General features: G+C 31.1%; 2 protein-coding genes and 1 long non-coding RNA gene across 6 annotated transcripts; 1 reads left to right on the forward strand and 2 right to left on the reverse strand.

The window, feature by feature from the left end:
- Nucleotides 1-2,069: 2,069 nt before the first annotated feature.
- On the forward strand, nt 2,070-84,731 carry LOC143059716 (protein Wnt-6-like). Of its 3 annotated transcripts, none has more exons than XM_076233264.1 (5): nt 2,070-2,328; nt 54,933-55,570; nt 72,348-72,568; nt 80,678-80,952; nt 82,157-84,731. In XM_076233264.1, the coding sequence occupies exons 2-5, from the start codon at nt 55,323-55,325 to the stop codon at nt 82,616-82,618; spliced, it is 1,206 nt and encodes a 401-aa protein (XP_076089379.1). In that variant the 5' UTR covers nt 2,070-2,328; nt 54,933-55,322; the 3' UTR covers nt 82,619-84,731. The 3 variants fall into 3 exon arrangements, with proteins under 3 accessions (XP_076089379.1, XP_076089381.1, XP_076089380.1); XM_076233265.1 differs by lacking the exon at nt 2,070-2,328 and adding an exon at nt 38,666-38,762; XM_076233266.1 differs by lacking the exon at nt 54,933-55,570.
- LOC143059717 (uncharacterized) lies at nt 28,952-76,956 on the reverse strand. The gene is made up of 2 exons (XR_012973572.1): nt 76,769-76,956; nt 28,952-29,163 (listed from the first exon to the last, which is right to left on the reverse strand). It is a non-coding gene; the product is annotated as an uncharacterized LOC143059717 (long non-coding RNA).
- Nucleotides 84,732-88,970: 4,239 nt separating the features above from the next.
- Nucleotides 88,971-129,847, reverse strand: LOC143059644 (protein Wnt-1-like). Of its 2 annotated transcripts, XM_076233165.1 has the most exons (6): nt 128,900-129,836; nt 113,683-113,939; nt 97,172-97,440; nt 95,956-96,106; nt 94,614-94,640; nt 88,971-91,834 (listed from the first exon to the last, which is right to left on the reverse strand). In XM_076233165.1, the coding sequence occupies exons 1-6, from the start codon at nt 128,986-128,988 to the stop codon at nt 91,473-91,475; spliced, it is 1,155 nt and encodes a 384-aa protein (XP_076089280.1). In that variant the 5' UTR covers nt 128,989-129,836; the 3' UTR covers nt 88,971-91,472. The 2 variants fall into 2 exon arrangements, with proteins under 2 accessions (XP_076089280.1, XP_076089281.1); XM_076233166.1 differs by lacking the exon at nt 94,614-94,640 and having other exon boundaries at nt 128,900-129,847.
- Nucleotides 129,848-144,179: the final 14,332 nt, after the last annotated feature.

Consider the following 144,179-nt stretch of genomic DNA (forward strand, 5'->3'; position numbering starts at 1 on the left):
AAATCAAATATTGAGGCCAACAAATGTGTTGAGTGTTTAAAATGAAAAAGCGTAAATTGCATGTATGACAACTAAAAAGCAGGCGTCAATTGTATTACAAATGAACAACTATGACAAGCTATGAAGCAACAATGAAGCCCACACAAACATATGTACTTTGAGGACATTAACACCATTCCCGACACACGTTAGGACGGAAGAGAAGCTAGGGCATCGAACGACCTTCAAACATTTTCAAACAAAGTTGTAAAAGAGGGACGAAAGACACCATTGGGACAGTCAAATACATAAATCGAAAAAAAAACTGACAACGCCATGGCTAAAAATGAAAAAGACAATCAGACAAACAATTAAATAGTACACATGACGCAACATATAAAACTAAAGAATAAGCAACACGCTCCCCACCAGAACTGGGGGCGATCTCAGGTGCTCCAGAAGGGTAAGCAGATCCTGCTCCATATGTTGCACCCGTCGTGTTGCTGATTGTTGTAAATGTACATAGTACCATCCGAGCAAAATTCCTTTGGCCAAGCTTTACTTACAAGGATTTAAAAACGATCCAATTTACCGTCTGTTTTTAAAAACCTTCCGAGATCTTCTGGTTTTGTCAGATGTATGGAAACCTTATGTTTTTTTAGACTGAACCTTTCATTGGCTGATGTTATAATTACAAGAACAGAAAGTGAGACGGGGTGTTTTCAGATCCTTGGAAGCCAAGCTTTGACATGTGATCTTAATTTTAATCACGTGGTTCATTGTAACTCGTATTTGGTTTTTTTCTCAATCGATTTATAAATTTCGAACAGGGTATAATACTGTTGCCTTTATTTATGTATTATAGACAAATAGGAAATCGATACAAAATGTGTTTACGAACATTTAACAAATCATTCAATAATACTATTCAACTTTTGTTGGCATTTTTGTGCTGTATTTCTAATAAAATTGAAAAGCGAAATGAGGAATATGTGAAGTTACAACGAGTTTTGATATAGCATTGATTGTTCTGTATCAGTTTTTTTGTAAATTTCACAACTCACTACAAAAGACTGACTGGGCGTGTTTCAAGATTTCGTAGATTTGGTTTGACTACAAATGACACATCTATCCACCAACTATGAGGGGGATAGGACCTTTCGGGATCCGGCAATTCTTTTTTCGAATTTCGGGATGTCGGGATTTAAATTTATTTAAATTCGGTATTCATGATTTCGTGTTTTTATGCCCGGCTACCCCTCCCTCCCCACCCTTTTCCAACTATCCACGTTAGAGCAAAAGGCATGGATGAAAGCAAATAAAAGTCATAGCATGAACTTTCACAATTAGAAAGTACACTGTATAGTCACCCCCCCCCCCCCCCTTGAAAATAAATACGCACTATTGCGTATTGCTATTGTTTCTTTATTCTACATTGGCTAGAGGTATAGGGGAGGGTTGAGATCTTAATAAACATGTTTAACCCAGCTGCGTTCTTGCGCATGTCCTAAGTCAGGAGCCTCTGTCAGTTCTAGCAGTCTATAAAATTGAGGACAGAAGCTGCTTACTTTTTCATGTTTTGTTGATACATGTACAAATGTATTTAGATTTCTTGATTGCATCAATTCGATATTATTATCCATGTTTTCTGTCTATTGCAATGATATCTATAAAAATATATATTTTTTGTTGTCAGAAACCTCTAATTTTCTTTTATATGACATTAGATTTTATCATTAAGATGTAAAAAAAATATTACAAGGCCACTCCTTTTCCATTTTCCCTTACTACCGGTTTGTACAATTTAAAATTTTCCCGAAATAAGTAAACTAATTTATTTTTTCAACCATAAAATTAAATGAAATAAAACTATCATATTTGATTTTTAACATCGCAATCTCTTAATTGAAATATACCCCTATGACTGCGCTAAATTCAAATCAAAGAACAGACAAATTCTATCAATTTGTTTACATTAATTTTAAATTATTTTTTAGAAGATCGCAGTTTCTTCATTAAAATTCTCGACTATCATAGCTATCAGCTGACTGACAAAGACCCCGTCACCATTGAACTAAGTATCATAGTCTTATCAGTGGGACGTTTTACGAGATTTGTCTATAAACCGAACATCAAAGCCTTCGTCTTTTTAAACTACTTTAGAAAATGGCCTTCAAAAGGTCTCTGTTGCATTTTATTTCATTTTAAAGTCGAATTAGCAAAAAAAATACTTAGATTGGATTATTTACATTTTGAAATCAACGCCTTGATGGAAAGTCGTGTATTTTTAAATTAAAGGGATTTAAATAGTTTATAAACAAAAGATTCAACGGCCGTCATTAAAATAAGGTAGGTTATTTATTCTCTTGTTTATAAAAATAACACTTTTATATTAGTATTTGTATAATAAATAGACAAGATACTTTGTAATATACATTATACATATGTGATAATAACTTTTAAATTTCATTTTTTTTTCAGCCTGTAATTTTTATCTTTGTCGATCTTTTAAAAACCGCTACATTTTTCCCATTCGTCTTATACCAACAATAGTTTGATTTTATTAATTTGTATCAAAGATTTTAACAAAAAGTTTCTTTTTTATCGATTAATACAATTTACCCTTAGATAAGAAGAAATTATATCGCTTGCAAATTATGTGAAAACAATGAAATCACGCAAAAATGAAATTATATACTATATATTTTATGATTCAACTCTAGATAAGTAAAATGTCACACGTTTCGTCTTAAGGCAAATTGTTATGAATATATAAAAATGTTTGTATTTTTGGCATTCAATATTCTATATATACAATTAGTTGTCTAACTATGTGACCCACCCAATAATCAAGTTAAGTTATTATATACTTATACAATGACTTTCAACTCGAGATGTATTATCACAAAATATGAATTTGTTGACTTAAAATACAAAATTAAATTAATTCTACTTACTATTGTGAAATTAAACATACAAAAAATATAACACACTTTTCTTACATAAACATGTCATTTGTACGTTTATTTCAACATTGTATATCATTATTCTTTATTCGTGTCATTTTTTTTAAACCTTCGCTTTCTAAAATCTTTCGTTTAAATATGATTTTGATATGCACATCAATTGAGGAAAACTCCTAGCAATTAGCAAAGCCACTCGTCCGTCTAGTTCAAAGTTTCTGTCAAAAAGGGGAGAAAAGAGAATACCGTGAGGTCAATGCGAAGAGGGACAAACAACAACAAAAAAATAAAAACACGAAAATTCATTCAAAAATTCACAGAAAAATACAAAAAAAAAAGAAGATAAAATTGCGAATACGTACCAGATGAAATGGAAACTGGGGGTGGGGTGGGGTAGTCAGGTGCTCTGGAAGGACAATTCTTGTTATTCCGAAACCTTTAATCTTAACATGGATGCATCTAACCTGAATAGCCTAGTCGTTATATTTCACTGCTCTACGATGGCTAGTGTGAGAGCCGATCATGTAGGGGGGGGGGGGGGGGGACATTATTCATTGTCTTGTTCTTCTTACTTCATACTATTGTATATGCATATATGTACAGCAAACTAGTTTGTATTGTTCATTATTTCAATGTAAATTATTCTTATCCCGTATTCGAGCGGTTTTAATGTGGTTTTATTCTAGTTATATTTAATTTATTATTTGAATATATCACTACTAAGAATGCACCTAAAGACGAGTACAATTAAGGACGAAAGATATAAAATGCACTTATAATTTCACTTAATTGTATCATAAACCAGAATGATCTGACTTTATTAATTAATTTCTAAACTGAATATATATAGAGTATTTGGTGGTTTTCTGCACTTTGGTACCTTCCCCGTTTACATTCTCAATTGTATTCTCTAAATGAAAGCAATTTGTAATTGGTGCCCGTAATTGGTGTGTGGGCTTGAGTAATTCAGATGACTGTTGTCGTTTGCTATCTTCAGCTACTGATGTCTTTGTTGCATACACCAGACCGTTGGTTATCACTGCTGCATTGTCACGCTCAAGGTTATGAAAGCCTCTCATATCTTACATATATGAGTTGGGTTTAGCTCATTGTTGAAGAGGATACGATGTCCTGTAAATATTCACATCTTTGTATTTTGGTAAATAGATGTCTCAAGAGCAAGCATACATTATCTTCATTTTAATATTCTTGATTAACACTTTTATTATGCAAGATTATTTTTCACTTTGAATTCGTGTATGGGAAAAAAACGGTTGCAGCATGTTTATTTTGATTCAAATTAGGACATAAACAAATATTGTTAATCTAAACATGAAATAAGTAGAACATGTACTCATCAATTTAAATACTTACGGAAAATTGAAGAGTGTATTATCCAAAGCTTATCAGAGATTTAAAGGATACATGCGAATACGAAACTGTGGATAACAAATAGCAACTATTTGTTCTAGGTATGATCTATCTGAGTGTAAACAAACTGTCTCCGTAATTGGGACTAGAAATTGCTTATTAAAACTGTGATTCAAATTTATGTGGTCAATGTATCTTGTTTGTTTTGTTCATCGGGTGATAAAGAAAGCTGGTTCATGATCTATTTGTTTATCTATTAATTTATTTTATTTTATGAGTAGATAGTTCTTAAAATGGTGATCTTTGAATTTAAAGGCAGTGCCTTTTTTCTTATTGTTTGTTCTACGACAAGTGTTGCACCTGCCAGTCAGAGAGACAACCGCACACAAACCTAAACAGACCAATAAACTTACCATACATTTTGTCACCATTTTAACACTTAAATTATACTTTGAACAACATATGACTCAAGTTCGAATATTCATTGAAATGAACACCTTTTAATTCCAAATAATTTGATGAATTATTTGTTGTTTTTATTTTTTTTTTTATCTCAAAAATGTGCCTTTACTCTAAAAGATGCACATGCACCAAAACCCCTCACAGACATGCCCTCAAAAAACGCACCAGCAAGCAAGTGGATTCAAACCAAAAAAACAACTGCGACATAATTATTGAAAACATGTGTATCGTTTCATGTAGCAATTGCGCAATATCGATTAATAGATTTTTTTCGGCATGTTTAAGCGAAAAAACCTGTGAATTTAACTTTGATTATAAAACTTATTTTATATATCTTAGTGTCGAATAAACTGCCAATTAAAAGAATAAGATAGCCTGTTAGAGTTATTCAGTCCTCAGTTTTTATGCCAAATCCTAGAAGTAGATTTTGGCTCCGAATGGTCTAAATGTAATTTTCATTCATAAAAAGTTTCGTTTCTGCAAATAAGTTTGTTAATTTATTATAAGCTTATATATCAAGTTAACGATGACATCGCAAGAACTATTTTTGTCAGAGTGGGGCTACTTTTAAGTTCTAAATAAGAGCGTATGAATTTGTAGCCTGGTCCCGAAGTTCTTTTTGCCATATCATTGTACGTTCTTTCATATATATACCTTTTAATTTCCCTCTGAACGAAATTATTAGAAGAGAGTTCCCATATGTGAAGGATACTGTAAGTCGCAGACTATGCACTAAGTACAAAACCAGTACAAAAAGCCATTAAAATAGTTCCACATGTTTCAGAGAAAATCATGCAACCAGGTTAAAATCAAGATTTTGAACTGCAGTTAATCCAAGATAAAAGTGTGTTACTAGAACAGTTGTTAAAAGTTGTATGAACAACATGAAGATCTTTTAAGGATTAATTATAAGTAATACAAACATTTCTTCAAATCTTGATTCGTTTTTAATATGTAACTAGATTATCAAACGTGCATTTGAAAGCTACGAAATCCTCTTATTCATTTCTCATTGAAACTGTAGTTTAAAAATGCCTCATGAACGATATAATGATATACTTACCTTAAGATCTTCACTTCGAGTCAGGATGACTGTATAGTTTCTTCCATTTCTTCATTCAGGGATCGTCTAAAAGTGGGTTTTGAAACACATTTTGCTTATAATAAATTGATATTAAGTACATTATTAATGCTATTAGAATTATTTCAGTTATGGGTTTTTCTTTAAGGCATAAATATAATACGAGTATACGTCGCAATTCATTTAAAAATAAATTTTGAGACAGTCCCTGAATAGCGAAATGGAAGAAACTTCAAAGTTATACTGACTCTAAGTGAATATCTTGGTCAGTTACAGAACATTAATAAAACATATTCGACACTTACAATATACTTATTCTCAATTAAAGCCAATTAAATCCAAATAAACATTTTGAGATGGTCCCTGTGTAGGGAAAATCAAGTCATGCTGACTCGAAGTGAATATCTTGGTCATTGGCAGCACATCAAGAACACAACTTGAAGTACAATGCACGAATACCTCTGAGACGAGGTCTTTTCCTTGTCTTGACAACGTTGACCACATGGCCACTGATGCACCTCACACACGTATGAAGCTATACAAGTGTGTATGTATGAAGCTTTATTATATACTTAGTAGTAAATACAGATAAATTGTATGTGTAATACAATCAATGGCAAGCGTGCTGTATCAGCCACCCGTGATAATATCCATATCAGCACGGTTGCAAAAGCTTTATCACACCTTTAATCTGTATGACGTCATGCATCGATTGCAGTCACCGTTGCAAAGGCTTTATCAAACCCCTAATCAGTATGACGTCATGTCAAACCTTCTTATCTGTATCACTTCACATGTCACATACAAAAAAAACATCTACTTCAGGTATATGCATATAATAAAGTGTATATGATATGGCCTTTTCAATATCACACACCGTATCAACCATAAACCAATATAATCCCTCGAGCAGAGCTCTTGGGATTATATTGGTGTCTCGGGTTGATACGGATGCGATATTGAAAAATTCATATGATATTCTCTATTTACATATACATGCATTTGCCTTAATTAAAACCCCAAAACTGATAAGATATTTATAATGAACAAAATGTGCTTAAGCCAAATTTCAGTCAAAACACATTTTGAGACGGTCCCTGAATTGGGAAATGCAAGAAACTATCAAGTCATGTTGACTCTAAGTGAGGATCTTCTTATGAATTGTGAACATTTTGGTGTACTAACAAAATGTATATGCCTTAAATAAAACAAAAAATACAGAGAAATGTTGTTACCTACTAAATATCAATATGCGTCGCAAGTCATTTAAAAATAAATTTTGAGACAGTCCCTGAATAGGGAAAAGGAAGAATCTATTAAGTCATGCTGACTCCAAGTGAATATCTTGGTCAGTTACAGTACATCAATGAAACAGCTTGAAGTACATTGCACGAATACCTCTGACACGTTTATCATATTATTATTTATACTGTACTCGTTCTATTTGAGCAGTCAAAATGCGTTGACTGTGTATTCTATGTCTACTTTTTCTCATGAATATTTAAATAGAAGTTGCCGAAATAATATTTTAATTATTCATACAACCTCTTCAACCTGTTCTTGTGCATACAACGATGCATGGAACGACCCAACCTTGTTTCTTTTGCAATTATAGGAAAAACATATTTCATTTGTTAATATTTTTTGTTTGCAACCTATAAATCATTATGTTTTATGCTTTTGGTTGATAATTTAGTCCATACTCAAACGATTTCGTTCACCATCGAGTGTGGGTTTCAACAGGTAAATGTATATTTCATTGTGTTGTATATTTCTCTGCGAGCATGATATGAGGCCTTTCTAAGGAGGATTTTCCACCATATTTAAATCAAGTAAATAACCTTAACGCGTTAAACAACAATTGAAAATGTTTGTTCTAGACTGCAGTATAAAGACAATTATAATAGTTCATTGACTTAAAATATCAACGATATAAGGATTTGGCCCGAAACGGGGAAATAGCTCGGCACTGCCTCGCATTTCCCCATTTGTAAGCTTCATCCTTATATCGTTGATATGTCAAGTCAATGCCCTATTATTGTCTATTTATAAATGTGTGTCACCTTTCTTCGTCTCGACAACGTAGACCACCGATGCTCCTCAAGTACGCAGTCGGAAACCAGGTTGAAATAGAACAAAAGAATCGAAGCTATTTGTTAGAGAAGGCGATAAATGTGTACTGTATTGTTTACTATAGTGACAACAATTTTAAAAGTTAATAGAAACAAACAAAATTACAATTTTCTTCTCAATTACGAGGTGTTTTATTTTAAAAACACCATTTGCTTAAGTTTTCAATTTATCTAGAAAATGGTTAAGCCGAACAATTAGATTTCAAGTCGAAGACATGGATATCTTTCAAGTTGGATGAAGAAAATGCATAACCTCCGATTTTTTGGAAAAAAATACCACTGACGGAAAATATATCAATCTATTAGTTCAAAAATTTGCGTGTCTGCCCTTCCATTATGTGACTCAAGAAAAAATGGGTAACAATTGTATCGAAAAGAGAAAATCGAGTGCACCTTTTTATGTTAGGGCGTGTTTGAGTTGAATATTTTGTCTTGATATCGTACAAAGTAATATTATTTCATACATCGTCTCGCTTCAGATTCTATTATTTTTTATATATCAAAGCTACAGATTGACTTTATAACACAAAAAATTAACAGTACTAAAAGATGAAATATATGGGTCAAGTGAAATACCTAACTAATGAGTCACAAAAACAGAGAAGGTGTGTTCGAATAGCTATTTTTTTACTGAAAGTAGTTGACGACAGTCTTTCAAGTTGGATGATGAAAATGCATATCTTTGAAAAAATATAATTTTTTGTGTGTGAAAACTAGGATTTATAGTCTTTATACACTAAAAAAGTCTAGTCTGCCCTTCCATGATTTTTTTTATTAGAATTTTTTTAAATGTTTATGAATTTTCGAAAATTCCACCTGACAACCGATCAGACAATAGTTTTAAGTTGAAACAATGCAGACAAGATCATTAACTGATGCTCATTAGCTAGTTGATACATTTGTCTTTTAAAATACAACTGACATATAAGGATCGTAATGGTACAATGTGGATACATTTGTCGGTTTCCATGAGCAAAACTGGTAGCGCGTCATCCCTACAATGGCTTCCATTTCTACGATTGTGAAAATGAACTGGCGTAATGGGGAGATAATTCTAACGAAGTAGAATCCTGACTGTACGTACATGTATATATACAATATTAGGTCCATGAAAGAAAAATATAAACTTATTTGTACGAGGCTTAGAAACTGGGGAAGAGTGAGGTTCTACCGAGCCCTTCCCCAGTTTTGCGCCTAGGACAAAAAAGTTTATATTTTTATGACATTGACCTAATATTGTTTTTTATACTGCAACATAAACTAAAACAATATTGATAGCTTTTAAAATCGATAAACACAAATGTCAAACTTATTTTAATCCCTTAATGAACCCCTGAAAAAGTGTTCCATTATGAAATTGACATTATACAAAATATAGCTATGTCACTATATTTAGATAATAAACACAACTAGTTGCAGTATAAAAAGATATTAAAGTGCATGAGTATGAAGCATTACATTTAGATGTACATGTACAGTATATGCCTTAAATATAACCCCAAAACCGAAAAGATATTTATAACATTTATAATGGACAAAATGTACTTAAGGTTCATCATAACCTTTTGGCTAAAATGGCCGTATTTACACCCCAAATTTTACTCTGAGTACAGACTAACCTATACACCTGCAACAGTTTTAATGGATGTCAGGAACTAGATATATAAATTCTAAATGCATTTTATGTTTCAGAAAATTATAAACTTTTCTAGATTTTGCTATCCATTTTTTTTCGTTCCTGCAGAAGGTGCAAAAATTAACTGAGTAGTGAAAACGATTGAGAAGCTCCCCTCATATTATCAATGTTGTGAGTAGTATTGATTAAAATGGACAATAGACACCTGTAAACAATAGGTTATTTAACAGGTTTAAACTGTGTATCTGAGTGGACCGTATCAAATGAAACTCGGGTGTTTGTTTATTTTGCTATCTTCTGCAGACTGGAAAAAAATGAACATCAAAATCCAGGTAAGTTTTTAATTTTCTGAAACGTAGACTTCATATAACTTTTATATATCTAGTTCCTGCCATGCCTTAAAACTTTCCTGGATGTACCAGTTTGTCTGTACTCATAGTAATTTTGGAGGTGTAAACACGGCCATATTTTTCAATTCCTTATGATGAACCTTAAGCCCAAAATTCAGTCAAAACACATTTTGAGACAGTCCCTAAGTAGGGAAATGGAAGAAACTTAAAGTCATCCCGACTCGAAGTGAATATCTTGGTCAGTTGCTGTACATCAATGAAAAAGCTTGTTCATTTTTAATAAACTTAATTAATTGAACTTTACATCAATTTAAACCAAATGTTAATCAAAAAAAAATTTGAGACGGTCCCTGAATAGGGAAATGGAAGAAACTATTAAGTCGTGCTGACTCTTAAGTGAATAACTTGGTCAGTTACAGTACATCAATGAAACAGCTTGAAGTACATTGCACGAATACCTCTGTCACGTCTATCATATTATTATAAATGTGTGTCACCTTTCTCGACAAACGTACACCAATTGACCACCGATGCCACTCACCGATGCCCCTCACGTACGTATAAAGCTATACACGTGCATGGGTATTAAGCTTTACAAGTAAATGTATATGCCTTAAGTATAACCCCAAAATCGAAAAGATATTTATAACATTTATAATGTACTTAAGCCAAATTTCAGTCAAAACACATTTTGAAACAGTCCCTGAATAGGGAAATGGAAGAAACTATTAAGTCATGCTGACTCTAAGTGAATATCTTGGTCAGTTACAGTACATCAATGAAACAGCTTGAAGTACACTGCACGAATACCTCTGACACGTCTTTCATAAATTATAAATGTGTGTCACCTTTCCTCGTCTTGCACAATTTTTCATTCATATCAAACCATTATTAAGTATGTGCCCATATGTCGGATTATTTGAATTGTTTTAAACATGAGAAGTATCTTATTAAACAAATATGTAGGTACAGGTGTTGATAAATTTAAATCGTTTAAAGATGCGTCAAAATAAGACTGATTAGACAAAGGATTAATATATATAGTGTTTATATGTACATTAAAATCATATTAGATATTTGGACTACATGTATCGATACTAATTGAAATATTCTCCGTCTTGAATATGCCTGAAATATTTGCCCCTGTATAGCTGTACATTTAAGGAGGTAGACCTAGGTTAAGGGAAATAACTCTTAAAATCATCAGTACGTTTGTGTCAAGCATTTTCAAAAATATATTCTAAGCTTCTAGGTTACATAGATTATTTTCAATCTGTTTCAGGTGAATGCTTAAAATACATTGATGAACTTGACTTTTACAAACGCATAACTGATTTAAAGAGTTATCTCCCTGAACCAAGGTCTACCCCCTTAAACTATATTTGAGATTTGAACTATTTCCTATTAAAATGTTTTTGTCCTGAATATGCCTGAAATATTTGCCACTGGAAAGGTGTAAGTTAAAATTGTGGTAGAGATTTATAATGTTTCTTTTTATAATATTCTCGTCCTGAATAGACCTTAATTAATTGCCACTGGATAGGTGACATTTAAAATCATAATTGAGATTTTGACTATTTCCAATTAAAATAGTCTCAACCTTAACATGGGTGAAATATTTTACACTGGTTATATGTGCATTTAAACCATTAAGAGATTTTAACTTTCTCTTCTCTTTTGTATACGTGAAATATTGGCTACTGGAAATGCGAACACTAAAATCATTTTTGAGATATGGACTATTTCTAAAAAGAATATTCTCGTCCTGAATATGCAATTGGATAGGTTAGTGTTAGAATCATTTTTGAGATCTGGACTAGTTTCGATTAGAATTTTCTGGTCCCAAATATGCTTGAAATTAATAACTGATGTTTAGACTGTTTCTAATTAAAATATTCTCGTCCTAAATATGCTTGAAATATTTGCCAATAGCTAGGTAGACATTTAAATCATATTTTAGATTTTAGGGCCCTATATAGCTTGCTGTTCGGTGTTAGCCAATGCTCTGTGTTGAAGACCGTACTTTGACCTATAATGGTTTACTCTTACAATTTGTGCCTTGGAAAGAGAGCTGTATCATTGGCACTACTTCTTATATTTATATATCTTTGTTGTTGGTCATGATACAAATTTTCTAACAAATTCAGTCCTGAAAAAGCAAAAAATATTAATATTGAAGTATCTATGACAATTTTTGAAAATCTTATACTGTATTATCGGTTAAAATTGGATTCTGCAGATAATGGGACAATCGTATTTCACAATTGCAAATAAAAGTTCCATTATTGGTAAACTTTCCGCAATTACGCACAGGTCATTAATTACAGCTTCATGCCCCCCCCCCCCCTTTTTCAACATGTCAATAATCTTTCAAAAAGAAAAATCTGCCCTCTATATAAATAAGTTTCTTATGATATCTTAAAAATTTGAAATGTTAAAACTCTGCTGGGTACCTTTGCACAGCATTTTCTGAATTACTGCATCGTAAGTTATTTAATGATTGTCAAAACTTGGGCAATCTTCTATCATTATTGTGTATCGTGTGTCGTAATTAAAAGCTATGTGCTATTTACGTACCGATTAATCATACACAAATATTTGAAATGATAGAAATTGTGTGAAAAATTGCACCATTAAATGATAGAAAATGCAGAAAATGAGATAATCAAATACATATCTATTCCAAATGTAAAGTAACATGCAAATATACGTGGTGTAATATGTATAGATTATTACATGGCATTTTTCATATCAGACCCTTTATCGGCCCAAGGTTTTGATATCAGCCCAAGAGCCGAAGGCTCGAGGGCTAATATCATGAACGAGGGCCGATAAAGGGTCTGATATGAACAATGACATGTAATTATCTTTTTATCATATACTTCAGCAGAAGCAATACAGACAAGAACAACTAAAATTTAATTTTGTTTGTCTTTGCACTCTCAGATAATATTTACAGACAGCCAAAAAAAAATCTTAAATTTAATTGTTTTTATTGATATTACAAGCATTTTATTTATCTTGTCACAACAATTATCATATGTTCTTCAATTATATTGTTACCTCATTTATGTCTTTAAAACATTTTTGCTCCTCAACCATTTTGTGAAAAGTCGTATCACTTGTCGTTTTCCGCGTTTTGTTTTCGTTTTTAATCAAATTTCCGGAAATGCACGAAGTTGCATGTGATAAACGTCACGGAAATTAACGGAAAGGCATGTGATAACATTCCGGAAGCAGTCAATAAAGGTACCTTTATCAGCCCGCTTTGGAAGTTCTTAGGAATCTGGTCAATATACTTAGTAATCCTTTCATAGCCTTTTAATAATTTCAAATGTTATTGAACTGTAAAATTTTAGTAATATTGTATACAAGTATATGATAATGTACAGTATCGGGCAGACGTGAATCACATCGTGACGTAGAAAGCATATCATGTGACTTAAATTGATGATCGATATCTCGTCTGTTTGCGAGATACATACATTTAATACCCGAATAATATATATGATGAGTCAACAAAGTTAATGTTTTAGCTTGATAAGACAGATTGTTGTGTTATCTGAATTGTTTCTCTCTTCTTTTTTTTCTTATGGCTTTGCTACACAAATAGGGTTTGCTCATTGTTAAAGTCACGTTCCGAAACCATAGATGTTAAAACCGTTGTCCTTTGGTCTATGGTTGATATCTCATTTTCAATCATACCTCAAATCATATTCCCCCCAAAACTTCACGATTGTATCCAATTCGGTTTATTCGAAGTGTTATTATTACAATTTCATGAGCATATTTTGAATATTAGAAGATGTGGTATGTTTTCTAATGAAGACGTAGAAAGTTAGTACAAAATATAACTATAGGCTCATCGTACGGTCTTCAATATTATGCAAATAAGCAAAACGCAGGCCGTACGGTGACCTATAGTTGTTAATGTCTGTGTCATTTTGGTCTTTTGTGGATAGTTGTCTCATTGGCAATCATATCACATCTTTTTTTATAATATCAGAGGCTTCGCACCAACGTAGCATTGTCAGCACGTTCTCACAAATGATGTTATAAAACAATTGATAATAAAGCAGGAACTGATAACCTTTCCATAGAACCAGAGTTGTCTCCCTCTTTGTAGTAGAGTTTGTCTCACTCATTCTTGAGTTTCTTTTTTTTTTTTTATTGTTGATTTCTTTTCGGCGTTTTGTTTTCTTACTAAATGTTTTTTCTGTTCATATTTAACGTATTATTTTGAATACCCCTTGTAATCTTTTCTCTTTATTCTCAAGCACATAAGTGTCAATTTCTTTGCAAGCTATTATGAATTATTTGATATGGCCTAAGCCTATCATCTGAACCTTCTTAATATTTGTCATCATTATGTATTCAAACTCAATGTCGTTCAATTATCTAAAACACTACAAGATATCCATTTCATGTTTATTGTAATGAAAAGACAATTATTTGTAATTTAAGAATTTGTCAAAAATATCACTCATTATACAATGTTTCATACACAAATGTTGAGAATTAAATATGTCAATGTAAAGGAGGAAAATTTTAAGAATGCCATAATATAATTGTAAAGAATAACTTGTTCTGATGATAGGAGATACACATTGAGATACGTTGATATGTGGAGGGGTTATCATTTAATTTATTTTTTCCCGGGCTGTTCTTTAAATCTTAATCTCTTGATAAATTACAGATACATGCACATATGTAATATAATCAGCAAACCAAATCAACTTTATAATACTGCAATAAAATAAAAGCTATAGTTGACCAATAAATGAATTCTACAAAAAACATTACCGGTCCAAATATTATACTGCAACATATATATCCTTAATGATGCTCAAATGTTGAAAGTCTTTGACAATTATTGTATCAACTTTTCTATACTGGGATCGAGCAAAAGTAATTCTGAGTTTAGTACATTATATTTAATATTTGTTTAAGGAGGTAGACCTAGGTTAAGGGAAATAACTCTTAAAATCATCAGTACGTTTGTGTCAACCATTTTCAAAAACATATTCTAAGCTTCTAGGTTACATAGATTATTTTCAATCTGTTTCAGGTAAATGCTTAAAATACATTGATTAACTTGACTTTTACAAACGCTTGACTGATTTAAAGAGTTATCTCTCTGAACCAAAGTCTACCCCCTTAAAGCTGTTGATGGTTTGTGTCTCATCGTATTTTGTATGTTTGTATTGCTGCCTTTTCGAACTATATGTACACCCCGCAGTTACGTGTATTCAAAGAACTTCAACACAGCGAGTATTTTTAGATCTGTACTTAGTGCATTGCATGTTGTGGTATGTATAAGTACGGCCTGCCAGGACCGGTCTGAGTGTTTGTTAGATGTATTTCTGCTAAATGTATCGATCTGATGAGTTAAGCCCTTTTCAACTGATTTTCATAGTCTGTTCTTTAATATGTTGTACTATTACACCACTGTTCCATGTAAAGGTGAGGGTTGATGCGTTTGAACTAGTGCAACCCCGCAGCATTATGTATATGCCTGTCCCAAGTCAGGATCCTGAAATTCAGTGGCTTTCGTATATGGTGCTGTATAAAATATTTTTTTCCGTTCATTATTTTGTATCATGATACATCAGGCTGTTCGTTTTCCCGTTTGAATAGACAACTTTCGAGTTCGGTGCATTTCCGTCAAAAACTCTGGTTTTAGTGAACGTCATTTGTGCGTTTAGGGGCGTCGTCACTTCCATTCCAATGTTGAGCGAGTGGTTGGAAAACTATAATTCTATATTGTACGAATTATTCGGCAAATTGAATTCTCAAAATTGACAATCAGCATTGCTGTCATTAGGGAATGGTCATAATGTACCTACAGAACAACCATTATTTCTAGTTTATCCTGCACAATAACGATCACTAAGACGCTTGATGGACGTAAATAGTGCAGGGATACAGGCGACCCCCTCTATCTGGTAAATGACGTCATAAAGGCGCGTATAATTGACGAGTTTTTGCCGGTGACGGATGAACTCGAAAGTGGTCTATTGTTTTACATTTGTCAATTCGGTGCTTACATGACTAACTATATAGTATGGAATTCGTTCACTTTTGAAAATGACTAGTACATGTAGTTGTTTTAAATTCCCATGTCATTTAGTCTCTTATTGTGGAGAAATGTCTCATTGGCAATCATACCGCATCTTCTTATTTTTATAGAATTTCAATAATTACTATATATATAAGTCATTTGATAATCGTCTAAATTAATTACTTGAAAACATCTGTCACAAGAGCAAAATAATGTAACTGTATAATAAAAATTTAAAAAGCAAAGAACCGAAGTCTCGTTTTGTAAGTCATAAATATCACGTGACATCATCAAAGACAAGACGGAAACCGATACCATTGGTCTTTTGACATATTTCAAGTGATAACCCCTTTTTGTGAATAAGATATCTTAATATATTTGACTATTTGTTATTACTGTTAAAATAGGTATTGTGTTTGTCTATACTCAAACTATAAAAGAGTATATTCGTTTTGATGTTTCCGTCATAACAATTAAATCGTCTCGTAAAGAACATGCTATTACGAGGGCGGTAATTCCGGGCACGTCACTGACTGTATTGAAGAGTAATCGTGAATTAAAATCTTTGAGGTACAAATATGAATGATCTGTGACTAGAGATATGGAAAAATTGATTACATGATCTGTCTAAATCATTAAGGTCAATAGTGGTTTATATTTGGTAATAAATCCATGCAGTAATTAGTCAAATCTTTTACCCCTGTGCTGGAGGTAGAATGGTTGAAGACTTAATATTTCGTAAGTTATGAAATAGAAGAAAGAGAATAAAGTAAACGTGATTAAAGGGGGGACATTTATATGGTTTTAGTTTCAATATTTTTGGCTTGATGCATGCACAATGTGACCTCCGAATTGAAATAGACAAACAACAGTCTAATAAAAAGACGACTTAATATATTGAGATATTTAATAAGTTTAATAACGTATTTCATTTAAATATAGCTCTTAAACAACTAGAAAGTTAATAAATACTTACATGCACTATCAAAGAGGTACCAAAAGCATTGCTCAACTATTGTTCTTATCGTTTAAATAAGAGACATAAGAGATAAAAAGAAAAAAAAAAAAAAGGCTACATGAAAAACACAAATACTGGGATACACAAATATTTTGGTGGTGGCAGGTTTTCATGAAGAGCCAGATGTGCAAATCTTTTTCCACCACCGGTACCTGTTCTGTTAATTAGTTTTCACGAATTTCATGCCAGATATATTCTATATTTTCTAAGGTTACTGAAAGGCAATGTTAACGTATAGCGAATTAGTTATCTACGTTTTAGTAAGTGTCGCACCATACATTTAGGTTGAGTTTCGAACCCCGTTCGTGACAGGTGTTTTTGACTCCGATCATTTGAAATTTTACAAAATATACCAGTATTCAAAACAAAAGTCGGTGTTTTTTCTGGTACTTTGACATCCTAAAAAGTAGCCACCACAGTAAAGCCGAGAGTGCTGAAAGTGATGTTAAACACAATCGTGCAATATTTGACTTGTCAGGTCCAACACAACCAGAGGAGAAGACATTACTTTTCCCTTCTAAGTTCCCGAGATCATCCCGTTTTTTGGGGTACTTGTTGCACAATTATTGTTTGTTTTTTGTTCTACTTTTTATTAAGAGGTTGTACGCTTTTGTTTGTGAATGGTACCATGCAGGATTTTTGACAAGATGGTGGTAGATACATGTAGTAATGAAATCTTGACGAAAACTTCGAAGGTAAATTGAAAGTCAATTCTCTAGATTTACGCAACTGCGGAAATATGCAACCTATGCATAAAATTAGAATTATGCAATGCGAATGATACAGCAGTATTTACTTATGTTTTTAATACCTACTATGTAAAGCAATTTGTTTCAATTGCACATATTTCTATATGGTTACAATTCCTACAAATCTATGGACTCCATAAATACATTATTTTTTTCCGTTTTTTTCATATTTCCCTATTACTTAGTCGTTTGATCTTTTTAAAAGTGAATTTTGATGTTTATTGAAAAGAAATAACTATTTACAAGAAAATTAGTTTTTAAAAATAAGATGATTTGATACACTGAAATGATTTCAATATGAGGTGACGATATGTGGAATAGGTTTTTAGAGACGTACTAGTATTTTAATTGGAAACCTGTAGAAATGGCTTGATAATTTATATTTTCTAATTTATATTTACAATTTTCAAAAACACCGAAAATGTTAATTCTAAATCAACTTTAACTTAATTAAAGGCTTTCTGTGTCATGTGGTCTCTTAACAATCACACCACATCTTCTTTTAATTTTTATATTTTTATATAACGTTAAGGTAAATAAGATGAGTATTGTAAAACAATAATGGAGTTTTTTTAATCGAAGATGGTTACATATTCAATTTGTCCTTGTTCTCAATTTTCATCCCCTCCTCAGGACAGATTCACTGGAATGTGGAGTGTTCACATAGGCTTGTTAGCTCAATTCTCCCCGCAATGCATCATGAGACAGTGCCGTAATAGTAAAAAACTAAAACTTTGAAAATCAGAAGCAATAACTGTAAGATTACCTTACACAAATAGTATCTAACACGGCTATTTACAAAAAATTGAAATATTTCTGCTTTGAAAAGATCTTCAATTAGTTTATCTTTATCTTACGATCAGCTTTTAATCACTGTCATCCATGTTCGATCAGGTGTCTCGGTTCACTTACCCCACAAAGCAATGCAGACATTAAACGTTCTTAATAGTTAAAAAGCCAACGAATGAACATCTATAAATCTCCTAATGAAGGACCACACGCGAATAACCTGTCTTTATTTGAGCATTTCCTGTCAAATAAAACGTCTGACCCCTCTTAAGGTCAGATAAACACATGCATGTTGACTATTAAGGGTTAATTGTTAGTTAAATGAGTTGATAATTCGTTTACACGACTTAATTAAGATTACATTGACTTACTTCAGTATTATTGGTCATTTTCTTACTCTTTGTTTTTCAAATTGTTTTGTTAAGTTGACAAATCTATTTCTCAGTTCGGGTGTTAAGAAATTGACCAAAAAGTAGAAATAGAGAAAAATTAACTCAATAAATAAAAGATTAAAGAATAATCGAAAAAAATAAAGAAAAGTAAATGATTGGCAAAAGAGAATAGAATACAGAAAATTGACCTAGAAAATCTAAGAATACAGAAACGAAGGATCCCCAATTTAGACCCCCAGTAATGGTAATAATGTATCCCTTGAAGTTCATTTCAGCTCGTAAAGTAAGGCATTGAGCTATACTCGGCATCGCTGCCAGGTACAAAGTAATATTCTAAGGAACCATTGAAAGAGAATTAAGATTTATTACAGAATTTCGGTCTTCTGCAGACAAATAAAAGATCATATTCAGAAATAGCATTCCTAGTTAATGTTGCGTTTTATTTGTCTGTTGACAGATCGGAATCTCTCTGGCTTTACCATATGGCTTCTATGGTGGTCGTCATGAAATGGTTTAACCATCATCCTGCCAAAAACGGTAGGGTGCAGCTACGGAATTAAATCCAGAAATAATTAACCGATGTTGATTCCGCGTTTTATTATTGTTATAAACCTAAATAATTCATTATATAGAAACCTATTTCTGCTTTTTCTATTTCTAACATTCTGGTTAGTAATTATAAACTTTCTTATGCTGTGTGCTAAGTACATGTAACTTTATTATAAAACGCACATCACCTAACTTTTATTATTTGTAGAAATTATGAGCATCTTAATTGTCATAAATGTTATAATTCATGATTATATCTTAGTTTACACATTGATTTTGATCACTATCTGGATAAATGAATTTCGGAGAGAAATTTGTAACAAACAGTAAGGTATTGTAAAATGTTATATACATATATGTTATCATTTTCTGAATGGTTAAGTGTGTTTTTCAGTGAAATAGATTTATTTTTACTTATCTTTTTAAACATATTATAAGGGCAATATGACAAATTACTTATGCAAAACTGCATTTTTATATTAACCCGATAGCCCTTTTTTCATAATGTCAAGATTGTGTTCTTTAATTTTATGCATTTGTATGTGTGTGTTTGTGTGTTTTCCTCCTGCTTTTCGAGTTATTGATAATCCGCACAATAAAGACTACTTTCTCTTATTTTTGCAAGGAGCCTCACTGGCCGAGTAGTCAAAGTATTTCGTCTACATTAATGAGGTTGTTCCAATCCCGCTTTTGCAAGATGCGTTCGACATTTAAATTAATGTCTAAGATTGACAGTTTTCCTGGTGTTGTTCGCTTGTTTTATCCGAGTACTCCGGCTTCCTTCCGTTAATAACAACTGGTCGCAATGAAAGAGCCAAAGGTTCTGAAAGTGGCGTTGAACGCCACTTTCAGAACTTTTCTATCAATTATAATAATCTTATTCCTATGTTATGTTCATTCAAGGTAAAGATGAAAACATGGCCCTTATGCAATTCATAAAATAATTGGGTAATCGAATTTTACTTGGATATTTTGTCATATTTTGCTTGTCTTTGTTGCTATCCGGTCCTCCAAAGTTATTAACCACGTGGTATAGGCCAAGTATATCAGAAATAGAAAAAAATGATGAAACGAATTTACATAAAACTTACTGTACTCAGTGTAATTTGTTTTGTATGGATGTACAAGTACCCTGTGTTTTTGTTAGATGTATTTCTATTTGTATTCATCTGATGAGTTAAACCTTTTTCAACTGATTTTTATAGTTTGCTCTTATGTTTAACTGTAACACTATATACTCTTCTAGGTTAGGGGAGGGATTGGATCTCGTTAACATGTCTAATCCAGCCACATTCTGTATGTATGTGTTTGTCCTAAGTCAGGAGCCTGTTATTCACTCTTTGTCATTTGCTGCATTTGCTGTAATGCATACTTGTTTTTCATTCATTTTTTACACTTATTATGACGTTATAGTTTTCTCGTTGGAATGGTTTTACATTTGTGATTACGGGCCATTTTTAATTGACTATGCGGTATGGGCTTTGCTAATTGTTGAAGACCGTATTGTGACCTATAGTTGTTAATTTCTGTGTCTTTTGGTCTCTTAAGAAGATATTTCTTATTGGCAATCATACCACAGCTTCTTTTTTATAATTACAATTGTATACTAGTAATTAAATTGTGTCTTTTTTTATTTCTATTTCGATTGATAATAAAAAACATGAAATATGGAATTAAATTAAGAGATTTAATATCCTGATTTTTTTAAATTTGAAGCATGGTTGATTGAAAATAACTATCCCCTTTTGTCGTGATTTTATAAATGGAAATTGCACTACAGCTGGATCATATTTTGGCTGTAATGCAGGAACCCAATTGTACCCTTATTTGTACACTCCGTTTTTTTTTAATTTAATTTTATTTTTGTTTTATTTTATTGTATTTTTTATTTTATTTTTTTTTTTTTTTTTTTGGGGGGGGGGGGGGTTCTTGTTTGTCAATCTGGTTTTCTAATAAATGTTTTGCTAATTGTTGGCTTAAGCGTTTATGTTTCATTAGATCATTTTTATATTTGGTATTTGTTTTAATGTAACAATAAACGCATTAATGATATTTTTCATAGAACTGAACACATACGACTGCACATTAAAAATAGTAAATAAAATTATCAACAATTACGCTTGAAGTTGAATCAACTAAAGAACTTCATTTTATGGAGAGGGGTGGGGGCTCAGTGGCTTGGTAATCTACGTCGTCGAAATATTCTATCCCTAGCATTACTATCAAGTTTTTCTTTTATTTACCTGTGCACTTTGTTGTGGAAGAGAGAATGACGCAATATTGCTGTTAGTCAATTGAAATAACGCATTATAATGAAACATGCATCTTATGTAATGTTTTACCGAAGGTCGTTGGTTCTATTCTGGCACTCATGGTATCCGTATGAGGATGTCTTTGTATGATATGATATTACTATCACAATCTTGCATACATTTAGAGTTTTAGTAGGCTTTGTGTTAATCAATCCGTAAATAGTATTGTGTGAGCTGTTTTTTCCCTCGACTTACGATTTTCTAATTATGCTATCCAATCCAAAATTTGTTTGGGGACCTAAAGTAATCGCTTGCAGAGTCTTCCTTTTTTGTTTACTTGATTGAAATCATTTTTATACAGATGAAAGATATATGCAGTTCGTTGTTCGTCAGTTGGCAGCACCAGCTCATTTTGCTATTCTTCTTAGGTAAATCCACATTCATGTATACATCTTTGCAAGTGTGCGGTTTTGAACAAGAGTTCTAACAGTGGTAATACCAGAAACATTGAAATTTGAATGAAAGGCTGTCATATATAGTATGTTTTTTAATGGTTCTTTATTATTTGCAGAATTATGTGCCAATACTACAGCTTCTGACTAAATTCCTAATTTGGAACAGGCATGTGTGGTAGGCCGAAGTGAAACTTGTTTTGTTAAGATCTCAACCCTCTCTTTTCAAACATAAGTAGATATATGAACTAAACCTTTTAAAATATACAAAACGAAGTCATGCCAAACTGATATAGAAAACAAAATAAATATGTTTATAGCATTCCCCGGTTCCGTTCGAAGTCCATGCTAATCCCTGGATGTTTCTCTTTCTTTGTTAATTCTATATGGATCTTGAGAGTTTTGAACATCGGTAAACTGATGATGCCTCTTAGTAACTGCTATTTTCTGTATCTTCACAACATCTTTGGCAAAATAATGTTTCACTTTGCTTCTACCTTTTTTATCAATCAGTCGTTTGGCAACAAAGTCTTAGATCCATTTAGAATTTACAAAGAAAGAGAAAACCAGGGATTCACACGGACTGTATTTTCTGTATCTTCACAACATCTTTGGCAACATGTTGTATCACTTTACTTCTTTCTTTTATCAATCAGTCGTTTGGCTACACACTCTTAGATCCATTTAGAATTTACAAAAAAAGAGAAAACATCCAGGGATTCACACGAACTGTATTTTCTGTATCTTCACAACATCTTTGGCAAAATGTTGTTTCACTTTATTTCTATCTTTTTTTATCAATCAGTCGTTTGGCAAAATGAAGTTTCGCTTTACTCTTTTTCTTTTTTTATCAATCAGTCGTTTGGCAAAATATATGGCTTCCTGTTGTGTCAGACATCTTTTCATTGATCATTTGCATATTTGTTGATCATTTGCATATTTGTGTGTCTCGACTTATGAAAACAATTGGCTAGATTACAGTCAATTGATTATGTTTTGTAATTTTCTTTCATTCATAATTTGATTACAAGGTAAAGGGTAAATTGTAGAAAAAAAAATAACACACTGTGTTAATTTATTCTTACATGAAATCATTGCATGTCGGTTAGTTAAAGTACTTGTTTTTTTTTCACAAAGGGAAAGTCTCAAGATGTAAGCTTTCACAACGGGAGTGTCTCAATTAATGGTCTTTCAAAAGGCATTTTATCAAAATGAGGAATGTCTCAATATGTGAGCTTCCAGAATAGGGAATATCACATGATGTAAGCTTTCAAAACAGGAATGTGTTGTATTCTTGTACCCAGGGAGTGTCTCAATGTATGGACTTTGAAAAAAGGAATGTCTCAAGACGTGAACTTTCATAAGTGTATGTCTCAAGATGTGAGTTTTCACATAAGGAGTGCTCAATATTTGAGCTATTTCATTTGGGTCCTATTCGGAATTTGAATATGGTCACATGTTTATATTTGTACACCTCTTTTTGTATACAACAGTAATTCATTAAGCTATGAATTTACATAAAATGTAAACGTTCAAACGTTTTTGATATTTTAAGGAATTAAAGAAATAAAAACTACAGAATGTGAGTTCGAAAAATGAAGAATTTCAGAGATAAAAAGAACATATATATTTATATAAATTGCACGGGTGTCAATCTGAATACATATTCCTAAATTTGAATGTACTGCATCAAATGGTTTCTCTTTTGTAAGCTCTACTATTCTTCCCAATGAAATGTTTGTTTTAACGGTATTATCATTGTATCTTATTTGATCTCAAACTTCATCCCCATTCATTTAGCCGATATAAAAATAAACAGTTTGAATTAAAACATGTCAGAATTCTAAAAGTGTGCTTGATTTTCAATCCAAATGATTTGATGTATATTGTATATTGCAAAAACCAACTTAAAAGTATAAGAATGTTCATACTAACAGAATACAAATAAGGTATTTGTTGCGGTTCATTGCTCTTTGGTCGGGTTGTTGTCTCTTTGACACATTCCCGTTTTCCATTAACTTTTATATATCAATGAACTTTAGTTGAATTAAATTTTGTTTCGAAAACGAACTAGTTTTTTTGTTCAAAAATCTCTGTAACAAATCAAAACTGGTATTTACGTTGAAACATTGTAGTCCCAAATACATTTAAATTGTATGTACATATACATTTTTTGTAATAATATTGCTATTATTAGTTATCAAAGGTATCAAGCTTTAACTTTGATACATCAGACGCGAGTTTCGTATACATAAGACTAATCAGTGAAGCTCAGATCAAAATATATAGTTAGAAAGTCAAACAAGTATAACCATTGAATATAAACTCATCATAGATACCCAGGACTAAATTTTGTATATACGCCAGACACGCGTTTCGACTACAAAAGACTCATCAGTGAATCGAACCCAAAAAAGTTAAAAAGGCCAAAAAAAGAACGAAGTTAAAGAGCATTGAGAACCAAAATTCCTAAAAGTTTTGCCAAATCCAGCTAAGGTAATCTATTCCTGAGGTAGAAAAGCCTTAGTATTTCAAAAATTCTAAATTGTGTGAACAGTTAGGGGTAGGGTTAGTTGCATTGAGGACCCGAAATTCCCCAAAAAATTGTGCCAAATACGACTAAGGTAATCTATGCCGAGAATAAGGAAATCCTTAGTATTTTGAATAATTCATACATTTTCAAACTGTTAATTTATAAACATGACCATATGATTGATATGCATGTCACAACTGAAAATACAATATCAATTCTACCTCAGAAAACAACTAAAATATAGTGTATACCCAATTTACTTATTTGTAAAGAAATTTTCCCGTCTGCTTTTTGACCACAATTATTTAGTTGTTTGCACTGTCGAATTGATTGTACAAATAGATAGCATTAAACTTTGCTTGAAGTGGCACTCTAAACTATCTTTCATGTCTTTAATACTTTTGATTTATCTGTAGTTTTTGTTAATCAAATATGTTAAGTGGTAGTAGAATTGAGTAGAGGTTCTTGATTCTTCACGGTAGTCCCTTTTTAGTGTTCATTTCACAACGAAGTAAATAAACAAATCCAGCATAAGAGTTATTTTTAGATAAACTGGTTTTAATTTTTTCACCCTCAAATAACAGCATTGCCAATAAATAAAAACAAATGATCACGATATGTCCAAAAATCTCATTTAAATATGAATTTTGTATACTTTTCACGAGAGTCACAATGATAACGTTCGTGTTGCTCAGTCTTTAGTTTTATGTATTGTGTTTCGTAGAGTGTTTTTTTTGTCTTGCCGTCATTTTTTGTGGGTTTTCAGTTTGTCTTCGACTAATGAGTTAGAATAATCCTTCGGTATTTTCGCCTCAAGAAGTTTTCCTAACAAAATTAAAAGTTTGCAGGTTTAAACTGCAAGTCAAAGGTAAAAAAGAAATGCCTTTATAAATATCTGAATAATAGCATGTCAAATTGACAGATTTATAACAAATGCTTTTTTTTTTCATATATCGTGTCAAAAGATAAAAGAAACACCTAATTGTACATGTATTCTTTAAGAGACACAGTTATCAATTTACCCTAAATCACCTAACAGCGATTTGATTCTACTCAGGCCTGTCCGTAATTTAAAGAAAATAGAGATCAATTAACCCTAAATCCCCTAATATTTGTTTTCATGAGCGCCTTCGTAACTCTCCGATTTGATTCTACTCCAATCTGTCTGTACATTGAAGGAAAAAATCACATAAAAAAATACGGCCTCATTGATGATATCTAGCATCATGACAGAGGGAATCTGTCACATACCAGCATAACTATTATAAAGATCAATTTGTAAATCGTTCCGTTGAGATATGATGATACTAAATGTTTACACATATTTGTATATACGTCTATTTACCTGGAATAAATTGCAACTGGACACGGATTAAACTGCGAATAAACAAGTATAAGTGTCTTAGTTATCGGATTATGTCACTCACCAAACTAATTTGTTCTCATCGGTCAAATATACCAAAACTTAATGTCAAATTGTTATCTGTGTTTGTGTAACTACCGAAGTAACGTAAAACTACGTTTTGAAGTCTCGTTTTATTCGGAAACCCTTTGATCCGATGAGCTAAGGGCGACTAAACAAAGAATTATAGTCTACGAAACAGCTGATTGATGCTTAAGAGTGCATTAATTGTTTTTAAATTTGAAAGACTTAAAAAGTGATCAATTTTAGTTTAATGCGTAAACATGCCTCCGAGAAAGAAAACAATCACATCAAAACGAGACACAAATCTGTATAAAATTAGAAAACTTAACACATAGAAACACACTCATGACACGAAAGTCGTACAGTGAAAACCACAAAACACGTCCATCGTTGAAATTCATAATTATTGATATCGAATAGCTCTTGTCAGCAATATACAAAAAAAAACGAACATATATTTTACTGATACACCACTGTCCCATACCAGGGAAGGTTTTATGCTTTTAGATACACACTCAAGACACGAAAGTCGTACAATGAAAACCACAAAACACGTCCATCGTTGAAATTCATAATTATTGATATCGAATAGCTCTTGTCAGCAATATGTAAAGAAAACGAACATATATTTTACTGATACACCACTGTCCCATACCAGGGAAGGGTTTGTGCTTTTAGATACACACTCAAGTCGTACCATAAAAACCACAGAACACGTCCATCGTTGAAAAAATATTTATTGATATCGAATAGCTTTTGTCAGCAATATGCATAAAAATGAACATATATTTTACTGATACACCACCGTCCAATACTAGGGAAGGGTTTGTGCCTTTAGATACACACTCAAGACACGAAAGTCGTATAATTAAAACCACAAAACACATCCATCGTTAAGATACATATTTATTGATACATTTATTAGAGTCTCTGTTCTGTAAAATGATAAACCAAACGTATGCATTGAAGGCAAGTACTGGTAGACGAATAATTTCTTAAATTGCAAATACATTTTTATAACAAACCTTTCCGGCATAGTTGACCTTCGATGAATTTGGATATTTGTACATTCCTTTTTTTCATACAGATCTTTAAGTGTTTTGGTTCTTATACATCCTTGGTTTTTAAATATTCTGCTTTGAGCGATTTTAATTAAGGTAAATGCAGAAAATACACTTTATAAAGTTTTAGAATACCGATATGTAATTTGCTCGCAGATGAGACAACTATAATACGCCAAAGTTGAAATTAAGTGGATATAAGCATAAACAACCGTATGGCATACAACGCTGCCAATAGACACCTATAAAGTTTAGTTTGCTATTGACATCCATTGCACAACAATATGAAACTATTCAATTGAGAGTCTTATTTATATCACTTTTTACAATTAACGAGAAAAACAATTACAGACATGACAAAACGACATTCACTGAACTACAGGCTCCTGACTTTGGACAGTCACATATAGAATGTGTAGAGATTAAACGTGTTTGAAGGCGCTAACATTTGCTTAACCGCTTAGAGTGGTGTAACAATACAGCTCATAAAAACAAAACATAAAAATTAGTTGAAAAAAGCTGAGTGTTTTTGTTGTTGTAAATGTTATGACGTTACGCGCGATGTTCGTACCTCATTGGAAAATCGGTGTAGTTGGCAAGATGCAAGTCCAAAATATTTAATTTTGTGATATCATATTCATTGCTATTGTACGCATTTGAAAAAAAAATGTTTTTTTAAATAAAAAATAAAAAAATAATTGTTGAAACAATGTTTTATGCTGCATGCGACAAGCTTCAGTTTTAAAAAACGGCTATTTTTAGGCTGTCCCGCGTAACATATTTCATTTATTGTAACCACTAAACTGTGATTTTCGTCTAAAGTATTTAATATTTTGAAAAACGTTTTTTTCCATTATTTAACAAAAAGGTTCCTTCAGTTTTTTATGCATTTTTTATGACGTTATGATGACGTCATAGAAAAAATAAAGTGTTCGATACAACAAGGGCAAATCTGTCCCACGGGAAGAAAAATTGGTATTCCAGATTTGAGAATCAAAAACATTTATCTAATATGGAAAAAAGGTTAGTATTTGTATTTACTTCATCAATGTTAATTTGCTTAATTTTATGAATTTAAAGACAAATATCCTGAAAAATGATATATGGTTATTTATGAGCGATTTTTCAAAGGCTTACAAGGTTGTCGCACCGTCATTTTTTGACGTAAAAACGAACTCAACTCAAATTTACGTCAATTGTTTGCTTATCAGAGCTCTTATAATGGTAGAATTTTATGATTTTTTAAAATGTTATTTTTCTTAATTTTTCAAAAATCTAAAGTACATCAATTTTCGATAAGTAGTTAAAACACACCGTCGATTTTGCGGAGTCTTACAAGAATGTCGCACATGCTTAAAACCAACGTTTCAGTCGAAGTTTTTGTTTGAACGTTACGTAATATTCGCGACGTTGTGTTACGCTTACATGTACGAACATTGCGCGTAACGTCTTTACATTTGTCATTTAGGGGTATTTTATAGCTGACTATGAGGTATGATTTTCGCTCACTGTTAAAGGTCGCATGGTGACCTTAGTTGTTAATTTCTGCGGTATTTATGTCTCATGTGAAGAGTTGTCTTATAGACAATCATACCACATCTTTTTTTTTTATATTAACTCATCTGCTTGATTCAAAGATTTACAGTTTTACTTCAGATACGCATTTGGGATAAAGTAAATGAAAATGTCTGCATGGTCTTTTTTCTTATTTTATTTATTCGAACATATCACGTGATATTTCCATAAGATGCTGTTACCGAGTCTTCCATACCGTTGTGAGGTACTTGTGCACCGAACATGTATCGTTCTTTTTACTTATTTACATAAATCTTTCCCGTCGTGTTCACTAAGCTTTTATAACGTCTACTTCTACAGCGATTTCAATCTTCTTGTATGAAAGCAAAAGCCTGAAAAACAAAAACAAGACATTGTATATTGTATATAGTAGTAATATTAGATGTTGAAAATAAGCCGAAAACACAAAGACAAAACAAACAAAAAACAAGTAATAAGATACAATAACTTTTCATAATCATTGATAAAAAAAATGGAAAAATAACATATTTTGTCAAAATTCTATTTACTAAGACGGCAAGAGATATATAAATCATAATTTGGCACGTAGTGTATCAAACTTTATCAAGAAGAAGAGAAAAAACAATAACCCTCGCAGAAAATAGAGAATCAATTTTATTATTAATATTCTCTTGTTGCTAATGATCTGATATAATTACATCTTTCATTAGATATGTAGATAAGTAAAATTGATTAACTGATTGATTGAATGATGGCAGTTTAACGGGCTAAAGAAAAGATTCACGGAAATATACATGTACCATGCGAAATGAAAAAAATATAATAAGTAAAATGCTACAATGAAGTAAGCATCCGAAATGATGTTATTGATTTTAAAATGACTAAAAATAATTCTTGCAACTGAAAAAGTAATGGTTAAATACGAAATTAAGTTTTTTTATTTAATGTCCAGTGCAAAATACTTCATAAATATTCAGAAAGATCGGGGTGATCAATTCATTGGTTGATAATTATTCTTTTTTTGCCTCAACTCTTGTGGTATATTTTTAACCAACATCTCCAGGGAACGTTCTGAAAATGCATGAAATGTTAACCTCAGGGGTTGGAGCATCATCAATAAATTACTCATTAATCAATTAATAATAAACAAGTAATCAACAATTAACAATAATTATTACTCAATCAATTAATCATTGATTGATTCTTTTAATTACGGAAAAGTTATTTAAAAATGAATTCAAATCTGTTCTTCTACCCGGGTTTCCAGTGAGGAATTTAGACTGTCACTTTGTAAACACGTTGCAAGTTGGATAATGGTAAGCAATAACTTTTGATCTGAACAGAGCCACCTGTCCAGATTAAAGGAAAAATGTTAATTTGTTTGTTTCAATGATATACAAAATAAAAAGACAAGGTTCCAAGATGGCGAAGACTGCTATTCGTTGTCAAAGCAATGAAATTTAATGCGACTTTCATATAAGTGAGAGGTTAAGCTAGCTATAAAATCAGGTTTAATACACCATTTTTTACATTATAAAATGCATGTAACAACTCAGAAGTATGACATTTGTTATCCATTCTTTTGACGTGTTTGAGCTTTTGATTTTGACATAAGATTACCGACTTTCCTTTTTAATTAGTTCGGAATTTTTGTTATTTAACTTTGTATGTTACTGGCGTACAATATTAAAAATCAGGTCACTTAACTTTAATTCAATTCATCATAGATACCAGGATAAAATTTTGTATTTACGCCAGAGGTGCGTTTCGTCTACAAAAGACTCATCAGTGACGCTCGAATTCAAAAAAATTAAAAAGGTCAAATAAATTACGAAGTTGAAGAGCATAGAGGACCAAAATTCCTATTTTTTTCCAAATACAGCTAATCGTAATGACTGAGGGAGGGGCATAAAAGGGTAAACAATGAGTGATGTGGGTTATTCGAGTTTAAAATAAAGATCTGGAAAGAAGTAGGAAGAAAGAGGTATGTAAGATTTCCAGACGAATGTAAAAACTTAATGACCTGTTTCATCTAATCAACAAATATTACATGCATATGTAAGACAACGCCATATACATAAATGTCATATACATATACATACACCTTGTGGTGTTTTAGACCAAGATACTTTCCGATCTCACAGGATAACAGTCAACATCCTTATCTAGATCTTCTATTCTGATTCCGCACCGACTAACATTTGACAGTTGATATATGAATATATCCATTCGTTTGATGTAATTGAGCTTTTGGTTTGATTATTTGATTAGGGACTTTCTGATTTGAATTTTCCTCGGAATTCAGTATTATTGTCATTTTTACTTGTTGTTCATACTTTAAAATGATTCACGTAAGCTGCAATGTAATTCACCTGACCCGACTTGAACTAAACCTTCCTTCTTTAAACATATTTTATTATAGAATAATTTCTACACATATTCAGTAACTAGTTTAAGATCTAATCTGGAATTTTTGGTCTTGAATGATCTTCAATTTTGTACTTGTTTGGTTTTATAACTATTTTTGTTTTTAGCTTTACTGATACGTCATATGTAGACGAAACGCGCGGCAGGCGTATTGAATTATAATCCTGGTACCTTTGATACCTAGTCTAAAGATATTGTGTTTGTTTGAGTTCCTGAAAAAGCAGTTTCTCCTTGTTATGTAGTGAAACCCTTTAAAAAAATCAAATCATGTTCCATACACGTGCTGTAATATAGTATACAACGCAGCACGTGCATGGAACACCAGTATAATCCCATCCACTTGGAGTGGGGGTACGCAAAAAAGTAAGAAAACGCGTACGTGTCCCAAACACACGCTCGTTAGTAAACAAACAATTATAAATTCGTGTCACCCACGTGCTCAGAGTAAATTAAATCCGTAAAAAACGTGTCCCACCATCATTATAGCATTTACTGCTGTGACTAAAATTATAAATTACATCTAAAACTGTTTTCATGATTAATTACATCATAATAAAACGTAATACAACTAATTGACAATAATAATAAATTAGCAACCGCTGATCGCTGAAGTAAAAACAATAAGAAACTAATCTGAGTACAAATAAAACTAATTTTCTTCCTATCTGATATCATTCAGTTTTCTGAGTGAATATATTTGTTCTTTTAAAAGAGGATCGAAGTCATTCTAACTCTGAAATAACGACAGTTCTCAGGTAAATTATGATTTATGTCTATTAATAGTTTTTTTTTAATAGGAATAAGAAGATATGATATGAGTCAATGCTCCGTCCATCTAACGATATGTGAAAAGTTATCAATAACAGGCTAAATTATGGCATTCAAAACGGAGCCTTCGTTCACATCGAATAGTAAGATATAAATGTCCCCAACGTAACTAATGCAATCACATTTTTTCTGCTCTTTAAAATAAGTGAGAGAGTCGATCATGGAGAGGGACTGAATTATCCGGGATAACATAAAAAAAATTGACAAACGCGAACATAAAAAAACATTTCCATATTCATATATAGCTACCTATATTTTGTATAGCTTTTTTCAAATTTTTCCATTCCTTGAACTTAAAACCATACTATAATCATAACCACTGCATGAATACAGTTCTTTCGAATATACCGACTATAACTATTAGAACAGAGTTCGTTATAGAAAACAAGGAAGAAACCATTTAACTCATAGGGATTTCTGAATCATTTTTTTTTTCGCGCAAAGCGCAAACAACTTTATTAAGTTTTCAGCGCTGTCATTTAAATTGTTTTGTTCAAAATTTGACAATATAATGTGTCAAAAATTATGATTTCAGAATATATTTTTGTTCTCTTCTTGAAGAGAATATTTTTCTCATCAATTTGGGAATCAGAATATTGTTTTCGAAAAAAAAAACAATCCCTTTTTTTTAAGGTAAATCATCGTTCTACAATAATTACATGATATCAACAACCTTTTTTTTTTTATTTCTAACACCGAAACTTTTTTTTTTCTTAAAATTGTCAAAAGGTACTCATCTAAGGGACGACATCAAAAGTTCAATGAAGGATAAAAAACTTAATTCACATAGTTTTTTCACTGACCCCCACCCCCCTCTTAACTTAATTTGGGAAAAATTGATTGACCCATATGGATATATGTAAAAATCAATGTCCGATAACCAAATCTTCAGCCGTTCAACCCCCACCCCCAAACTATTTGAATTAAATTTTTAATTTTACATTGCTCTTTTGATGTCGTCCCTAAGATACCATATTGGTAATTGTGCACGGCAGGTGCACGTTTTGTATACAAAAGATGTATCAATACAAACTATAAAACTCGAATCGAAAAGGTTAAAAAGACAAAGTAAAATACGATGTTGAAGACCATTGAGGACCAAAAATTTCAATACGTATTGTCAATACAGCATAGGTAATCAATTTATGGAAATGATATATAGATTACAGATTTATAACTTGATGAACGATATTTTCTTCAGAATACTGTTATTGAAACCTAATTCAACCTAGTTCTGAACTATGGACTCACACCATTTCGTAATCAGAATTGCATTGTTATGCATCAACTATTATTGAAACAGCTTTCAATCTAGCCCTGAACTATATGGTACTCATCAATTGTAACGCATTCACACTTTTATTGTACTAGATCAATTATAATTTAAACATTTTTTAACAAAACCCTGATTCATATGGTACTTAAACTATTCGGCATGCAGACTAGTATAGTAATAGCCCAATTATTATTGAAACATTTTAAGCAAGCTCTGAACCATATGGTACTCACACGATATCGTATTCAGTATAATGTTGTAATATATCAATTATTACTGAACTATGTTTACCATAGCTCTGAACCATATTGTACTCAAACCATTTGGTATTTACAATATAAATGTAATAGATTAATACTAAATGACCCATGCTTATTCTAGCTCTAATCCATATGGAACTCACACGATATAGTTTTCAGAATAATATTGTAATATATCAATTATTACTGAACTATGTTTATCTAGCCCTGAACCATAGTGTACTCACATCAAATCGCATTCACAAAAAAAGATGAAAAATGTGTCAATTCAAAGAATTATTTTGCAGAGTTTTTTTTCATACTGTGGATTCATTATTATCCGTTTGATACCAATTTTTGAGGGTTTCGTGAGTACAGGGAAACCACAAATTCAAATGTTCAACGAATAACCTTTTTTTTTAAAGGCTTTGTATAAAGAGATTTGCAAAACCACGAATTCAAATATCCACGCATATGCAAGTTTTCAGCAATCGACGAAAATTCGTACTCACGAAAATATAATGAATCCACAGAAGTATGTACTTGAATGATTTATGACTTATTTGAATGATAATTTATTTGATTGTGTTTGACCTATAATGGTTTACTTTTACACACAATTATTTTCATGGAAAAATGTCTCATTGGTATCATACAATATCTTTTTCCGACGTAGTCGGTATAGTTTCGGTTTGTGCCCTTTGAACTTAAGGACGCTTAACTATGGCAACACAATACGAATGCTCGAAAATCCTTTCTGTGATTGGACAAAATGCTGTCATGGTGAGTGATTTGGTTGTGTTTGAAAAAACGTCTCGTTAATTATATGGTGATGGAAAGCAAATAAAAAACTATAAATATTTGAACTAGATCTTACAAAGATTTATATTTTTATTAAAATGATTGTTTCTCCAATAGCTCTTTGCATCCGTGACAGCTGTTTATTCGGGACAATTATATAATTTTTAATGTAAACTTTATTATACGAACGTAGATGACTTTTAGAACGTACCTACGCATGTGAGATTTCCGCGGGGTTTTGGTGAATGTAAACACAAAGATACGAGGACCGAGAATACTGAACGCAAGCAGAGAAAACGTTATTTAAATGGTATCTTTGTGCTTCTGAAGGTTATTGAAATGATAGTTTTAAACATATACTCAAATTTAAATACGTCGGATATCTTTTTTAAAGATAGTTCTTGTTATATCTATTCGCCGTTTCAGAATCTAATGCATCCTGGGTAATATTTTCAAAAGTGTACACCAAAACGTCCTAATTGGTTAAAAATGTCATAAACAATGGAAATTTAACCAATGACGTGACGTTATTTTCATTTTGGGGTACGAACAATGAAATTACCCATGATGCTTTAGATTCTGAAACGGCCAATTGTGTTGTAATGCCCAATTGTATCTTCTCTCCCTTTTGAAGAAAACAAGTAAAGCTAGGCAACATTAGTGTATTGATTTTCAAATCTTATAAATCAATAAAGAAGATACAAAAGCAGGTAACAAACCAAAACTGAGTGAGTCTCATGAACTCTAAAAGGAACACTAGAAACTCAACAAGTAATTGGGATACCCCAGGTTAAACTATTTTGTAGCAAAAAAACATCAAAGATACCAGGTTTATAAATTTGTACGTTAGACGCACTCAAATAAAAAAGGTCAAAGGGTCTTAATAGTACGAAATTATAGGGCGTTGAGGACCAAAATATTCTAAAGGATTTTGTCAAAAGATACAACCAAAGTAATTTATTCCGTAAAAAGAAAATACTTTGTATTTAGAACAATTCAAAGTTTGGTAAACAGTGCATTTATATTCACCTTAACAACTTTTCATATCAGTTCCATTCTTACAAGCCGTACAATCCAACCAATAAAAGATAATATTCTGCAAAAAAATAACAGAGGTGAACGTTGTGCTTTTTCGCACCTTGTTCCTAAGATAAGAGAAAAAAACACTTTCTATTGTACTTAATTTACAGTTTTTACTCATTGCTAAAGGATCTATGCTCCTCGGTTGCAAATAAACAAGCTTTTTTCAAAAGACTGTTAGAAATTTACTGTATTATGATAGAGGAACTTGAAAATAAAAAAAATATGTATAAAGTTTTTGAGATATAAAACATTGAAAATGTGGCTGGAATGATTACTCTAGATTTTTCAAATATTTATCATTGTTACTTTTTTTCTTTCAAAAACTATGAAAAATTGCAAAGGTTTTATACAATTTTCAAAAATGGATTATTATACTAAATTAAAAAAAAATTCATTAAAAAAGTGTAGGAGTAGCGAACGTCCTTAAAGTGACTAGACAAAAGTAAACTTAATAGATTATATACATTTCAATCAGATCATAAAATTTCATTGGTCAATTAAAACACTTTATTCTGGTTCAACCGAATATAGAACACCTAAAACTTGACGAAGGATGAAAATATAAAACAGTAAAAAAAGAATGTATATAAAAGGATATTCTAATTTTTTTAATCAATCGAAAGAATCATCATACCTGATGTCAGAAAGATTCTCGTTTTTATTGATTACAGTGAAACCTGGCTAAACAGAATCATGCATAAACCGATAACCTGTATAAACCAAACATGTTTTTAAGCACCGTCGAATCAAAATGTATGCGTTGTGAATCTGATAAAACCGAACAAAATCTTCAGCCCAGAATAGGTTCGGTTTAAACAGGTTTCACTGTATTAATTAGACAATGTATTCAAGATCAAAACGACCACTAAGGCCGATGCAATCTATATCTCCTGTTCACTGTTGAATTCCCCTAAATTAAACATGAAAAAATATTGAAAAAACATATGAGTCGAGATTAATAAACAAATCTAACTTTTATATATCTACATGTGATAAAAATAGTCCAAATAAAACATTTACTAATTTCCTTATCAATGATTTTTAAGAAGTTTTGTCAGATATAGTATATATGATATGTGTTACTGCATGTCAGTGAATTCACCTATTGTTTTCATTTATAAGAAAACAACCACAAAGTTGATACATGGATTTTAATTTGTTGATTCGTATCCTAGTATATCGGAAATGTTCCAAATGTTGTAACTACAGTCCAGTTCCTTTATCACGAATGTGACCTACCGAATTAGACTATTTACCGGGTTAGTAATAACATGAGCAACACGACGGGTGCCACATGTGGAGCAAGATTTGCTTACCCTTCTGAGGCACCTGATATCATCCCCAGTTTTTGGATGGACTCATGTATTTATTTTTCTGTATTGTGTTTTGTGTACTATATTTTGTTTGTTTGATTTTTCATTTGAAGCCATGGCGTTTTCAGTTTATTTTTGATCTATGAGTTTGAAAGTCCCTAAGGTATCTTTTGCCCCTCTTTTTTATTCTCATAAAAAGCATATACTTTGTTACAGACCTCGTACAGTTTACATGATGGTAAGATATTTGAGGATTGTGCGATAAATTAAGGAAACACTAGTTTATCGATGTTCAAATTAAGAACTTCTGATACTTTATTAGGTTGCTGTTGCTAAAAAAAATAGTTGTCTATGTAACGATTTCTAGATAGTTTTGTTAAATTTCTAAAAAAAGTAACACAGCGTTATTTTGTACACTGTCAATTTTATTATTGAACACAACACTTTTACCACAATCAGGTGTTCTTAAAGGTATGAACAAAAAATTGAAATTTGTGTGACAATTCAAATAGCTATCAATTGATTAATCCAAGTTGCAGTATCAAAACAATATTAAATCAGTGTCTTAACAATACAAAAAAATGAATGAAACGGCACAAAACTGGGATAAAATAGAAAAAAGTAAAAATCACAATTATACTGAACTCCGAGGAAAATTCAAAACGGAAAGTCCCTAATCGAATGGCAAAATCAAAAGATAAACACATCAAACGAATGGACAACAACCATTACAACTGTCATATTCCTGACTTGGTAAAGGTATTTTCTAATGTAGAAAATGGTGGATTGAACCTGGTTTTATAGCTAACTAAACCTCACACTTAAGGGATCGATAAAACTTAGCCAATCCCCAGTTTCTCAGCCTCATACAACAAAAATTTAAATGCAACACTATCTCGTTGCTTAAATATTATTAATAATCACCAATGTTTTACACTTAAGCTCTAAATAAACAATTTCGTAATTATTACCAAAAATTGTATTTGTCTCTTGAAAGACAGTTATAAGGTTCAAGGCACACCCTGTGATGTTAGTAACAGGTAAAGTATTTGGACTACAAATTGACCAAATATTTTTTTAGCGGGAAATATTGTTGTTCTTGAGTTTTACATGATTAACTATTATGATATTACAAAATATTATGTAATTATTAGGATGTAAATTGTTGTAAATATTAATAACAATGGTTTACAAGCTAATTAAAGGAAAAAACTAAATAAAAATTTAAAAGAGATAAAAAAAAAATAATGATTAATGAACAATGCTTCAAAGCCATGAAACGTATTTTCAATATCCTGTAATGAATTGTCTGTAATATGAAAAAAATAGAAAATGAAATTGATTAAGACATAAAAATTGTTTTCATAGGGGTCTAGGGCTTATATCAACGGGTATATTGTTCGGGATCTTCTGTTCAATTCCAATGTCTAAGTTAAAGGACACATATAATATAGTTTATGTTCTTGCTATCGGAAACCCTTTCTCGTGTAAATCAAATCAATTAAAACATTTGTTTATCATTGAAAGTTGCAGTAAACATTTTCGACATTTTGTCACTTTTGTTAGCTCGTGTTTGGGTTGCTGTCCAATTCAAGCCCATTATTTTTTCACTCATTTATACAAATTAAATACATATCGAATAATTGATCAAGCTAATTGTATCCCTTCTTGAATAACAATTGTAATGTATTCGCAATATTTTGTATCAGCGCATTTACTGTACAATATAACCTAGTTAACATTCTATCAATCAGACTAAATGTGTAACATTTTTTTTAATTGCCATAAATTTGATATAAAAATTGGATTTAATGATTTAATTAAAACTGAATGTTCTTGGTACGCGTTTAGATAATGTATTTATAAGATTACTTAGCACATCAAAAACAGTTAATACACAGTTGTTCAAGGTAATAGACAAACTTCAATAGGAGGGAAAGTGTCTGAATGAGTGCACAAGTATTGAGAAAGCACACTTCACTATCAAACGTAAGAAGATCGCGGTGAGTATTTTACAACTTCTCCGTGGAGGCATGTTTGTACCACTTTCCAAAACATTTAAATTTTTCAGTTGTAATATTGTGCATAGATAAGGAATTCTTGAAATTAAATAAGGGGAGAGGGTTAAAGCATGAGTTTTAATTTTTGCGAAAGGAATGATTATGTTTTGTTTAATAACCAGGCTTTACTATCTGAAAACAGGGAGAGAGAGTTTATATCTCACAAAACATGTTGAACCCCGCCGAATATTTGCGCCTGTCCCTAGTCAGGAGCTCCTGACCTTTGTAAGTCTTGTATTATTTCTTACTTTAGTTCAGATATATCTTTTGGAATTTAGCTTAGCGTCCATTTTCCTTTTGAGGCCTTCGGCTGTTTGTATTGTTAGTTCAAGTTGTTGTCTCTTTGACATATTCCCCATTTTCATTCTCAATTTAGGTAATATTGTTCGCTTTCTAAAGTATCAATTATAATTTTTTTTAAAGTAAATACACCTGAACCTTAAACTCATTCTTCACGGGTTTTTTCTTCAAATGAAAGTTTTGCTCTTGTTTGTATTATATTGATATAAAATGATAGTTCTACTGCAAAAAGAATAAGTTTAAACCACTTTGTCTTATTTTGATATGTTGCCCTTAGAATTCAGCATTTATTATTTTCAAATTGCATACCTAGTACAATTTTAAAGCGATGACAGTGAGACTTAATTACTCTGGTTTCGTAATCAACAATATAGCTCTACTTTACTGAAGCTTAATTCAAATGTGAGCAAAACGATTAATTCAACATTTTCATTTTACATTAGAAAAAAGGATAACTTCAAATGACTAATATTTAACCATATCAAAGACGAGTGGACATATTGAATTAAAACAAAAGTTTTAGAATTTCCGAAATAATAACAATGTTGATGTCAACTAAGCAGCAAGTCAAAACAAGTTTCATAACAAAAAACCTTATCAAATCATGTAAGTAATTTTACAGTTTTTAATTGGAAGTTCAGTACGTTGTGAACTAATTATATTGTCTTTTATTCCTTCCTTTTTAGACTATATTTTACAGACCTTCAAAGCTTTCAATATCTTAGTATTTTTACAAGGCTTTCAATCACCTAATTTGTATTATACTTTTCCGTAAGATTAATGGAGGACACAAAATAGTTTTAAAGACAACTTTAACCGTCCCTATCATTTATGAGTTTCAGTCTTCAACTGTAATTTTTATTGTAATACTATTAGATAATGACTAAAGTTTCCTAAATTTTTGTGAATACCAATTTTTGTTGATATTTAAATTCGTGGTTTTGGAAAAGTTATAAAGACACTAGAAATTCAATACTTGAATATTTTTTTTTTATTTACCTTTACCTCCGATAATCACGACTATTGGTATACCACTAATATTACAAATCCACAGTATCTAGACATATAATAAGCTAAGTCTTTAAGTGGTTTCTGCCACCTTTCAAAATTTCTTTGGATGAATTTATTAGGTTAATTACATATTTTCACTTGCAGATATTTCTGATCTCTTTAGCAGTTTATCTGAATATAAATATAGAAACTGAAAATGTTGAAAAAAAATGACTTACATAATAGTCTTTAAACAGTGATAATGTCTAATAAATTTTAGGAGTCAAAATGCATTAATTTTGTCTGAAACTCTGAAATTCTTTCATTTATGAATGAGAAAAATTATGATTCAGTCATTCAGTTCACTTGCAGTCAAATTGGTCTTTTCAGAAGAAAATTCAAATGCTAGTGTCTTAACAATTACAGATACTAGTGGTTTATAAAACAAAATCGAGTTTTACTTCTTTCATACGTTTTCATTCCTTATTACAATTAAGTCACGATATTATTGTTCACCTTGCCCTCCAAAGGGGATGACAGAGGTAGCATTGCGCATCGGACTACTAACACAAAGGTTCCTGATTCGATTCCCGTTCTTGGCTTAAAATTTCAGGGACTGAATTTTTGGCTCTCCGTTGACACCATTTGCGAGTATGGTCTTGAGGAAACGATGTTGTCCGTCGGCAGGGGACGATAAATGGTTGACCCGTGTTTAGAGAGACCCATAGCTTTTGCACGAAAAAGACATCCGTGTAGATTTTGAAAAAGGGTACGCTACAAGGCAGCATTCGCACCCGCAAAGTGGAAAGGGATTAATATATGTTGCAAAAACTTTTTTCTCAATCCAATATAAATAAATATCTTTAAACTTTTTTTATCTTAGTTGTGAATATACAAATAAGACGTAACAGTTTTGAGCATCCGTGCACTAATGTTGCACTTTATTAGGCATTTAGACGATAGAAAATGATTGTAAGTTCAACATCTGCTATACTTGAAAATAAAATTATATCTCAAAAGTCCTCTAAACAAATTTTTGCCCAGAAATACTTTAATCACATTTATATGTCTATACATATTCTTGGTAGGTACAAATTGAAATGTTTAAATATGGTAATTTAAAGTACATATTTTTATAAACATTTTCAAACCGAAACAATACAAAAATTCATCTTTCGTGATTTTTGATTTTTTTAGACTAAACATTAAAAATGTTTCAATTTATTACAAGTTTTTTTTATAAAGGACCTACAACTTATATTTTTGTTTTTTTTAATAGTGACAGTTAATTATAGCTGTCTAAGACCTTCTATTATCAACCGACTTTGATAAAAAAAAAAAAAAACGCCAATAAAAATCAATTTAAAATACCATATATTATATAGCAAACCGTGTTTAAAAATGAATATACGAATATAAGAGTTGTATGTATCCGAGGTCCTTATTTGGATTTATATCCATTACTTAGGCATCCACATATGTACTTCATTTGTCTAATAAACACATTCATGCCAATGAATAGGATCGTTCACAGTCTTACAAGCGAGGAAATATTTAACAGAGACTTCAGAAAAAATCTACCATCAAAACCAAATAATAAAAAAAAAACAATGTACCGAAATTAAACCACATACAAAAATTGACGAGTGTTTCAACTTATGACCTGTACATAAACATATGATTAATAAAAAAGGTAGATTTGAATCAGAAGACTGACCTTGTTAATCTCGATCTATGGAATAATACAAGAACAACAATAAGATTCGTTAGTGAAAGGCAGCTAGGTGTACAATAACAGAAAAACAGAAACACTAAGGTAAAAAAAAAACAATAACAAACAATTCTGTATTATAGAGTACTTGATTTTAATGAAAGCAAGTTAAAGTACTTAACCTGTTGATATGATGTCATACCGTCCTAGATTCTAGTAGTGGTTTGTACTACGGAGAAAATTTACGCCAGCTACGTCATTGTTTTGTACTATGGTGTAATTATTTTACAGCCACATTATTGTTTTGTACTTTGGAGTTATTTTATGCAGCAACGTCATTGGTACTACGGTGTACATTTTATACCGCAATGTCATTGGTTTGTACTACGGAGTAAATTCTATACAGCCACATTATTGGTGTTTACTATTGAGTTAATTGTATACCGCATCGTCATCGGTGTGTACTACTGAGTAAATTTTATATAGCCACGTAATTGGTTTGAACTACGGAGTGATTTTTATACAGCCACGTCATTGATTTATATTACAAAATAAATTTTGTACAGGTACGTCATTGTTTTGTTCCACGGAATAAATATTGTACAGCCACGTCATTGGTTTATATTATTTAAATTTTATACAGACGCGTCTTGGTTTGTGCTATTAAATACATTCTATACAGTCAGTTTCTGTGGCTTATAAACTCCCTTAAAACGTACAGCGTTACAAAGCCAACTTACTTCGGTCATACAAAAGTTATAAAAGCTGTTATGATAGCACATGGGACAAAAATGGACGAAACTGTCTTAAAGTTCAGTTGAGTATAGATCTTTCATAGTTTATTTTTATTTTCTATACATTTAATTAAATAAAGATGAGGTATTGTTTACACAACTACAGGAACAGGGACCCGACTTAATTTCATTTGAGATGAAGCCGTCATGATTCATTGATAGTCAAGTATATATACTTGGCTCTCGGTGTTGTTATGACACGAAAATTTATACGTTTAATCACAAAAAAATAACCAATAAATAACGAAAGTATGAAGCACGTTCCTGACTTTGGGGTTTCATCTCCATGTCTAAGTTACCAGATCGTCACGTGGAATACTGCCAGTAGACATAAAGTTATTGAGGGTAATAGTATTTTGATATTACACGTTGTATGTGGCATCTTCCTCTTATCATAAATTAGAATCTGATAATTTGAAAGTTTTATTTATAAATTTAATTAAGGATTAAATGATAATTTTAGCTCTGTATGCTATGTGTTTTGGTTTTTTGTTTGAACAAAAATGAATTTTGAAAACTTTTATGACGTCAGGTATGAAAAAACGGATATTAAATACTAGTATTCTTAAAGATGAATGTTGGATTCAAAAGAAAGTATAAGTATCACCATTTCCATATATAAAAAAAAAAAGATAAACAGGAAACTAAAGACAGACCTTAAGCAAACACAGACCCCACCAAGCCTAGCAGGATTATTGCAGATTTTGCCTATTGGTCAGCTCATCCTATTTCATTTTCGTACCAGTTTACTTTTATTTCATAAAGAGAAAAATTGCAAAAAATTGCAGAGTGAAATGGTAAACATTTCATGGTTTTCAATTTTGAAATCAATCAATTTAAAGTACAGATTAAATTTTTTAGCATTTTAAAATCTTAGAATCCGTTTTGGTGTATATGACGAGCAAAATTCTAGGCCAATGTCAAAATAAATGTCTGAATGACAGTATGTACTCGCAGAACGAGATGCATGGGTTATAACTGTGGAGAATACCTTGGTTTGTACAAAACTTATCAGAAATTCTCCTGATTGAATATTTGAATTATACTATTTCATATGCATGCATATAAATCAGGCCATCAGACTGAAAAAAAAATACGACAAACAAGACTCATTCATCTTTTTATGTTATTTTGTCTGTAAAATGTATTTAGGTAGTTTAGATACACATATCATACCACATCTTCTTTTTTTATAGATTAAATATGAGGACGTCTGATATATAATCAAACATGTTATCAAGGTGACCTCTTTTAAGTGAAAACCTGTTTTGCAAGTTGACCCTCTTTTTGTCCCGTTGCAGTGATACCGTACACTTTCAACCTCAAAACTAAGATCACCTGTTTTGTATGGTAAAGTTTAGTATCGGGGGTGACCCTTATATAAAGGTTTCACTGTATCTCAAATTTATGATCATCGGTATACTTCCATTTTATATGTCACGAATTACATAACATTTCATTATAATACGTCATTTTGATTGGTAACAGCAATCTCACATCACTATTACAATTACCCTTCATTTCAAATGAAATGTAATATTCATGGTAACACTATCTTTCCTAATGAAGTACCCAGATTAATTAAATACCAACAGAAACCATATTTCTAGCAAAAAACAATGTAATTATAAGTAATATAAAAAAGAAGATGTGGTATGATAAGTAATGAATGCTTCTTTTGGAAAATGTATAAAGTTGTAAAAAAGTTGACTGTGTGCACTTTTTTAGTATAAGGGTTTCGCGCTTCAAACAAAATGTACTTTGATCATCAACTTTACGCCGCAATAAATTTACAAAAAGGAACATTCAATTTTAATGATATTTTATCATTTATTAAATATGAACTTCTATGTATTTATTTACATACACTTCTTCAACAGCATATAATATACAATGTGTTATGTCTAGTTCGGTAGCGTGTCATATATATCGAATGCCATAGTTTAAACATTCCCTGCAAGCTAGTACAACTCGCTTCCATTTTGTTTGTTTGTTTAATTTGAAAAATTTATAATTCAAACGCTTTTTGTATGACCTCTCTTTTTTCTCTCTCTCGAGACTTGTGCAGTACAGTACTTTTTATCAAAGTGTACCAAACTTTTAATACGTTTAATATTTGCAACTGTTTGTTAACAACATAATTGTATTAAGCTACACACAAACGTTAGGGATTACAACGCATCTGAACAAATGAATGAGATAACATAAAAAAACAAAAGTAATACGTCTTATTCAGAGTCCATGTATTATTTATACAAATTAATAGTGATAATATTAAGACGTTTGTGTTGAAAGTTTGATTAAATTCATTCGCTATCAGTGAAATTATTTGTGTAAATGGATAATACCATCAAGCTTGTCAGTTTTAAAAACATTTATTCTTCATTTTAACATTGCACTTGAAAACTAATTTTTTTGCAAATGTATTATATTCGAGACCCATCATTGTGTTAAGTACTTAAGTTTTTAATGTAGTATACTGTGTCTCTCTATGATATCGTAAGGTCATACACAGTATTGTTAATGAATAAATACATTTTGGATGAACTTCAATGAGATAACACCCAAACGGTACATTGCAACTAGAGGGCAATTTACAGTAATGTTTTGAAAACTTTTTTAGTTGTCTACACACATTTTTTTCAATTTTTTAATCGTTCTTATCCTGTGAAAATTGTGATCATGACTTCTTATTTCAAAGTAATTTTTGTGTTATCCATGAAAAATATACGCAATACTTCAATTCAATAGTTGTCGATTTTGATTAATGAAACAGAGTATAATAATGTGTTTGATACACCACCTTCCAACTTTATTTATTAGTAGCATTAGTATTTAATAGAAATACTCTGAGTTATTACAAAATGCTCATAGAACAAATTAAAGCAAATTCTATGACTATTATTTAAATATATGACAAAAAATTTACGAAGATTTAAAATCCTGCAATCGAATGCACGACTGTAACCAAGTGAACCCTTTCATTTAAAGTGCAATGTATCAACATTTAGTTTACAGGCGTTTTGAATATTACAGCAAATTGGAAACTCATGTGTTTGATGACCTCACGTGCCGCCTCAAATTAGCGAGTTACTTTACTATAAAGTATTTTGTGGTAAAAACTTGGTCCCTGAGTTTTTCGTGGTATTCGGTTCATCTCAATGCTATTTTTTTGCAAGTAGAATGCTTAATTTTAAGTCAAGGATCGTCTAAGAATGACGAAGCAGGATTTTCCGATCTTTTAGTCACAAAGGATGTTCGTTAATCTTGTTCTAGACTTTTTGTCAGATAATTGGAATCCACTTATGTTATCCTTGTTTCGATTTGAACACATTTTTCACGCTAATTCCTACTTTTTTTCATAATTTTATTACATGTAGTTGAAAAAGCTATATCTTAAAGTCTTAAAAAGTCCTTGTTATTTTTCGATACCTTTGGAAAAGGAAAAAGAAGACAGTAAAAAAATGTATGAAAAATATAGAGAAAATCATTTTTCATCAAATTTTTAAAGGTTATATTTTAAAAACAAGCACATGGACACTTTTTTTTCTTATAGTTCCTTTATCTATATACTATCAATTTATAACAGTCGTTTAAAATGCTTGTTATTCTGAAATAATTTAGGGAAAGTCCTTAGTTTAGTTTCAAGTGTTGTTCTTTGTGCCTCTAATTTTTTCACTATATCTGATGTTTATACTGGTAAGTGTTCTGCGTATCTTTGTTCATGAAAAAAGTTTTAGAGTGAGAAAATTGACATGACCGATGTTTAATGAATTTGGTGATGTCTTATATTTAGATAAGAGACACTTATAAATCAGCTATTATGTGATCAGTCATAACTCGATACAACATATTGTATTGTAGTAACACGACGCGAGTCTTCTGAGGAGCAGGATCTGCTACATGTAACCCTCATATCACATGTGTTTTGGTGGGGTTTTGTTGCTCAGTCTTTTAGTTTTCTATGGTTTTTTTGTGTACTGTTGTTGATTTTTGGTCGTTTTTTGTTTTTCCCATGTCATTGTCATTTGTTTCGAATGATAAGTTTGAATGTCATTTTTACAGCTTTCGTATCTCTTTTCAATTTCAAAATTAAATATTAACAAAAAGATGACATATTCTTTAGTGTCAGTTTCATTGCTTTGTTCATTCGGACAATTTGTTTACATTAAATAAATATTCTCTATATTTTTTTATATATAAATCTGCGCGTTGTTTAAAGTATCACAGATCATTCGGTTTAAAATGTGTCAATTACATGATTGTTTGATATTTTAAGGCTCAGTGAAAAATAAACATGTTTGGCCTCTGGTCTTTGTTAGTCTTGCGTGATTTTTAATTTTAGCTTCTGGTGTATAACTTGGAGTTAAGTATGACGTCCATTATCACGGAACTAGTATATATATTGTTTATGGGCCAGCTGAAGGACTCCTCCGGGTGCGGGAGTTTCTCGCTGCATTGAAGACCTATTGGTGACCTTCTGCAGTTGTGTGTTCTATGGTCCGGTGGTTGTCTCTTTGACACAATCCTCATTTCCATTCTCAATTGTATTGGTAAGAACAATTACATGATCATATCAGATGAATGTACGAATGTAATCTGCTGTGGACTATGGTGAAACATAAATTAGATGCAACAGTAGTTAAGCGGTGTTTTGAACTTCAAATAAAATTACTACGAGGATACTAATAAAAGTTATACATAAGAACAGTTGGTATCGCGTGTTTACTCTAGTAGTATTTAACTTTACATTTTTGAATTAAGGTACTCCATGCATTGACCTTCGTATTTTATTTGGATTATCGATTACATTTTTTATTCGAGCGTAACAGTTGAGAATTTGCAGATGAAACTCGCATTTGGCGTACAAACTTAGTCTTGGTACCTATGATGAGGTTGTTAAGCTATGTTCTAATCTTGAAATAAAGTCATAAAAGGACAAGACAAAGTTTTATCCCAGGCATAGATTACATTACCCGTATTTGGAAAAACTTTTTGGAATTTTGGCTCCCTCCTCAATGCTGTTCAACTTTGTACTTGTTTTGGCGTTTTCACTATTTTGATCTAAGCGTCACTGATGAGTCTTATGTAGACGAAACTCGCGTCTGATGTATTGAATTATTAGCCTGATACCTTTGATAACTAATTTTAATCTACTTAATTGAAAATTGATTGATAAGTGTTGATTATTAATAAACCGCTTTTCCTTATGTTTAATATTTTGTAAAGCAATGTTTCATCCGTCGCATATATCGTTTAGTTTATTTTTTGTAAGTAAACCAAAAGCGCATGTTGAATTAACACATTTTTATTGGACTTTAATGATTTGAAAGATTTGAAAGAATACGATTTGGTGTCCGATATATCTTATCATTGAAATCCTATTTTCGGAAACTATCAAACAGTCTATGACTTGGTAAAATTCTTTGTTGTATAATTTCATTTATAATGCTTTAAATACATATCGACTTATAGTCTGCAAAATTTCACTCTAATAAACCATAAATTTCTTATTTCAAATATCACACCATGTGGTTCAAAGAAAATATGTTACTTAATATGTTTTATAACTATTTACAAGTTTTTAAAACGGTTTTAGGCACACAGTGCTAGACTTTATGCCCTGGTGAGAAAAAAGACACATCACAAACATACTAGTAAGATTTAGTTGACGTGCAATGTGCATAATTTTAATATTGCCTTCTGGATGAGTAAAATCAAAAAACCTAAAGCAAATACAAATAGCTTGTACTCAAGTGATGATTTAGATCTACTCAATATTTGACATGGCAGGTACGAATTAAAGGATAAGTCAATGAGAGAGCAATCCAACCAGACGAGGAACTAAAATATACATTTACTGTCTCATTCTATACCAAAAAGAATACTTAATAATATGTACTTGTTATAGTGTGTGATAACATTGTGTGAGGGAATTCGACGTTTGATGTACCACTGTTCACTCCAGTGCAATTTATGACAATACCACTGCATCAATCAGAATTATTTTTTTTGCAGTGTTTTAAGAAATGATTTTGCTTTGTTGTCGCGTGTTATTTGTGAAACATTCAATGTTTTAAAAAGGCGAATTTTCTTTATAAAGTCAATGATTATGTTGACTTTTGAAGGCCAAACTTTCTACAGCCTTAAATACGCTAATGAAAGATCCAAAAACTATACCAATACATAACGACATGATTATGAAATTATAACAAATCTATTGGTTAACAAATTTTTACTCGTTATTGCAAAATAATGAACTTAATATATCTGACATTTTCTCCCTACCCAGTTTACCCCTATACATTTTTATGATGTGGACTGGTCATTGTTATTGAATCGTAGGCAATTTGATTGGATTAAGTTGTTATTAGTTTACCTTCAAACTTGTTTATGCTTTTCATACATGACTATTGATTAATTAGAACGTGCATGAATGTGACCGGTAACTAAAATGACCTTCAAACTGGACACTGGACGAGTCAATATTATGTTTTATCAATGAAAGTTAAGGTATGAAAGGTAAGAATTGCCACTTATTCGATTTTCACAAAATTTTCGGAATATACAGTTGGAAAGGTTATTTTTTAAAAGCCTATTGTGAAGAGTAAAGAGAAAGTTTACAAATGATACGTTTTGTTCCATTAAACAAGTCATTTTCGTAAGAGAAATACCGAAATATATTTTACGCACGACTACGGCAGGTAAAATTATTATTTATCATAATAAAAAAAAGCATTTTTCAGTCTCATTGGAATATGTTGATTACAATTAATCCCAAACTTAAGAAGTAAGTAACTAAAGTCAAAATATGTCCGATCTGCCTATTTCTACACATCAAAAGTCAATACGATCGTTTTAAAGTCAATTTCGTCTACCTCACAAAATCTTGTTAGGCACTATAGTCTTGTATTATTTTAATTTTAGTTTCTTGTGTACAATTTGGAAATTAGTATGGCGTTCATTATCACTGAACTAGTATATCTTTGTTTAGGGGCCAGCTGAAGGACGCCTCCGGGTGCGGGAATTTCTCGCTACATTGAAGACCTGTTGGTGACCTTCTGCTGTTGTTTTTTTCTATGGTCGGGTTGTTGTCTCTTTGGCACATTCCCCATTTCCATTCTCAATTTTACTGTTCTTATATACACTATAAACCCTTAACGGTGCCCTGTTAGTAAGGGTCTACTGTCAGGATAAAAAAGTGTTTAGTACATAATTCTGATGAACAACCAATGTAGCTCAATTATACACAACTTTTTGTTTTGCAACTTACCTTATGGGTTTAAGTTTTTTGTTGTTTTGAAACAAATTGTAATTGAATGACATGGCATTTACAGTAATTTTATTACTTTCATATAATAAATGTCATGTAATTTTATTGAAGGGTATTGAATAAATGATGTTTTCCAATTTTAAGGTACTTTACATAACAAAAGTCGGACTAGTTTTAATTCAATCCAAATAAAACAAGAGAAGGTTTGTGGACAGGGTTAACATTTCCTGCTATACGTTCATATGTCCCTTCATAACATATACAGTTAAATTTGAACATACATTTTGATTGCTTTATTGTTAACTTAATGCATTTGAGGCAGATGATAAAGTTTGTTTTATCGTCGACCAACCAGGCCAATACCTTCTTTTTAAATATGTGCTATGTCTCTTCACGTGTCAATACAAGAAACTATTGCACACATCTGTATATATATAGACGTGCAAATTCAACGGTCAATTAATATAGTATCAAATATAAAAACATCAGTGTCAGATGAAAACCATTCCAATAAGGAATTCAAATTGCTTGTTTATATAATCATAATCATCACTGTCAGTATCCAGGATTATCATTTTACCCACCATGTTCACATAAGAAAATGTCTGTACCAAGTCAGGAATATCACAGTTGTTGTCATTTCTTTGATATGTTTGTGCTTTTGATCTCGCCATTTGATTAGGGACTTTCCGTTTTGAACTTTCCTTGGAACTAAGTATTATTGTGATTTGACTTTTGTTTAATATCAATACTTCGTTACTGACATGATTTTGTAAATTCATTAATTATATTGAAATTATGGTTTAAAAACCCCATTGCAAAGATGACCTTAGATGGATTTGGCAATTCGCCGTTTCAGAATCTAATGCATCCTGGGTAATATTTTCAAAACCGTACACCAAAGCGTTTTGATTGGTTTAAAACGTTATAAACAATGGAAATTCAACCAATGACGTAACGTTATTTTCACTTTGGGGTACGAACAATGAAATTACCCATGATTCTTAAGATTCTGAAACGGCCAATTGTTTCAAGTCCTTCTTTGCTTGCAACTGTTCCAGATGAAGGTTAATCGAGAAATGCAGACGTTTAAAATGTATAAGGTGTAGTTTATATTTTTATTTCTAGTATATCACATGACCCTAATTAGAATAGTATATTTTTGAAAGTGTTGGTATCGGGCTGATTTCAATAGAATATTTAAAGTATTTAAAAAACAAAGAAAAAAATACAAAAATGTATCATTTGGGCGTTTTGTTAAGAATTTATGTCAATGATAAATAAATGTATACTGTCATGTTTTTTAAGCAACTTTCTAATGTATTTTGGAATAAATTTACCATTGGTAAGGCTGAAAATGTATTATTGATAAAATAGCTACTGATAAGAATCCTTCAAAGATTAAGTTTCCAGGCGATCATTATATCAAAATTTGGCGATATGACAGTGTAGAATAATATATGATTTCATTGTCAAAAGATTAAGGTGGTACCCAACACTTTCACTAAAATTAATTTGGCTCGTTTAATTTTCTTAAAAGTTTGTCAAAGTATTTACATTGACCCTTTAACAAAAATATAAAAATTTTAAAATCAGAAAATTTACACTGGTTATATAGCAGTTTGACGAACACCAATTTTGATCATTGAGATGCTTAATATTCTTTTTACAACACAACGTAATTAAAACGTTAAGCTGAATTTACAGAGTTATCTCTCTGTAGTGTTAGGTACCACCTCAAATACTTTCATTGATACAGATAAGGAAAAGAGATGTTGGGCAAGACAGTTACTAAAACAAAAAAAACAAAGGTTATGATACAGTATTCAATTATTGACAGGTATCAGTGCAACGTATCAAGCTCTAACTCGTCGACGATCGCGAATGTGTTAAAGTGGTAAATAGATTAAAAGAATCCACCAAAAACCGGCAATCAACTCCAACTTCTCTAAACACACTAAGATATAACAACAGAAAACCACTGACGAGGCTCCTTACTCGGTAACGACACATGCTTTGTTGTTGAGTACCTGTCCTAAGTCAGGAATCTGATGTACAGTAGTTGTCGTTTGCTTATGTAATTTATACGGGTTTCTCGTTTCTCGTTTTTTATATTGATTAGACCGTTGGTTTTCCCGTTTGAATTGTTTTACACTAGTAATTTAGGGGCTTTTTATAGCTTGTTGTTCGGTGTGAGCCAAGGCTCCGTGTTGAAGGCCGTACATTGACCTATAATGGTTTACTGTTATTTGGATGGAGAGTTGTCTCATTGGCACTCACACCACATCTTCCTATATCTAAGCTAGTTTTCTAACATCTCGTTTAATTATTTGTTTAAATGATAAGCAGGTTGTTGGGTTTTTTTTAAAGTTATACAATGTGTGAATTAATTTTTTCACTGTTATAATGACAAAGGTGGTTTCTGTCCCACAAATTACAACTTTCACTATCCCTTAGTTCTTTTTCTTTGGTAAGTAGACAGTAAATGTCGACTCCAAATGTGTTAGATATGCTTTTATGACCTAAATAAAATCCGTTGGTCAGCAAAAATTCAAAAACAAATTTTCAAGAATTAGAATAATCAAACAAAAATGTATATATCATACACAGTTGGAAGCATGTAATATTGAAAAACACAAAATATCTGCGACACACATAAATATCTCCCCATTCAAAACTTGAAGTTGAAATATATAGAAAACACATTAACAGCAAAATAAAAATATGCCTTTTTCTAACAATTGAACCTCATTTTTTTTTTAAATATCAAGAAACAAAATTATTATCAAAAATAATAACTCAAAGATAAATTCAAAGGGGGAAGTCCATAAAACGTGACAAAACCAAAAGCTTGGCTATATAGAATGGTTGAGAATGATTGAGCTACTAGAATACAACCTTGACTAGGTTCAGGAATTTTCCGAAGACAATGTTTAATCTGGTTTCGACTACTCCAATCTCCCACATGTAAGCAACAAGTCTATATTGACAAAACAAAAATGTGTGAGCAACCCAAACAGATACAATTTGTTAAATGTAGAAATATGTTTACAACAATTACATCAAATTTATATTAGCCGCCAGTTAAATATTGCTAATGTACCGGTAGTATTCAATAGATATGTCTTTATCGTATTTTTTTTTCAATTTCATTCTTAGACAACAAAACGTTGAAAGGTTCAGGCTGTTCTGCCAATTTCTTGTTTTGCAACAAAACGAATTAAATAGGGTTACATACAATAAAGCAAACTAACTCATAACATTATTGTCAAAAAAAGATACAATCATGATATTGCAAGCATAACAGCCAACAAAGAACCACTTTGAAAACTAAAGTACAACTGAAACACCATCATCAACAAAAGATTGAATAAAAGTAAATATACAAAAATGTGGTAGGATTGCCAATGAATCAACTCTCCACCACAGACCAAATAACGTAAGAGTAAGCAAGTACAATGTATTATAGCTACCGTACGACCATAAAAATTGAGCAAAGCACATATTGCACAGCAAGCTGCAAAGGGCTTATAAATGGCTATTGTAAAACAATTCAAACGACAAAAAAACTAACGGCCTGATTTATGAACAAAAACTAAAAGGTGAAAAACTAAAAATACCAAACTCAGAGGAAAATTCAAAATAGAAAGTCGCATATCAAAGGGCAAAATCAAAAGCACAAACCCATAAAACGATTGGATAAGAACAATCATATTTCTAACTGGGTACAGGCATTTTCTGGTGTACAAAATGTTGCATGAAACCAAGGTTTATACCTAGCTAGATATGTCACCTGTATGACAGTCACATACAATTCCATTATATTGACAACAATGTGTAAACAAAGCACACAGATGATATAGGTATAAAATGTCAAAAAAAAGGGGTACAGTAGTCAATATTGTCTTGCATTATAATCACTAAATAAACTCTATCAAAAGCCTAGAATAAACACCGGTACTTAGCAATGGTTATCAGTTTATGTTTTGGTTTTCAAAACATTTGATCCTGAAACTACGTGGTGATCTCATACCAATTATAGTCTATATATAACTAAAACCAAAGTAAAAACTGTTAGCTCACTCAATATACATGTGTCATTGTTGTATTGAATAGGATCACAAAACAGGACTGTATTGCATAGGATCACAAAACAGGACAGTATAAATTGTCAGCATCACTTTTCTCAGACTTGAAAATGCCTTATTGTTTCTATAGGATGAAAAACAGAATAGTAAAATTTGTCACCATAACCTTTCTACGACCTGATTATACATTGTTGTTGTATTATATAGGATCATCAACTGAATTGTTGCCTTCGATGTTTAGTATAAACTGTAAGCTTTACTTTGCTATGATTTAACAATACCTGATAGCTGTATTGTATAGAATCATATTACTGGACAGTATGAATTATCAACTTCATTTTTCTATGACTTAACAAAACTTTAAAGGTGTATAGTATAGGATCATATTAGTGTTAATGATCAGCTTCAAAATTCATTGACTTGACATCTTATTGCTGAATTGTGTGGGATCACAGAAGGGGCGAGTATAAGTGGTCAGTTCACTTTTCCTTGACTTAAAGAAACCTTATTTCTGTATTGTAAAGTGTCATATAACTAGACCGTATAACTTATCAGCTTCACCTTTCTTTGACTAGGTAATATTTTATATAGCTGTATTGTATATGATCAAATCCAAGTCAGTAAAACTTATCAGCTTCCTTTTTATATGGCTTCCCAATACCTTAATAATGCATTGTATAGAATCAAAAACTTAGACAGTATGAAATGTAGACTTTACTTTTCAGTATGAATTATCAGCTTCATTTTTCTATAACTTGACAATACCATATAAGGTTATAAAACTGGACAGTATATATTGTCAGCCTCCACTTTCTATGACTTGACAATACATTATTGTTGTATTTTAAGTATGCACTCTCCTTATTAAATTATTTACATATTTTATTCGAATGTGAAACTAATCTTACCGATCTACCATTAAATTCTGTATTTGTACTCTTACCTGTAATCTTTCAGGCTGAGTGATCCGTGCGGTGAAAGGGATGAATTTGTGGATTTGTTCCTCGGAAGGATACTTTATAATGCGGTCAAGGAGAAATGATGGGTATTAATATTGTACAATGTAATTACAGTGCATAGGATTACAATGAGAAAGTACCCGTATGTCATCAACGGATATGACTGCTCAGTTATTATGGTTTTTGGTAATGATAAATAAAAAAGTGGTAAATTAAGGAGATAAAATATGTGGATCAGACATCATTCGTAAATATGTGAATTTGGTATTTCCAGATAAATTTGGCATACAGTTGATGTGTTTTGACTAACATAATTGGATTCAAAATAGTCAGACAGAGTTATTAAGTTTTTTGTTTGTATTTCGTAACATTCATCTACAACTTCTCTATGCAAATCAGTTATTATTGGAAAGTACTAAGTCATCCTAGAACACTCATTAAGAGGGCGGAATCTTTCCGGAAATGCGTCTATTTTACAACTGAAATCAATTTCAATGTACGTTTGGTAACGTTATTTAAAAAACTAGTGCAAAAATTTTCAAACAGGATTTTTGACCTTAACATGCAAGTACAACGAATATTGGTACTGTTATATTTTTTCCTACTGTTTCCAGCGAATATAATTGGTTTGTGGTGGTAAGTACAGCTAATTTGAATATTCATTACTAATTTGCATATTATTAATGGTAGAAATAAAATTTTGCCTTCGTCCATCTAGCATTTACAGACTGATAACAGACTGGACTATATACTCGCACTGTTAATGAAAAGAAACGCACCAATTGCCTTTGAGTTGACACACGGTTAATGAAATGTACGCACCATTTATTTGGAATGACAGTGAAAAAAGGATTTGCCATGCATCTGATAGTTTACATAGGCATCATTTGGCGATTTTCATTTTTTTCAAATTCCCGGAATTCTAAATACACGAGAAAAGCACAACTACGTATAAGCTAATGAGACTTTTTATGGATGATTATTTTTAAGACTTTGAAAAAACGTATTTTTTGTTTAAGTTTGTATCGTTTAACTAAAATTAACAATTGAATTTTTTTATTAACCTCGTTAGAAAATATATGATAACTAGACTAATTAGAAAGTATAAATATCAACCGCAGACGAAATATATAGTGTTCTAATTCTCTTTTAATTATGTTTCGTCTTAAAACAATTGCGCTCATCTTTACAACATTAAAACCCACAATTATAAAATCTTCAAACGTTATGTCAGATGTATATTTCATTAAAAAGGTGACTAGGGTTATTTTTCGAAGTACTATGAAAATTGTAAAATTCTTCCAAAAACTTAAACTTATGCAAAAATTTATCATTAAGTAGAAATATTTACAAAATGGTTTAACATCAATCAGAAATTTATTAAAAGTGTTTTTCAGAGATCGTTTAAATGAGATAAAAAGAGGCATTTAAATCTTAAATTGTCATACTTTTAATATGCATGAAAGGTGCCGTTACACTTGTTGAACAAAAATGTATTGCTACAATTCACCTATTTTCTTTTTTCTGATTGAAATTTTAAATTTCAAAATAATATTTTCAATTAGTTTTGTCTGGAATTATATATGTAAATTAAATTTACCTTTAAAAGTTAAATATTTGAGAAAGAAATGTATGCAAAATAACTGCAGTGCGGTATGCTAATCCTCACAATATATTTTATAATAAATCAAAGTTTTCGAAATATTTTTTTCCATAATTTGAACTCTTTTAGATTTATATAAGGGTATGTTCATTTTATCAAATTTTATTGAAGATTTCTTTAGAACTTTAAATCTCCTAATTTAAGTAGACATTGCAAGTTTTGATACTTTCGATCCATATGTTTACATGGCTAAAAGAAACATTGGATATTAAGAATACAGCCATTAATTTCATTCTCAAAAGTTCGATTCAAGGCAATCATTGGTACATCACACACAGATCGATTTAATAATTTATGCGGAGCTTTTATTGCACAACCTTGAATTGAAATTATCAAAGGTAAACTTATCCAGATTGACAAAAAAATAGTTTAATTATTTGTACTTTGTAAAGAACATAACTTTTTTTAGCTGAAAATTCAAAATATAAAACATAAAACAAAACCGTGGTCAAGACATAAACTATGACTACGTACTATTCGAACACTTAGTCTTCATCCAAACATTCGGGCACTTTACATTTCCATTAACAGCATTATTGATCGAGTGAACTAAATCATGCCTTTTCGAATTACATGTACCAGGAATTATTAGAACAAATTAAGACGGTCAAAGATGAAAAATGAAATATAAAATAACAAATAATACCGAAAATTCATAACGGAAAGTCCCTTATCAAATAGCAAAATCTAAAGCTCAAATACATCAACCAAATAGAAAACAACTGTCATATTCCTGGCTTAGTACAGGCATTACCGCATGTAGGAAATGTTGGATAAAACTTCGTGTTATAGCTAGATAAATTTCTCACTTTTATGGCAGTCGCATTGAATTCCATTATATTGAAAACAATGTGTGTGTGTGTGTGTGTGTCACTGATTTGAGTCATCTGTGCGAATATCAATACTTTTATTAACTGGGTTTTCTTCTTCCCTCTTGTTTTATTTCCTTTTTTTTCAATTGATATTTTGTTTCATATATATCCAATAATATAATATCTTAATCGAGAGTAGTCCTCAAAAACCTACGGCTTTTTCAGTGGCATCATTGCACAAGTTTTCGACTTATGGTCTACCCACTTTTAATATCGGGCATATAGAATTTTAATTAAAAAAATATCGTAAGATCTTTCGTCTTTTCTAACTCTGACAAAACTCTTTTATTTGAGTAAATGAAAAATTCAAATAATGTATGCATGTTTACACATTTGCACACAAGTTGACCTAGCAACCTGTTTTTCCTTTTCATTAATGCCAGAAAAAAATCTGGTATACCTTTGTAGATGTGAAGGATAGATATAATGCATACCATAACTTACAAGTTAAACTTTAATCTATTTCTTTTGATATGTAAATACGGACTTCATTTCTTTTATTCTTCATACTTTTGGTCTATTATGCTCTATTCTATCTATTTTAGCACATCACTATTCCCTATAATTTTTTTTTTTTCCATTTTACTCTTTTTTTTTATGTTGAAGACCCATTTGAAAACCATTTGAGGTTTGGTGCTGTTAGCGGTGAATTTCATTGTTATACGGGCCTTTTCTGTCGACAAATAAAACTCATGCTGAAATGACTAGTCTATGACGTAATGACGTCGCGAGCAACCAAAACATTGTCCTACAAAACGAACATAGCCAAACGTTGTCCATTAAAAATGTTTGAAACATAATTTGCAGACAGCATTTCCACTTATTGCCCTTTGTAAATACCTGCTTTGAAATATCCAATATTGAAAGAAGCCTTCAAGATTTTTTTAGTTTACTTAGTTCATGCACCTTGAAATTTTGTATAAATACGCTTGTTCAAAAATGGTTAAAATGTACAGACCCCTTTGATAACTGCAGAATGTCTAAATCTATTAACAAATCATAACCATTGAAACAAACAGAGTTCTCTAATTTGACAGTTTCGCTGAAATTTACTTGGTACCACTTGTTTAAGAAGAAAAGAAACATCTTTTAATCTTTTTAAATGTTAACACTTCGTTTGACAAAAGGTGTATTCGATTACAAAACTTTGAAAGTTAAGAAATTTGTTTGAACAATAGATCAATCTAATTGATACCCATTTAAAACTGTAACAGTAGTATTTGTAAACATTCTCACGAGATCTCACGCGATTAGATCACTGATAATTAAACGGCTCTACGTGGCAATAGCCCTGCCCCTTTGAAGTTGTAAAGAGATGGTATGACCTTAATTTTATTACATTATGCGTTGGTGCACTGTACTTGTCCCTAAATCTATTAAAATGGAAGTCCTATGACTGTTTTATGAATTGAAAATTTTGGATTTCACAAGATTTTTCAATTAAATGCCATCAATGAACTGTCATTCAGTACAAAACGGTTTATTCAAAATACATGTTAACCTTACAAAAATGAACACTTAAATATGTATAAGGTTTCCAGTCTTCTTGAATATATGATCTAATGATTTTACAATTAAGGATTGAAGGACAGTAAAATTGATATACACATGTATGCAGTTAGCAAGAAAATTAAATGAGAAACAAATATATTTTACCTATAAATTTCAATTTAATAATTAATAAAAGGAATTATTATTAAGTTATACACCCTGTTTAATTCAATTGTGGCTTTAATACGAAATTTTAATATAAAATGCAATTTTAACATTTAGACTAAATTATGCATAGTAATATATATTATTTGTGAGACAGAATTCAATAAAGTCTATTATTATAACCGCACCTAGTATCGAACTGATAAAAATATTCCTCACAAAGAGCATACCAATCTAAATTTTTGTGTCTAAATTTATTGAAATATGCTTGTAATTTAAACAAGTGTGTAAATCAAAGTTCATTTTCTTTGTCAAACAAGTTCTGGGTGGTGTTCTCGAAGCTATCTTAGGACTAGGACGTGTCCTAAGTCCATCTTATGACAGGTATTTATCCTAAGTCGTGTTCTCGAAGCTCTCTTAATTTACAATATATCTCAGTTTTCGTCCTAACTTTAGGACACCGAATTAGGTGTCTTAGGATCATCCTATCTTCATCCTAACATAATAAAGTTTGGATTTCGCTTTTTGTTCACTTTTTTACCTGAAGATTAACATGAAATGAAACGCACCATCGGTTTTGACTCGTATATAAAGAAATAATGCATGATTTTAAACTTTGAACTTCGTTTTTACGATTACACTACAAATTCAATTCTTATTTCAAAACAAGTTGTTTTCCAGTTTAAATTACAATCCTTTTTGGTATAATTTTAGTATTACATTTAAAATCATGGATTTAATTCTTTAATTGTAATTATAAAATTCCTAAACAATTTTATTAATTGGTTTAGTCATTATTAAATGTTTTATCAAAAAATAAATTTGACGATTTAAAATTTCGACTTAGGATATGTTTATGACGTCCTAACATAAGATACGTCTGAGATAGCTTCGAGACACAACTTAAGAGTGTCCTAAATTGATCCTAAGTCCATCCTAAAATTGGTCTTATCTATGACTTAGGACGAATCTTAGGATACTTTCGAGAACACCACCCCTGCAGTACTACATCGAAGGACAATCATTCAGTTTTTGTATTACATTGGAAACGCACAAATGAAAGTTAACTCTATCAAATCACGTGTTGTTGGAGTTATAGTTTCATTACACATTTTCTAAAAGTCATAAAAAGTTGGTTTTTTTTTACTTGACATTTCTTGGCGAGAAGAGGGTGCGGACAATGTACCATTGCGAACTATACAAGCTCGATTACGGTATATAAATTAGGCCATTAGTTTTCTCCAAATTTCTTACATTGAAATCTTTTATATCTTACTATTATTAAGGAGTTTTGTTCATTGTTAAAGGCCGTATGATGATCTGTGATATTTCACCTCTTTTTCATTTGGTCTTGAAATTTAATAGAGATGTCTCATTGGAAATCATACCAAATCTTTTTATATACAAAGTTGCTAGTTAGAAAGACATTAAATAACACGGCACAAAATGTAGGAACATAATTGGAAGCCGGTAGATTCTTTAAGCGTCTTTCAGTTTGTGATTCAGATTTCTCTAAAACGTATTTTTTAACTCATCATTGTATTACACATTTAGATATTAACATGTGAAATCATATTTACATTAACCGATCGGTGAGGAATTATGTTATATCGAAAACATGTAATTTTGGAAATTTTCGTCCATATTGCACAAAAAGATACGAACGGTTCACTTATGTATTTAGCTTAGAAAAAGTAAAATGTATTCGAAAACATGATTAAAAAATAATGGCTGATGTTTAACATCTACAACAGACAACTCAAACATTTCAAAGTATATCCGCTTTGTAAATCGAGTTCTGATGTAAAATCTTCAACACTATTTCTTAAACGTGTTTTGTGGACAACCTATCGAGTAGACCTTCGCTTAAAATTAAAGCATTGTCTTGATTCTCATCGTCAATAAAGTAGGTATCTTAGGTGCAATTACTCAACAGATACATTGGAAGATAAATGATAGACTGTCAATATTTTTCAGAGGTCGTAAACAATTGAAATACACATTGTCTGGTATTCAAAGAATTAATAGCATGTGCAAAAGATTCATTAACGAACACAATAAAATAGTCCGGCCGATCGGTGAAAAAATTGCTCAAATGATGAGGAAAGCACCAATTTTTGCATGATGGTACATGTTTGTGTACTGAGCAATATTAGCTATGGACCCACCCTCAAAATTCAATATTGCGGCTTATTTCAAGATGGCTGCCGTGCGTTCTAAAATATTTTCCAGTATTGCACAAACCACAGTGGATTTGATGCTGGGTGCACAAAAATCAACATATTTGAATGACTTGGTGTACTTGATTTATTTTTGAAATACAAAATGGCGGCTATTTTCAAAATGGCCACCTTGAAAAATAAGCAAATATTCATTATTGAGAATTGATCCGAATATAAGTAGTTTATTGATGTATAGTGTCATTTGTATCTGTTCCAGTTCTGTCCTTTCTGATTTTGCCTTGTTTGTCATTTCATACACAAAGAAGTAGCTTTCATAAAAAGCTGCGGTAGTAGCCTTCATTAAAAGCTGCTCTATTTGTTGTCTTGGGTCACACATAAAAGCTGTGATTTGGGATTTATCTGCCTTAAGATATTATTCGGTGCCTATCTTATCTCTTGGGTCGCAATATTTTGCAAATTGAGACATTAAGCTGTTAATTGAGAATCAGTTAAACACATATCAGTGAAATGGCAGGAATTGAGGACAACAAGGACAAGAACATTGAAATGGCAGAAACTGAATCACTTGGTGATATGGAGAAACCCACAGCTGAAGACTCTTTAACAGAGGACAGCTCAGAAATGACTATTAAACAGTTGTACCAAGAATATTTAACAGATAGAAAAATTAAATGCTCAAAGAACAGCTGAGACTTACCGCAATATAAAACAGAGAGAAGCGCGAATATATAAAATATGTGTTGGTCTCATTACATTTCAAGCGAAACAGAAAAAGGCAATGAATATTAATAGCAAACAGATGAAAGCAATATCCAAGCAACTTCAGCAGTCTGAAGACAGAATAGACCACAAGGCTAGTAATAATTGCTTGGCGAAATGGATGGTCAGACCAATAAGATATTCAATGTTGTGGTGAGAAGAATGGACAAGCTGACAACAACTGAGGAAGGAGAGACAGTTCTATATAAAGTGCATTTGAACAGCAGGGTACCTTCTAACAACTGGCATCTGTTGTAAATGAATCAGTGAACAATCGAAATAAAGAAGTTAATATTTCTGCCATGGACACATCATCTAAGCCAAAATTTGACCTTAGTCAGTACAACGCAAGTTTACAAAAAGTACACAACAAAATCCATGCCGAGGGTCTTTCCCCAATTATAGTTCGCATGAACCATAAACCGCGCCAACTCTGTTGAAGGTGTCTTCACCTTAAGTCAAAAGTCATATGTCAGGAACCTTGGCCCTGCATGAGACAGTTCAAATTATTCAACAGCAATCTCCATTTAAGAACACACTTTGAACATCAAGTACTAATCAAGGATACCAGCAAAAGGCTTATATGTCTTCTTACGCACCCTTACCATCTCCTATGAGTCAATAATATTTGGTTCAGATCAGCACACCATTACAGAAACAATTGGCTGCAAGTGGATTCTATCAAGTTTCTCCAATGCTGAATGCAGTGCCTACTTAAGGTATCATCCCCGTCGAGTCAATGGCAAATCCCACATTTATCACTCCAATTATGACAACCTCGTTCGCTTCTGGAGCTCTAATATGCTTCCTATAACAGCAAGTTGACTCCATTGACCGATCCAGGAAAGGGCAGATGAAAGAAAAAGAGTGTGACAATACCTCTTCTTCAGACTCTTCACTGGAGAGAGAATATACCCGATGGCAAGAAAATCTTTGTGCAAGGGACCGGAGCCGAAGCCCACAGCTGCCAAAAATACAATCTAATTAAAACATAGATCTCCGATTTCGTTATACTACGTTACTACATATGAGTAGAAACGTAGTATAACGAAAGCGGAGATCTATATTTTAATTAGATTGCCAAAAAATGCAAAAACTCAATTGAAAAGGATTCATCACTTGGGAGGCGTTCATTTACCAATTTGAACGAACTGCCGGTAGATGACAATGGGAAATCAGGAAAAATGTGTGTAGGCCCCAGATTGCCATGCCAATGTTGGCTTTGAGTACGCTCGCATGGTAAACACAGATGATGATTCCAAGGCCTTAAAAAAGGATTCATTTGAAGCAGCGCTTCAGCAAGAAAGATGATCAAACCAGATTGGAACCAAAACATTCCGTCTAGGATGTAAAAACAAAGATTATTCAAGGCATGTAATAGAGAGGAATCCAGAAACATTCAACAAGGCGTTAAAACAATCTAAAACCTCAAAAGCAAACCAGATGCCGATATATGGATAAAAAGTGCCAATTATGACCATCGACAAGTCTTCTTTGCTGATGACGCAGTATCACCGACCGATAAAGAAAATATGAGCAGTCCTTTGGATTATGAGTTGCATAACCTCACAAAAATTGTCACAAAACTAGCTGATGTTATGCTTTCAACTTATCAGCATAACTTTGGATTGGCCGATCAATATAATCTCAATTCTTCTGATAAAAAAATCATGGAAGATCACCAGTTGAATGGAAGATCACCTGATCAATATAAACGTGGAAGAACTCTTGAGCAATAGAATCGCGGTAAATCGGCAGATAGAAGTACACCCAAGCTTAATGCCTATCGATCAGCAACACTCCCACTAAGCTAGAGATCATGTAGTCCCTAAAGACAACAGTTAGCATCTCCAAGGACAAACTCCAGAAATCCGGAATATTTCAGACAACGGTCACCTTCAGCAGGATACAAAGCAAACCAAAGTGTAACACCAACAATGGAGCAAAAGGTCGTGCCAGTAGGACAACTCAGATTCCAAAGTCTATTGGCCATAAACATCACCTTTTCACAAAGACAACAGAGGCCCACTGCCTCGTCCAATATTGTCATCAGACGAACCATTTGAAAGAGCTTAGTAGTACGAGGTACTATACATGACCAGAATGTGAGCATGATTGTGGACACTGCTGCAATGATAACATTAGTAAATGAGAAATTAATTCCGGCAGAAAATGGAGATTGGAGAACGTTACGCTACGCGGTTTGGGTTAACAGCTTGTTATTGGGAAGATTATAAGGAACGGCTCTCGACATTAATAGAGTAAACATACAATGGGATGTGTGCAAAAAGGCATTAAAAGACGATGTTATACTTAGGCTAGTTATTTTGGACACACTGATCGCAGTGATAAACCTGAGTACTCCCACAATTACCATCAACAATAAAGTGATAAATGCGCCATTTGTTAATAGTGGAAACGAGATTTTAACTCAGCTAGTTTGCATAAAAGGAACCATCACAGTTCCGCCAAATTCAAACATGGCTGTTACCACTAAAACTAATAAAAGTGCTGACCAGGAGTGCATTTTAGGACCATGCTCGCTGAAATGTTGCAAATTGGTTACGCACGTAGTTGGAAAAGGAAATAGTTGCCCCTTAACCATTTTAAATGATGGCAATCGTTTAATCCGCCTGAAGAAAGTTACTGATGAAAACGCAATAAGTGACGTAAGACGTGGCATTGAAGAGACACGAGACAAGGTGCCCTCGGCACTGCCTCAAAGTTCAGATGAGTTGCCTACCATTCCACCACATTTAACCAATCTATATTAACTTCAATCGATTCGTTTCAAACTATTTCATTCCAATCATCAAAACTGAAAGCGTTTAAAAAACAATTACAATAACATGTAACATATTGATTAACATTTTGAATTTCACTATTTGTATTTGTATATGCAGCTATATTTGCAACTTATGTGTTATAGAAATACCCAAATAAGTTGTTTTATACTTTAGAATTAATTGATAGCAAATTCAAGAACATGAAGTCCATTTTTAAAGAATCATTATTTTAATATCCGATAGAATACCTTTAGGACAATCTTGAATTTTATACCGTTTTTCCGCCATCTTGAAAATGGCAGCCATATTGGATTTTTCAGAGTGGGTCCATAGCTGAAATCAAAGGGTATATAACCAAGAACTACTATGCAAAGTTTCATGCTTTCCTCATCAAGTGAGCAATTCTGCTCTATATCTGCACCAATCGGCCGGACTAAAACAGTTAAATCTGTACTTTAAAACACGTAGTTAGTTTCTTGTTACTTGTTAATGTATCACGATACATGTGTAACGTCCAGTGGCAAATTAATTGATTTTCAGGACGAGTTTTAAACGTTATAGATATAAATTCTGCTTGTTAAGCCTTTGAATAATTGCGACCAAAAAAAGGAAATTTCACAATCATGATTGGCACTGTATGAAAAAGATTCGAAGAAATTATGATAAGGTGTTAAGGAGAAGTAATGGGTAAAAATATTATAAAGTCATTGGCTATGTCACCCAAAAGCTCATTCAGATGAAAACATCAATACAATTTTGCAAAAGTACATCAAGGAAGTATGATTCTTGGAAAGCTTTACATATTTTTGTAAAGCAGATCCGGAGCAGTTGCGAATACAAACGTTGGACAAAAGAAGAGCAAACGGACGAACGGACTGACGAAAGACTCACCCGTCACTATTTATTTTCAACTTTAGAACGTGAGGTGAATACTACATCGAGAAATGTGATCAACATGCAATAATGTATGATTTATAAATGACACCTTTGTCAATTATATAAATATCTATATATATATATAAACACGCATTCACTAAACATTGCACGTAATTCTCCACATTATGAAAATACTATCGGTTGCTTGATAAACTTCAAAATTCCTTATGATGCTTCCAAAATCCTTACCCGTATAGAATTTTATTTAAACGAAATAGTAGAGCTAAGCAGCATTATGATGTAAACTAATTCTCCATAAGTTTCGGGTTTTGACTCATTATATGGATCATTAAATGATTTCAAAAGTCGGTCAATTGAGTAAAGGTTAAGCATGACATTAAATGGTCTATGTGTCGGTTCGTAGAGATATACTCATTTAATTTGATTGGTTGAATTCTGAGTCTGAGTACCATTACAACTTATATGACCTCAAAACAGCACCACTCTTATTTCCGAACGGTCAAGGAAATAAGCCGAGCTGTTATTCGTTAGATATAAATGTTCTAAGGATGTTAGCCGGTATCTCTTTTTATTAAGTATTACTATAACGAAATGAACTGGTAAACCGGATGAACGAAATTTCCAGAACGTCAGGCAAAATGTTCATGTTCATGCTTTATTTTCAACAGCCACATTTTATCGTTTGTTTATAAACCTGCAGTTTATTCGGGATCGTGGGTGGGTGTTTATAAACTCTCACTTCAACATAAACATTGTACATGTTTAAAAAGTGTTTGAAAAATACAAATTATGTAGTGTTTAATTCTTTGAAATAGGTGGGTGGTCAAATCAAAAAAGGAAAATTTCCACACCAAAACTGCGGTCATGCAGTGGCTCCAACGAATATTTGCACTAAGTTTTCTTTCTTTTATGAAAGTTTATGTAATATTTTAATTCTTCATGCCACAAGGCAAATAATATAAGATCACACGTATTAACAAATAATTCCACCTACGCTTTTAAATGTTTATATAATTTGATATTTATCTGTTTGCCAAGAGGATATTTCGAGACAAAAAAAAAGTAACCACTGGTTGCATCGAGCAAAATGTAAATCATAAATTATCAGAAAAGTTCATTAGGCTTGAGTTTAAATATTCCTTTCATTTGATAAACAAAAATTACAATTTGAAATCTGTCCTTGTGTGAAACTTTTAGTCATATCATAGATCTTATTCCTTGCCAAACGTAGTAATTGTCTTGTGGTACGATCTCCGGCACAATAAAAAAAAAGAAACTAATTCTTGTTGTCTCCCTAACAAGCAGACGTCGAGTATGAGCAATGTTTGCGCTTTCAAAGTGGGATGTTTTCTACGTTTGTGGGTTAGCTAGTATGACATTAATCCGAAATAAGCGTGTCTGTCCAGTTAAAAGAAGGTGTATTGCAATATTATCAACATGATGTTGTCTTAAATATGTTTATATATTTGCCACTGGACGTTAAGTTTTTTTCAAAATCATAGTGTCCTAATTCCTAAAGTTCAATTTGGAATTGGAGTTTCGGCTTCCGCAAACTATTTTCATGACTTTAAAAGTAAATAAAATAATCAAAATTAATCCTATATAACAATTTTCGTACAGAAAGCAGTGTAATTTGAAGGTAATTTGATGTTATTTGGTTGTTTTTCTTTGAATGTGGTCAACAAGAAATTAATTCTGTGGTAAGTTGATTACCTTTCAAAGATAATTTAGTTTATTTATTTTTTCAATTATTTTTGCTGGATTTCTAGCTGATCATTATGTTTCAGTATGACTTTTTCCAGACGGAAGATGACTTATGTTCGTTTCTGTTCTTATTTTTCTGGTAAAAACTTTATGAGGTTTCATTTATTTTTGTGTTTTTGTTTTCTGTATTTATTATTTTTATTTCATATTGTTTTATTTTTGAACTTTAAGTTTTTGCTGTTGTCTCGGTTGTTTTCTAATGAGCGTATCTGCTTGGTTGTTTTCCGAAGATCATTAGATTGTTCCGTCTTATTTTTTTATATTTCAACAGATCATCTTATTTTGCGATATGCGTTATAAAACACATATGTGACTTTAATCAGCCCATTTCTTAACTGCATCGTCATTCTCGAACTTTACGAGTTTAAAATGGTCGTCTGATGTGGAAAATTCGAAATTTATACAAAGCCTCAATGTATTAAATATTTAAGATACTATCTAATTGAATATCGTTTTAGGGTCCTGTTTCAAAGTGTGACATGGTGTTTTGTGGTTGTTGGATTTTTTTCTCACTGTTTTAGTATAATAACACATTGAATCGTTAACACTATAACATGATCATTTAATCAAGTAATTAAACACAAATCTTAGCTTCATTTTACGTGTTAGTGGTTGTATAAAAAAAATACATTTTGAGACATTCCTTCATTCTCAAATTCGCGATAATTGAACTTTTAAAGTTGATTTCAACCGCATAAAATTTTAAATATTGTCACTTTATTTTGGTTTTCTATTTAATTATCTTGAAACATATTTAAATATTTAAGATGTTTGTTGCTTTGTATGCACGAGAAACTTTTATTTTCAAATGATTTTTACAATTTTGATAGAATTTGAAACGTTAATACTTTTTCAAAATATTTTTATGTGAGAATTAAATTCAAGATTTAAATGTCGGTTCGGAATAATTAATTTTTCATGGGAATCAGTTTAAAATGATGTTATTTACAAGTTTTATAAAAAAAATAACAAATCAACTAAAGTTTTGGGTTCATTTGAATGAAGCAGCAACCTAACTACGGTGTTAGGTCATAGACTGTATTATCTGTCAAACTCTTATACTGTCAAATTCTAGACGATTTGCAGTTGAATTGAAGGAAATTTTTTATCATACTTTTAAATAAGTCGGACCAAAAAATGAGTCTCGGGAAGATAACTCGCCTAATATGAAAGATGCCAAGTATTAAACAGAATACAGTTTATAGATGCATATACGTACGAGTACAAATGTAAAAATAAAATTGAGAATGAAAATTGGGAATGTGTCAAAGAGACAACAACCAGACCATATAACAGACAACAACAGAAGGTCACCAATAGGTCTTCAATGTAGCGAGAAATTACCACACCCGGGGGCGTCCTTCAGCTGGTCCCTAAACAAATATATATACTAGTTCATTGATAATGAACGCCATACTTAACTCAAAATTGTACACAAGAAACTTGAGTTAAAAATAATACAAGACTAACAAAGGCCAGAGGCTCCTGACTTGGAACAGGCGCAAACATGCGGCGAGGTTAAACATGTTTATGAGATCTCACCCCCCCCCCCCCCCTTATACATGTAGCCAATGTAGAAAAGTAAACGCATAACAATACGCACATTAAAATTCAGTTCAAGAGAAGTCCGAGTCTGATGTCAGAAGATGTAACAAAAGAAACTAAACAAAATGACAATAATACATAAATAACTACAGACTGTATTTTGCAATGCATTGCATTCCTATATTTGTTGTGTCTGTGCTTTTATGATGGCTTTTTTGGCGCCGTATTTTTCTCAAACCAGTCTACGTTTCCTCGTATATCATTTAACTGTTTTTCAAATTTTCAAATATCTAAATAAAACTAAGACTTAATAAAATTTAAATCAAAAGTTTAAACTCATACATTGAGCAAGCACCCAAATCGACTTTTATCAAAAGTATTTATCAGTACATTAAGTTTAAAACTAAATTTATCAACGCAAAAGTCATCTCCACTTTAGAATTATGACTCTAAAACTAAATTATTTTCTCATAAGTGTGATAAATATCGAGTACTACAAATTTCATTACATTTCGATTCTTAAATGTCTTACCAAGGTTGGTGTAAATTAGTTTATATGACGAGTAATTTTGATCCTTATCAACTGTGAAATTGCGAACACAGTCAATATAGCTTGTCGATAATTAACAGTCCTGATAAAATTGTGCGTGTTCCGAAACATGCAGTAACCACAACTCATATAATTGTAATGAAATGAAGTCTAAACGCATGTCATGTGTTTACTATGAACTCTAAGAATTTCTATGGATTTTGGAATATTCCGAAATTCGCAGTAACGACAACCCGAATAGTTGTGGCGAATGTAATTCATCTAAGATTCTTTCCATTTCGGAATTCGGAAGTCATTCGAAACTCCAAATTAAATTTTTGCAAATCTTCCTGTTAGTTGTCATGTTATATCAATCTTTTAATTTAGATATTTGCAACTGATGAACTGAGGTTCATGAACTACTATCCAATAGAGGACAAATTCCCGAGGGGAAAACACGCTGATATCTACCGTTATAATCAATTTTTCAAATTGTATTAAATTCAAGTTTATATACAATGTATATAAATTTAGGACGATGCTTAAGTAGTTTCCGTAATTGGAATTGTGCATCGGTAGATCTTTAAAACACAGACATTAAAGAAAATATTAACACGAAAAGAAAAAAAAAATATATAACTATTAATTTCAAAGAGCCGTAGCTATGACGAAAATATATATTTAAAAAACAGGAAAATTTTTCTATCAAAACAAAAACTTATAATACCTTCAAATATCTACCATCTAAAATGAATTTTCTAAGGAGAGTTATAAATATGTATTTAAATTATATCACTACATCAGCAAACACACAGGCAAATTTTCTAAAAAATATCAGTATTTATGTGTTGATGCCCAAATAGATGAATAAATAAGGATCATTTCGTATGCGGTAGAACCCCTAGTGTTGAAATTAATAATAAGTCTACAGTCCAGTAGCAAATATTTCATAATAAGACAGACTGGTTTTGTTATCAATTAAATATATTGCCTACAAGAATTCCAAGCATGACAGTGAAAATAAACCTTTTTACACCCATTTAATTATCATAAGTTTGGCATATTGATGTACAACGTCGGAAATAGGTATTCTCAAATAAGTATTTATGTCAGAAACCTGAATAATATTTTATCTGACGTGTTATATACATTTCAAACTCAATTTTTTAACTATTTTGCGAAACTATTTTACCTTTTACAGATATTTATTTACATGTAATTTTAGTAGATTTATACATTATTCTAATAAACGTTTTCATTTCTTCTTTTTTAATATTTGACTATTTTAATTTCCGCAAATTAATTTTAAAACTCTCAATTTTGTTTTTAAAATTTGAAGAGTTTTCCAGTTATAAAAAAAGATGTAATGAAGTGAAAAGTTTGCCGTAATGAAGTGAAAAGTTTGCCGAATATTTTATGAACTTGTTATCATTTTCATTGAGATTTCATTTTAGCATATTATTTTTATGTTTTGGGTTGAGATATACTGTTAAAAAAAACGTGCAGTTGATACATTATGCTGTCAAATCTGACATATTTTAATATCACTTTAGAAGAAATGTTGTTTCCAATTTAATTATCTTCACTTGCAATATAAGTTAGAAAATAAAACAGAAATACGCATTTAAAACGATGTGCTTGTGAAGAGAAACACACTCATTAGCATAATACAAGTAACGTCATTAGATACATGTATATACCATTCGAAGTACCAATTACATGATAATCGTCAATAGAAACTATCATTTAGATCTGACCGATTCTTGAATTATTCTTGTTGAAAACTATTCCGCCCAATTTTCAGTACTTCAAATACATATAGTGTCTCTTTTAAAGGTGTAGTTGTGGTTTTTAAGTTTTTTTCCAAGTTTCTGTTGATTAATTCTGTACGTAATATATTCTAAATAAGTTCCAGCATGTATCTTAACAATCGTCCAAGAAGCAACCGATGTGCGCATGACTTCACTAAATGGAAGGATATCATAAAATACATATGAACATTCACAACTTTTCAAAATTTTCAGTTTTACACTTTGAGATATGCGTGTTTAGAGACAGACTCGGTTAATCGTATAAGTCTATCGGAATTAAGTAGGTACTAATTTTTTATGCAATCATTATTATTATAGATTCTGTTGGACTTTAAATTTGCCATTTGTTATACGGATTGACCATGTATGCTTTATTTATAGTCAAGAAATCATTTACATTATTTCAGAAAAACGATATAAATTTACAACTTACAAAGCCTACGATTGGTGATACCATGCAAAAAAAACCAAATATACATTAAAACAATTACAGATTTATAATGTACATGTGTAAGAAAAACCACAAAACTATCGTTGAAATCAATGCAATACTCAAATGTAATTAATTATCATATAAAAGATTTTAGCAGCAGGGGCCTTCCAATTTTGTGTGGGCAACATAGATTTCAATTTAAAAAAAATTTTAATGCTAAATTTCATACAAATAATCAGAAGAGAAGTAAAAAAAAATTAGTTTCCAAAACAAAAACAAAACAAAATATAGTTTTCATTTCTATTAATAATTAACCAAGATATAACATGTATAATAAATGAAAACGGTTTGATTTTGATTCAAGTTGGCAAATAGTGTTTGTCAAATGAAAAAAACATTCCACACAAAAGATGAAAAGCCGGTAAATTATAGATACAAATTGTTATATTTATAATATGTATTTAAATTTTTCATATATACTGTCATTTTTATTACATGTTTCAACACGTTATTAGGGCAGTCGGCAGTCCTTTAGTTATGGATCCCAACAGTATTTGTAGAAAGAGCAGACGATTAGCAGGAAAACAGCGGGAAATTTGCCGGAAGGAGATAGAAATTGTAGAGGAAGTAGCAAATGGTGCCAAAATAGCATTGGCAGAATGCCAGTATCAGTTTAGACATAGAAAGTGGAATTGTACGACGGCAAAAAGGTCTCTAGACCGAGTTATTCGACAAGGTAAGCACACATGAACTTAGATTTCAGGAAAGATATTTTAGAATGCATAATCTTTTAGCATAAATGCAAAACTCAGCTTCCGAAACCTTTCTGCCAAAATGCAAAACTCTACTTAAGAAAAAAGTAAGCATTATTAATTTTCTTTGAAGAAAGATGCATAATACACATAGAAATAAGAAAATGTGGTATAAGTGCCAATGAGACAACTCGCTATAATTTCTTAAACAAAATTTATATCGTATGGAGAAAAACATACAGACATAAAGGACGCAGAATGAAAGAAATAAGCACATTTGAAATATTGTTAATAAAAAAAGAAAAGCTCACACAGACATTATATACAAGAAACGAATTAAATATTCTTATTTATAGTGATGTAATAAGACACAAAACTTGTCAAAACAAAGAGATCAGCCAGTAATGCCTTAGATATCCACCGCTGATGCCTTACAGTTCAACCAGTAATGTTAGATATCCACCGCTTATGCCTTCGAGTTCAGCCAGTAATGCCTTAGATATCAGCCGTTAATGCCTTAGAGTTCGGCCAGTAATGCCTTAGAGGCCAGTCGGCCCAAATCTCTAGAATACAAAACGGACAAATTTCTTCATAATGCCAAAAAGGTGATCAGACTAAATTGTACCCAATACCAAATAAGGTATCAGGTTTAAACCTTCCTAACGAAAGTGATTAGAATGCCGATTATTTATTATACGAAAGAGGTTAAACTAGAGGAGTGAAAACACAAAATCTTCTTATAAAGGACGACCAAAATCAAATCTTTCTGATGCAAAAAAAACCAACATTTTTTAATACTACACCCTTATTGATATATACATTGATTTTTATTATTGAGAGTACTGTAAACGACACAAATATGTCTTTATTGAAAATAAAAAACTCAACAGACACACATTTTCTAAATAACAAAGAGGTTAAATGGCACTCATATTTGTTAATCAAATCTCCCTAATGCCAAAGATGTGAAAAGGCGGATTTTTTTCATTACACCAAATCCTTCAATGTCCATAATGTGATACAGGGTTAGAAGACACAAAACAACTTACGAAAAAATAGTGAACTCCAAGGTAAACGTGAGTCTTTTGAAAACAATTGAACGATTTGAATGGCCATTAGGCTCAAATGTCCTAATGCCAAAAAGGTGAAATGGCAAAATGTTCTTTGAAAAGGTGTAACCCGGATTTTTTCCCTTAATCGATTTATGTTTATTGAATAGCGGCATACAACTGTTGCCTTTATTTGTATATAAACTGGTACATATCTTAACATTTGAGAAGTTATTTGACGCTAGTGTCCATTAAGGGTACAACAATTTGATTTTCTGCTGGTAAGAGGAAGATTTTGATATTGACGAATCCTTTTGAGAACTGGACATGAATATCATTGCACAAGACGGTAAAAATTATCATTGCATAGCAATATAATATCTCCCACAGAAAGTAACGAAAATTTACCGTGCAATAAATCTAATATTGCACTAGTGCAATAAATTTTCAAAAAATCATGAAGACAAAGTCTTAGTTTAAACCAATTATTACTTTCAAATATTATATTGCTATACAATAAAAGGGTTATTGCATGAATATTGGGGAATATTGTCCCTCGTAGAACATATATTGCACTCGCAAGCTCGTGTGATATAAAATTCTACTCGGGACAATATTCCCCAATATTCATGCAATAACCCTGTAATATTCTGAAACCAAAAATGCAGGAAACAAATATTCACAAATTTGAAAATAAACCCAGACAAGATTGTCCTAGTCCCCTTCTAAGAATATTAAATAGTTGTCCTGTTATGTCAAACAGACGAGAAACAGTGGCGGATACAGCCATTTGAAAAAAGGGGGTTCTCAACCCAGGACAAAGGGGGGTTCCAACTATATGTCCCCATTCAAATGCATTGATCGTCCCAAAAAAGGGGGGTTCCAACCCCCGGAACCCTCCCCCTGGATCCGCCACTGCGAGAAATCACACATAACTTTATCATACTAAGGTACTAAACAGGAATACATTTATGCCTACATACATTGACTTGGAAAGCCATTATAATTGTTTTGGAATCCATATTAAATGTTAATAAATATGTTTTTTTCAAATTTTATCTATCTAAACTGTTTGGTCGCCCGTTTAAAATACACTCAATGAAGGTAATTTGTTTCTCTTCAACTTGGTAGAATATATATGTTTTCTTTGACCAACAAAACTAGGTCGAGGCAACTATCTTCAAACTTATATAATTACACAATACTGTAATGTGGTGTTTGATATGGTTAAATCAGTGTAGTAATACAAATTATATAAAAACCCTCAGTACAAAAATTATTCGGAAGTGTATGATAAATTTTATAGCATCTTAAAGACTTTGGCTTCTGATCTTATATTCAATTTTGGCGTGTGATCAACTCACCTGTAATTAAAGCAAAGGAAATTGTCATTTTATCTCTGACAAAATATACATCCACGTTTTACCATCTCCATGCTTCGATTGAATTCATTCTCCTATGCATGTTTAGAGGTTTATTTTAAATTATATCAAAGCTTTTCTGATAAACGCGATGATTCTGGATTGTATCCAATGTAACTAAATGAACAATTTCATTTAGACGGTCAAATTTTGGGGGCGAATCTCAAAACAGTATATGCACTATGCGTTTACTGACTTATTTGAACGAATTATGTATATTAGATTTGGACAGTTTAAAATCATGGTTTATCACATTAAAACAACGTTAAAGAATAATGTATAATCGTTTTGATTTGCTTGAAAGTTGTTTGAGATATTCCCCTTAAAAGATTAAAACATGACAATCAAACTTGATAAACTATAAGTACTGTGAATTCCCCAAATTTAAAACCGATAATTGTTCATTTGGATAATATATTTGCATGCGTACAAAATGCAACCACCTTGTCAATATTATACGGGTATGGCCTTTCGGTTTTTTTTTCTATAAACTTAAAATCCTTCATACAAATATTATGAAGGGGTCAAGCCCATATCATACATCCGCTATTGGACATTTTTTTTTTACTTGCCACCGGAATATTATTTTTCCTAGCTTTAATCATATTGACACACACAAGTTTTGATACACATTAACTTAATGGACAAAAGCCCATTGTTTTTTTTTTTTTTTTTTTTTTGTACAAGTCTTTTACTATAAACTTTCGTTCCGGTTGATGTATAAACATTAAGAGGAATGTGTTATTACTTCCAGCATTTTATAATTTTCATGGCTCGATTCAATATTACTTTTACATAACTAATCACACAAAGTTACGTTCATAAGCATAGATAATATCTAAATGATAATTTTTCTATGTAGATTTCTTTCTTCTAAAATTTAATGACCAGCTGTTTTGCATGTAAGCAGTCAATCACAAGACTACAACTGTGTTTTAGGAACCACGATTACCTCCCTTTCATCACATATAACATAAAGACTAAAAACTTATTTTAGTTGTTTAGTATAGCGGATACTTATGACCCACTGGCTGATAATATTTCTAGGAGAAATATATTGCAAATGGAACTAACATTAAATAAGTGGCAACAATCAACAATAGTCAAACTATGAGTTGAATATTTGCAAATGGAGATAAAAATTTATGTATACTTGTACAAACTTATTCATTTATAAATTACAAGTGCACTGCGTAAAAAACGAATCGCTATTTTTGCTAAACAATAATGTTTTTTCAAGATAACTTTGTGAACACTTTTTTATTGTTTAAATACATAAAAATATACTTTAGATTTTATATTTATATTTATATATTGAAACTAAGATTAAAGATAAATTTGAAAAATTATCGATCATAACGCGTTAATTTGTTATACTATATTGATAATGTTTTGTTAATATTTTAAGTGTATTTTACAATAACTAGTTATTTCAATGTAAAATAAAGGCCAGTTAAAGTTTGTAATGGATATACAAAATCAGAAACCGACAACAAAATGACAATAGTAGACAAAACACAAAACTAAATAGATGTGTAAAAGAGTTGTAACATTATTCATTATTAGTTTGTAGTAAATATTGTATATATAAACATCGTTACTGGTAAAATAAATTCCTGATGCTAAGCAAAGAAGATTCCTGTGATTATTAAGTGAAAATTCCTTAAGGTTCATTATTTTGAGGATAATTAAATGGTTAAAAAAGATAACCTACCTCACAATTTGAACTTATTTAAATCCAAAAACTCCAAGCTTAGAAAGTAAAAGAATTTCTAAAGAACTAAAATGAATTCCCATATTGCTTTAGCAACTACAAAAGCGTTTTTGAGTAGTAGTTTTATGGTTTTGAAGAAATACTTCAGAAAGAATCGTTTTTTCTTAAGATCTCATTTATTTAGAAGATCAAAGGAAATAGATGCAGCGTTCTACTTTGGCAGATGACCGTCGAAAACGTTTTAGAAGTATATACAATTACACTTCAAAGAACGATTTTATGAGTTTTTCTAAATATAATCAGGGCTGCTGCAATAATTACGATAGCATGCAACATATGCTTGAAATTAACTCTTTCTCAAAGATATATAGAGGCATTCCTGCAGTAGTAATAAAGTAAAAATCAACAAACACAACGTTCTAACTGTGTATCAATATAAGATCACTTATTCACAAAATGCTTTGCCAATTTAAACATGTAAACATTACCTTTGAAGTTTTTGAATGTCAGAGTTTTTTGCTACTGTAATTATATAATTTGGTAGGTGAGAAGAATAGATAGCGTAGCAGCGAGGCAGTTAATTATTATATTAACCTGAACGCATATCAAACAGTTTTCTGGACAGAGTTTATGTTTTTCAATTTCTGTTAAATACAACGTTTTTTATTGCTTAGCCATAACACGTTTTCTTACCAGTTTTTGTAGATTGAATTTATAGAGAAAAGGGGGATTAAGTAAGCTTTCGATACAAATTGCATTCGGCTGAAGAATAAATGAAAAAAAAGTAATTTGATATAAACATAAAAAAATAAATAATGTTGCAGCTATGCAGTTAATTATTATATTAACCTGAACGCATATCAAACAGTTTTCTGGACAGAGTTTATGTTTTTCAATTTCTGTTATATACAACGTTTTTTATTGCTTAAACATAACACGTTTTCTAACCAGTTTTTGTAGATTGAATCTATAGAGAAAGGGGGGTACTATATTAACCTGAACACATATCATTTAGTTGTCTGGACAGAGTTTATGTTTTTCAATTTCTGTTATATACAATGATTTGTTATTGCTTAAACATAACACGTTTTCTAACCAGTTTTTGCAGATTGAATCTATAGAGAAAAAGGGGAATCCGATGTTATATTAACCTGAACACATATCAAACAGTTTTCTGGACAGAGTTTATGTTTTTCAATTTCTGTTATATACAACGTATTTTCTTGCTTAGACATAACACGTTTTCTTACCAGTTTTTTTGTAGATTGAATGTATAAAGAAAAGGGGGTATGTGAGGTTTTGAAACAAAAATTGCTGTACGTTGTTGAATGAATTATTATATAAAAATAGATACATAAATCCTTTCCAGATAAGAAAAACGGTTAATAGCCTAGTTTGATTAATTTATATAGCAAAGCATTCAATCTCTAAAGTGCAACTTATAATGAGAAACACATTTTTAATGAACTTAACCTGGAAGTTTTCATATGATCATTTGTTTTTAAAAAGTTTGTTTTACCCAAATGAATATCGAAATATTAATCAATAAAATTTGGGTTTTAGAACTGTGTAATTTTTATTTTTACACATGCATTTGTTATAATCACACATATATTATTTGTACCAAAACAACCTTTCAGAATATATATAAACAGATAACGTTCGACTCCATTCGCCCCATTCCCCAAATAATAAATTTAAGCACTACCTACAATTAATCCTTTTTACTTTTGTCTTCCCAAGAATGAACTCAAAATAGGAAAAAAAAACAACGATCAATATAAGTCACTGCAAGTTTCTGTTTTGCGTAAATATATATTGATCACTAGTAAACATGCAATAAAATACGTGACTAAGAATTATTAACAAAGACAAATATGCACTACTCAGCGATACGCGTAATTTGCCGTTTCAAAATCTATTGAATTTTGGAAAATATTTTCAAAAGTGAACACCATAACGTCGTACGACGATCGGTTCAATACGCCATAATCAATGAAAATTCAACCAATGACGTAATGCTGTTAGCATTTTTGGAAAATCCAATACAATTTCTAATAATCATTTACATTCTAAAACGTCCAATTCAAACTTTAAGGTGTCCAGGTGTCCAAAATGTATCACTTTTTAACTGTACCTATACATTGACATGACTGAACGCACAAATCACAAAAGACAAGTCCAATCGAATACTTTCTACCTTACTTTCTGAAACATAGGCGTAAATTGTTTTGGTTATAAGTTATTTTTTTATTTTGTTCAGACTTCTATCAGTATTAAACGATGCTAAGGTTCAGCAGCAATTTTTATGTCTGACCCCTGTAACAAGTGTTTTATTACTATTAATTGGCTCATTTTTTGTTAACATAGAATACCATTTAAATGCTTATTATCTGTTCATTCACTGTTTATATAATGCTGAGGAACTCGAAACACTGTGGCTTTTCTACCCTTGGCATAGATTCACCAAACCATATATGCCACAACGTTAACGTTGTACGAATTTTCAATTGTTTCTTTATGTTTTGAAACCTTGTATTCGATTTTGATTCTAACTTATTTGACTTGATCGCCTCTCACGAGTCTGATGAAGTTGAAATGCGCGTCGTGATTCCAGATTTATAAGCCTGGTTTCTTTTATGAGTTTTTTATTAGAGTATGGCAGAACATGATTTATTTATATGATATCATTGTTATATTATAGTTCATTTCTATGTGTTGCATTTTAGTGTTTCTGTTGTGTCGTTGTTCTCCTCTTGTATTCGATGTGTTTCCCTAAGTTTTAGTTTGCAACCCCGATTTTTCTTTTCTCAATCGATTTATGTATTTTGAAAAGAGGTTTACTACTATTGCCTTTGTTGTATTTGAACTACTTTTTGGAAACTGCCAGTACTGTTATATCGGTACTCTGTGTCTTTTGTCTTTGTTGTTTTCATCACGTGATTTCATTGTTTTGTCACGTGACTGTCACATGTTAATAATGACTATACCCCTATAGACATGTTTAACTCTATCACATTCTGTATGAGTCAGGATTCTGTTATTCAGTTGGCGTTTGTTGCAGAACTTCATAATTGTTGTTCTTTTATTGCTTCGTCATAAATCAAGCCGTTGGTATTTCTTGGTTGTTGTGTTTGTCTTGTTAAACATTCTGTTCTGTCGGTATATATATGTATATACGGTATAGTTTCTGCTTCTGTTTTTAGACCGTAGGTTGATCGAAAGTTGCTTATACAAAAAAGAAGATGAGCAAAGCCCAAACCGCATAATCATCTATCAAAATAAATGACAATGTTAAACAATCCAAACGAAAAAACAAACGGCATTATTTATGTACAAAAATTGAACGAAAAACAAATATTAAACACACAAACAAACGACAACCACTGAATTACAGACTCCTAGGACAGGCACATACATACAAAATGTTGCAGAGTTAACATGTTAGATGTACCCCAAACCTACCCCTAACCTAGGACAGTGGTATAACAGTATAAAATAAGAACAAACTATAAACACAAATCAGTTGGAAAAAGCTTAATTTATCAGATGGACAAAAATACAAGTTGCTTAGTCCAAATGAATCATACCAAAAATCCTTATTTCATATCAAGGAACAACCAAATTTAGACTAATACACATAATGATGTCACATTCATACGCAATTATATATGCTTCTATGGTTTATTGTAATTGTAACTCATTATGGTAAAGCTATAGGTTGGATTATTAATACGTTATCCACTAATCTGTTTAACTTTTGCCTTGTATCGAAAACAAATGCAACTATGAGCCTCTTTTCGATATGTGAGACATATATTATTATCCGATTTACAGTGTTTTCTTTAAAACGTATAACACATAATACTTCTTATACGTTTAATCTTTATTTCAATATTCTATTTTTAGATACGAGAGAGTCGGCGTTTGTTTATGGCATTACAGCAGCTGGAGTTGTATATTCAGTAACAGAAGCTTGTAATATGGGACATCTCTTACAATGCACGTGTGATAATCACGTGCAAGATATAACAACAGATGGCGAATGGGAATGGGGAGGGTGTGGGGATAATGTAGAGTATGGTTATAAGAAAAGTAAAGAATTTATGGATGCTCGTAAGAAAAAGCGCCGTGGTGATCTAACAACAAGAATTCAACTCCACAATAATGACGCTGGAAGATTGGTAAGTTTCTTTTAACAAGATTGAATGTTCAAATTTAATTACACCAGATGTGCATTTCGATAACTGATGTCTCATCATTGATGCTTTCAGATAGTATATGAGTAAAACGAAAAGTAGAGTATACATCATGGACCTAGCAATACAATGACACACAATAACAAAAAAACATATACTGAGCAAAATAAGTCTTAAGGTGGTACCTAACACTACAGGGAGATAACTCTGTAAAGTCAGCTTAAGGTTTTAATTACGTTGTGTTGTAAAAGGAATAATAAGCTTCACAAAGATCAAAATTGGTGTTTGTCAAACTGCTATATAACAAGTGTAATTTTTCTGACAAAACGGTTTGTTCAAAATTTTTGAAATTTTTATATTTTTGTTAAAGGGTCAAAGTAAATACTTTGTCAAAATTTTATCAAAATTAAACGAGGCAAATTAATTTTAGTGAAAGTGTTAGGTACCACCTTAAATAATAGATAGGTGTCTGCTCAATATGTCCAGCTCTACATCATACTTTTAAATTCAAATTAATCCTGAAAACAATCAGGTTCAAAAAAGCGAACAAAAGTAGAGAGTAAAATAGAAGGTCACAATAATATCCCATAAAAAAACTGTACATCAACAAATATATTCATATTTGTGAGTTTCTATCTTTTATTTACTAAATATAACACGTACAGTATGACATTTTTTAAATCCACACCACCTACTTAGCTTTGTTTTACCTAATTGCTAAATTATAAATCTCTAACGAGGATAAGCAAAGGCAACAGTAGTATACCGCTGTTAAAATTCATATCAATCGATTAAGAGAAACCAAACCTTGGTCACAAACTAAAAGCAAGGGAGACAATGACAATGAGAGAAAAAAAACGGAACAACATAGACACTGAAGTGCTACTAAAACCAACGCCAATGCAACATACACAAAACAAAACGATTAGATAGCAACTGCCATATTCCTGACTGGGTACCAGACATTTTCAGAAAAATGGTGGATTGAACCTGGTTTTATTGCTAGCCGAACCTCCTGCTTGTTTTTTGCAATGTTGAAAATACAGCTTAAATGACAACAATACGTGACAATAATACGGTACAAATAAATATTGTAATGGAAGTATTTAATATTTTTTTTAACAATTACAAGAATATTGTAATATATGATTATGGTTTTGTTTTCATTGTATGTCTCTTTATGTTACAGACAGTTAAAAACCATATGCGAACGGAATGCAAGTGTCATGGACTCTCTGGATCGTGTACGTTAAAGACTTGCTGGCGAAAAATGCCAATTTTCCGTCACGTGGGTATCATATTGAAGCAGAAATTCGACGGAGCTATACAAGTTCAAAGTTCAAATGACGGGAAACGTTTAGAGACCGTATTAGATACATTAAAACCGCCGGCCAAAGCAGATATTGTTTATTCTGAAAAATCCCCTTTATTTTGTAAAAGGAATAGAAAAATTGGCTCCCTAGGGACTAAGGGTCGGGAGTGTATTCCCGACTCAATGGGAGTTGGTGGTTGTGATTTATTATGCTGTCAAAGAGGTTACTCTACGCATAAAATGACAATACGGGATAACTGTAAATGTAGATTTATTTGGTGTTGTGATGTGCGTTGTGAGACTTGTATGCGAGAGAAAACAATATACCGTTGTTTATAGTAAATTATTTCTAAAGACGATTGGATATAGCTTAAAGCATCTTATAGAAACTTTGTATGACTATAAGTATACCATTTTGACCTGTCAGAGTTGTTTCTTTTCCAAAAGTGGAAATCATTTAAAAATACCCCGGCCGTGATATTGGTCACAGAAGTACTTTACCGATCACGTAAAACAACATAATGAGGCTGTGGTGAAAAGTTATGTTTGAACCAATCGTAGGAATAGACAAAATGGCCAGACTATGTTTTAAGCATGAATAGCCAATCAAATGACTGACAACATTGTTGTCAAACATGAAATGACAATTGATACAAATTGCTGTAATTATTGTTATGTGTATATTTATATTAACAAAGTGGACTCGTTGACAATTTTTCCTGGTAGCATATTATAGTATTGAAATATTTCATAAAATGAAGATTGCAAAATACTAAAAGCTCTATGTCTTCTATTTTCAATTGTCGAACAGAAAAAAATGTTTTGCTAGTTTTGTTTGTAATCATTTAACAGGGGCAATTCCAGCTGTATCTGTAAATGGCCAAAGAGATCTATTATCTAATGCTTATGTTTAATTACAGACGATAGAAACTAATTGAACGAAAAAAAAACATATCAGAACACATCAATAAATGCTTAAATTTTAACCCTATAGGGAGAACTATCCTCACAAACCCAAATCTCCTTCAGACATAAGTTTAAAGTGTCAACTGTTCTTCAAATGAATAAAAAAATTCATGCAATGGAGTACTTCTTTTTAAAAGAAAATAATATTGCTACTTAAATTTTACATAACACAATTGACAATTTGAATACTACAATTTTATGTATTTCAGTGCAAAATTCACTAAATTTTGTCGTAGATATGAAATCAATCATGCCTTTTGACAAAATAAAGAAATAGTCAACCGTCCCAATGAAAACGTGTAGACACGCCGAGGACAGACTACAATTATGTCAATGCATATTTTCCTATTTAATGGTTAAACAATTAATAATTTCGTTCGGCTGTATTTCATTTTGTTAGCAGTTCAAATCAATTGCTTTATAGTGTACTTCGCAACATGTCTATATTTAAAATGTAATTTTGTTTCAAAAATCTGAAATGTATAATATGTTCAACATTAATTTTATTTACATGTAAATGTCTTAACTACAGATCAATGCAGATGCAACTTTCCATAAAGGCTCAAATGTACTAACTGGGGTTATTTATTCTATGATATATTACTTCCCTATTTAAATTAAGATTTAATGTCTTAGCTAATACCTTCTAGACTGAATCCCCATTATAATTAATATCTAGATGTATCGTATAACTATGACGCGAGTGCGTATTTGTTTGTATTTATATTCTCAAAATATTTCTATTTGTCGATTAAAAATAAAAAACAGAACATTTTATGATTCTAATTTTATTTAATATTATTTAAGCTCAAAATCAGTAATTTGTCTGACCATAAGAATCTTGTCAATAAAAGTGATTAAATTTAACAATTAATTAAGATTTCCTTAAATAAAATGCTTTATTGTTTCACATATTGTCATGCCGGGGCCTTATATAGTTTAATTTGTTGTATGGGTTTGGCAAATTGTTGAACTCTGTTCGACGAACTATGGTGGCTTCAATCCACGTCCTGTGGTATGTCCTGGATAAACATATCACTACTTCAAATTACATCTCCTTATTTTTGATATTAATATGAGTCATTCTAAAATCCTGATGTGTTTCATTTTAACTTCTTAAATTGAATGTCAATGTTATTTTCAAACAAATGTATGACAAACATAAATATCATTAAGAAATTTACATTTGGTGCCTTACAATAACGCCGGTATTTGAAAATTTTATTTGCCTATAAATGATTGATTGAATCGTCTAACTTTGTGGAATGTTTCGTCTGCAATTATCTGTAGATTTTTTATAAAATTGTGATGATGTGATGATAAGTCTTCCAGCTTTTATACTTGTAATTTAATTATTAGGTCAGTTTTATATGTTTGATTTGTACAGTATTACTGTAAAAATATGGATATTTCTAAAAGCTGCAAAACTGTATATGTTCATATGTGCATTGTTTAGGTCCATTAAAATCTTATTTTTTTCAAATCTCATGATAAGTTTTCATTTGTTTGCAATTTCGTGCTTCATAATTCTTTATTCTATGATGCTGAAGGGATCAAAGGTTCGATCATCATGCATTCAAAAACGCATTTAGAAACTACGATGTACTATGAGCACACGGGTTTCTAATCCATTCAAGAATTTGGAGGTTTCAGACGCTTTTTCCTCTTTGCATGATAAATATATCGTTGTGTCAGCAAAGAAAGCATCCAATAATATTGTCGTCATTCATAAAATAAAAAACATTAACTGGGCTGTAACAGCAAAACTGCTTGAAATAAACAGCACAAAAGGTCATTTACAAGGAATGAAATATTACAAAATTATAAATCTGTCGTTCTTTCTTTTGGTATAAACATCAAGGAAAATGAAGATAATCTTTCGTCATTATGGAAATCAAAACTTTACAAAACTCCTTGTAAAGAACGATACATATCTGGATCATCGAGATATTCGGCTAAACATTTCTAATGTGCTGACTACTTTTCTTACTACCGTAAAAGATGGTCTTCAAACATATTGTGATTAAATGTATTCAACCAGTGGTTTCAATTTAATCATAAGTGGATTCTTTTTTTAAATGTCTACTGCCGTTTCTAAGATCAAAATCTCTGCAATTTTGCAGCAACATAAAGACTTGTTTTTTCTTCGCTTTACACTACTATTCTGCATGCTCAATAGAAAGGTCGACTTCACAATCTTATCAAACATAGCTTGTTCTATACAAATGGGAATCGTAGATATACATTTCCTGTTTTGGGTTATAATGATTTTATTTTGTGAACAACATTGATTCTATCAGAAAAACACTGAAGATAATATTATCAAAACGCTAGACTTTTGGATCCAAAATATTTTTTGATTTTGAAGGATTTATATTTCAATAGATAGTCGTTATTCCCAATGGATAATAATTGTGCATCGCTACTTGATAATATGTTTTTGTACTCGTATGACGCAGAGTTCCTTCAAAACCTTCTAAAGGACAAAAAGAAAAAGCACCTTGTGGAAATCTTGACTTTTACTTTCAGATATATTGAGTATGTCATATCATTAAATAACACGTAGCACCTTATATTACCCATGGTCACGTTGCTTAGTTTTATATGTCAAAGTGGAAAAACAACATTACACAAACGTCGTTTTCGTTTTGGTCATAATATTTTTTTTTTTTGTGAGTTTTCAATCAACCCTTTAGTAGTACGAAAATTGAGATTATGTATTTTTGGTACATATTGAACATATATAATTTGTAGACTACCATGCAGAATTATAATCCGGAATTTGCTTCAGACTTTAATAGCTATGGGATACAGGCGCGCCCTTTATCTGGTAAATATCTTCATAACGGCGTGCGGAAAAATGAACATTGCCTGTGAAAAAGGGCGACGAAAGTTACCAGAGGGACGTTCATAAGTCTAAAATATTCTTGGTAACGCTAAAAAAATAAAGACTAACAGAAAACAAAATAGTACAAAAAAAAACATAGAAAACTGACAAAATGAATAAAAAAAAATAGCCAATTAACCCTTTTGTATCTTCCGCTGATGTTTTTGGTTCAGATTCATATTTATTCCGACTATGGAAGATTTTGTGTTTGACATCATTTATGGACAACCATTTGTTTAAAGACTGTATGCTAACCTTTCTGTGTCGTTTAACTCTCTTTTATTGGCGTATACTACATATCTTGAATACGACTATCACATGCATCGACCAATTCAAATTTTCATCAAAACTCTACTTGCAATGTTTTTCATGGCGTTTGTTATTAATGAGACAAGAAGCTGCTTTCTCTCCCAAAGCATCTACTTTGAACCCTGCAATTCCGTTAAGTCTTTAATGCTGAATCGAAGTTTTAGTGTATTTTTTGTGGACTGTTTATAACATTGTCCCAGCGTCGATGAGATATTGTTTTGACAAACGGAGAGTGTTCATCCTCAACCCTTTCATAATTGATTGCCTTTTTGTTACTGTTCTTTTTTTTTATAATTAAAAAAAACTAGAGGGTCTAAAGAGCCTGTGTCGCTCACCTTGGTCTATGCGAATATTAAACAATGGACACAGATGGATTCATGACAAAATTGTGTTTTGGTGATGGTGATGTGTTTGTAGATCTTACTTTACTAAACATTCTTGCTGCTTACAATTATCTCTATCTATAACAGAACTTTCTGTGGAAAATGTTATTGAAAATCTTCAAATTTTAAGAAAATTGTTAAAAATTGACTATGAAGGGCAATAACTCCTTATGGGGGTCAATTGACTATTTTGGTCATACTGACTTATTTTAGTTCTTACTTTGCTGTACATTATTGCTGTTTACAGTTTATCTCTATCTATAATAATATTCAAGATAATAACAAAAAAACAGTAAAATTTCCTCAAAATTACCAATTCAGGGGCAGCAACCTAACAACCGATTATCCAATTCATCTGAAAATTCCAGGGCAGATAGATCGTGACCTGATCAACAATTTTACCTCCTGTCAGATTTGCTCTAAATGCTTTGGTTTTTGAGTTATAAGCCAAAAACTGCATTTTACCCCTATGTTCTATTTTTAGCCATGGCGGCCATCTTGGTTGGTTGACCGGGTCACTATACACATTTTTTAAACTAGATACCCCAATGATGATTATGGCTAAGTTTGGTTAAATTTGGCCCAGTAGTTTCAGAGGAGAAGATTTTTCTAAAAGATTACTAAGATTTACGAAAAATGGTTAAAAATTGACTATAAAGGGCAATAACTCCTAAAGTGGTCAACTGACCATTTTGGTCATGTTGACTTATTTGTAGATCTAACGTTGCTGAACATTATTGCTGTTTACAGTTTATCTCTATCTATAATAATATTCAAGATAATAACCAAAAACAGCAAAATTTCCTTAAAATTACCATTTCAGGGGCAGCAACACAACAACGGAATGTCTGATTCATCTGAAAATTTCAGGGCAGATAGATCTTGACCTGATGAACAATTTTACCGCATCAGATTTGCTCTAAATGCTTTGATTTTTGAGTTATAAGCCAAAAATTGCATTTTACCCATATGTTCTATTTTTAGCCATGGCGGCCATCTTGGTTGGTTGGGCGGGGCACCGGACACATTTTTTAAACTAGGTACCCCAATGATGATTATGGCCAAGTTTGGTTAAATTTGGCCCAGTAGTTTCAGAGGAGAAGATTTTTCTAAAAGATTACTAAGATTTACGAAAAATGGTTAAAAATTGACTATAAAGGGCAATAACTCCTAAAGTGGTCAACTGACCATTTTGGTTATGTTGACTTATTTGTAGATCTTACTTTGCTGAACATTATTGCTGTTTACAGTTTATCTCTATCTATAATAATATTCAAGATAATAACCAAAAACAGCAAAATTTCCTTAAAATTACCATTTCAGGGGCAGCAACCCAACAACGAAATGTCCGATTCATCTGAAAATTTCAGGGCAGATAGATCTTGACCTGAAGAACATTATTATTCCTGTCAGATTTGCTCTAAATGCTTTGGTTTTTGAGTTATAAGCCAAAAACTGCATTTTACCCCTATGTTCTATTTTTAGCCATGGCGGCCATCTTGGTTGGTTGGGCGGGGCACCGAACACATTTTTTAAACTAAATACCCCAATGATGATTGTGGCCAAGTTTGGTTAAATTTGGCCCAGTAGTTTCAGAGGAGAAGATTTTTGTAAAAGTTAACGCAGGACGACGACGGACGACGACGACGGACGACGACGATGGACGACGACGGACGCCAAGTGATGAGAAAAGCTCACTTGGCCTTTCGGCCAGGTGAGCTAAAAAGTTGTATATGATATAATAACATGTAACATAACCGCAAGATATTAGTAATGATATACCAAAGGAGTACAACTATAGCTAGCTACAACTTACAACTTACAACTCCCGTTAGCGTTATGTGTCGCGTATTTAGCTAGCTACAAACCCATGTTAAATCCACCATTTTCTACATAAGAAAAATCTTGTACCAAGTCAGGAATATGACAGTTATTATCCATTCGTTTGTTTTGTTTCGGCTTTTTGCAGTTTGATTTGGAACTTGAATTTTCCTCGGATTTTAATATGTTTGTTACTTTACTTTAATGTTACCATCTTTACGATTACTGCAAAGTTCAACAAAGAAACAGATATCAAACAAACTGAAAGATACTATATACAAAACTAACAAGTAAAAAACAAACAACAAACAACAAACAATTTCAATGAATGTAGACAGTAATTTTATTCTAAAAATAGAAAACAACAGATGGCAAGATAATGCAGAAAAAAAGAATTTAACGGAAGCAAAACATAACTTTTTGCTTATACATTCCCCTCTAAATGTGTTGTTCTGACCTCTGATTATTCCTGTTATTTCATAACTGAAGGTACCATGTTTATCATTTTTAACTTATGACTTGAAACTTATGTGATGTAAAAGTTTAATTGAATTCAACAATGTTGAAAATGCAAGAACTGTTTAACTTTAACTGTCACAGATATCCCAAGGTTTGAATTGGTACAAAACTTGAAATTTTATTATTAGTGTTTAGCTGTTTTATTTCGGATATGACAATGTGTGTTTTATAGAATTAATATTTTAATTGGCCGCTGAGTACTTTATATTCGTTTGTAACACTTATATAGTAAACTACACAATTAAAGAAAGATATGATACTTTTACAATAGGTTTACAATAAGAAGAACAAATAACACATGTTATACATAATATTGAGGGAAAAATAAATAACTTAAATAAATGATGAATGTTTGAACTCCAAGATGAATCATATGTACCCTAAAATAATTTAGATAAGAAATATAAAAATGTGAAATTAGAATTTTTCAAAGATAACTAAATATAAATGCATCATATTTACACATAGAGTTGTGCAATGGATGAGTATATTCTTTCCATATTAACAGTACTTAAAGTCATATTTCATCAAATTATCAAAATTTCGGGGGGGGGGGGGGGGGTTTGTAGCACAACAATAAAACAATGCCCTACACACGTATCTACATAAAGGTGAACGAATTAGATAATAATGGCCATCTGACGATTTTTATCCTTGATGTCGTGAAAAAATGCAAATCTGAAAATTTTATTCCGTTGTTCACTTTACATTATATTATTGATTTCCACCAAGTAGAACAGTTTACAGAGAAACAAGTTAAAATTTAATATTTGGTTTGCACATGACAAGGACGATGAAGTTGTCTTTCTTTGACCATATACATAGTTGTTACCATATGCTGGTTAATGCCCTTGTCCGGTCACCTCAATTTTGCAATTATTTTAACTAATAAGATTGTATATGCCGTTAAACGCTTTTACCAACCACCTCTCAGATGTTTCGTTTCAAATTTCCTGTCAATCTTTCGAACACCGGGTATTTAGGATTTTTTTTGAGGAGATACTTGAACTTATGTCATTTTGATACACCACATTGGATAAAAAAATATCTGTTTATGCTAGTACCAAAGTTACTTATAAAAATGATTTTATTCCAATTCTTGCACCAACAGAGGAAACAGATGCATATCTTGTGAAATCTACCAACCATAGAGGAGTTGTTTCTTAAAAGGGCAAATAAAACAAAACAAATGAATATTTAAGAATGAAAGTAAATTGTAGTGAAACCCATTGTCAGTTTGATTTTAAAACGTCTATTTAATAAAAAGGTAATGAATATAAAATGAAAGATATGTCATGCATACAACTATGAAAATACAAATAATTTAATCATATGTAAAGTATGAGCGACAAAAAAATATAAACGTAACTAATGGATTTATAAGAAATAAAAAAAAAAACAACATTATAAACATAGAAGAAGGCAACTATGGCAAATTTCATTCCTCTGCTTAATTCGGAATTTTTTAGATGATTAATTTTTTTTAGAAAATTTTTTACAAAACAGTTATCATTTGCATTTACCAATTCTTGCTTATGAATGAATTTCTATCTATTTGATACATTGTCTTTTGTTTATGATCATTGAATCTTAAGAAATATCATGACCAAATGATGACCAAACTTCATTACGGATTCGTTCAACTGATCATGTGATCAATAAAACTCTAACGGAATCTGTTCAACTGATCTCTTAAACTATTACCAAATTCTTACTATAATTGAAACATTTTTATTGAAATGACTACAAATAAAGTCATCTTATTTTCACTCATACATTTTTTCGCATTTAGTCCTATTACTTTGCGAATTTCGCAGCAATTTATTAAGGTATAATACTTACTTTCTTTGGAAAATTACAGAAATGAAGGCACTATTTTAGCATAATTCTAAAAAAATCTTTTCGTCTCATCCTTTTCTTTGTTAAATAAAATATCAAAGATACAAAATACCAAAATCAAATTTCCTAAAACCCAATTGGGTTAATTCAAATGGCATATCAGGTAGAAACACTTGGGAAAATTTAATAAACAATAGCTTTTTATCATTTTCAGTGCGATAAGGATACCTTTAGTTTTTTATCAATACCTTGATTTCATTGCCCACAAAATATACATACATGTAGCATGACCATTTCTTATATGTATATACATTGATATATGGCCACATTGTTTCACAATTAGAAATTAAGTTTCATTTTATAATCAAACGTATATATGATTATAACTATTTACAAAATGTACAGCACCAAAACGTTTAGTAAATGCATTAAATAAATCGTATAAATTACTCTATCCAACAACCAAAACTCAGTTACACATATGCCGTATTTTCTTTCTTGTGCAAATCTCACACTTTACGTGACAACACCAATGAAATATACAACTACAACGTTCCTTCACAGTATATTCACTCGAGGTATAACCACGCCCACAACACATGAGGTCACAACCCTCAATTCCTATCGACGTAGCATTGCATTGTCTCCCCTTAGTTCCTTCGAAATCTATCGATGTGTCTTTATCACAGAACGTAGGAGAGTCTTCAAAATAAACAAGATCCCTCCGACCAGGAGGCTTATGATTAAAGTTTACTGGCTCGAAACGAAACTTATTTCTTCTAAGTTTTCCTTTTCCTTTCTTCTTCTTCCGTCGTACACTTCCATTATTATCTTTAAAAATAGATAAAATATAAAAGTAAATCTTTATAAAAAAATCTCAAACAAAGATATCAATTTTAGAAAAATATGAATATAAACTTTAGTTTTATATGAAAGCACAGAAAATAACAGGTCGTATGACAGAAGATGTTTGCCCTTTAGAAAAAAATGTTTGAACATAAAAACATGCAAAATTCTAACTACAAAAATGTTAATCTTTTAAAATTAGATTTAACCTTTTAGTTTTTTTTTCACAAATAACTTTGACATAATTTTATTTGTTTAAATCAGTTTTGTAGAAGTTTGGACCTAAATTGACAGATATACATATCATTTCTACCGAAATTAAAAAATATCATTGACAGTTCATTAATTTCATTATTATCCCTTAATGTTTAACTACTTTTTGCAGATTACAATTCCAGTTAAAAGTGTTCCTCGATAGTTTCGATTCATTCGAATTGAATTAAACTCAACACAACCCCTCACCAAAACACTAAGACCGTTTCCATATGCTTACAAACATATAATTTAAAAATGCCTTTATTTGATTTTGAATAACAACGATTTTCCAATTTAGGTTTCAAAATGACCATAAAACTATTCTTTTAACATTTTATCAATTTATAGAAAATCATCAGGCCCGTGTTTTTGAATTCTTTCTCAAAATAGCTCACAATCTTATTGAGTTTAAAGGATTAATGTGTCTGCAAACGATCGTTAATTTCCAAACTGAAAAAGATTTAAAGTAAATTCAAGCTATTGTATTGCAGTAAATTCAGTACTGACACTAAATATTGACAGCGGACAATTAACATCCGTTAAATCAGTTCTTATGGCCTCCCTTTCATTATGTGATTTACATTGGTAAATTACAACCCCGAAGAGAATTGAAAGAATTTCAAGAGTTTAATATTTTAAATTTGATACAGAACTAAGGTTGTCATTCTTTGGTGTTTATGATGTATTTAAAGTTATATGAAAAGCATTACAGCACATGCACAAATTGTTTGAAGCACAACATAAATACACATTTTGTTATAAAAGCAAAAGCGTCAGTGCATCATACATTCATATATATAAATCCATAAATGGTTCGAAATAAAATACCCATGAGTCTTAACCGGAAAATATTATTTATTGAAAATTTCTAAACAGAAAAATAACTGATGTCTCATTTAAGAATTATCGAGTTCAAGATTACTAAACAAGGGTTACAGTAGTAGAAAAATATGTACTCCGCTGTTCAAAAGTCATAACTAGGTTAGCAGAAAACGAATCGATGTTAACAAAAAAAAGTAATTAAAACAATACCGAACTCAAATCACAAAAGGGGGAATACAATTTAATAGAATCCTACTGCAGACCCTTAATAACTAACAACAACCCAATAAAACGTTTACAGGAATGGTGATAGCTGATCGAAAAAGGTAAGCATGTGATACATGCTTAAAGGGCTATAAAGAAATCTTAAAATTCTTATTTGTATAAATACATGAAGCTATCAGGTCTTTATAAGTATAGTGACCTGCTGATGAAATGTTCAAAATTAGGTTTATCAAATTTTGATATCTTTTTCTGTTTTTGATGCTCTAAATGATAATATTTAAGTATTCAAATGATATATGAATTTTTAAATACCTGACACAAGAGACAGAACTTACTTTAACTAGAGGGTCTGGTACCCGATGTTGTTAATTGTAAGAGTTATACGTGCAATAATATAACAAACAACTTAATGATCTACATGGGAAGTAAAAACGTCTTGTGGTTCAATTTTTGTCGATTATTTGCTGTTACACAGCTACTTTTACATAGGTACTATTTCTGTACTAAAAATCTGTAGTACTAGAAATGTACCTTTAATATTAAGTACTATTGCTTTACTTTAAAATTATTGTAATATTTAGGTACCTGTATTTCAAAGTACTTGTTTTGTACTAAACATTTTGGTACAGAAATAATACCAACAGTGATCGCAATATTCAATGTTTAATTCTCAAATTTTAAGAGATTTGAATTAGACAAACTGCTGAAAATTTAACGGTGTAACCAAAAATCTGTAGTACTAAGATTTCAAGTACAAATCAAGTACTGTAAAATACATGTACCTAAATATTACAATAATTTTAAGGTACCAAAATTGTACTGAATATTAGAAGTAAATTTTCAGTACTACAGATTTTTTGCACAGAAATAGTACCTATGCAAAAGTAGCTGTGTATACATGTGTAGAAATACATTCCAGATATTGGGAGTTTTTTCCCTATACCATGAATATTTTCCTAACCCATGCAACCAAAAGTTAAATAACAAAAATACCCGAACTCGAAGAAAAGTTCAAATCAGAACGTATTTTATCAAAGGTATTGAATACAGTTAGAAAAATAAATATTTTTAAATCCAGTTCTGTTATAAATTAGTGCTTGTTGGCAATACTTGCTACAACAGCATAGAAATGGGGTAATGAGGTAAGCTTTTCAATAAGACTACCGTAAAATGGAGTTCAAATCACGAAGAAAAAAGTTAATAAAAAAAAATATCTACTATATTTTCGTGCAGCTATAATCACATTTAAGTATGATTCAAATCGTTCGGTCTTTGTAGGAACTTTGTTTTTAAGAGAATGAAGGATGTCGCGTTTTCAAACACTGTTAATGTATTAGCGATCCTTCTTTAGCACAACGTTTTTAAACTACGATGTTTCTTATTTACAAATTTATCGAAGCCAACCCCCTCAAGGTTATAAAAGACAACAAACAAAGCATAAGTGTAACATATATGGTCTTACCTTTTGGCAAACGTCTTCCGTCATTACCTGATTAAAATGGGTGAAAAAATATGAAAATGACATGATGAAGTATTCAAATTGTAAAAAAAATGATTTTTGCATAATTTTTATTTCATTGACAAGCCAGATATACATTTACCATTAATTAAAAAAGAAAGAAGATATGAGACAACAACCTAGAGGTATAAACCTAAAAGGGCACTTGGCAAAAAGAGAACAGCTTGTATTGCAATATTTCTCCTAGAATTCTTCGAAGGAATGCAGCTAGCCTAGAAACCATTCAATTCAAACATTACAACAAACTGTCTTTATCGTTTAATCAAGCGGCAATAATTGCAAAAAGGTTAAATAAACTCATCATGAATACCAGGATTGAAATCTGGTATTTGGGCCAGACTGTACACAATAGCTAATAAAATAACTGAAACTAAAAGCATCTGACACTCTTTTTGTCTATCTAAAAGAAAGCCTTCATGTTTGTCTAAATTTATTTGTAGTAGTTTTTTTTTTTTTTCTTAGTTTTTTTTTTTTTTTTTTTGGTGTTTGGTTATTTTCAGGTAGTTTATCCACGTTATACATATATTGGTTTATACTTTGGTAGTGTATAAAAGAAACAATGAGCTGCCGAAAGACAAAATGTCATTTGTTATGTTAGAAAAGTATTTATTGAATCAATTTACATTTACAAATAAAATATATATTGTCTTTGATAATTGAGACATCATATATTGGTATATCTGAATCTTTTCAAGGATTGCAAACGCTCATATATGTAAATGATACATTGTGTTTTCAACCAATTAATCCTAAAATGTACAGAGACTTTCAATCGTTAGTTAATTTTAGTGGTTTGTATAAACATTGCAAAATGATTTAGTTATGTTTGATTTCCCATTGTGTTGTACATTTTTTATTGGATTTACGATTTTTCCCTATCAGTAATAACGCTGTTGGTAGTCCAAACTTTCTCATCTTAATTTTTATTTTTAAAAAAATTTTAAAACTTCTAAAAGATAAAGCGAAATTGTTTTTTGATAAAAATCCTCAAAAATATCCATGTATATAATTTAGTACGCAGAACACAAAATTCGTCTACTTAGGACTCGACAGTAGCGCTCGAATTTTCACAGTTGTCAGTTCATCTTCGAGTATTTCCGCCGACTTTAAAATTATGTACAGTACAAATGTTAAGAAATCGTGTTACGTGTTACTGCAAATATTGTAACATGACAAAATGCCTGTTTGAATCAGCTTCCTTACATAAATGTTTAATGAACTTATACCATATTCGCATATAATTGCGAATTAAGAGAAAAAAAAATTATTTATTTTAAAAACTTACCAGAAACAACCTTTGTAGCACCATCAAATCTATCTTTTAATTTATCACCAACATTTCTAAATGTAGGTAGCCTCATCCAACACGTTTTTATTGTACAACTTCCTGACATGCCATGGCATTTACATTCTCTCTTCATAACTTTTGATACATGCTGCAATAATTGTACATTTAAATGCATGATGATGGATATTATACGGTCAAAAGTAAGTACCAATCTAGGAATAATGTAGAATTTACCAAACTATTGCAAGTTGGTTTGTTATCTTTTTACAAATCAGTTTGAGTAATTGTATTGTTCAATCTAGAAAATATGTCTATCATGCAAGATTATTTTTACAGTATGTAAAAGGTATTTCATGTCAAATGTTTTGAATTAAAAATGGTAAATGATATATTTTTGAATGCTCTTTTTGTCTAGGAAATGCTATATGTATTATGTTGACATTCTGTTCAAATTCAAATAGGAATCATACGTCTCTTTAAGGTGGTACACAACACTACATGATGATAACGCGGTAAAAAAAATCAGCTGAACGTTTCAAACACGTTCCATTGTTAAATAAATATTCAGCTTCACTATGATCAAAATGTGTGGTTGTCAAACTACTAAATATCTAATAAAAGTTTTCCGAGAAAGTTTTTTTTTTTTTTTTTTTTTAATTTTTATGCTTTTGTCAAAGAGTCAAAGTTAATATCTTGTCAAAATTGATTTTGGTCAATGTATTTGGTATCACCTCAAACTTAATCTTGCGTAAGGAGATATAAATTTATTATCATCATCATGAACAATATAACACTTGGTGCTTGGTAATGAGTCATATTTACCACAATGTTACCTTTTTTCAAAGAAAGATAAGACCAAAAGTAAAGATGGACAGATATGTAGATCCGTTCGGGGCAATATGACAAAATGTGACCTGAACAGCTTTAGAATAGCCAAATTCATAAAAGGTAAATGTTGTCTGATGAAGTTTGAACCTTTGTTTCTTAGCTATTCTAAATTAGTACTGTAGATTCATCATTATTTTTTAATTTTAGTTGGTATAATTGCGCCGTGAATCCAACTGTTCAACGCACTACACATTCTATGCAGGCTTTATATGCAGAGATTGGCAGAACCACGAAATCAAATATCCACGATAATGTAAGTTTCCTCAATCCACGAAAGTTGATACCCACGAAAATAAATAGATCCCCAGTATTTGCTTCTACTTACAACTCTTCCGGCTTCATTGTTATGAAGATTTAACATATATCGAAAGTCTTTTCCTTTCTCTAGGACATCCACAAATTTTCTTGAAAATTTATGTCCAAATTTAGCATTGTCACTACAACCTCCCCAATCCCAGTCCGCTTTTGCTGATGGTTCTCTCATACTATAATCACAATTGCACGTGAGTATACTTCCGTCGGCGCATGCTCGTGCAATTGAATGTGTCACAGCTGCTGTTGTAATTGCATAAATGAAAGAAGTTTCTCTACAACCTGAAATAAGATGAATGAAATACCAAGAACGAAAACATGTAATTGATTCTTCTGTTTATAAGTGTTATAACAAATATGTGCTCGTTTTGTATAATTCCTGAAGATATAGATTATGAATTACATTATTACACAATATATTTTACAATATAGATATAATGGTAGGAAGATGCCACAACATTTTATCTTAAAACAAACAACAGCTTAAAGAACCAATAATCAAGTCCATACGTTAATTTTGGTAATGTTAGAACCCTGTCGGAATATGACATTAGAATAATGAATGTTATGAGTTTAGGCAGACTGCAACAAGGGAATTAACTCAATTGTAAAATATAAATAAATTATGGTGAATTGATACATGGTAAAAGGTATTTTAGAAAAGGAAGAGTAAGCAATCTTTACATCCGGTAATTATGTATCATATAAATATTGAGCATCTCATTTATCTCGCTATTAATATTAACATGTATAACAACAAAACTGGACTCCATCACAAATTCATCAAATATATGTCCATAGTACACGGATGCTAAGTTTCAAGATGATTGGACTTCAACTTCATCGAAAACTACCTTGCCCAAAAACTTTAACCTGAAGCGGAACAGACGGACGGACGAACAGACGCACGGACCAGAAAATATAATGCCCATAGATGGCCATAAAAAGAGGAAGTCCATAAAAACAAACAAAATCAAACTCTTATGAATCGCTACGGAACTGGTGAAAACAAACTGCCATATTCAAGACTTAAGGATGTTTGCTCCTCTACTTTTTGATTTTTTGCCAGATTTTCAGAATCCTCTGGTTTTATCCATGTATTAACATTAAAAAAATTTGCCCACTAACCCCTACTTTTCTTTTCATATTTTTATTACACATCATTTAAAAAGCCATATTTCAAAATCTTATGAAATCCTTGTTATTTTTTCATAGTTTTTTTAAACAAAAAAGGTGTCAATGTTAAGTGAAAGAAAAATCTAGAGATAATTATTTCCCGCCAAATTTTCAACGGCTTATATCTCGAAAAAAAACACACAGACCCTCCATTTTTTTCTGCTTTTTTAGTTTCTTTATTTACATACTTTCAATTTAAAACAGTCTTTTAAAAAGCTAGTTATTTTTAAACAGAGTAGCAAACATCCTTAATATAGCAATGTTAAACAATTAGACTACAGCAGCCATAATTGTGTACATCATAGACATACATCACAATTGACTTTAAAAATATTAATATTGTGTAAGTTGATTATTAGCATATAGAATTGCGTTTTCGAGACTAAATTAATCGATATATTTTCAAAAACCACACCAAAAAGTTACTTATTTTAAAAAGCATTTGTTTCATTATTTCTCTACGTAGTAATTTCCTTTTTTTCAAAAACCAGAACATTCCATCAAAAGAGTCACTTATATAAAGAGAGTTGATTTCATCATTTCTCTGGGAAGTAATTTTTTGTTTGTAAATTAATTGTGCAAATATTGGATTTCTTTTATTGATATTCATTTCAGATCTTTAATATACTTTTTCAGCATTTGGGTTTTTGCAAATAAACATAATGTCGTTTGTTGAACTAATTTTCCATAAATTCAATATTATTACAGAATTGCCTTTTTCTGTAAATAAAATAATATTCAATAACCGCATAAAGATAAAAACTTCAATCACTTTGTCGAAATAACTAATAAAATCAAAACTACATAAAATTCAACCAAACGTTTAAAATTACATTCATAAATTGATTACTTCGCGTGAGAAAATTTATACATTTCATAAAATGTAACAATATTCATCTTAAAAATATTTCATGGCTTTTTAGTTTTTTAGAGGAATTACAAATAAAAATACATTTTAGTGGTAAAATTCTTCAAAGAAATACTAAAAATTAAATGAGCCAAATCTGTAATTATGTTCTTTGTACATGTCAACAAGTAAACCTCTAATTTTTCTATGAAGTATTTTTTTTTCTTCCTACTTTTATAATGTGATTTCATTACTAAACTGTGAGAAACAGTTTTAAATACGTTGCATTTTTTTCTTTCGAATTTTCTTTTTAACTTGTTGATTAATAATACTTTTTGTACATTTATTTTTACTATTCAAAGAGATGTACTAAATTATACTTATATATTCTCCAATAAATAAGTGTAACATTAATGAGAATTATTAATATACATATACGAATCTGATGAGGGAAGCTAAACACTGAGGAAAATGACAAATGACACCCTATAACCACCGAATAACCAAGTTAAGATCGATCAACACCAACCCTTCTAAAACTGCAATTGATCTAAGGGGTTTCGGAAGGGTAGGACTATCTTGATTTTGTACAGACAAGCAATATTTCTAGAACAACACTAAACAGGTATCGAAAATATATTTTGAGCATCAAAACCCAAAAAAGAAAGCCCTCAAACTATTTACTTATAATAGAACAACTACATTGTAATTAGTCAAGTAAGTAATATAACAGTTGATTTCTATTCGTTAGTTGGTAATAGATAAACTCATCATAGATACCAGCCGGATTAAAATTTATGTTTGTGCTAGACGAACGTTCCGTCTACAAAATATACATCAAAGACACTCGAATGAAAAAGCCAAATAAAGTACGAAGATGAAGCTCATTGAGGACCAAAAATTCTTAAAAGTTGGTTGGCAAATTCGAGTGTGTGTCTTTGTCTGGATTGATGAACACACTCCGTGTTTGATTTCATTTTATTCCATGTAAAATAAAGGCAACAGTAGTATACCGCTAAATCGGGGTAACAAACTGAAATTGAGGGAACGCATTAAATATAAGAGAACAACGACACAACATTAAAATGTAACACACACAAACACAGAAACGGACTAAGCATTAGACAAAATCCTATGAGAATAACAAATATAACATCAAAACCAAATACATGAATTTGGGATAGATAAGTACACGTCTTATAGTAATGTGAATAAAAGTTGTCAATGAAAATGAATCCATAAGTGCCAACAAATAAACTCGCTTAGTTTGTTGCCCAATGACGACGTAACAGAATTTTGCTACTTTCATTTTTTAAATTTCCTGTTTCAAAATCATAAAAACATTAATTCATAAAACAAACTATGGTCCAAAAATTACTGAAAGTGATAACTATATTTCTTAATTAAATCATGAAAGTTTAAAGTTATTCTTAACTGAAGACCACCGACATTTTAACAAATATATTTTATAAATTTGTTTAAATGTTTTTTTTAAAAAATACGCTATTAACTCATATTAAATTTACATGAAAGCATTAATTGCCTTTTACCCGATATAAATGTATTAATGTATTAGAAATATGGTTGTTAATTAGTCTATGTATTAAAAAACTGATAATTGTTAAAGACGTATTATTTACGGAATACATATTTAAACATGTTGCTAGTCTTGGTTATTACATTATTAGTTTTTCATATTTTTTTTGGCCACGGGTTTTGTTCAGATCGACATTAGATTTGCTAAGACAAATATGATTTTCATTGTTTTGTTTAAGTTTATTTTTTACATGCCTTACCACGCAAGAGTATCAATTTTCAATTTTTCTGTGTTGTAACCCCCTTCTCCTCTCGTTCATATAAAATGTGAGTCCCTTCATGATCAGAATGAGAAATTCATCATTATGTCTTTTATTTAGTTTTAGGTTAAAACCATTTTCTTTCCTTTAGGTTCTAACAATACTAAATTTGTACTATGTTGTACCTTTTAACTAGAAACTAAATATTAAAATATTAAAATGTGTAAAAGGGAAAGACTCATCGTTAATATGTTACTTTCAAAGTGAGTTGTTTTTTAATCAATCAATTAAGTAACTGTTCTATTTTGCTTCAAATTATTTGCTAATTTGCCTAAAAATCAGACAGCGGTGAAGACCTACTAAAGTTGATAATAATTCATTTTCAAAATATATATAGTGCCCGAATAAAACATTCATTTCCTTTTCCTGATCTGGCAATTTAAGATACAATTTTGTTAAAATGCACTAGAAATTAACAGTTAAGGGAAGGTAACCCCGTTATTTGTCACCATTCTAACCCAACGTTATTTTGAGATTTCTTAAATAACCAGAAACACCAAAACCTCATAAGACCCACATGTACAATTTCTAACTCAGAATGAGAGTAACTTCAAAACAGGATGGATAGGTTGGTGATTTTTTTTTTCGGCAATGTTTTGAATTTTTAGACTGGCACTTATATTAACTTATAGCTCTGTCTAAATTTGAAAATCGCCAACTTAGTGACCTTCTTTATTGTACCCTTTAGGCGTTCTGATATTAGTAAAACTCTACGTTGTGTATAATTTGTAAGAAGATATAACATTAAATTTCCCAACATCACTTTAGAATGAGTCGCCACAATGTAACCTTTTTAACCACATATCATTTAAAGGTTATCATAAATGACCCATATCTAATGGGCAAAAATAAATGTTTCAATATTCAAAAAAAGGTTTTAACGGTGTCTGATTAAGTTTATAAATATATAATTTAAAATATTCTTTTGCAGTTAACCTGAATGTTTGTTTCGTTGTTGCTACTTTCAGTAAAGATAAATCCGTTTTAGTCATTTCGAACATAACATGATCATCTGTGTTTGACAAAAAAATGTTCGGTCTTTTCATAACTATAAAATTATGATGCAGCTAGAACTTTTCATACATTTTGCTGGAAAACATTAATCAAGTCATGTCATAGATTTCTCACGCAGTTCATTTTTTTATTTGGCAAACTTAATTTACAGATATTACGAATTATCATGAAAGGTTGAACAGCTCTAAATTGACTGAACCTGAGATTTTCTGGAAATTTACAACAAGTCTTGACATAACTAACCTATCTTTTGATCAGTTTACCCAAATCAGTGCTTAACAAAACAACCATCTTAGTTCAAAATCTGTTTGCCGTTGTTTATTATAGAACAGAGACATATTGTTTAATTACACGGGACTATAAAAACAAAAAGGCATTAAGCAGTATGACTTATCATATATATATATATATATGAATGACTGAAACATGTCAACGTCCAGTTCATCTGCGAGAGTCATCTTTGAACTTACTTACATTAGGATTTAGCTAAATTGATGTGGTTCAATTCGCTTAATAACGATTCCACGAACCACTGAACAATCTGCATCACCAGAGTTTGATTCGTGTTTTTATTTTCATTATTTCTGTGTATGTTTGTTTAAATTGCAATTTGCTCTCTTCAGACTATGATGTTTTCAGTGTCTTTGTACCAAGTCAGGAATATGAAAGTTGTTTTCCATTCGTTTGATGTGTTTTATCATTTGATTTTGCCAAATTAGCGACTTTCCGTTTTGAATTTTCATCGGAGTTCAGTATTTTTGTGATTTTACTTTTTTCTACGATTTGTGACTTTCATTGTCTCCTTTGATTTCCTAGTTTGTTCTTGACAAACCTTCATCAATAATTGTCTAATCATCGTTAAATTGAAGAAATCACAGACATGTTTACATGATTTGAAAATGCTATAAAACAAATATTTAAACAATGCCTTATTAGTAAACATCATTATAGAATATTAGCATTGTGCATTTTGTATGTCGTTTATATCTTGGCAATAATTGGTGCGGTTTTCCAGACAATATAATTCTCATAATATGCCAAATGGGAATTGCATAACGTTCCGCAAACAGTGTTTAAAACATGTTACTTTTGATGTGTTTCTTTACGTTAAAATTAATGGATTCAATATAGTCAATTATTGTCTGTTGTAAATGCATATTGCAATTGTAAGACTTGCGTCCCATGAGAGGAAAACTCCACAAGTATTCATGCATTCAATGTTTTGGCGTTTGATCTTTTGTGTTCACATGCATTTTGGGTTTTGTCGAATTATCGTAGTTCAAAGAACTGATATTAATGACAAATTTTATTATAATATGAGAAAATATAATGAAAAAAATATTTAATTATGTCAATGAACGTTGAAAACTTTTTATTGATATAAAAACAGTCTTCATGTGAAAAGAAAGTATCCTTATTTAGTGAAATAAATGTCACAAGGTAGAAAAAAATAATTATCAATAAAAGTATATTACTGTGATTTTATATGCAATTTTAAACATACGACACCTGCTTACATAGTTAAGGGACCATTTCCACAATTTTAATTAAGTCATCAACGGCCAATTAACGTTCAGGACACCTGCATAATTTGTTTATCCAATACAATATTCACCTTTCAAATATAGTCATTTATTTCAAATTTAGAAGTGTTGAAAAGATGCTAAATGTCCCAAAACCAGTCATTAAATCCGTAACTGTGTTATATATACATTACAAAAAAGTCGCTAAGCCACCTAATAGAATAAAAATAAAAGTTAATACGCACATGCAATAAAATAAATCAGGGAATGCTGCGTAGAACGTGTATCATTGTCAAGGAATTTCATCAATTACATGATAAGGGTATTTAAATATTTTTATATCCTTAGATTGTTTTAAGTAGTATATACTGATGTTTGTGAATTGAATAAACCGCTATAAACGACCTCATGTACAACACATAATTAAAATGTCAAAATACATTTTTTTTACGTTAAATACTATAACAAATTGACCCCTTTGAAGGTATTAGATTCTAATTGTGAATAATACTATCTTTTGAAATACTTGTAAACATTAATTTTACATGAATTCAATATAAAACACTACTTTTACACAGGTGTTACACCCCATAATTTAAGTATCAGTGTCGCGAGCACTGCAAATTTCTTCTTATCTTAAGCATCAAGGCTCACATCATCATTGTTTATTTGTTCCGAAAGACCGCCGACAGTGACCCCCTGTCAAAACGTTTGCATAACTGTAGACATAAGTTCTTAATCATGTGACATATGATGACCCCAGTAAAAAGTCAACATCAATAGAAGAATGACTAATATATTTCAAATATGTTCTTCTTTTATAGTGAAGTATGTTATTATAATACATTATACGCTTCTATTGATATAGTTTATACATAATAGCTATACTCTTGATTTCCATTTGTATAATTTGTAGTTTTTGTACTACAAATGTATATATTTGTCATGGTATATGACGAATACTTAATAGATTATAATATCAAAAATATTTCTTTTCTTTTTTCAATATGCAACACTCACTTTACTATTGAGAAAGTCTTGAACCGAACAATATTTACTGTTATTAAGAAAAATAATCTAAGATACCAGGCTTAGAATTTTGTACGCCAGACGCGGGTTTCGTCTACTAAAAAAACTCATTAGTGACACTCAAAACAAAGAAGCTTAAAGACTAAATAAATTCTAACAGCATTGAAAACCAATTTCGCAATGAGCCCTTTTCGGTCGACTTTACTGCAATTATTTTTCGCGTTGTTTTCTTCTTTTCCTGTTGTACTTGAAGAGTTTAACACATTATCGACGATTTATATTCATGAAAACTTGTTGGTTCACATTATCACAAGCGGTTCACAATAAATAACATCACCAATTAAGATTGTTCGGAATGAGTTTGATGCTGCACGATGTAGGACTTCAATATATACATTCTTTCTAAAGATCGCATATGATTCAGTAGATTTGAAAAGTTAGCCTAAATAGGGTTGTAAGCATCGCAATCGAGGTTAGCAAAGTGTTATTTTTCTCCTATTCAATTCGATGACGAAAAGACGATATGCGCTAACGTATAGTCGGGGAACAATTTGAGATACTTCTAGGTATTTTTCCTGCTTTTTTCAGCAATTTGACCAAAGGAAGGAAGTTGTGTAACTCTTTAACACATCCGATTCTGTAAAATAATCAACAGCTACACAGCAAAACATGGTTTCACTAATTTCATTAATTCCTAAATTTTAATGACTGTAGAATATGCATTATAATTCAATGAAACTTTGAAGGGTCAACGCGGCTTTTATTGGGTAGGATTTTAAGAAATAGAGTTCTTGAAAGAAGACAAGATATATACATTGAATGCAAACTGCCAGGAAGAAATATATATATATTATTTTTAAATATTTCAATTTTTTCGTAAGTTTGTTGTCTTTTTCTTCCACAAATATTTTATGTTGACATTTTTAAGTGTAACGTAATATTTAATGACATTTTATGATATCACACACGATAATATCTGTCTATAACATTAAAGTGCATATATGACTAAATCTAGAAGATTTTATTTACATTTTCCATTTAAATCTTATAAAATAAATATGAATTTCAATTAAAGAGTGAAATTGAAATATTTACAAACTTATTTTGATTGCACTAACCACATGAAAGCATATTTATAACTCGATTTATCGCACCTAATACTAAATTACTGGTAATAGACTGATTCATGATCTAGATACAAGGTAGATGCTGTTATACAAGTAAAAGGTTAAGCTAGCTATAAAGCCAGGTTTAATCTACGATTTTCTACATAAGAAAACGCCTGCACCACGTCAGGAATATGACAGTTGTTATTTATTCGTTTGAGGTGTTCGAGTTTTTGAACATGACATTTGATTAGGGAATTTACGATTTTAATGCACCTACAATCGCTCCAATTATTATGTGGGGTCTTTTTACTTAGTCTTTATTTGTTCTGTAGACTTGTTTTTCTACATGATGTTTTCTCTTTTTCTTCGACTTACTTTTTTTTTTATTTTATCCTTGTATATGCTGCCTTTTTTTCTATTTTTATCAATCTAAAGGGTCAATAATTCATTACTTATGAGGCCAAATAAAAAAGTATGTGTGGTTCCAGTTACATCTGAAAAAAGTTAGGGTAGATAGGTAGGGATTTTTTTTTATTTTATGGTTTTTTTTTACATTGAGTCTATGGAAGCAACATTCTGACTTTAACATTGCTTAATGAAGAATGACAATAAAATCTTTAGGGTAAGCTATTTTTAAGCCGAAAAAGTAGGGACGGTAGGGTTACTGGAACCACACATATATTTTTATTTGGCCCGAGCGATATGGTATCATGTGTTGGCATGTTTCTTTCATGTTTTCATGAAAAGGTTATTTTTTATTATTTATTTTTTTTGTACAAAAAATCTTTTTTACCGAATTGGTAAAATGTGCTACCTTATTTTGTACAATATTTTTCTAACTGTTATAAAGTTATAAAAGGATCACCACTATTTTTCGCTAATTTCCTAATACCCATTGTAAAAGGATGAACAACAATGAATGAATGAATGAATGAATCTTTTCTTTTATTCTCATAAACTAAATATAAAGTTATAGAGAATGGTACATATACATACATAAATAGACTAAATGCATGCATGGGTAAAATTTGGATATTTGAAAACTGCCTGTACCAAGTCAGGAATAGGACAGTTCTTTTCCATTCGTTTTTAACGTGTTTTGTCGTTTGAATTTGCCATGTGATTATGGACTTTCTGATTTAAATTTTCCTCTGAGTTCAGTATTTTTGTGATTTTACTTTTTGGATATTTGATTTTCTTAGAAATCATCTTAACATGGCTTTTGTTGATTTATCTACGATTTTTCAGCTAGAGACACGAAACACATTCAAGATAATAAAAAAAAAAGCTAAGTCTTATTTTGTTTTATTTTATACCAATACAAATGTATTCGATGTATGCGAATTTTTTCAGAACAAAATAATGTTTACTCTTATACGGATACAAATACGAACAAATTTGCAAAGATACAAGGAGTATGAATTATGACTGTAGGCACACGTTTCGTTTTAATAGATTTAATCTTGGTTGCTCTAATTAAAACTGTTTCAAAGTCGAATCAATTAAGAAGTTTAAAAAACACAAACAACCCTGTAAAGACGCGCAAAAGATATGTCCAAATCTACCTTTTCCTAGAGGTTAAACATTTTGAGTGTTTCGGAGTATTTGACCATTCAATGACCAGTGCATTTACAACAATAACCGTACCAATGATATTTCAGAGTAATGTCAACTCATGAGTAATTTTCTGATAAAAAAAAATGGAATATATTGAAGAAAATTGACAACTCCATTTGTCATATATCCTATGGAACGCGTGTGATATTAAAGTTAGTGCGCATGCCACGTATTTATTGAAGCCCAATACATAAACCATTGCAAAGCATTAACAAACCAGGGTGCTATCAGAAAATGTACTATCACAAAAATACTGAACTTCGAGGAAAATTCAAAAAGCAGAGTCCCTAATCAAATTGCAAAATCAAAAGCTCAAACACATCAAACGAGTGTACAACAACTGTCATATTCCTGGCTCTTTTCATGCATTTTCTTATGTTAACAATGGTGGATTAAACCTGGTTTTATAGCTAGCTAAACCTCTGACTTGTATGACAGTCGTATAAAATTCCATTATATTGACAACGATGTGTGAATAAAACAAACAGACATAATAGGTAAAAATGTCAAATATAGTAGTACAGCAGTCAACATTGTTTTATTATCTTAATCAATTTAATCAGAACAGTGTAAATCTTTATTGTCAAATGTCAATTTCGATTTAAGGAAACGCACGCATTGTTTTAATTTTATAAAATAAACTATGTATGTAAGTGTGTCTTGAACATACCATTTCCATAACGTAAATATGTGTAAGTTTTGTATCACAATTACAGGCCAGAAAAAAATGAAAAAAACATATTAACCTAAATCAAATAGATGTATATAAAACAGTCTTTTTAGGTCTTTAATGATAAATATCGGCAGTTAAGATGATGTACAGATCGGTAAAAAACCTTGGTTTTAATTGAATAAAACAAACTATATGTGTTAGTATTTCATGTAAATGCCAATTCATAAAACTGAATGTGTGTAAGCTTTTGTATCACAAATTTAGGTAAAAAATGGAATATACACATTAATCCAAATTCAAAAAATAAAAATCAGTCCTTTCAGGTCATTTAAGGTGGTACCCAACACTTTCACTTAAATTAATTTGGCTCGTTTAATTTTCATAAAATTTTGTCAAAGTATTTACTTTGACACTTTAACAAAAATTTAAAAAATTAAAAAAAATTTGAACCAACCATTTTGTCAGAAAAATTACACTGGTTATATAGCAAATTGGCAAACACCAATGTTGATCATTGAGAAGCTTAATATTCCCTTTACAATATAACGTAATTAAAACGTTTAGCTGACTTTACAGAGTTATCTCCCTGTAGTGTTAGGTACCACCTTAATGATAAAATCGGCAGTTAAGATAATGTTTAAATCGAAACAAACGTTAGTATTAATTAAATAAAATAAACAATATCTGCATGTTAGCGTTTCGTTGTAAATACCAATTCCTAAAATAAAATGTGTGTAACCTTTTATATCTCAAGTTTAGGCAAAAAATTTGAATAAACACATTTCTCCAAATTCAAAAAATATACATCAGTCCTCTCTTGTCATTTAATGATAAAAATCGGCAGTTAAGATGATGTTCAAATCGGTACAAACCGCGGAGAGGTGTTAATAAGATTAAAATCAACATATCTTAAAGTCAACTTATCTTAATTATAGTCTAAATACTACGATAATTAGAAGGAGGAACCTTTTATTATGACAATAAAGATCAAGATTGGACTTTTAATACCACTTTGTTGGGCCACCCCTGTTCCAAAGTTGGACACAAATTACTCACGCCTGAATAATCGCTTTTAACACTATTCGTTGACACTTTTCTAAAAGTTAGATTTAAAACTGTTTGTTCTCTCTTTATCAGATAAATGATTTGGGACTGTTCTATTTTATTGAAACATCAATATCTGACAGATTGTCTTATTCAGATTCTAGTTTCATATAAAGAATGAATGAAAGGGAGACAACTTCAGCGCTTTAAATATCCTGGTAAAACTTGAATGCATATGCAAGCATATATTATAATGATATTCACATTTGTAATGACAAGAAAACACTGAGTTGTTTTTTTGTTCAGAATTACATGATTATTTGGTAATTAAAAAAGGGAGATAACAATATCTTACTAATAGGTCTGGTTTATTTCCATTCAGTTTCGAAGCTATCCCTACTTCCAAATTACTAATCTTATCGTGTTATGTGGACAGAGTCTACATTATAATGGCGGGTGATGCTTTAGAAGAAGACGCTTACATTTTCCGCAGCTATTAACTGCAGCTATAGCTGTTACATTTTATACGGAAATAAAGTTTTATATATGGAGCCCCTCAAATTTACGCATTCTAATGAAACATAAATGTAATGTAATTATTTAGATACAAAATTTGAACTATCAGAACTCATGATGGAACCTATCTCAAACTATTAGAGTTGTGCCAATCATGATACAGTGTCTGTGTATAAGTAACCCTTTTTTGGAACTAATGCGTAAATATTTCAATTTAACATCAACCGTTTCTGAACAAACAAAAGGAATCTCAAAAACAACTGATTTATCAGTTTCATGTTGACACCATTTACTATCACATAAGGTGAAAATCTTCACAAGAAATTGAACAAAACCTACTTAAGACCACACGCAAATTAGCAATACATCCAAATACCAACCATACCGCCGTCAAGTACCGGAAAACTTTCAGAAGTCATTGAAGGCTATGATTAATGATCTTGTAATTATCACTTAATCGAAGAATGATCCAATAAGAATGATGTTCTACCCTGGGTGGGGCGATGGGTATCTCCGTCTCATTATGATTATTCAAAACAAATGAACATTAACCCGAACAAACATTGAAATCGTCATTCCTTTTTTTTGTGTTTCATTCAAAACCTAATTACTCTTATTTATAGGATACAACGCTGTATATGCTTTGATCTCAATTAGACCTTATAATCGTTTTCATACTTTGAAATTTCAATCTTAAAAGAATTACTAAAATGTAACAATTACTGAATTGTCGGAATCTTTTCTGGACTTTCTTTGTGATTTTTTAGGCATTTTTCCTTTAAAAACGGCATATATTTTAGATAACCAAAAAGCTATATTAAAGAGGACGCGAAAGTTAATTCTCATTAATAAATATCTAATAATTTTCAATACTTTCTTCGTTTTAAATATCAAATCTTTTTTATAAATGGTGAAAATTGTAAAATAATACATGCCACTCAAAACACACATAATAGAATGGTCTCCTTATATCATGAACTTTTGGAATTATATGACAGACATATGAATCCTTTATTTTGTAAATGGGCGTGGAAACAGAATATTTAATTTACGCTATTAACTGTCCGTCGCATTTTGTAAACAATAACATTCCTCATTGGAGGTGGTATATGACTTAATTAAACGGCATATTGATATTCTTGTATCCATGGGATGCGTGAAAAATGTCCTTGTTGAGAGTAGTCAAATTATATTTCTATACAGTTCTGATTAATTCATTTATATTTGGAATATGAAACGTATAAAATATGGAAAATCATTCTAAGTAATGAAATCAACATTTTAAAATTGAGCTAGAAACACCTAATACTTATTTACACCCGGGTCATCAAATTTCAATCAATCCCAAAATATCCGTAAATACGGCTATGAAAAAGAAATTAGCTTCATTCATATTTGCCGTAAATGGGTCTACTCGTCTCCCGGTTCAACTTTCGACATAATGGAAACGAGGTGCAAATTAGAAATTAACATGATTTTTACATACCTTGAACAGTAGATTGTATATTTTATTGTTGTCAGATCATGAGTTTTTCTACATGAAGAAACATTTCAATTTTCTTTCCTAAATTTGATATCTATTAAATCTTGTAAAATCACCGCATTCTACTTGGGTACTTAATAAATTGATAAAAGCATACCTGAACGTTCTTTGGTATAATATTTCAGAAAAAAATAGTTGGAAAATTACTTTAAGAATATTGAAATAAAAAAAGAAAATAAACATTTTAAGAACTGCACAATAAAGACGCAGAGATACAATGTATTTAGAAAACATCCATGTATGTCTAATTATATATGTACATTTGTAGTAACTTGTAAAATAGAATAGGTCTTATTTGTTCAGGGTTTTTGCATTATGAATTAATATCCCATATCTTTTCTTGTCCATGATGAAACTAAAAGGGTTGATTGTACAAACAAAATATATTAACAAGTGAACTATGAATATTCTCCATTTCCATTCTCAATTTTCCTTTTACGCAACTTTGTATCTTTGTGTGTGCGTGTGTATTTCCATTTTCTGCAGTGTACAGTGTTTTTATCATAATTGACATGATGAATTCTTAATGTCACATTCTTTTAACCCGATTCTTATCAATTAGCCTAATTAATTACTAATTAAATTAAAAAGGTCATGATCGACATCCATACGTGCCAAAGTGACAATGTCACGTGACAATGATAGTAGATGTACCTCCATGATAAAAGAGCGACAATGTGACAATGATAACAAAATGCTGATATCTACACGATAAAACAATTGAATGATACTATTACATATTTTGATTTTAAGATATTGTTAGTTTAAATGCAAGAAATAGATTCATCTTGCAGTATTTTGTCATTACGGTGATCTACGGTGTGTGTGATTAAACTAATTACTGATTTGGTTTATAACAGTTCAACAATTTTAACAATATTCGTAAAATTACAACATTGTCGTTGAATGCAATTGTGTTAAAATATTGCAAAGTTGACATGTTTTCTTAAAGTCCTTTCTGTATATGTTTCTAGATGTATATTCAATAGATATTAGAGGATATGGTATAAAGTGACAATGAGACAACTCTCCATCTAAATTACAGTAAAACCCATTTAGAATAAAAACAGAATCCCCGAGTGAGTGTAATTAGGTTTTTGGGTGTTTTCACCAGTTTATTGATGTAATTTTGAAACATGAAATTCAATAAAAAATAAATTATTATTTTTATATTTGACGACAAAGTCTTGTAACGTCATCCGGAATTTTCTTGTCATCTTCTACGATACTTACTAATTTTTTTTTTTTTTTTTTTTTTTTTTTTGCTTTAATGCTTACAAATGTAAAGTTCTAATGGGTGCAGATCTTAAATTTTAAAAATGTAATTTTGAAATTTTAATATTTTTACGGCAATTTCTGGTAACGTCATCCGGAATCTATTCACACACTTTTTTTGTTGCTGTAATGCTTTAAATTGTTCTATCGGTGCAAGATCTTAAATTGTTTTGCAGCCACTATATCGTTGCTTTAAAATTAAGTATTGATTTCACATTATATCAAATTTAATTGCAAACATCTACAGTTTTAAACATGTATACGTTAAAATCTTATTTAATTAACTCAGCAATTTGTCTTCACGTGGGGTGTTTTATTTCAAAACTTTTAACATATTTCAAAAACTTTAAATAAATATAAAAAGCTTTTTCTCATTTAAAAATCTAAATCTACTTATCCTTAAAAAGTTAAACAAGAGTGTAAAGTCTTGAACTTTTTACGACATTTTAACGGTGTATTCAACAATAAAACACTAAAATAAGAAAAATTTGCCAAAGGTGATTTGAATTTCATTTACGATGTTTTCAACGAGGTCCGCGATAACAAATTGATTGTGATCAATTTCGCCCGAAAGGTATTACAATATTCGAAGCAATATACATTCCAAAGTGACAACAGTTTAAACAGCTCAGGGTGATAGTGTATTAATATTATAGCAGTCTTCACAATAAATAAGTGATTAAATCTTATTTAACAAGTGAATGTTATTTATTATCATTTAAACTTTATGACAAATTGTGTCTGGTATATGTTCTAGAACGTCTCTTTTACTGAAAAGAATGTTTAACACCTTTGCCCTTGTCCATGTGACATAACTGTACTTTGAGAAGTCTAGTAAAATAAGACATCTAAACTCCAAAACGAAATCATAATTCCCTCATTAGTTCTGATAAGTTCAAATTGTACATTTAAATAATTACCTTACATGAATATTTCATTAGAATCCGTAAGTCTGAGGACTTCTATAGAAAACTTTATTTCAGTATAAAATACAAGAGCTACATGTATGACCACACGTGCTGCCGGTACACTGTTAAAACAATGCATAGAAAAACAAACGGGATGCTTGGTAAAACAGTGGATACCATGCATGGTTGTAGCAATAATGTGTGATTAAAATGATAAAATGCGTCTTCTAGTAATTTTATAGGGTGATAAAAGCGCTGATCGTACGCACATTTTTCCAGAGATTCGTACAAAATGTGTTTAGGTCAACGCTTTTATTCACCAATAGAATTATAAAAAGAAGCATTAAATTCTTAAATGTAATTCACAATTATTGTAACACACAAATCTTCTTACCTTTCTGCAAAATCTTCCCGAAGATCGGTCCACCGTGGCTATCGTCATGTGTCGGACAATTCCAGCGGCGGTTCCGGAATTGGTATTTACATTCTTCAATGGCCATCCGGGCGCCACTCATTAGTGCCAATATAGTTCCTGGATTTTTAGATACCAGTCGCCTCTGTCGTTTAGTTAGAGGTAGAAGACTAGGGCTGTTGTAAAGTTGAGTGTTAGAATGCAAATCGTTTGATGGTTGGCCAATGTTTGCAAGTGACCTGTAAAAAGAAGAAACAAGTTTGCAAGTGACCTGTACAAAGAATGTTATACGTTCAGGGTATGGCAATGAATATTGTCATGGGGGACAATGCAACTTGGCGTATATGTGTAAAAAGCCCGGAACGTTATGTAGAAGTAGATATCTCTACCGTTTAATTTTGTAGACAATATGTGGGCAACATGCAGACCTTTATTTGTATTTTATTTTATTAAAATAAGATGCAATTTCAAGCTAAATATGAAAAGAAAATATTTACATGTTTGAAAAAGAATGTAGTAATTTCAGAATATTAGTTCAAGACAAAGAAATTGTACTTCAGTTTATAGTTTTTGTTTCTATTTTTAGTAAAAGTGCATGTAATTTACTTCTGTTTGAACTAAAACTATTTGTTCCTGTAAAAGCTAAATGTTAAATTAAGAAAAAACGTTTTGATTTTGTCTTTCAAATAAAAAAAGTAAAATTTTAGTAAAGTTATACTGCTCGTTATTTTGATTGAACAGGTTGATGATTTTTTCGCCGAAAGCATTGAAAGTGTCACAACTTAGTGATAGTACTATCTACATATCTTTAAGGTCACATAGACGTACAAATGTTTTACTGTGTGGTCAGTATTCATAAATCATTAGTACACACTCTGGTCAATTGAATATTAGTGAAACGCAGTTGGGTTTGATTTTGTTTTGCCATTTTCCACAAGATATATATATATATATTTTATACAATTTTATTAGACAATCGCCAATGGCAGTCAGCAGAGTTTAAGAACATCAGTTGTTCCACCTGTTAGTCAAATGCGTTTTGTTTAAATATACTTTTTCACTTTTTTAGTCTTTTGGAAATGTTGTTTGTGCTGTATTTAGACCCTTCTACATGCACACGTATAAAAATTGCGGTTTTTATCCAACGCAATCATAGGTTTGAACGTAGTTTTCAATTTAGACTTGTTTATATTTTTTCGTTTGGGCTTGTATCATATTTTCCCTCCTGTTTATATGATCCGTTCATCCTATATTGACTCTTAAAATTCAAGAGTCTATCTGAAGTTGAGGGTAAATTATATGGCCTTCCAAATACCGTTCCGAATCCTAACATCACTGAAGAGACATATATTGTCGAAATCTAGATCTTGTGTACAAAAATAAATAAAAAATATTGACACCTTGTGTTTGTGGCATAACATCTTGGCCACAAGTTTATTGTTTTCTGTTTAATATTAAATTTATATTACGATCCATTTTTGATACATCTCGTGATCAATTTTATTTGGCAATCGCCAATGGCAGTCAGCAGAGTTTAAGAACATCAGTTGTTCCAACTGTTAGTCAAATGCGTTTTGTTTAAATATACTTTTTTCACTTTTTTGGTCTTTTGGAAAATGTTGTTTGTGCTGTATTTAGACAATTCTACAACGAAATTTGTTTTACATGCACACGTATAAAAAATACCGGTTTTTATCCAACGCAACCATAGGTTTGAACGTAGTTTTCAATTTAGACTTGTTTATATCTATCTATATTTTTAAACGAGAAGACCTCATTTTATGTGTCGCTTCTCTTCATTCCACAATAAATTAATCATCCTGTCTGTGTGTCCTATATGTACCATGTATAGTCGCATTTGTCATCCATTCTTATGTTTATTCAGTTTGGGTTATTTTGGGAGAAAAAACGAAAAAAATGCGTCCGGATATTTTTCCGTCATTGGACGAAATTTTAAGTCAGACTAGAATTCCGGTTTGCGTTTTTCTATACTTTGAACATACAAAGACTATGAATAAAGTGCATTTGCTATCTGATATCATTTTCAAGTTAACTATCTACGACGGTCACAGAGTTTATTAAATAGAGAGGGTCTACATTACATGATATGTCAATGACCGCCGTGGATCGATTAGTAAACTGGAAATTGATAGAAAAAAGCAAATACACTTTATTTATATATAGTAATGAATGTTCATAATATACAGATAAACGCTAACATCATTGAAATTGATAGTAAAAAAAATGGGAGTTTGGGAGGGAAAAAATGAGGAGCCGGGCTAGAAAAACAATTGTCATGTTCCAAAGTTCCTATGACTTTTGATACCTTTTCTGAAATTCTCCAGTCATAAAATCTGTTACTAAAATTCGATGATCGAGTCACTAAGTATATTAAATAGAGAGGGTCTATAGAATACATGTAAATCAATGACCGCCGTGCATTCATTAGTAAACTGAGAATTGATAGTAAAAAGCAAACACACTTTATTTATAGTAATGAATGTTTATTATATACTAAACGTAAAGTTATGTTCATATTGTAATAAATCAAAAACAAAAAATTGGGAATTTTGGCAAAAAGGATGAGGGGTTGCCGAAAGAAAAACAATCGACTGTCTTCAAGTACCTATAACTTTTGATACCTTTCCTGAAATTCTTCAGTCATTAAATCTTTTTAAAAAATCATCCTACAACACTTTACATACTTTCAACCACGCTCTGAATGCCCGCGATTTCGCGGGTGTGTTCTAGCATTTGTCATCCTTGCTTAAAGTATTTCAGGGGGGTCCTTTACTGTTCAAGGCGGTCACTGATGTATGTATATATGTATATATAATATATCAGTGACCGTTCATAGTAATTATAGTGTATATTATGTTCATAGTATACAGAAAAACAGAAAGAATAAAAATCGGTATTTGGAAAAAAGGGGGAGGGCAAAAATAGTGCCAAGTCCACAAGTACCTTTGACTTTTGATACAGTCATCTCCTGAAATTCTCCAGACAATTTTTTTTACAGCTTGCATACGCTCTATTTCCCCGCGATTTCGCGGGTGTGTTCTAGTATATATATATGTGTGTGTACACTGTAATGGAATTTCATACAACTGTTATACAAGTGAGAGTTTTAGTTAGCCATAAAACCAGATTTTATCCACCATTTTCTACATAAAAAAAATGCCTGTACCAATTTAGGAATATGAAAGGTGTTGTCCATTCGATTGATCTGTTTGAGCTTTTGATTTGGTCATTTAATTAGGGACTTTACGTTTTGAATTTTCCTTGGAGTTCAGTATTTTTGTGAGTTTACTTTTTTAAAATAAGTTTCTATTATCTGTAAATTAGTTCAGCAAAAGAAGTTAAAGATACTAGGGGTGAATTCAAAAACAACAAGTCCAATAAGAGCAAAGAACACCATGGACTAGAAGAAAAACGATAAATATAGAAAAAACAACAGTCCAACAGAAAGTACACAAATATTTAAAGATTAAGCAACATGAACCCCACCTGAAACCATAGAGATCTCAGGTGCTGCGGGAAATTAAGCAGTTATCTTATTTCGTTGACCATCTGCTAATAAAACAATAAACAATACTTTTGCAGTTTTATCTTCATAATTATAAAGGTCAGAAACACAATATTATCATGTTTCTATTTAATTGGATTTCAATTTGGTTATTCAACCGTAATGTGAATATCAACCGGATTTATTTATATCCAAATTTGTAATTCCGAGATTGGCAGTTCTTTGGTCATATTTGTATTTAGTTCAAATGTATCACCGTTGGCTTGTTAATTTCATAAGTGTTCTAGACTTTAAAATGACAATATGTACAAGCTTGTTCATTTACTTGTCAAAATTTTAACACTACTTTTTTTAATCAGTTTGTATAATTCTAAAACGAATAAATTTTATGATTATTTAATTAAAAGTATTATCAAGTTTGATTTTGATAATTTTTTGTCACTCTAAACAGAAGTTGAATAAAAACATCTGCCGATTTCGAATTTCTGCCTATAACCCCAGCTGCAACATCAGAAGTTGAATTCGGGTCTTTTCTAACTGAAAGGAGAAGGGTATTCAACATTCAATTTATTTGCCACAACTATCAAATGGACTGATAGTCCAATTGATATTTCTTTCAGTGAACCAAAAGATACGGAACAGAGGTATGATAGCCAATGAGACATCTATCTACCAGAGTCAAGATGCCGTAGATGTAAGCAACAATTATACATTAAAAATTCTTCGACAAACCTCGTAACATATAGTCATCTGTTAAATGCTCAGACATGCCAAATATGATACGATTCCACCAAAGCAACAACGACATGCACTGAATTGTAGGGTTTCTTGTTTAGGAAATGCACATATAGAACTCTTATAGTCTCGGTTAAATGTATTCAAAACTTTTCTAAACTCGGGTGACTATAACGAGTTATTATGTACACACTTGTCTAATGTTGTTGATACCAAGCTGTCTTTGATGTATAGTTTTGTTGTGTTGCTGTTTAATGACGTACACATTAGATTTTACATTTATTATGCTTTAATTTTCAATTTGTAAATATTTGTTTTTTCCAATCTTTATTTATGTTTATCATGAATAAATCAATTTCAGGGACAATTTCTGATTTAAGATAAAAACTACGATGACAGGCTATTGTGTCAGGACACAGGCGAAACCACTAAATAAAGATACTAATATACAGTGTAGATCAGATAATATCGAGGTATATTTGTCTGTTAGCTATCACATATTTGTTCGATCAATGACGTAGATCATGTTCTTTTAATTGAAATTGACACTTCTGCTGTCAGCGTTCATATGTTATATTAAGAAAAAAACGTTTAATACACTTCACTTTATTTGAACTTTGGTGGATTGTTGTCTTAGGGAGCTACCATTTGGTTTTTATGGGGGGGGGGGGGGCTAGGATGAAAAATTTTGTCCTGCATTTTTTTTTAGCTGTAATCTCTGTCCTGCCTTTTTATTTTTCCCTCTAATCGGTCCTGCCTTTTTTTTTTTTAGTTTATCCTGACTTTTTTTTACCTAAATTGTCGTCCTGACTTTTTTTTTTTTGCAAGTGTCACATCCTGCCTTTTTTTTTACTCAAAACTCCTGTCCTGCCTATTTTTTTCAAATTTCATCCTAGCCCCCCCATAAAAATCAAATGGTAGCTCCCTTATTAGCAATCATACGTGCACATCTACTTATTTTATATTGATATATCAAAAGTGTAACAGGAATTAAAAAAACTACTGCACAGTACCGAAATCCGAAACAGCGGCGACTGTTGGTTCGCTATACTTTCACACTGTTTCGGAAGTTGCAACAGTACAACAGTCCACACTAACGCACGTCTCCTCCGAAAAATACACATACACAGAAAGACAAACAACATTCAACACATGTTCAAGATAGGCTATGACTGGCCTAAACAAGTCTTATGTTGACACATCCCCCCCCCTTTTTTTGCGTATCAAGACCATATGTCGTAAACGTTGAACACACAATATAACAGTAACTTGAAGAAATAAATGAAAGATGGTTCATAATTTGGAAGGAACAATTAAAATGAGCACCCTTTTTTATAGCAAGCTAGCCATGGTAGTCACAACTGCTGGTTGAAGGCTGTCGCCCAAAAAAAACAGGGTTGAAGATGTAGAAACTAATACAAATGTACATGTATACAGTAAACGTAGATTAATACTAAATATTGTCGCATTTTCTTCGACAAAGATAAGTCTGATGCACCAACCCTTATATTAAAACAATCCACATGCACTATCACGTGTTTCAAAATTACTACGCCTGTTTACTGAGCCTGTTTAAGTGTAATAGAATAACAATTATAATTGGATTTAACCATCTGTGTATTGTTATCGCCAATTATCGTAATTGTAATGTTTATTGATTTGATTTTTACGAGGTTCAATACGTTTTTGTAAATATATTTTTTTCTCTAGAATTATGCTTCCTCATTTACTGTCAAATGAATTTATAATGAATTTGTAATATATCTATACTTGTTTTCTATTAGCAGAAAACATATGTTTGCGTCTGTCCAAAGCCTGGAGCCTCTGACCTTTGTTAGTCTTGATTGATTTTTAATTTAATTCATTATATGTTTTGGAGTTTAGTATGACGTCTTTTTTCACTGAACTAGTACATTGTTCAGATGCCAGCTGAAGCCCGCCCCGCGTACGGTTGCAGGATGTTCTGGCGGTGTTGAAAACCTATTGGTGGACATCTGTTGTTTTCTGCTCTTTGGTAGGGTTGTTATCTGTTTGGCATTAATTTATCCCTTATTTCCGTTCTCAATTTTATTGTATATTTTACATACACTAAATAGGGGTAAGTTCCAAAATTCAATAGTGCTTAGCCAAAAAAATGTCTGGACATTAGTGATGCCTTATCAAAGATGGACAAAAATGTACATGAACATTTAGGGTTGTTGAGTAGGTAGGAAACAGAACCACACAGGTTTTGTCTAACAGTCATTCTTGCTGACCTGGCTAAATAAAATCTATGAACAGCCGGCACTGATTTAAAGTAGTGTCCCTCAATGTCAGTCTTGAACATTAAAAATCAATATAGAATAAAAGATGCTGGTATTTTAAGTGTTTGGTACTGGTTGATTTTTATTGTGCACAACAAAGATCCCTATGGGGAAAATCAGAGAAGTTTTTTTGTCAAAACACTGTCAAACATCCAAACACACTATCCGCACTCAACTGTGTCCACACTTGTTCTTGTTGAAATATATATTCTGATCAAATATTCACTGCAGTATTGTCCTGAACATACATGAAATATTTGCCACTAGACGTTAATCAACCAACAATCAATCGATCATTTAATATAGTAGTACATGTACATATCTAGTGAAACATGTATATGATATCAATATCGCACGTCATTTTTATCAGATTTGAAGCAAAACTTAATTGGTTTTACTAGCTTACATTTATGTGTGGTATTTTCATATTTATAAGTATATATGTAAATGATATATTACGATATGTTAAAATGAATTAAATTTGATATCATTTCTCATATATTTTTAATGTACAATTGAAATAGACTATGAAATTAAGATTTTTTTTCATGATCGACTTATTTTTAGGTGCCTGTTTGCCCATAGGACGTAAAAGCAAAGTGATTTCTCATCATATATGAGTTTATTATGATTGTATATTAATTTTTAACGTTTCTCGGGTTGAATAATTATGATTTTCTGATTATCAAATCAAGGTTACTAAAATGTTTTGACTAAACTGTATACGTGACCTAAGTGATTCAAACGCAAAATTGACCTGCACACATGACATTGTGAAGACGTTTTAATTTAGCAGACATTGTCTTTACTCTATCTTATTTACACTTGCTTTAATTAAGCGCTACTTTAACTTTTTTTTCTTTAAATTCAGCTATAATAAGCCTTTTACAATAGAATGATTAACATTATCGGTCAGCTGTTTTTATTTTTCCTAGTGGCCAACTAATAATATTAAAAAGATATCGTAAAGCGGGCATTTGGTTAAACTGCTTACACTGCTTTCTTAACGTCTAACTCCACCCAGTACCGTGTCAGAATTGTTTTCTCTAGATAAATAAAATTGAGAATGGAGATGGGGAATATTTCAAAGAAACGAACAACCCGACCAAAGAGAAGATAACAGCTGAAGACCACCAATGGGTCTTAATGGAGCGAGAAAATCGCGCACCCAGCGGTGGTACTAGGCTGTCCCCTATATACAAATATGTACTAGTTCAGTGAAAATGGACGTCATATTAAACTCAAAAACATATAAGTAAACTAAGATTATAAAACATACAAGAATAACAATTTTTTTTATAATTAACTGCTTTTGTTTTGCATGGGCACTATTAATAAAAAGATGCTGGTCAATTGGTGCGTTTCTGCACTTGTCATCATGTATCAAATGAACTGAAGGTCATATGTGTTTTAACAGGACTCACGGACAGAATCTAGAAAGCAGCTATACTATAACCTCTGATGTTAACAAGGGCATTTAGTGTAAGTGAAATGTAGAATGTTTTAAAACAATTTTCGACCAGAAAACTGTTTCCTAACTAAATTTAGATTGTTTGTGTAAATCAATTTACGTCAAAATTAGATTATATCATAAACGTACCCATTTATACCCCTTTGTGTATGTTCACAGATTAACGTTAAATAAATGCTTACTTTGAAGCTCAATGCTTTATGTATGCTACAACTATTTAGAAAAATATTAACTATTGAAACATCAAACAAAACCGGAGCATCTTGATATACGCTATGATGTGCAACTTGAATCAATATACAAAAAATCGCGCAAGAAGAAACATTAAAAAACAAGCCTCCTTTTCAAGTACGATTGATATTGTATGATCTTGTATTGTAAAGCAGGTTTTCTTCTTTGATCCGATAATTGCATCGCAAACTATAAAGAAATTTCTTCTATTGATGTTATAATAAATTACCGTATAGTAGCAAATATTTCAAAGGCTATATTGACCCTATCTCATCTTCAAACGGACTAGGATATCTATTTAGAATACGAAATATATATCTGTTCCTTTTAGCAGCTTATTTCTTCTTTTGCTATTACTTTTTATGTATAATTGATTCAGAAACAAGTGTATCCTTCTAACCGAAAACATTGAGTTTTATCAGACTTAACTTTTTAATTATATTTCACACTGAATAAAACTTTCTGTTTTTCGGACGCTGTTCTCGTGTGTCATTATTTGGATGTACTTTTAAAAGTATTCGTATTCGTATTTTATATTTCAAGTTAAATTGGCGAGTTTCAATATAATTAAGTAGAATAAAGCTAAACATGTGGTGCCGATTCGAAAGATTCGAGAGATTTGAAATTTGTTGATTCTTTTTTATCATATATGGATTCAACATATAAATATCCAAAAGAAGGTTTAAAATTTTGTGAAACTGTTAATGAAATGTTTAAAAATTCACCACAAACCATATCAAAGGGACGGAAAATAGCGGATATCTTACAATTTAGAAAGAAGGAACAAAAGGAATATATATATATTACTTCCACACAAGGTAAGGAATTATCTTTAAATTATAATTTACTACACCTAACATTATTTCAACAGGAAAACAAATTTTAAAAACAAAAGACTTCCAGCTGTATCTTTCGGAACATCTCTATTTAGTCGCGGGAAAAGAAATACAAGATAGGCCATCGGAAAACTGATATACTTGATTTCGACTTTTCGCGTTACATGCTTGATTAGGCTCTCTGATCCCGAATTACTTTTCTTTCATTTAAAAGTTAAAGTTCAACTTGGATTTTTCAATGAAATTTCACTGTTTGCTCTCTGGTTATTATTTAATTAGGTTTCAAACTACAGATAAAGAATTACGCCTCTTTAATCAGACAGCTATTTAGATGGCAGATACCCGTTTCTTTATGTCAAAAATCTTCTTTATCTCTTAAACACGCTAATTAATAAGTAACACAAATTAACCTCTATTCATAAACTCGTTAAAGATTTATAGATAATCGAACAATTATTTAAGAATGTTTTTAAAAGTGGTTGATAGCTTGTATAATACTAAGATTTATTTAAATGAACGCAGTTTTTTTCTGACAAATGTTGATGCCTTGTCGGAAGTGGGCGAATTTGCACGTGCTGCTCGTGCATCGCTATCAGTCACTGCTGTATCAATATTCAGATTCCGACGATTTCATTGGTGAACGAGTTGAGTAGTAAAATTTTCAACAAACATTTATAAGATACAGTTCCCCTGAAAGATAGGTCTTATGTAAGTTCATTTAGTAATGTAAGAGGGTGAGGATTGGGTTACAGAATAGAGAATATATAATGGGCAAACAGTGCAGACATATGGCAAAAAAAGAATAAAGAGAAATAGAGAAAACCAAATAAAAATAGAGAATAATGGGGTGCTAAACTATTAAGAATAGAGGGGGAAGGTAAAAAATATGTAAAGAATACAGACAAATAGGCCAAAAATATAAAGAAGAAAGAACTGAAAGACCCCCATTCAGACCATCAAGAATAATATGTTTGAAAATAGAACTGATCATGTTTAAACTGTATTCTTAGTCCTGTGTGGGGGCACTTTAATTGAGTTGATTTATAGATTTTTTACAAATTTGCAGCCCTCTATTGGACCTCTGTATATAAAAAATTCCCGCCTACATATGAGGTTTTTGCAATTGTATCCACATGTAACGTCTGGCTGGCAAAAGTTCCAATATTCAAAACATTCTAAGTATTTGCGTAAGTAACAATTAAACAAAATAAAACAAAGTTTGCTTTTGGTTGGTTCCAAACATTAAGCAGTACAAGGTTAATATATACGAATTGAGATGTATTATGTAAAGTTTAACTTGAAAGACTGATATAAAATACTGTCGGTATAACATCATCATGCTTCCAATTTTAAATTATATCATTTTGTCTTTAACTTCATAGTGTGTAAGGGAAGGGTTCTAGCTCTGTTGTGTAATATAGAAAATTGAAAATATAACATGCGTTCAAAAAGAAAAAAAAACATGCTTATTCACAAGATAAAATACATTGATAAATATAAATAGCAAATGTGAATAATGGAGCATGATGAGTTATATCAATGGGTAAATTGCTTCATTTAGGTATGTGTGTATTTGTCAATCATATATTGAAACTAGTTCAAACTGTGTAAGGGAGCTACCATTTGATTTTTATGGGGGGCTAGGATGAAAAATTTTGTCCTGCATTTTTTTTTAGTTGTAATCTCTGTCCTGCCTTTTTATTTTTCACTCTATTCGGTCCTGCCTTTTTTTTTTTTATTAGTTTATCCTGACTTTTTTTACCTAAATTGTCATCCTGCCTTTTTTTTTTGCAAAGTGTCTCATCCTGCCTTTTTTTTTACTCAAAACTCCTGTACTGCCTATTTTTTTCAAATTTCATCCTAGCCCCCCCTCCCATAAAAATCAAATGGTAGCTCCCTAAGATCCTGTAATTTTTCTGATTTTGAAATCAAATCCTATGTAGAATAAAAAAAAAAACTATCAAATTCCAAATGAAAAAAAGAGAGGATTTATTCATCTTAAGCCACAGAGTAATGTTAAAAAAACTTCCATGTGACCTTAATGCCAAAAGATACTAAAATTGTTGGAATTGGGTTATATGATTTACATGCTCATTAATCTGTTTGTTTCTTGCACAATTTAGTATAAAAACAACAAAACAATAAAGGATTCGTTGATTTTTTTTTTTCTCGTAAGATATAAGATATCCTTAATTTACTTTTCATACTATTTTAAAAGATTTCAAGTCACAAATATTTAGGGTTTCATAGTAAAGGCGATAATAGAACCCAAGTGTCCTTGAATAGTTCTAAATGACCAGACGTGTTGCTTTTTAACCAAATGCAAATTGTTTTGAAAATACTTTCTTTCAACCCAGATTATTTTTCTTCATCTTAGAATTTTTTTTTCATGTAAGACAGATCTAAAATGCATCTGAAGAATACATTTTCTAACAAAACACATTGGAGTTATGTTTGGGATATATATCCACGGTAATGCAAAAAAAACAAGCGCATAGTTTTACAACTGCCCAATAATATGTCATATCGAGGCCATCTTTATCCTGACTATATTGTTTTTGGTTTTGAATCATTTTGATCATTGTTGACGGCTGTGCGGTGACTTATAAGAAATTGCATCTATATTTATTTGAATCCTGATGAAATTTCTGTTTAGTTTGAAACATTGATAAAATTGTGTAGCGCTTTTACTGAAACGCAAGCGCTATTCTTTAACTAGAATTCAGTGTTTGTCGTGTGTTGCTGTATTTTAAATTTGATTCTCCTTAATTGTTTTGAGCATAGTACATCAGTCCGATATTTTCTCGTCGAAATCGTTTTACAATTGTCATTTCGGGTCCTTTTATAGTTACAGCTACGCGTTATGGGTAGTGCTAGTTGTTGCAGACCGCGTGTGACCTATATGGTTGCTAACTTCTAGGTCATTTAGTTATTTGTTGATAGTGGTCTCATTGGAAATCATATCAGTGGTCTCATTGGAAATCATATGAGTGGTCTCATTGGAAATCATATCAGTGGTCTCATTGGAAACCATATCTCCTTATTTTAATATAGACTGTATTCATAATGTTTGAATAACTTAATACGTATGTGGTCGTCCTATATACATCCAACTTCCGATTGTAAATTCGCTTAAATGAGACAAATATGTTGATAATCAAATTTATTTCTTTTTTATCTGTAATTTTTGCAATTTACTTCATTTTTATGCCAATTTTTACAACAAATAGCTTCCATTCATATTTATTTCTTTTGAAAAATTGTTCACTTTTGTTCAATTTGAAATAAAAATATCAAAATAATTTGAGGTTTCGCTAGTTTATTCTGCGGTTAAGAGCCGAGTTGTATGATTAGTAATTTAAAAACATTTTAAATGTATTTCATTTAATCATAAATATCTGTATATGACATCTCTCTCTTTCTTGTACTGTTTTTGTAAATAAATATATAAAATCTTTATACGGAAATGAGTCGTTAAAAGCCTTTCTCGTAAAATTGAAAATATTTTATTTACCATGATTTTGTAGATTGGGAAGAATACATTGATATGGGCTAAATGTACATTAAATAAAACAGCAATGAAATACTTAGATATACAGTAACAAATATATCAAATGTTACTTTCACTATGAATAAAGTTATACAAATTGTTGACAACATTAGCCAAATATTTCATATATAAAGTGTTTATTTTTTTTAAATATGATAACTTTTGTTTTAATATTGTCAAGCTTATGGCTTGAACTAAGCAGCGAAAAGATTGTCAGAAATGTAACAGCGTGGACACTGTTGGGGGAGGGACGCAAGAACTCATGAATGGAAAGCAGTTTCTGCTCTATAAGTTGCACCCGTTTTGCATCACAGAAGTTAGAATTCTTCTTATATACATACTCAAAATTTTGAAACCCAGCTTTTGTGTAAAGTTTTTTAAACAAACATGATCTTTTTTATATTAATTAATATATTAGCAAATGAAATTTTGGTTTGAACAATCGGCAAATTTCGTGATAAAACACAATTTTTATTTATAGATTATGTGTTCAAGATATCCTTGATATTTCTTCTAGTAATTCTTGTATAAGAAACCTGTTAGAAAGTGTTAGTCTGTGGTTTAAAGTAACATAACAGAGGCCCCTCATGGGGGGGGGGGGTCCTAGTAATCACATAATCACCATTTTTTTGTCAATATAATCACATAATCATTAAATATTTGCTTATCTTTAGTAATCAAATAATCATAAACTAAAAATACAGTCCTAGGTAATCAAATAATCATGAAATATTTGGCTTAATAATCAAATAATCATTAAAAAAACGACCAAGTAATCACATAATCAAAAACCCCATGAGGGCCCTCATAACAAAGATACCGAACTCCGAGGTAAATTAAAAATGGAAAGTCCGTGATAAAATGGTAAAAGAACAAACACATGTACACCACACGAATAGATAACATCTGTCATGATGGTACTTGTATTTTCTTATGAGGAAAATGGTGGGTTAAATCTGTTTTTATAGCTAAAATGATTTTTACACTGAAATTAGAAACTTTTCTAGCAATTTATTCACTGTCAGTTTTCGTGCCAAAAGTCGGTAGTTCCATCCGGGTACCCTGCCTTCCTCAACCAATAAAAATGGCTGTCATGAAATCTCTGTGGTTGCTGGAGGTGGCGTTAAACACCAACACACAGAACTTCTTTCGTGTCACCTGTTTTCCAAACGAACTACAAAGGTCGGAGTTTCAAACAGAAGTTTTTTTGTAAGAAAAACAAATAAAGTTTGGCTCAAGAAGGATTCTAATGTAGCAAATTTTTTTATCCTTTTTCATTTTATTTGCTGGAAACTAATTTTGGGTCATAAAATTAAGAATTGACATGGGGAATGTGTCAAAGAGACATCAACCCCAAAAAAGAGCAGAAAACAGAATAGAATAGATTCTCAAATTATTGAAAACCATACAAGGAAGATTTGTCCTCAAACTAAAAACTAATATCAGATGTATGGTGTTTGTTGTTTCCTTTTCAATCTTGTTTTCTTATATTTTATTAATGTGAATCGAATGCTACTTTAAATCGACATAGAATATAATTCTTATTGAAGCATTAGCATACTTAACACCATTTGAAATATAAGTGGTTGGAAGACATTAAAAGAAATACACCGATTTCTTAATATTGAATAAACTATTATAAATTTCTCCAAAATGAAACATACGATTTTCGAAATTCGTTTTGGCTTATAATATTGTTACAGCAGAAAAAAATGATTTATCTGTTCTGGAATTACCTACTAGTAAAAAATAAATGAATGGCAAATGATATTTACATGTGAACACTTTAGGCTTAAAATGTTAATTTCTGACTGTATTATTTCCGTTGTTGAAGAAAACAACACTTAAATACGTTTAAATTATGATTTATAGAAGACTCCTTCTCTCATGATATTAAATTTGAGATAAAAATCTCTATTCGGATATTTTAAACAAGTGTCCAATTCTCTTAATTTTAAGTTTTAGAAGCTGCTGGCTTGCTTGTTTGAATTCACAATTCACGGAGAAAGAAATTTGATCTAGAATGAGGATGGCGGAATTTTGAGTTATAGATAATATTTGTACGTTTGATAGTGGCTTCCGATATGTGTTTTTGTTTCCAGGATTATTGTTGTCAATATATTGAAATTTTGTTATTAAATCTCCGGAAAAAACTAGTAAAGACTATTTTAAATATCTTCTTTGTGATTTTTTTGTCACCAGTCTTTTATCTATTCCCCTACAAGTAATTTTTCTAACACAAATAGTCTTGACTTCACAGTAAATTACACATTTTTCTTAAACATTTCTTAAACTTGAACTTTTAATTTAACTTTCATCATATACGACAAAACTCATTTCAAAGTATTTTCTCAATATTTGTTGATATAAAATATTTGTTATTCTTTTTCTTTTTACAATTTCATCCTTGGTTCTAAACACTAGTTTTGTTTTATTCATTTCTTAAAAACAAACACAACTATGTACATGACGAATTCATGTTTTCTTGTAAGTCAAACTTTTGGTTCTAAAACTATTATAGCATATATCTTTTGTCTTTATACTTACCACCATCTGGTTCCCTTTAACTTGGACTTCTTTCCTTGTCCTTTAAGCGGAATTATTAATAAAACTAGTACCAGTAACGTCAATTGCATTTTATGCGTAAAACAATCGCTAAATAATTTTATAGAGTTTGAATTTTTCTCTGTCCATAATTATTTTATTATAATATTGTTTCCATGATTTGATTTTTCATGGTTATTTTTTCCATTCTTCTCTGTTTCTTGTTAACTATGAAATATTCCAGTAATTTAAGTTAAAGCGGAAAAAATATACGCATGTTTCAAACTAAAGCAAAAAACCCATAACGGTCTTTTTTCCGGAAATATCTGTAGACACTGTTTTGTCGCTGACGCAACTTGTTGATTACTCCATTTCAGTCATAAGAAATTAAAAATAGCACAAACAGGTGTTACAATTGGTTCTGAATGACGAGGTGTTTCAGGATAATCCGAACGTGTACTTTGGTGAACTGAGTAAATTCCCTACATGCTTTCATTTGGAATGACTAACGAATACTATCAATTTGTAATAAAAATAAATTATCAGTTATTAACTACAGATTGGGAAGAAAACCATCAATTTACCATTAACTTTTAGCCTCACTAAGCATGGTTTTGCTGATTTTTTTCCGAATGGTCAATGTGGTTTTCGGTACACATTACCGTTTTTAGCACTACCTCCGTCAATCTGATTGACTGTTGAAATTTTCAAATTCATTCAACCATGAAAAATCAAGATCACAAATAAATAACAAGACATTTTCAAAAGCCATTTGATTTTTTTTCTTTTAGTATCTCTTTAGTATAATTTAAACGAACTGTGACTTATTTTTTCATGAATGGGTGAACAAATCACAGTTATAAAGATAACTTTCAACTTAAGAGCAATGACCAATAAATTTTCTTCCCAAATCAATTAGTTTCGATCCGATGAAACATTCGAAACTCCCATTTCTCATAATTGTAGATCATACACATATGGAAAAGTTTGATTTGAAACTGAATGATTTACAATATAGTTCGTTTGGAACTCCTCTATTTTCTTCTAGTTTGTTGCAGTTGCGCAGTGACCGATTTTCACCTTTCAATCTAAGGACAGTTAAGACGTTCAATTACTGGACTATTAACGGTCACTTAGTATTTATGACCACTGGTCTGAATAAATTGATTTGTATCAACGCTATTTACAAAATTTGTCAGATATTTGTTGGCAATTTTTATTATTGTAGTCAAGTTTATTGGCAATTTCGTTATTAAATGACCCTCACAAAAGTCAATTTCATTACAAGCGAATAAACTACGGCTAGAGTAACCAATTAAGGTAAAAGGTGTAAAGTTTGTATCTTTTAATTTTGAAAGTCATCGCTATAGGCCCATTTGTGGTGATAATTCGCGTATTAAACACCCACCTTCAAGAGTAATAAAAACAATATTAGTACATGGATAAGTGAATTCCTTTCGGATTTGCAACAGTCACACAGAATTTCTCACTTTTTTTGTTATAGATTGCACTTAATTACATGACTTTCTAGCTTGTTAATGTACAATTAATTACATGCACCTCTTTGATTCATCCAAATTGTTAGGATTGGTGTAATTCTTTGCGACGCATGCGCACATTAAATTGCTTGTTCATACATGTAGCGTTTTACACGTTTTTATATCTCGAGTCATTTATTCCATGAAACAGTATATTAAAATGTACCAAGAACTTTGTCTCTCTGGTGTTTTTATGTACACATGGTGGTAAAATCCCAATGGGTATCGCATAACGTTCGAAGATTCGTTTCAGTCGTTTTTTTTTGCTTGCGACAAATATATTCAGATATTTTTTAATCCTGATTTGTAACGATTTTAAGTAAAATATTACACTTTCACCTAAAACACAGCCTCGCACTTTCTTTTACATTTTACTTATATAAAGTATACAATTGAACAAATTTTCTCGAGAAATATGTCCCAACATTTTTTTACACCTCTAACATTTCACTTCAATTAAAACTTTCACAGTCTGAGCATTTTTTTCTAATAAAAACCATTAGGACTTTATACGGCTCGTAAAATAAACCAAAGTTTGGTCAATGGTGTCTTTGATCTTTTAATCAATCCGGGTATGAATTATTTCATCTCTTGATCTTTTCTAAAGGGAATATTGAATAAATTTTCTATTTTTGTCTTAGTCGGGAATTTTTTGCAAAGTTTTAATTCTTTTACATCGTGTTATGTGTTTTGATATTTTTCACTTTGAAATTTGTTTGAAATTTAAATTACATTGACTAATTTCAGGGTTAATAAACCCCTTTGATCACTCATTTTAACCAAATCAAAGCTTTTGAACGCATCTTCCATTCATAAGGAACTGTTATGACTATTCGTACGTGGTTGTGACGTGTCTAAGTTGTTCTTTTTATCTTTTGACCTATCAACACCTTGAAGTGAGGCTCAGTTTGTGTCCTAAGTGTCATCAAATACCATTGACATTCCGAGATAAGTAAATATTTGAAATCAAAGAAATAACTCTTGGTTTAAATTGACCTTACTCAAAGAAAATATTTTTTTAAAATGCCAATTTTTATAATTTTATGATAATAGACAACTAAACTGAACATCCTTTTGAAATATTTGTTTTTTTAATATTAAATGATCTTTTTCTACTAATTTTTAAATGACAAACGTCACTTACACAGTTATCAACCCTACTCCCGTCAAATTAACATAAATCTTTAAAATGTTTACAAAGGACTGACAGTAATAAATTGTAATTGATTATTTAAACTCATTTCAAGATTTCATAAGACCCCGATTATCTATTAGGATAGTAATATAACATACAACACGAGTTCCGATGAGACAAGATAATGCAGTTGACCATGCTTGTCGAAGATAACGGGGAAATATGCATTCGGTGCATAAAACAAATTCATTAACAAAAAGTAATTTACCGATCCATTTCTTAAGTTATCAGACATATTGGTTACATAGATGTAGTCATGCAAGGGGTATAGAATTTGGCAGTAAATATTTAATAAAGACAATCATAAGATAACATTATCTATTTGTACATATAAGTGGCTTTTGATTTATATTCGTTGTATATAGGATAAATTTAATCATTTAGGTTGACCAATGTGAATTTAATACATTTAGTATATTCAATGAAGTAAATTTTTCAATAAAACTTAGAGCATGCGTATATATCCAGAGGGCCAAGACAGAGGACACTTTCAATTTCCTGCTTTATATCGTTGTTTCCAGTCTTGCTGCAGAAATTTTCTAAAAGGGTAAAAACGCACTCGATGTATGCAGACTGGTCAGAATGCTCGCGGTCAACACTTGTAAAATAAATACGCATCACAGTTTTAACAATTTTTGTTTTATTTTTATGACTATTTTTGTTGAATATGAATGTATACATATCTATAGTTTTGTATTGATTAAGAGTGTATCAATATTAAAAGCAACTGGTAAAAGTACCGTTTTAAAATATGAATGATGACCGATAAAGTCACGGACGTCCTATTAAGGTGGTACCCAACACTTTCACTAAAATTAATTTGGCTCGTATAATTTTCATAAACTTTTGACAAAGTATTTACTTTGACCCTTTAACCAAAATATATAAATTTCAAAAATTTTGAACCAACCGTTTTATCAGAAAAATTACACTGGTTATATAGCAGTTTGACAAACACCAATTTTGATCATTGAGAAGCTTCATATCCCTTGTACAACACAACGTAATTAAAACGTTAAGCTGACTTTACAGAGTTATCTCCCTTAAGTATATTCACTGTGAATGATGCAAGCTTGAATGTAGGAAACAATAAGGAGCTTCGCCACTGAGAAGGTACTTCATGCAGTATCGGGGAGGGGGGGGGGGGGGTTCGTTTAGTTGTGTGGAATTTACAAAATTGTAGATACGGCTGACCAGAATCAACTGTTAAATCCGATGTCTCGTTTGGGACTTAGACACGTTCTGTCTGCACGTTAAATAAATATCTTACAAGTATTAAGGCCACAAAGTTGGTCTGTTACTAGACATGTTATGTTCTTGTCCAGAAAGTACATGTGATATTTGTCACTAAACATTGCAAACAACAATTAATCAATGATCGTGTATGCTCAAGGTCATTAAGTTATGAATCTGATAAAAAAAAATATCACAAAAACAAAAGGGCACAAATTAGTACAAGCAAAACCAACAACATATAATTGCCTGAAAGAGTTGCATCCTGAGCTATGAATGAGGGTTTGGATGGGGTTAAATGATTAAAGAATAATGCCCTTAAAAAATGAAGATTAGAGAGTAACGGGCCAAAATAGAGAAATGCGTGGTCTAATTTTTTCAAGATTAGGGAAAAAAGGGGTTAATTTTTTTAAGATAAGAGAAAAAAGGGGTGAAAATTAAATGTTTACAGAATAACAGACCCCCCCCCCCCCCCCCCCCCATCCTCATGAATAGTTGTAAAAGTTTATAACCTAGATAGTATGTCAATGCAAAGAAAGCACTACACAACACTAACCATCCAAGTCAGATTCAGCTGAATAAATGGTCGGACAAGCACAAGAAAACAAGAGTTTAGGAAGAGCACCAAGAAGGACGAACATAACTAGCTTGCATTTCATATCCATTGCACTACCCAGCGTTCAAGACCGGTAATTCGTCGAAACTGCTAGTTAATATGATCTAGCATGTCTAAAAGTTCAGCACATTTTCTCATCATTGATGTTCAATTCGCCTTTTCAGAAAATAGAGGACTATGGGTAATCTCATTGTTCGTAAACCAAAATAAAAATAACGTTACGTCATTGGTTGCATTTCAATTGTTTAGAACGTTTTTAACCTATCACAACGTTGTGGTGTACGCTTTTCCATATATTACCCATAATGCATTAGATTCTGAAACGGCGAATTACATATGTTTAATTTGGATCTAACACTTACAGTGTTAATTTGAATTTCCGTTTCTTTTGGAATTGTCGTTAAGGTGGTACCTAACACTACAGGGAGATAACTCTGTAAAATCAGCTAAACGTTTTAATTACGTTGTGTGTAAAAGGAATATTAAGCTTCTCAATGATCAAAATTGGTGTTTGTCAAATTGCTATATAACCAGTGTAATTTTTCTGGCAAAACGGTTGGTTCAAAAAAAATTTAATTTTTATATTTTTGTTAAAGTGTCAAAGTAAATAATTTGACAAAATTTTATGAAAATTAAACGAGCCAAATTAATTTTAGTGAAAGTGTTGGGTACCACCTTAATATCCCACCACATTTAGTGATGCTTCGCGTATCAGGTTCTTCATTCTTAATTTATATTGTTTCACATTATGTTATCCTGAATATAAAAAAGGATGTGGTATAATTCACCGTTTCAGAATCTAATGCATTCTGGGTAATATTTTCAAAAGTGTACACCAAATCGTGGTGATTGGTTTAAAACGTCCTAAACAATCGAAATTCAACCAATGACGTAACGTTATTTTCATTTTGGGCTACGAACAATAAAATTACCCATAGTCCTTTACATTCTGAAACGGCCAATTGCAAATGGGACATCTCTCCACAAGAGACCAAATGACACAAAAATTAGCAACTACCGATCACTGTACGGCCTTCAACAATGAACAAAGCCCATACCGCATAGTCAGCTATACAAGGCCCCGGGATGGCAATGTTAAACCATTCAAACGAGCAAACTAACAGCCTAATTTATTTACAAAGAATTAACGAAAAACAAATATGTAACACATAAACTAACGAAAACCACTGAATGACAGGCTCCTGACTTAGGACAGACACATACATACAGAATGTGGTGGGGTTAAACATGTAAGCTAGTAAGACCATCACTAGAGTATGCTTGCTCTATTTGGGATACATACTTACAACAAGACATAGATAGCATTGAAAAAGTTCAAAGGAGGGCTGCGCGTTTTGTTACCAACAAATACAGAAACACCTCAAGAGTTGGTAACATGTTACAACATCTTGAATGGCGCAGTCTCTCTGACAGAAGAAAATACTTCAGATTGGTAATGCTTTGCAAAATTGAACATGAAAAGCTTGCAATTCCTAAAAATAATAAATTAATTCCACAAAAAAGACAAACAAGATATTCTAATTCGAACAGCTTCCAAATTTCAGCCTGCAAAACAGTACAGAAAAGAATCATATTTCCCAAGAACTATTACCGACTGGAACAAACTACCGGATAACATTGTAAATTGCACTTCAGTAGACTCTTTCAAATCTTCAATTTCAAAGAATCAATATTAACTCAATTACAACATCTTACTTTATTATACAAAACATTTTATTTTTTTTAATTTTTCGTATTTTTAAAAAAATTACATTTGTCAATCTATGTCTTGTGTAAGTTTCCTCCTGTGACATAATCTTCAATTTGTTGAAGGCGGTCACTATATGGTAGAATAGAATAGAATAGAATAAGGGTGATATAAGTCAATATGTTTACACTGTATTCTAAGCCACAACGTCTCGAAATAAGATTTATCGAGGTTTTACTTTCCGCAATGTACCAAAAGATGCTGACATGACGCTACCATTGGTTTGCCATTTGATAAGGGAGTTTGCTGTCCCTTGGAGTATAGTATTTTTGTTATGTTATTTTTTCATTGTATTCTTAGGTCAGATTCATCCAGGTTTTATTTTGATTACTGATTACATTGTATTCTTAGGGAATACCATTTGATTTTTAGGGGGGAGGGGGGGCTAGGATGAAAAATTTTGTCCTGCTTTTTTTTTTTAGTTGTAATCTCTGTCCTGCCTTTTTATTTTTTACTCTATTCGGTCCTGCCTTTTTTTTTTACTAGTTTATCCTGACTTTTTTACACTTTTTTTACACAAATTGTCATCCTGCCTTTTTTTTTTTTTTACCAAGTTGCTCATCCTGCCTTTTTTACTCAAAACTATCCTGCCTATATTTTTCAAATTTCATCCTAGTTCCCATAAAAATCAAATGGTAGCACCCTTAGCGACATTGTCCCAATTGATATTTATCCAGATTGTACTGTCTATAATAGTTCAAAAATGCTGACGCGAGGTCAAATATACTTCTTTGTCCCTTTTGTCTTTGGATAGTATTTTATTTCAATCATACCCCAAAAACTCATTAGAATTGCTAGTTCACAGCCCGTATCATTCCGGAGTTTCAACGGGGCATACTGCATCCACTTTTGTGTCTTTTCATTAAGAGTAGACTAATTCAAAAATGCTAATTCATTCGTGTTTATTTGCTTTCATTCAATTAATGTCACCCAATGATACAGAACGATGTTATTTATAAAAAAAAAAAGCCTGTTAATACGTCAGTATAGACACGAATTTTGATGACGCTATACAATGTGTTTAGAAGATTCCTGTGAACATGATGATTCTAGAAAAAATATAGAACTCGAATTTATACAATGCCAATTTTAACCACTATTTACAATTGACTTGTTTATCTAAAATTTACATCGTGATTTCGCTTCTTGGTTGTCAGAGTCTTGAATTTGAGTTTTTATATCAGTTCTGTACTAAGAGTTATAGATAATCGTATAGCATTTTAGCGATCTTAAATTGAATGAAAGAAACATGGGTTACATTGTTTATTAATTGACACCTTGGTATCTTAAATGACCAGTTTTGTGACTGTTTATGCCTATTTTTCAAATATTCGAGTGTTATTGATGAGGTTCGTGTAGACGGAAAGTACCGCGTTTGCTGCAATAACGTATAAGCCTTGAATCTTTAACAAGTATTTCCAACATCTAATCCGATTACACTGCAGGTGAACGTTTAGTCATTCAAGGATATCAACAAACCAGTAGTACTTGAAAAGATTCGTATTAAGACATTTGTAAATGCAGTTCATACAAATATAAACAGTCTTAAACAAGGCTTTCCAGCACATGCATATATGACCTAAGCACAATTTGGCATTTTGGTTTAAGTTCGGAATACTCTTCAATTTTTCAATGAGTTAGGCCTTTCAGCCGATTTTCTTTCAGCGTCACTTTTGAAACATATTTAGATCAAACTACTTTTGGTGTCATATATTATATGCCTAGTATCTTTAGTGTATTTGTTTCGTGTACTAATATATGCAAAATTAAACCCTGCATCAGTATAATTTGTGCAACCTTAATATTTTTTTCATCATGATCTTAAAGAGTCCGTCTTGTCCACGATATGTGATAGGTGAAAGTTTAGTTTTCTATGTGTCGATGCTTCTGCATTGACACGATTGCTACATTTTATTTGTAAAGGAGGTGCGAAAGATACCAGACTGACAGTCCAACGCATTGTTACTTGGACGATTATATTCATGTATGTACGTTTCTTAAAGTTATGGTTCTTCTTCTTCAAGTTGACCTCTGACGATAATAATTGTTCTATTTGTGTAATCTTCAACGTTTGTATTTCTGGTTACCTCAACTTTTTGTCTCGAGTGTGTCTTTTGAAGATTATTCCAGTAACACTTATTGTTTACAACGGAAATAATAACAAACTATTTGTTTTGACATCATAGTTCTGACAGTTAAGAACTTTCAAGTAATGAGTCATCCCATTGGAATGCTGAAGCTTAACTCTTGTTATTAAACGTTATCTTTCTTATTGATATTTATAATTGCCATATAAGCGGGAGGTTTGGCTATCCATAAAACGAAGTTTAATCACCATAATTTTTTTGAATATCCTGTACAAAGTTAGGAATATGGCAATTGTTAATAAATAGTCTAATTCTATGTATGTTGGTGTTTGTTGCACTTTTTGCGTTTCTGTTGTTCCGTTGTTTTCTTCTTATGCTTGGTGTGTTTCCATCGGTTTGTAACCGGGATTTGTTTTCTCTTAATCGAATAATGACTTTTGAACAGCGTTTAATAACTATTGCCTTTATTTATTTATCAATTTTGATTTAAACTCACAAGTCAACAATACCGAAACTATTATGCCAGTATTATCATGTGTCACTAGACACGATAACCTTGGGATTGTATGGTTGTTAGAAATTAGGGTTGCTTACTTTGTCGACGTTGGAGTTGGTGCGATTTCAATTCGTCTTTAAGAAAGGGCTATGGATTATTTCATTATCCCTTAAAAAAAATGGAAATAAAAGCTTCAAATCAGTGTTGATATTACATTGGTGGCATACTCATGATATCTTAGATATTCTATAGCGGTTGGTGAATGATAAGTGGCGGTGCTTATCCTGTCGATACAGATAGTTTTCTCAACCTGGTGTGTGTACTGTTTCTATAAACCGATTAAGAATCCAAAGAATTATGGATTGTTTCATTTTTCGTTTCCCAAAAGGAAAAGAACGTCACATCATTGGTTGATATTATATTGTTTTCGAAGTTGTGACCAATCACGAAATTAACCACATGTATCTGCTTTTACAAGGACACATGACATTTAAATCTCTTTTCTAACATTGTTTTTTACATAATATTTTAATATCGGTGTATATAAAAATATAATGATATCTATACGTAACTTTTTCATAGAATACTCTTAAGTAATACAAGGCCCATTTACATAAAAGATAAAGCAATTAAGATCTTAATATTTACAAATATTGACATTTCGGATGACACCAGACTAAATGTACCAGAGTAATTAATGAGCTACTCCATGATCAAATACGTAATATTGAATCTGCTTAAAGTCGATAAAAGGTGTAGCGTAGCATGTAAAAGATTTTTTAAATGAAAAAATACCAATAGCGCAAAATAAATTGAAGAAAAACAATCATCGGAAAAAGAAAAAAATTACAAAAGATAAACAACAGTCCTTAAAGACTAGACAAAAACATTGAGCAGGACGAACAGTGCCACCAAAACCAATGCTGAATGAAGGTAAAGTTGTAAATAATGCTTTCATAAAAAGAAAACAACGGAACAACATAAAAACAAAAGTGCAACAAACGGCAACATACATAAAAATAGACTACTTAATAACAATTGCCATATTCCTAACATGGAACAGGATATTTAAAAAAAGGTATCATGATGGATAATCGTATGATTTTCGAACACAATTGGGAATAACAATGTTATGGCAAAGCAGTAGAAAACAAGCAAAATCCATATATCTGGTTTTGTTGATCTTTTTTCTTATTCTCTGTGGTTTTTTTTTTTTTTTCTTTTTCTTTTTTTTTTTTTTGTTAGAGGGGATAGTTCCGCAGCGATTGCATATTAACAAAAAATACTGTGGAATTATTATTATTCATGGGAATAAATTGCAGTTGGTGTCGTTAGCATCTTCATACCACAAAGTCAAAAGTTATAGAAGCATAAACCAACTATAGGCTTGGAGCAGACTTTGGTAAATCAACGAAATTAAATTCCATAGTGACAAATAAAATGTTTCCTTTGCTACAAAAATAGTTTCTTCGAACATAAATGAATTCAATATATATTAGAACGGATATGTCATTTGAATTATAAGATATCATCCTTATAAATGAAAGAATATTTGAAGTTTTGTGTTTTAAAAGTGTTTGATGTGCTTACTTAAATATTTTGAAAACTGGAAAGTCTAGACGATAAATGTTTAAAAAAATGTCATGCAGAGAATTCAGGCTTAAAAGAAGTCTTTCAAGTTAGGATATTTTTTTTTTAAAAAGGTACCAAGGGGTGTAAGAGAAATCGAAATAATCATGACCAAAACATTTTGAAACGTGTCTGAAGTACAGTCAATCTTTTTTAAGGAAGTCCTCAGACCCTAAGTGGTAAACATATATCTCAATTTCGAATTATAATACTGAAACCGTAATCAAAATCTAGAACACGATCTACGAAATCAAACAGAACAAAAAAGGTGCATTATATTCAAGAGATAAATTAGATATTAGTAAAGAGCCAAAACGAAAAGCATAAGGGAATAATTCGTGACTTTTCTGATATCATAACAGCTCAAAAATGGAGAAATAATCTGAAACAAATTTATGGAGCGAATAACATACTTTAGTTACCGCTTGACAGTTCAGATGATAAAAAAAAAACACAAAATATGGAGATGTGGTAAAAGCAACCACCAGAGACAAAAATGATACACATATAGGCAACACTAGTTCACTGTAAAGATGTCAACAATAAACATAATCAATATCGCAATGCAATCTATAAAAAAAATACCAAAATGTCAAAGTACTGAAATGAGAATCACAATTCGCTGTTTCAGAATCTAATGCATTCTGGGTAATATTTTCAAAAGCGTTCACCAAGACGTTGTGATTGGTCAAAAACGTTCTAAACAATTGAAATTAAACCAATGACGTAACGTTATTTTCATTTTGGTGTATGAACAATGAGATTACCCATAGTCCTCTATTTTCTGAAAAGGCGAATTGACTCGTTTATTTACAAAACAACAAGTATAAAAAAACAGCAACAGATGAAATCAGGCTTCTGACTTAAGTAAAGTACACGTAAAGTAGTGTTGTATCTTTCAAACTAACTTATACTATTGAAATGACCAGATTCTTCACCAGCCCAGTTGCAAGTACTTTTGTATTGACATAACCATAAGAACATATTGTTTTATTGAAACTTGCTATGTTAAAATTTTTGCGATCGTTATAAAGGAGTTGTCTCATTCGTTATAAATCTGGTTTCTCTCCGGGGTTTTACTTAACTTTTGGTATTTTATTTTTAGAAGTTTTTCAGATTGGGTGCAATTCAATTATTACTGTTAATGTAGATAATACAACGGATATTTAAAACATCCAATATTAAAGATAATATATAATGTGCATTATGAGATGGTTTTTTTTTTAGCTTTTACGTACATTTGACATTTCTTCATCAACAGCAAAAAGCCCAATGTATAACAATCCAATTACTCGTACTTGTGATTAGCTTGAGAATTACCAGAATGTTTTTCATTTTTCAATCTTATAATTTTTTTAAAGAATTGAAATTTTCAATTTAAAGAGATAATTAAAAAACATATATTTACTTTTATGAGACGAAAGTGCACATTTTGAATTGAGTAATTGAAACAAATTCCATATAGGAACCCATTATGGGCTTACCCTTCTCTTAGCACAAAGGTTGATGACCCAGGTCACGCCAAAAAATTTCTTGTTCTTTTTGTAAAACATAAAGGAAATGCCAAGACCTTGTTGATAAATATTTCGTATCAACTTCATAAATAATACATGACGGTTTTTCAGTGTAGATTCTAGGTGCTTACGTTGTTTTACATCTTAATAACGTGGTTTAGTGTTCTTTTTATTTTTCTGTACATATTTTTTACCTTTACTGTTCAATCAAATTTTGGAAATATCCCTTCGACGTAGAAATATCCCTTTGACGTATTTTCAAATTCCGCAATTGTGCTATATTGTAATATTTTTAATGTCCTTCATTTTTGCGTATGTGTTTTGTCTATAGAATGTCTGCATGCCATTTTGTTTTTCTTTGTTGACATAGTTGTTTGCTTTTATAGTGATTAAGATTGCAATACAATTTCAACCAATGTTCCCCGATGAATGCAAGTTTTACATATCATGCCTGTTTGCTTTCTTCAAACATTGTTGTCAATCTAATGGAATTTTATGCGACAGTTTAGCTAGTAATCAAATCGGGTAAAATCCATTATTTACTACATAAGGTTATGCCTTTCCCAAAGTCAGAAAAGTATTATTTTCTGTTCGTTTGATGTGTTTGAGGCTTTGATTTTGCCATTTGTTTCCGTTTTTAATTTTCATCAGAGTTCGGTATTTTTGTTATTTTACCTTTTTCAATGTACTTTGAGTTCGGTTGTTTTTTTCATCTGTATTGAAAGAAACAGGTACCTAAGCTGGTTATATTTTCTTGACAATTTTGTATCAATAAACAGTTTAGATAGGTATAAAAAAGAATATACTGGAATGATAATCAGGATATTGTTTGACAGGTCTTTCAAAGCAGATTTGGTTCTCATTGACTGAGCTTTAAAACTTTTGAAAGGAAACGGTCAAACAATTTCTTATGTCAAATAGTTCTGTCTAATTTCTAACCAAAACTATCAATGATTAAAAATGTTATTAGTTCCAAAAAAAAAAATATTTAGTTGATGAGTTTATTTGAAGTGTCCACACTTTAACTTTATTTTCAAGTATAATGCAGTAAATGCACACGATACCAACCTTGAATCTTTAAATGGTAAGTCATTTGTATCTTGTATTCTCATTGAAGTCACATTGACATTTTGATCCTTGCTTGTTATTACATTTCTGAAATTGAAAATTTTAATTTTAATTACGAATGGAATTAAAAACGAGTTTAAGAAAATAATAGATACAGATATGTGTCTCATATATACCAGAATTCGAGTTCTAATAAATAAGTTACTGATCTACTCTGTCGCATTATTCGCATTAATAATTAGTGACCTTTTCTTTTATTATACTGTCAAATTCAAATCAAAGAACATAATAAAAACCAATGTATATTTGAGATTTTGCATAAAAGAACTTACTTTTCCTCTCTTGGATCCTTTCTGAATTTAAACAGAAGTATATCCCGTTGTTAGAAGTACTCAAAACAATGTATTGAAACTGATTTTGAGAATAATGAAATACTTTAGACTACAAAATGAAAATTATTATTGGTACCACTTTACGTGTTAGCATTGTGTTATTAATTATTATGTTACAAATTGTTTTATTCATGTTACTATTCTAATACAAAAGCAGAATCATATTTCCTACTAACAAGGCAATTGCTAGTGTTAATGAATAGATGTGATAAAAATTCCAAATAAGGGCACATATATCCACAATGCTATAAATCCACAGGGCACATGATCAAAGGGAAGCAAAAGATACTAAAGGAACATATAAAAAATTCGAAAATAAATTGACAAAGTTATGGCCATTGTTATATTATAGTTCGTTTCTGTGTGTGTTACATTTTAACGTTGTGTTTCCGTTGTGTGGTTTGTTTTCTCTTATTTTTGAGTGTGAATTCACATTACTATAAGACGTGTCACGGTACTTATCTATCCCAAATTCATGTATTTGGTTTTGATGTTATATTTGTTATTCTCATAGGATTTTGTCTAATGCTTAGTCCGTTTCTATGTGTGTGTGTGTGTGTTACATTTTAATGTTGTGTCGTTGTTCTCTTATATTTAATGCGTTTCCCTGAGTTTTAGTTTGTTACCCAGATTTTGTTTTTTGTCCATGGATTTATGAGTTTTGAACAGCGGTATACTACTGTTGCCTTTATTTATGGCAAAATAAGAAAAGACTAAAAGAAAAACAACAACATAAAAAAACTATTCACTGAGCATCAAAAACCCAACAGAATCTTTAGTTTTAGATGATGGTCTGTGCTCTGCTGTTTGTCTTATCGTCATGTTTGGTTTTTTTCTTGTTGGGGGAGGGGGTATTATTGTCTGTGTTACTTCACTCTTTGGTGTTGCTTTTTTTTTGATTTTGTAAGGTATCTTCTCCATTAATGAACTAGAGTTACAAAATATGGTATTTAGGAACCAACAAAAAATAAACATTGTGAAATATATGTAAAGGCCTGAAACTAGTTCTTTATGTTTACAATATACACATTGGGCTTCAAATGATTTTGTTTTTATTCTAAATTTAAATCACCATGATAGTTAACGTAGGATTGAATCAAGTTTTAAACTTCTGATGAGGGTTATTTCCATAAGCTTTGGATAAAAAAAAATTCTCTATTCCAATTGATCGAGTTTATTGTGATTTTAAAATCTTTTGTTTTTCAATCATTTTTTTAACCTATTTTCATTTTTTTTAAAATAAGCCATTATTTTAATAAACGTTTAATCATGTTATTTCCCTTCAAAGTTATAGATACTAAAGTACTTTGGTGGTGTTCGTGTTGTTTATTCTTTAGTTTTCTATGTTGTGTCGTGTGTGCTGTTGTTTGTTTGTCCTTTTCATTTTTAGCTATGGCGTTGTCAGTTTGTTTTAGATTTATGAGTTTGACTGTCCCTTTGGTATCTTTCGTCCCTCTTTTACCATAAACAGTATGAATACGTACAAAGAAAACAACAAAAACGAGTAATAGCAATCACTTATCGATTTTAAATGTGTATCACTAATTTTTGTTTATTTCTACAGTTAAGTGTTTATTTATTTATGTTGTTATTGTCTTCTTTGCACCTTTTAAACACAAACAAATTTACCTCCGTCATATGTGGTGCCAGTCAAAAGTTATGAACCTCATAAGGGGTTGTCTCTTTGTTATATTGTGGTTGTTTTGCAGGATTCAGTGATGGTTGCATGAAGCGTCTGGAATATTTA

This window comes from Mytilus galloprovincialis, chromosome 14 (assembly GCF_965363235.1).
Source record: "Mytilus galloprovincialis chromosome 14, xbMytGall1.hap1.1, whole genome shotgun sequence".
Taxonomy (NCBI): Eukaryota; Metazoa; Mollusca; class Bivalvia; order Mytilida; family Mytilidae; genus Mytilus; species Mytilus galloprovincialis.

Bases quoted from the DNA above. Each gene is read 5' to 3' on its own strand.
- LOC143059716 (XM_076233264.1), top strand. From the start codon at position 55,323: ATGCAAATCAGTTATTATTGGAAAGTACTAAGTCATCCTAGAACACTC. The intron at 55,571-72,347 runs GTAAGTACAGCT...ACACGTTATTAG, and splicing joins AATATAATTGGTTTGTGGTG to GGCAGTCGGCAGTCCTTTAG. The intron at 72,569-80,677 runs GTAAGCACACAT...TTCTATTTTTAG, and splicing joins AGACCGAGTTATTCGACAAG to ATACGAGAGAGTCGGCGTTT.
- LOC143059644 (XM_076233165.1), bottom strand. From the start codon at position 128,988: ATGCAATTGACGTTACTGGTACTAGTTTTATTAATAATTCCGCTTAAA. The intron at 96,107-97,171 runs GTAAGTAGAAGC...CAATTATTGCAG, and splicing joins ACAATGAAGCCGGAAGAGTT to CATGTATCAAAAGTTATGAA. The intron at 94,641-95,955 runs GTAAGTTTTTAA...CATTTTAATCAG, and splicing joins TGCTACAAAGGTTGTTTCTG to GTAATGACGGAAGACGTTTG.